This window comes from Antennarius striatus, chromosome 16 (genome assembly GCF_040054535.1).
Source record: "Antennarius striatus isolate MH-2024 chromosome 16, ASM4005453v1, whole genome shotgun sequence".
In the NCBI taxonomy this organism is placed as follows: domain Eukaryota; kingdom Metazoa; phylum Chordata; class Actinopteri; order Lophiiformes; family Antennariidae; genus Antennarius; species Antennarius striatus.
In genome coordinates this window covers 14,497,584-14,603,811 of record NC_090791.1, presented here as the reverse complement: position 1 = coordinate 14,603,811, position 106,228 = coordinate 14,497,584, and the positions used below count along the sequence as shown (strand labels likewise).

Here is a 106,228-nt window from a genome sequence, read left to right as displayed (position 1 = left end):
AAGTTCTTGTTCATCTAATGCTGCGGTCTGATGTTCTATTTTATTGGATTGATAAATAAATCAGGTGCAGCGAACATATGGTTCATTGTTTCTTTTGAATTAAGGGCAGTCAGACATCAGTCAGTTAAATTAAGTCTTGAAATGACTGTTCATGATGCTTGACGTTGGATCTCTGTGATGTATCTCCAGAGGACAGACGCCAGAGACTCTTCATGCTCCTGTAGCTGACTCTCTGGGATTAGTTCTCAGTTCAAATTAGTTTTGCTGTTTAAGAAAACACAATTGCCCATTAAATTTTTTGAAAATAACTCTTTTCAAAATGGGTTGCTCATCAAAAACACAAATATCAACAAATAATTTAAGGAAATATAATATTGCATGATGGAGAGACATCGTCCCAACAAGTAAATAGAATAATCAACAAAATATACCCATATATATGTTTTGTTTTGTTTGGAAATCTAATCTATTTAAAATATAATAAAGAGATAACATACAAAGCAAAGATTACATATCTAATTATGTTATTATTTTTTACAGTAAATATAAATGAGTTAGATTTCAATATAGTTTGTCATACTTAAGATAAAGAACAATAAACCATGAGACCTAAACCATAATAAAAAAGAGTAAAATAAAAAAATTATTAAAATTATTGAGTCATAAAAAGGAATAATACGTTGTTATTATTTGATTAAATCACAATACAGCGAATGGAATGGTCCGGACTGTTTCTGTCCAGGTGTCTGGTTCTTCTCATCATTGCTGATCCTCCTCTGTTTGACAGGGTCAGTTTCCACCGATCCTTATCCTGACAAAACAGCCATTTCCTCGCAGTCCGTGGTTTCCGTATTCCTCAAAAAGCTGACTTGACACTGACATCAAAATGTCTTGTAGTCGAGAGTAATGTATAGTTTTTAAAACCCAGTATGCAGAATGAAGAGGTCTTATGTTGAAAAGATATAGCTCGGAGGACAGAAAAGGGCATAATTCTCCCTGGAGGGCAGGTTGTATAATTTCAGCATGGCCCAAGAATAAGTCGGTTTATTCTTCACTGCAGATATATTAATGTTTGTTTATATTAGATTGCGAGAGCAGTCCAGAAAGCACAGAGCGGGGTCACGTCTGTCAGCTGGTCAAACACGTACAGTGAGAACAGAAGAGGATGGTATAAACCAATCCACAGCTTTAGCATCTGTTGTCTGTTGGCCACGTCTGTCCTGCTGAACACAAATACCAGATGTGTTTGTCTTTGTGTATACATTAGTGCGTGCACTGTACATACAGTGGGCCAACAGGGCAGCTGTTCTATAGAGTTTATTCAAGCTCCACTGTTAAAGGCCAGGACATGAGATGCATATTAAAGATCTCTGCTCCCAAGTCTAACTCCAGAACGAGGCTCCTAACTCAGGCAAGGTGCAGCAACTCCCCTTTCGCCACTTCACTGAAGTCATAAAATGACTTAGTGTCACTCCCCTCAGACCAATTCACCTCAGGACACGATTGCTCTGGAGGTGATTCATCGGGGTGGCTGCCATTGATTTTACAAAACAAGTCGTGCTCCATACCCAAGTTCAAACCGTTACCATCTCTATTTTATCAAACAGGGCTCAGACACTCGTTTATCATTCCTGAAGGAGGCCTTTTAACAACAAGAATGTTCTGTATCCAAGGAGAGGCAGCATCAAAGATCTTTTTAAATTTGTCTTTTAAAAGTAGACTGGTCTAAGTATCGTGAACAACAACAGCCCAGTCTAAACCCCATCATCACCAAAATCACTAAATCTGTTGCTGATAAATATCAGAGTCTCTATGTGGAGGTGGTATTCAATGATACCAACACTTATCTTATTTATTACTACATACTACTCTTTACGCTGGCAGGAAAAAAAATTAGGGCATGATGCAAAAATGTGCACCATTAGCTTATTTTAAATTTAAAGTGGTTTGGTCTGTCATGGGTGTGGTTACACCAGGAGAGAAGTCCACATTCATAGTTTTTTGTTTTTTTTCCCCCCATAGTTTTAATCAACAAAATCCTACAACAGGTTGTCTGAAGATCAGGAAAGGAACAGACAGACCAGCAAAATTACAACAAGCAAAATCACAAGGAAGTCCAAGAAACCTGAAGAGCAGATGAGAAACTGACAGCGAACTGAGATGGGAAGCAGGTGGCTGCTGCAACACAGGTGACAAGAACCAGTGGATTGAGTGGGAGTGGATTCAGGATGAAGAGAACAGGAGGGAAAACTGGACCTGGGACCATAACATAGTCAAATCCTTACACTTGAAAATATTACGTATAATACAACTATGTGCAATACAAATGAAGTTGTCTCGGGAAACTGTGTTTATGAAACACAGGCAACCATGTTGTTTATGAATTATACAACATTAGTTATTCCCAACTGGGGTTACTGGAGGTGGTCAGGTGAGCAAACCCAGCAGCTCGGCAACAATAAATCAAAAACCCGGCATGCGGAACCACGAGTTGAACCCACAGAGCGGATGTCTCTTCGATTTAAGTCCAACATCTTAACCTTATAGGCGTGATCCTGCATGGCCGGCTCTGAGGCGGTTACATTAGAACCTGTCGCACAAAATCGCTTTTCCATTTAGGACCTTGACGTATTATGAACGGGGACAGAGATGCCCGGGGCCACAGGTCACACCTTTGTCATAGAGCCGCACAGCCATCACAAATTAGCAGAATGAAACACTGAAAGAAGACATAACTGAACAAAGGTATGTGATGTAAGTCTGTGTGTGTGTGGGGGGGGGGACTTGCAGGATTCTAATCACGTATAGAGGAAAGAGAGATATATACAACAAAAAAACAACATACCAAATAAAGTATAGAGAAATTATTGGAAATTATTAAAATCGTAAAACATGAACTGATATTCAAGAGTACGACAAAATGGTTTGGGGACAGACTACAAACAATGATGATAAATAACATGGATTACATTAGTTAATCAATAAAGCAGGAGGATTTTAAGTGCAAATTTTTCTTCTCATGAATTCTTAACATTTCTTTATTTTCACCTGTGTTGCCCTTTTCTTTTGTCTATTTGACATTCGAACAAAGTTTAAATGATGTCAAGGACATTTTATAGAGAGGTGGTCCTCAGAACAGGGGAGAGGTGATTATATTCTGGATCTGGATCAAGGTTCCTATCCGGGGAAGTCTTGGCAGCGTTGGCAGAAATAAGCGCTCTCTGAGCGCTTTAGGTCTCTCCTGAGAATAAATTAAAACACAGCTCTAAAGTGAACTGCCTAAATGCGTTGGAAGTAAAGTCCCGTTGTGGCTGACTTAAGTTTTAGTTAAACGTAATTGTCTGCACATAGATCTTCCATTGCAAAATAGTGAGAATTGTATGTTAAGATTATTTTAGATGGATCAAAGATGGATCCTCTACCTGTTGTGTATTATTAATCATAAAACAACACATAAACTGAAAGTGTTTCTAATTAAAGTAGCTGTCCCGTGTTACGTCTTGGTGTCACCAGTGGTTCTCTTCATCGATTCTGCATTTCCTGAGGGCAAACAAATATGTAATTTAGAATTTAGAATTAGTGCATACAAAATCCATGTTAATGCCTCAGATGATGCAACATGCATTAAAAAGATGCAGACTTCAAAATCAAATATACAGTCACATTTTAGTTTTCCATTAATATCTTTAAAGTAGCTCAGACTCCTCATCTGCACATCGTTACGTAAAGGTCGAGCAGCAGATTTTCAACAATGCTTTTCCAACCAACGATTCAGAAATTCGAATTTCTTTCCTATTATCTGAGTTAAAATAATTCAACGTTGTTTTCTCCAGGCTGTTTTTTCCCATGCATACTCCAGTGATAACAGTACGAGTCGTGTTGTGGCAGTGGTATTATCCCTGACAACATGATTGCTCTGTCAACTGATTACGTGTGTTTTCCCTTTGCTTTCATTCAACAGTAGGCTAACTGGTTCAGGGCAGTGACATAAGGATGATTAGTGAGGGGGTTGAAAGGCTTTTCCTGTTCCTCCAAATGCAGACAGCGTGACTGACATGAAATTATGAAGTACATTTTTGATTAATACATTTGACATTTTCACTGGAATTTGCAGACAGAAGTACAAAATAGATTAAGAAAGTCCAATTTTGACTTTGACGGACTGCTGTGCAATCTGTGAATAAAATTTATATCACCCTTAAAATCAGCGACAAGCTAAAAAAAAATTTTATATGTTGATGTACATCAGATACTGAATTGATTTAAGGCGTAGCAGAAATGACCTCAATGGTTTGTAGCTATTTTCAAACGACTTGATTCTACTACACTACTGCTGCAGTAAACATGCTAACAGGTCACGTAAAGGTAACATATTAATGTTTAGCAGATTTATCTTGTTCATTGTGTTAACATGTTAATATTTGGCAATTATCGCTAAACACCAACTTTCTGGTATGTTTTAAAACCAAAGTACTGGACATGCTTGGCTTGCATACTAAAAAATGTGACTGGATCCAGTATGAGATACTGGTATTTTTGGCATACCGCATTTCACATACTTTATATTGGGAGAATAAATGTTGATTGTTAAATACTTTGGTCGTGTGGGTTTGAAATGTATTACAGATTCAGACGCAGCAAACAATGCCAGACATGAGGTGAAGCCTGAAAAGTCAAAACCTTTCCTTGAGAAACTGGAAGCCACACATGAGTTTAAACATAACAGATCAGGCAGGAAGTAGGCAAACCTTCAAAATTCAATTAACAAACCCAAGTGAAAGTCCACATGGACTTATGCTAAAAAATATAAATGCATTAAGATGAGCCAAAAACACGAGATGATGGACAAAAGCAATCTGGCAGACAGTAAGCGACCAGATGGCAGGAAGGCCAAACTTCAGATTTAAAAAATGAAACTCTTAACTTTCTCCTTTTTTTGCAAAACTTGATCAACGTAAAGAGACTCTTAAATAATATGAGAAAGCCATGATATAGTTAGTGCTTAACGTTGTGACAGTCAGCGTCCAATACAAAACTTACAATACATCAAATAAACAAGTTCTTATCTCTACAACAACAACAAGAGCAGCAAGAATGTGAAAGGTGAGCGCTTCTTCCCCGGACCTGTGGTTCCTACTGGGAATCATATTCCTTAGATGTAAGAAGAGAAAACCTAAGATGTATCATCCTGCTCTCACTTTGCCTGGTTTGCAGTCCAAAGATGATGGGGAAGTCATGTAATAACAGTCTTTGGCAGTCAACGGAAGTATAAACCACTCACACACACTCACACACACTCACACACAGGCTCCTTTTGATGTATTTTGTGAGATTGAATCTGAACAAGGGTAATTAATCAATTAGGGATTTTAGAGGCTTGCTGTCCTCTGTTGAGTGGAATTAATGGACCCATTTATGTGATGGTGCAGCAGCGTTTCACTTGGGGCTCTGGAGCTCCGTCAGACTCCGCATGTGGATGAACCTCGGTGTGATCGAATCAGGGTTGCAGTAAATCTCCACCTTGTTAGCCTGCAAGTCGCTTATAATCATGTTCGTGCTGGCTGCACCTGATAAGCAGCATGCCCATTTCATTTCTTTGCCATTTACCTGCTCCTTTCTTTCACCTGAAACAATTTCATCCCGGAATCACAGGACATAAAATTAAAATAACCCCTTGCAATGAGAGCGGATGATGTTCAGCTGCAAATGCAATCAAGCTCCTCCATTCCAGGCGCTCCTGTATCTAAATGACTGTCATCGAGAGCCCGCAGAGGGAATCGAGTATTCACAGAGCACATCACATTCCTTACCCTTTTTTGGCCACATCTGCCGTGGTGCAAGGCAACGCTAAGTGCACTTCATTGGTTTAACGACCCAAATCAAACATAAGGCGCCGGTGCTGTTCCATAAACCAAACACAGCAATAATCCACTTAGAACATTTAATGCATAAAACACATCTTTTATTTGAAGGTTTGCGGTTAAGTGGTGATAGATTACATTAGTGTAAAAGACAAAAACACTACTTGAGCTGCCACATCAGACAGGAAAATGACAATAAAGCAGACGGTGTTGGAAGACGCAAGTAGACTATGGATGAGCAAATATTACTGAAGGAACTGTCAAGAACAGAAAACTCATAAGTCGGTATGGATGTCATCTGATCTGATAATAAATTAAAATGCTCATTAAATATCCGATTGAAGATTTTTATTAAAGTTTCTGAGATTAGTTCTCTTTCTGAAAAATGGAAAATACTGTTTTAAAATGCAATTCTGGGGTCTTCTTGTAAATAGCTTTCTGGACAGATAAAACAGACTGATTAGTTTTAATCTAAAAAGTAACAACTTCATGCCACATTAACTCTGATCACAGAGATGAGTACAGATAATTATCTTGACTGAGTTTTGGGCGATGTTTGTTTGTGATCAAATTCACTCTGGCACCACATCCTGAAGAAATGAACGGCTAACTTATTTAACAAGAGTGAGTCACCAACTCATCAACAAAAATAAAGATGCTTTTGAAGATTCTGGTGAATTCCCCGCTTTATGGAAAACGTCAAAGTATAAAGGATGTAAGGTAAGTCTTCACTAAAATGAGCCTTCATGTGTAATCTGGCCTGTTGCTGCTCAATGTGTCTTTCAAAATACATTGCGCTGAGACCTATTGACCCATCACACTTTTGAGAGATAATGTTCAGTCCCAGCTGGCGATGCACGGCTGTGTTAATGATATCACCCATCCACTGGGTGACTTGTGTATCAGGGGGCCAAGATGTGGGCAAAACAATATCCCACTAATTCTGTTCTTCCGCTGTTGAATAGAGGAGAGATGTCAGGCTGGTAATGACGAGCTTATAGACGTAAGCAACAAATAGCTACCGTGTGCATCCAAATGAAAGTTTTAGAAACAATGGCACATGTTGCTTCAATCAACTGGAATATGCATTTAAAGGTGAAAGTACTATTTGTTCTAAATCAAGTCTATTTTGCCACAAGGGCAAAATATAAAAGGAAAGGAAATGAAATCAGTTGCTGTATAATGTGGCCACAAAGAAATCTCTGACTGTTCTTATGTGTTAATGGATAAAGACGTTCCCCAGGCACATTCATGCAAAACATAAAACTCGTTTCGAGGAAAGCAGAGGATAGGAAATGTGACTTTGCTCTAAAGATCTTTTTGGGTTTAATGTCAGGCCAGTTTACAACAAACAAGCCTTAAGAGAAACAGAACATTGTTGTGTTTGTTTTCATTTAACTCAGAGCATGTCTCACAAACACGCATTAGCCTTTTTAGAAAGGCACAGACATGGCAGTTCACCATAAATAAATAAAAAAAATCTACTCAGATTAAAGGCATTCTGTTTTATCTCCATCTGAAATGTTAGAGTCGTTTGTTTTGTTCATCTGTGTTTTCATGCTCCGTTGGCATGATATTTCAGCAAATTAAGAGGAAATCGCAGAAACAAAGTCATCAATCTAAGATCTCTTATAATGTCAGTTGTATTTTGACTAACAACAAGGGTGGGGGGGATCAATTTAGGCACTGAAAGGAGTGCAAATCACAGATCTATCATCTGCTTGAGTGGATGTGGGGCTACTTATCAGCAAATTTGAAAGAATCTGATTAATTACTTGTTTTTTTGTTATCTAAACATTTATATCAAGTTAATAAATGTTTGTGATTGTGAGCGATATACTGTATTTAGTTTTTGATCTTTTCCCACGCTGACTTTTTACAGGGCCTACAGTTTGATTATACTGTAGTTGTAGTTGTTAGTTAATATGTTGAGTGTATTATTTGGCTTAAATTTTTGTACAATCTTGCAAAGATTACCAGTGAGTTTAAAAAAAAAAAATTGGTGTATTGGCAAAAACAAACTATATAGGAATGACTCTCCTCTTTTCTTACTTGTGTAAATTTATTTGCAACTATGATGAAATGCTTTACTGAATCAAACCAAATACACATCCAACTGCACAATACGGAAAACCCAGATTATTTAAAAAAAAACCCACAATACTGAAAACCCAGATTATTTAATGGAACAGACTAGAATCTATAGGTAGAATATATTTCTTCTGTTCTGTAAAACTATTGGGCTTTTTGCCGGCAATGTGGGATATTGTCTATGGGATATTGCACTTTGGTGAGTGGTTGTTCCATTTGAGGACATGACTGATTCTGATACTAATTATGGTTAGTACTCAGAAATCTTTGTTTCAATGACCACCATGTCACCGTGTGGTTCTCTAAGTCTTACCAACTATTATTTGAGAATTTTGTCTCTGAAATATTGTCCTTCGGTGAGTACTTGCTCCATTTGTGAGTAAGTTTCCTTTTTGATTTCCCTGATTACATTGAAGCGTGGAATTATTCATACCCCAAGCAAGTTTTGATTTGAAGTTACTTTTACTCAACCAGCAAGTTTTTACTTCATTTGAAATGACAGACATCTCCCCACAAGATAATAAAATGATGTACAAGAAGCATCACTGTGAAAATTAATAAAAAAAATTTGAATTTATTTACATTTTAACAAAAACTGATGTTAAAAATATGTAATGCCCTTCTCAATAGGATATAGACAGCTGGTGAGAATAGCTGCTTCCCAGTCAAAGCAGTTATTATTATTACCTTCAAAGATGTGTCTGGGAAATTGCCCTTTGGTGAGTGTGAACATTTCTTTCTGATTTCACTGATTATGTTCAATACTCAGAAACTTGTCTCTGCATTCATTTTATTCATTCATTCATCTTCCGAACCGCTTTGTCCACCATAGCAGGTCAAGGGGAGCTGGAGCCTATCCCAACTGGCATAGGGGGTGAGGCGGGGGAAACTCTGGGCAAAATGCCAATGCGCCACAGAGACATACAACCATGCACGCACACACTTGGAGCGGCTAATTAACCTGAAGCGCATGTTTTTGGAGGTGGGAGGAGAGAACCCAGAGAGAACCCACGCAGACATGGGGAGAACATGCAAACTCCCCACAGAGCGGGACTTGAACCCGGAACCGCCTTGCTGTGCGGCGACAGCGCTACCCACTGCGTCACCGTGCCGCCCAGTTTTTTTTATTCTACATCTAAATAATTCAGAAAAAGCTGTAATTGTTTCATCTGTAATAGAGTTAGTGCTCAGAAGGCATTGGTGGTGCACTGGTGAGAAAAGCTGGTCACCATGTATTTCACCTGCATTCCAATCCCAGACAGTACATTAAGTTTACTGACCACCATATATTCTGGAAACCCTCAAGGTTTTTGCCACGAACTGTGGTCATTTTTTGAGTAATTTAGTCTGGAATATTGTCCTTCTGTGAGCGCTTGCTTCAATCCCAGACAATGCATTACATTTTCCAGACAAAAACACAATTGCTGTATTTGCAGTACAACTCAAAAGCGTGAGGCATTGGTGGTATAGTGGTGAGAATAGCTGCTTCCCAAGCAGTTGACCTGGGTTCGATTCCCAGCCAATGCAATACTGTATTTTTAATTATCTTCAAAGATTCCAATCCCATCCAGTGCATTAGTTTTAATGACCACCGTGTCACTGCGTGATTCTTGTAGTGTTCAGAGCTGTTGCAGTCATCTATTACTTGGGAATTTTGACTCTGAATATTGTCTTTTGGTGAGTACTTGCTCCATTTGTGAACACACTTTCTTCTGATTTCACTGATTACATTTAAGCCTGAAATTATTCATACCTCAAGCAAATTTTGACTCAAAGTTACTGTTATTCAACCAGTAATTTTTTTCTTGATTGAAAATGACACAGACATCTCCCAGAAGATAATAACACATTGCGCAAGAGTCATCATTTGGGGAAAACATTATTGCCTATACTCAGAATCTTCTTTCTGTTTTATTTTTAATTGTTTCCAAGAAAAACTAAATTATTACATTTGCAGTGCAGCTTTAATATGCAAGGCATTGGTGGTGATGGGGCTGAAAATAGTTTTCCAAGCAGTAGACCTGAGTTCAATTCCCAGATAATTCGTTAAGTTTAATTACCAAAAAGTTCCTCTGAAGAAAACTTTAGAAATTTTCTTTCAGCTGTGTTGAATGATTTCAGGAATCTGGCCATATTACCTCCTCCAATCCAAGTGTCACTTAGCCACACTGATAACTGTAATATTAGTTAGAGGTAAAATATTACAACAAACATTTTTCTTACCAACAATCTCCACTTTGAATTACTTTCAATGTAAATATTGTCAGTAATTTAGATGTACCTGGGAAATATTGCACATTCATCACCTGTGCTATAAAAAAGACATCTAATGTATTCGTAGCTCTGTCATAATCAGTTCTAATTATTAAATCCTGATTTTCCAAAGATACATGAAAAATAATAATCCAATAATAAAATTGCACTTACAGTTATATGGAATTTTTGTTGTTGTTGTTGCATTAAGCACCTTTATGCTAATGTATTTAGCAAATGTTCCTAAATATTACTACATCACAAGAATCAGGGATCAGGAAGTAAGATTTTTAATGCAGGATGTTTCCTTTTGAGTTCAGTTCCTTTTATTCTGCATTTTTACTCAAAACGATATGTGCTATATATTTTCCTGGTTGGAAATACCGTGATCTCGTAGAATGAATGTGCAATTTGAGTTGGTGGTGGAAACAGTATTCTGCAAGGGAAGTAACAGCACATATTGTTCAGAACAGATGTCTATCCTGCAGTGTCACACATCTGCAGGTCATTCATGTTAAGAACATGCAGAATAGTGTTTCTCATTAACCAGTTCATGTGAGTGATATAGCTGTAGGAGCTGTATTTCCTCAGCGTTTTCAGGACTTTACGGATGTGTGACAATTGAATGTAATCTTTGTGTAAGCAACACAAGTGGATTATATCAATAGATTTGAGGTTTCCACTAAGCTCATTTCACTATGCTGCTATTTTTGGAAATCCAGGGAGATCAAGGCTCATTGTCCCTGCCCCAGTGTGGAGGCTATATCAGGTGCATAAGCAATATGATTACCTTGGCTCACTAATAGCCTCTGTACATCCACTGATGTAATTAAGCATTGTGATAAATGCTAACCATCACGGTTTGATCATCATTTTCATTTTGTACCTTTACGTCCTAAGCCAAAAGTCACTCAGACTAAGACACATTTTAAATGCTCTCACAGTAGCTGTGGTCGTAGGAGTTACATCTGACTTTGAACACGTTTAGATACATTTCCGGTATTATATTTAACTTGTTAATGGTTTTCTAAAACAACTACTTCTACGGAACATGTCCGACATTCCTTGCTAATGGCCTGTTTCTTCCTTTCCTCAGATCTGTTTGATACTGAATTCTCACAGAAAAGACCAAATGCCTTCTTTCTTATCATCCTTTTCATCAATCATAGCAGTGAGCAGCCGCTTTTGTTTTGTTCTCTCTTCATAGCAGTGACTGATTCAGAGTCTGTACTATAATTTTTTTTCTGCCAGTTGTCAGATTGAGCTCATTAGATATGTTTCACATTCAGAGTGATTATTCAAAGAGACAGCACTGAGATAAAAATCACTTGAAGTAATTCCCACTTCAAATGGTTTTACAGTACTTTAATTTACGTACATTGATATAAACAACTCCATATTATGTGCATATATTTACAGAAATAATCAAGATGTAAACTTTTAAATTATAGTTTTGGGGGCTTAGAAATAAGGTGAAATGAAATGCTTTGTTTTTCGAGCCACAATACCTTTTATTTTCTTCATACAGTGGCCTTGGCTTTATTCTATTTTTCACCCTTGCCTTTTTTGCTCCTGTCTGTGGGAAGATTACTATCCTGGATGGCTGCGATGGGTTGGAAGTCGGAGAAGAAGGAGGGGAGACAATTTGGCTCAAATCCAAACTCAGAACTCAAGAGAAAAACCTGGCTCCCACTGCCCTTCCCACAAATTTTTCCATCAAGTATAGCCACTGCTCTTTCTTTCAGCGTTGCACACCAAAGATATCAGTGCTATTACCACCCAGTGAGAAACAGGACAGAAAAAAACTCGGCAAGAGGAAAACAGGCATTTCAGCGTTGTTAAGTGAACACGCGGGAGCTGCAGTTTAACTACAGACCTATAACTCCTGTAACACACACTTGGTCTCACAAAGCCCATTCAGACATGTAGACGTAAGGCATCCCGCAGACAGAGATATTAGAAAGACAAAGATCGTCTCCAGCCATGCCGGGTCATTAAGTGGACTTTAATGAACTTTGTTACTGAAACAAAGTTTTCTGCATGATATTTTTTTTTATGTAGGCCAGCTCACATCACACACATGAAGATATGGAAAGTTAGCTAGAATGAAAAGATAACTGTTAGCAGGTGCAGGTCAATGGAATGGAATGCAAATATACTGAAAAATATGGAATGAATGCCTAATTTCTCATGATGAATACAAAATTGTGATCACAGATGTTTAAACAGGAATGCAGATCACTCTCAGTGTAATAATTACCAAACATGTTTTTGACATACAGGGGAGTACTGCGGACAGTAATCATCTTCCCAACATATGGTTCCTATTTGGGGGCCGCAGAAGAGTTGAAGAGCGAGCCTTTCTCAGCAGACCCCCATTACTCTTGTAAGAAATGTCGGCCCAAGCAGTTTGCCTTGGTTTTGTTAATTAAAAAAAGTAATTTAGATAAGAAAGCCGCATATTCGCTTTAGCATAAATGATTATTACCTGATTTTAATTTCACGTGGCTGAGTTAAAAAAAATTGGTGTTTAACTTTTAATTCAATATCTGAGATCAATTGCGAGACAATGTCAGCTGCAGGAACTCTGCTGTGTCAAATATTAGCTTTTTCGCTCCGCTGCTTCTGTCTGGTACGAGACAAAACTCATGAAGTATTTCGGTGTTGACTTTCCATTAAGCAAGAAATATCTCATCAGTGCTTACCTTTTAAACTGCTGTTTCAACAGCATGGAACTGAATGCCTGCTCTTTACACGTTTTTCATCAAACAGTTGTCAACAACGCTTTTGTCTCGTATCTACTCCATTCACGTTTCTCTGTGAAAGAGGAATGTGCTTCGATTGATAAGACCTTCACAGCAAACAACAGACATTCACAGTTTCAAGGCATTTGCTGAAAAAAACAAAAACAAACAGCAGCTAACAAGTTAAACTGATCAAGTAAATAAACAATTTTTAAAAAAATTCCCTTGTGCTGAACATCTGGTATAATAATAAAAATCCGTTTGAAGTACAAAAGTCTTTTTCTGTTATCTGGCAGGTCCAAACTATTAAATCTGTCAGCTCTCAGGTTCAAACCAAAGTTTGAGGTCTCCTTCTCCTCTTTCCCAGATATGATGGTAGCAGAGAGAGAAAGAGGGGAAAGAGGAAGCTGAACGTCTGTGTGCATCATTAACATCATTAACTGTATCCTCGATGGATGTTTTCCAGCGCAGTGGTCAATCTGTATAACCTTTCAGAGATAGAGTGCCTGATAAAGAGGAACTTACTAACCTGAGTCTGTGGCTTTGCCACAAAGTAAAGAAGGACTAAGAAGAAGGAGTAGGACCCAAACATGTGGTCTTTATATGCTGCATTATATGTCATTACCTACCTCTGGCATCACGTTGCTGATTTGGAGAGTTCTACAGGCTGTTTGTGTCTCACCACGAGATCACTCCTGGCACAAGTTTTACACGATTATGCAACAAGTTCACTGAGACCAGCAGAATCCTATCTAGCATATCATCTCTCATCCTGTTAATCTATTTTTTATTAGTTTTTACATTACAGATAGAGGCATCAAAAGCAGAGCTGTCATCAGTCTGATCCGGGACACAGTTGTCATCACTCAAATACTGACATTGATATAGACAATAAGTAAACGGTGGGACACGGAAAAATATCAGGTGTCCCTCAGAGCTGAACATGATGGATTGCACACCTCATTGAAAGAAAAATAATACCTGGAACATCAAGAAATATTAAGAAGCCACAAACGCAGTCATTGCAACTGAACGGGACTGTTTTCTCAGAATGTCGGAGTCAAACTGGTGTCTTCACATGGACACTATTTGCACATACTGAACCTTCAGGTCAAAGCAGTCCTGTCAGAATGAGAGGAGACCAGAGCTCTGACTGAAGTGGAGACAGATGATCATCAAGGCCCAGAAACAGATGAGGGACTGTTTCAATCAATTCATTCATTTAGATGCGGATTCAAAACTTTTAGTTGTCTTTTCTCACAGCTTTACAAGAACAACTATCCTATCAAAACAACTTTGAACACATGTTCCACACTGTGATAATATATTATCTTGTTTTGTACATCATTGATTGGACGGTACGTTGGTATACATACTTTCAGGAGGTCCAGGCAGACCTGGGGTAAGAAGATTTAGAGACTGAAGATAAATTTAAAGGTTTTCTGTTCACCGAAACTCAACCTTATTTCAGCCTTTACATCAGATTTGTAATCGACCACAGGTTGTTTGGTAAGTTAATGGATAATTGAAGTGATTTGTCTTTGTAATGCACTAGGAGAGAGAAAAAAAGCACCTTATGGGTGACTCTTTAGTGATTACTGTTATTACTAGTATCTGCTAGACGCCTGCTGGATGATGAAGCTGTCTAACATGGAGAGACACTGAAATTCTAAAGAGACTCATGTTAACCTCGAAGAATTCATTCATCTTAGACTGCAACCAAAAAAATCACAAATGTTAGGGTGATAATTGTATAGAAGTGGCACAGATTACATCATTATTTCAGCAAATAAAAGGAATGAATATGTTCAAATTTCCGCGGTACACTGGCGTCGTGCCCGGAGTGTCCCCCGCCTCACGCCCTGAGACTGCCAGGATAGGCACTGGCTACCCCGCGACCTGCGTTAGCGGATTAAGCGGGTTGGAAAATGAATGAATGAATGAATGAATGTTCAAATTTATTATTTCACTAAAACATGGTAATGACTGGAAGGACGGGAAGAAAGCATCATGTCTTGAAGGTGACATCCAGCGCGTAAAAGGCCCCTTGGCTCAGCCGTTCCTGTTGGACAGTCAAACACAACAGTGGGACGCAAATGTTACACATGTCAAGCTGAGTAATTCTCCACAGTCCATTAATTAAACATAGATGTCAGAAAGATGGGGGAAAAAACAAGAGAGATGACCAAAACAAGCCCAACCCTTCTGTCCGGCCGTATTTCAATCATACATTATGTACCGTACACAAACGCACTCTTACATGTCAGATACTTCAAGTTGTAACAGCATCAAATGGTCGCCTGATCTATCCAGGACGTCTTTTCATTTACATTTATTTTACATTTTCTCCAGTGACTTCCTGACAACCTGACATTATTCTACATTTGGAGTGGATGAAAGGTTCAAATTCTCCAGAGTCAGTTAATCGTTTGAATGCCTAACATTCAAAGTGATCATCCTCCTATTGAGTTCAGAGGGAATTCATCTAAAAATAACTTGAATGGTGATCATAGGTTAATTGTTCTGAAATTCATGTTGCTGGAAGTTCATTATCCAAGAAAATTTAATCAAGAGAGAATTATTTTATGTTATTTTTTGCAGGATTACAGCAGTGTTACTGGTGGTGTTCATCCACGTCCACAGGGTCCAGCAATATGAGGATTAGAGACTCCCAAGGTCCCATGTTTGCAGGTTTCAATAATCAGTATTGACCAACCCTGACCTTAAGGAAGCTTTAAACATGAGCTCAGTATTTCATGACTGCGACCGTTTCAAGTTCCCTTCCAATTAAACTGAGACATATGACAGAGTTGGGGAAGAGAAAACCCCTTTGGCCAGTTTCAACTTGTCATCTGGAGGACAGGAAGTCTCTGCTCTTAAAATCACCCTGAACATCATTAGCGCCCATCACCGGGATCAGTGGTATCAGTGAGGTGAGGTGTCTGCACGGAGCTCAAAGCTCATGAAGAGATGACACCCACTCTGTCCCCCCCCCCATTGCTGAGTGCAAAAAAAAAAAAAAAAAAAAAAGGAAAGATATAGATATCTCTGCTTCAGACTGCAGAACAGCTTCTTCCCTCCGGCTGAGAGACTCCTGATTTCATCCTCCACACGTCATCATAAAACTAGTTTATTTTATGTCTTATTATATGTTCCTCCATTAGTCTTGTTTGGGTTTTGTGAGAAGCTATAACTATCAAATGCCCATAGAAGCCTGTTGCAGAATGATGCAATAACAATCCTTGTAAATGTAAAATCATAGAAGAGAACTGTTCCTGTTTTCAACAGCCGCACCAACAAAACAAAATTGCTCATTTTCACACAGACTGCACCGCGAAGCCTCAGTTAGACCATTGAATGACGCTGTATCAGTTCAACAGCGCTATAATGTCTGTAGGAAATACAAGGTTGAACCCGTCGATCAGTTTGTGGCATCATTTCACGCACTTCTAATCATCCAAACAAGCCTATTGATTATAATATTCAAGGTAATTTATCGGAAATTGAAGACTGAAAAAAACTAAATCATCAGGGTAAAAAGCTGAGCTTCCCTGCGGAGGATAATGAATTGTCGTTTTAATAACATTTTGCACATAACAATAGAGACAACAAACAAACACCAAAGACAAATAAATGAAGCCATCCTGGATCGCTTTATTTTTTAATGGAAAAAATGTCCTTCAGTGAAGTTAAAGTAAAGAAAGGAACGAAAGTAAAGAAAGGAAAAGAAGGGAAAGGAAATGATCAATTTTATTTACATTTAAAGTTAATTAAAATCCCATTTAGGTACTTAACGGCTGGCTAGGAGACTACAAAAATAACATCAACAACTTGAGTTAGTTGTTTATTTGGCCTGAAGGTGTCTTCAAAACTTGCCTGTGTTTTTTGTGTCAGGGTGGATGTAATTTTTTTAGGTGGAACCAGCGATTGATGAAGATTACACATTAATTTTTTTCACTCGATTGGGCTTTTTTTAATCTTCAACCATTTTACGGGAGTCACAAATAATGTAGAAAATAAATTTAAGCAAAAAAAAAAAAAAAAAAAGTCAAAGATTTAGGTGGCATTAGAAGCGACGTCATTGTAGTGTGAGCTACACTGTAAAGAAACAGCAGCTGATCATCACGGAGACGGAAAACACACTTAATGGGTGACATTCAGTGATACTTATCATTCAGAGTTCAGAAATTGGTATCCAAAAGGTTCCCATTTTCATTGCGTCTGAGACTTTTCTGGCCATTCTTGACAGATCCTGGCCTCAGATGTGTGCCATGCTCCATCCTAGCATTGCATTCCAGCTTTGTCTTCATCCGTCTCTGTCCTTTCTCTCGTCTAATTCGTCTTCGCCTTTGAACAACTTGGACTTTTTCTCACAGACGTCAGTCCGACATGACCATGTGTAAATAATAAAGTGAGTTATGACTGAATTCCATTTTGCTGTGTCAGTTTCAGGTCCTGGATAATGTCATGACTTCCATGGAAACTTGAACAAAGACATCCATTCTTAATATTATGACAAACACCTGTGCTTCTCCTGCTGCGGTGAGGCTAAATGTCACCTGTGAAAAATGACATGCGTTTTCAAATTACATCATAACTGATGTAATTCAATGAGCAGAAAAATATCCTTACACAACCTTACAGATATGATGATATTCCTGCTGCTCATACGTCCATAATATTCTCCGCTCTCCACGCTACGCTAAAATACTCCATTGACAGGACTGGAAAATACCACATTAATTTCCTTTTAGTCATAGTATTTCTCGCTTTTTCTTTTCATCAAACAATTTGAGCACTTTTAAGCTCTTCTTAAATTTTAATTTGCATTGTTTGGTATTCAGGTTTTGCTTTTAACATTTGAATTTGGCCATTTTTTATTTACACTGTCCATTTCTTTCATTGTGATTTTCTTTTCTTTCTTTTTTTTAATTTTCAACATCAAAATTCATTTTATTTTTCCTTTTCTATCCAGTATTCATGTAGTGCCTTTTGTCCCTGAGAGTATTTGTAAGCTCTCTTCTATTTTCTCATCAATGAAGGACAAGGTTTTTGAAAAGGCACCTCGACAGGCTCGTCAATGGGTTTTTCTGTGCATCTTTAAAAATGGTAAAACACCTTCGGTGTGAAATTTCTCTTGGTTTCAGCTATCCTGATCTGCTAAGCTGACTGACGTGGGCCTCTGGGTTCTATTCAGCCTGAGAGTTTTAATGCAGGTCTTCCTCCTCGCTACCATTCATCATTCTCTTTCTCAGCCTCCCTCAGAAAGGAAGAATTTGCAAAAAAAAATGGACCAGATACAAATGGATATTTTCTGATTTTTGGTTTGGCTTTCAACTTTTTTTTCATCAGACACAGATACTCAATAGAAACAACATAATGTCTTCTAAAAACATCAAATATAATCTTATCACTTCATAGTCCATTCATGCATGTGGAAAATAATCTGATTGTGACACCTGTGTGGACCTAATTAGGTTTTTATCCTATTAGTATCCTGAAAGGTAAGATATACAACACCCTAGAGACGTAGCGCCACCACGACAGAAAAGACTAAAACCTAACAGGCCTTTATAAATCTGTCCATTTGCAAAAAATACATTAGAACAGACAGTCCTTTCTGATCTCCTGAACTCCAACATTATTCAAAAGATTTTGCTAAAATTAATTCATCAGGATGATTTATCTGACATACACATGCTAGAATTATGCCCTCATTAAAGACCCCTGAGGAAGAGGTAGAGGAACAGCACACCTTCATCTTTATCAATGTGTAGTCTTAGACACGGACTTCATGCACCACCTGGTGGAAATCTGCAGACATAAAATGTAGAAGAGTATAGAGATACAGTAATATATACTTTACTGTATATGTATATATAAGAGAGAGAGAGAGAGAGAGAGAGAGAGAGAGAGAGAGAGAGAGAGAGAGAGAGAGAGACAGAATACCCAGCATGCCACAAGATCAGGTGTTAAACATTGTGCCATCAGATGATAGCTCATCATGCATAAAGATATTTCAAATATTTATGCAGATATTTGCACAGCATGTGCAGTATTGTCCCTTTTTTAATAACTTGGAGGCATTTCCTCAAAACATCGCTCTGATGGCGTAGGGAAAACAGTCGAGTGTAAATAATCAAAGGTGGCTGGAATCCATTAAGCTGTTCCATTTTTAAAGTTGTGGTGCTGTGCATGCTGATTCAGTGTCACGACTACCTGGGAGCACCTAAAGGCCTCTGCTTCTCTGACTATGGCCAGCCATCTGTGAAACAGGCCAAAAGGTTTGCGATGGAACAATTTGTCTGGAGATGTCACCAACTTACAGTTCAGTTGAGTTCAGTTATCAAATGCTGGGAAAACACCCTCACGATCAAAACCTTGACTTAAAAAATGTTAAACAGCAACAACACTGCATTTAAAATATTAAAGTCAAATATGTTGCATATTGCAGGCTTTTCCTGTAAAACTTGTTTGAATGTTATGTTTTGGTCGAACCTCACATGGAATTGATTGTCTTTGAAAGCACAAATGACTCTTTTTCTCTCTTCCAGAACACCAACTGGCTTCTATTCATTGACATAAACGTGATCAAACCACATCTGTAAGTTAAACAGGAACAAATGAGTTTGAGACAGCAACTCCCATACAGTCTGAAGTGATTAGTTTTTCTCGATTGCTTACACACATTTTCTGAAAGCATGTTTCATACTCTCAGAACTCTACACACAAATCCAAAAACACACACGCAATAGTCAAAACCTCTCAATTCTCTTACAAAATGAAGCTTTACTTTCAAAACAATGTTATCTCTTCTCAAAATGGTGTTTTGTTGTCAAATGACAAACACAAATCAACAAATGAGTAGACATTTATAAGAACCATTTGAACACTGATGTGCTCAATGTAAAACACTGTAATGAATGGAAAACACTTCTCCTTTTTGTTCAGTGTTACACTTACTACAGACAGTACAGAAAAAAGTGTTGTAATATATCTTAGAATATTGTTTTTATACTCAGAACAGACAAATACACAGTAACAAATATATTTTATTTTCCCAACAAAAACAATGTACACAGTTTACACCCAAAACCAACACAAAGTTGCAAATACAAAATAGAAAAATGCAGTTACAGTAAGAAAAACAAGAAAAAGTGACTATGATGCATCCTGTCTTCTGTTTGGATTTGGCCACAACCCCCCCATCCACATCACTGGGAATGTATTCCCTGGCCATGCAGCGGGGGAAATATCGCCTGGCATGGCGAACCCAGCCATGAAAAGAATCGACTGTTACATCTTCACATGCATCTTCCATACTTCCATAGCTTGGAGAAGGGGTATACGTGTTTGTGGTTATTGTTCATACATCTTCTATCTCCAGGCAGAAAATTGGATTGGGGAATAGAAAGTATGGAGGTAGATAAACAACTAAAAAAAAAAGCATGGGTGGGCAGTGAACCAGTTATGAACCAGAGCAGCCCGGTGGAAACCTACATCGTCCCAAATGACAACATACCTGAGCTGCTTTGGGCCATCTATCTGATCTGGTGGAATGAGTGTGTTGTGTAGGGTGTCCAGGAAGGGACAGGGGAAAAGGGAAGCATGTGTAACGGAGTTACAATAAAATGTTGTCTATTTTTGAGCGTTTTGTGTTACTGCCATTCTTTTTGAGTTTTTTCTGTTGATTGTAATGAGGTGAAGTTTCGGCGCTAACTGAGACGCAGCTCCGGGTCGTGTGACCGACGGTGACATGGAGAGGCGGGAGAGGAATAATTGTTATTTTGTCTGTTTCGAAACTCCACTATTTGAGTCATCCTTTGGCTGACCCGTTCACAGCCGTTACACATGGTGATGGATGACACCGTGGTGGGAAATCGCTGCACACATTGTGATGTTCCCTCCGCGTTGGCCAGGGACTTCTACAATGGCACGCTGGCCGATGACATTCCATCCCCTCCTTCTTTTGGTGAGGTTGAAACCAACTTCATCAATGAAAATGAACTGGTGCCCCACTGCAGCTCAAGGACTCTGAAACTCACATGACAAGATCAGAATTAGACATGGAGTTGTCACTATTGTGAAGCACAAACATTATGATTACAATACTGAAATATGTATTGAGAGTTCATCAATTGTGGGATTGTATAGGACTTACTTGCACATAATTATATCACACTTCTTTGATTCTTTTGGAATTGCGTTCGAATGGCACTCTGTAGACCTGCTTCATCCTCAAATTATTTTTGTGCAAGACACGGTCCACTGTTGATAAGCGGAGAATATTTTGAAATATGTCATTGTCTATTATTTTATTTTTATTATTTTCCGCAACGTTATGTTGTTAGAGTATTTTCTAGGACTATGTTGATTACAGTATTGTAGTTTTCTGTTCTGGAGACAGAAGGCGTTCTCGACCACCATGTGCTGGTAATCCTGCAGTTCTGCAATACAAATAGTAAAATACTGTAAATACTGTGCAGGAATACAAAGTAGGAATACATTTCCCAAACTTGAAACATACTTAGGCAGAATAGGTAATGGTTCGTACCTATTCTCATTTTGGAAGGTCCGGATGATGGATGCCACAGTGTGTCTACTCAAATTTGGCTGTACTCGTTGCCCAGCTTCCCTCATTGTGAGATCATGGTTGACCACATGGTCAACCAAAGTGGCTCGGATCTCATTGGAAATTACAGTCCTTGGGCCTTCCTCGTCCTCCCCGTCCTCGTCCTCTTACTCTCACTCCTCTGCGTCGGCCTCTGCCTCTGTTGGCATCCATTGTTCCAAAACAGACAAGCTCACCTGTTGCCCTTTTATGCTAAAGCTGTGATTGCTGATTGTAAAACTGTGTGGCAAGCGTTTGCGATGTGGTGAGTCAGTGCACATAGTAGGGCAAGTAAGTGTAGAATTTTGAATGACAGCGTGTTCCCTGTGAAATAAAGAGATTTTCTTCATGAAAAATGTGTCTAATGCAGAGAATTGTGTTTTGGAAAAAGTGTGTTTTAAACAATTGAAATTGGAAAGTAAAGCAGAAATTTTGTTTGCAGTTTAGCAGAAATGGTTCAGGGGGCTGGTGCATGAGTTACATGTTGTGGTCATTGTGTCTCAAGTACTGTACCAGAAAATGTGTGTAAGCAATCGAGAAAAACTGTCAAACATGTTCGCCCTCTAGTGGTCACCAGCAGTATAGCATGTCCAGAGATTTGTTATTTCAGTCAACACATGTAAGGCATCCCTGCTCACATTACATCCATCCACTCATCTTCTGAACCGCTTTATCGGCTGTCGTGGGTCACGGGGAGCTGGAGCCTATCCCAGCTGTCTTAGGGTGTGATGCGGGGGAAACTCCGGGCGCGACGCCAGTGCACCGCTGAGCCACACAGACACACACACTCATTCCTACGGTCAATTTGGAATGGCCAATTAACCTGAAGTGCATGTTTTTTTGGAGGTGGGACGAAGCCAGAGAAACCAGAGAGAACCCACGCAGAAACAGGGAGAACATGCAAACTCCACACAGTCCGGGACTCGAACCCAGAACCTTCCTGCTCACATTACATTGATTTGTCAAATTAAATCTATAATTATGCACATAAAAACATAACAAGCAAAACATTTGATTATTTCACTTTTATTACGCCGTCAATAATCCTTTAACCAATACGCAGGAGTTTGTCCTCCCATCAAATACATACAGTATCTAGGGAAAGCTTACCCTACATGAAAATCTTTCCTTCTGTGAAAAGTTAAATTCACACACAAGAATCATCAACTGACTCACTTGGCACGCAGGCCAATGCATCTGTAACTCGTTTGCTACACAAGCATCAGAAAGACAGTGAGGCAACCTTTACCCGGAAAGTTCAGTCTGAGTGGTAAAGTCCACCTGACGCTGCAAACAGATGGCATCGATGTCAGAAGGCATTCTCTTCGTTTTCTCCTAGGATCCTTTTCTTTACAATAAAAAAATGTCCACATGGGGTGAGCGATGAACTGCATTTGCAGCAACGGTGGACAGATTTACTCCAGCACCACCGTGCCTCCTACTGCCTCCAGAGCTGCCTTCAGTTTCTCTGCCTCTTCTTTCGGTACGTTGGCCCGAATATCTTGAGGAAGAGAATCTACTAGTTTCTTAGCCTGGTTTTGAAAGAATAGAAGAAAAAATAAAATAAAATTAGTGAAGTTGACATGTGTGAAAAGCCAGGATGCAGAAACTTTTTAAAAACAGTAGTGATTGCTTGTCAGAGTAGAATGCATACACAAGAGCTCGTCCTCAGTGAGGGGAAACCATACCCTGTTTGGAATGAAACATCTTTACTGAATCTAACCAGGAAGCTTTTATATGTAAATTAACAAACAGCAACGGGCTGAAAAACACTGCCTTAACGTTAAACATGATTGTGAAACATGAGTCAGATAGATCATCCACCGCAGGACAAACTCATTACAATGAAGTGATGTTAATCTCATCACACCTCGGGCCATTCACTTTTCCAGCAATTCAATGTGGTTAGTTGACAAATATAGATTGGAAACAATTTTTTCACAATATTTGTGGGTTTTCTTTTTGAATAAATATTTTATGCAACTCAGCTCTCGAATCTCAAAAAATTCTATAAATGTAAATACTTTATTGATTCCCTAGGAAAATTATAAGCACACTCTAGATCACGCTGTCAGTTTTAGTGTCATGCATATGTAGTGTGTACAGGCCCATAACACACACGGGGCCCGTAGGCATGCAGTGGGGGGGGGGGGACAGCTCCTTCTTGCCGCACCCCAATGAGAAGCTCATAAAGGGGACGGCACCTTGCTCAGGGGAGCCTCGGCAGTGGTGGCTTCGGAGTGTGAGCTGACGCCTCCCTCCTGAAGCGACTGGGCGGGAGCGGAAATTGAACTTCCGATCCTGCGATCACCGGACGACCCGCTCTACAAACTGAGCCTTTGCCACCCCTATCATGCTTATCTTGTAATATTACCCCTCTGGGATACAATACAGACTCTAGCATCCCTTTAAATAAAGATCAGAGCTGATGTCTGTACAGACATACCTGCACCAGATTCAAGCCTTGAATGCAGTTCTTCACTTCCTTTATAAGTTTGACTTTTTCTGATGCATTCACTTCTGTCAATTTGACTGTGAAGTGAGTCCTCTCTTTCTTTACTGGTGCCAAATCCTCTTCTGCAGCCTAGTATGACAGAGGGGAAAAAAATTGGCAATAAGAAATAACTGTTGGTTAAACAATGTAATATCAGAGAACTTGATGAAAGTGCTGATCAAATTCTTTTTTAAATTGCAGTTTCCTATTAGTCTGAAATATCTTTGAAAGAGACAGATGGAAAAGCAAATATAAAAATCAGTCACCGGAGCTGCAGCAACAGCTGATGCAGCCATTGACATCATTCCAATGTCCTTAATGTTCAGAGTTTTCTGCAAATAGAAACATAACATCACACATGTATTACAGCAGATTGTTTTTGTGTACGTTAGCGTTCACATCTCAATGACATGTCCACAAACCTTAAGGAGCTCGTTGAGATCTGAAACCTCTAACAAAGTGAGGCTGGCAATGTCGCTAACAAGCTGTTGGATTTTGGGGGAATACTCTTTGGGTGCTCCATCTAGTGGAGGGGTGGCGATGGCTTCTGAGTGACTGGCTGGACTGGTCTTCAATAGCCTGAGACCACTCAAAGCCGGTGTGTGTCGTTGAAGCCGTTGCCTGGGGAGGGGGAAGACAATCAATTAATGGCCTTGAATATGATGCTCAGAACTCACAGGAACACTGAACATCCTGATCTGAGCAGCCAACAGCATACACACATCATATCTGGTCAAAACACATGCATCTTCAAGATCAAACGCGGATTTGAGTACTGAAGCAGCTGGAGGTCAGATGATTCAGTAAAATCAGATTACTGAAATCATATATTGGTTTACAAAATGATCTTAATGAATATCAGAAATGAATGAAATGCACGCTGTAGTCTTTAGATTGCATACATTTTAAGACATGTATTAGTTTTCCTCTTCTCATCCAAAACGGGTCACGGTGGCTGAATCCCAGTTAATGCTGATCGATGACCTATCATTCACAACGATGGCCTGAAACCAAAATCCTCTACTTTCAGCTACACCAGCGTGACCTTGGCACAGTGACATAGAAACGGGCTACGTTATGGAGGAAGCTGTAAAACAGCGGCCATATTTATCATTATCCAACTGAACTACGGATGAACACAAACTCATAGCAGATTGAATGAAGCCACCATTGGAGCCTGGCAGCATTACAGCCGACGACGACTCGACCGCTGTTCAAGTTACCCCTCATCTGTTTGCATACTTAACGTTTGTCAGGCAAGGACCGAAAAAAACTACACTTCTTCCCGACTACAAAACGTGTGTTTACAGGAGGTGCGGGGAAGGACAGCGGGCCTCATGACGGATACACCGGCAGCAGATGCAGGCTGCCTGCCCTTGACCACGGAGGCGGACCGGAAGACCCCGGTGCCGCTACTGTGCTACTGTGCCGCTGCTACCGCTGACCGGTGCGCGCTCGCCTCGCGGAACCTACCGGGGTGCGTTTGCTGCAGCCCGCAGCGCAGCCCGGAGGGAATGTCTGGTACAGTACATGTCGGCGTTAAACTGGAGCCGCTCGTCCCGAAGTCCCTCAAAACAGGAGCCAAGTTTGTCACAGCCACCGCAGACCGTCCGCTTCAAAAGCACATGGCGTCCTCTCTCGGCGTCTGACCTACCCACACTGCTTTGCGTGAACTACGGGAGCCCACGGGGATGGAAAAGGGTTTGTTCGCACAAAATCCATTTATCGGTATTACTACTTCTATATACTACAGTTTATAATTTATAAATAAAGTTTAAATAAATAAAATAAAAATAAATAATTCTATAGTATTCTTCTATACTATACCAGAGAACACTATGTTAAATGCAACTATTATTATGGCTGTTTTATATACAGCTTTACTGTTGTTGCTGTTTGTGTTCCCTTTTGGCTCCCCAACAACTCCCACTACAGACAGATGGCCCCTGTAGAACAGCTGAGGTCTTCTGTCTGTCAAAGGTCATCTGTTCCTCACCTTGGTCATCAAGTGCCCACGTGATTGTTGGATCCTGCAAAATAAAGACGTCTGTACTTTATAAGGACAAGTTCTGTTCATTAGGAAAGCTTTGAAACCTTTGTTGTGATTTGGTGTTATATACATAAACTAGTCACCAAACCGCTCTCCCTTTTGTTAAATTAATTCATATATAATATTTAGACTTGATTACAAAGCGGTGATGTATTGTAATTCATGATGTTATTGATTTTGATGCCTTTTCTATCAATGCTGGACAGTTTGGTAGGAGCACAGAGAGAATCCTCTTAAGCAGGTAATCTCAGACTCCATCTGTTGCAGTCATCCACCACATTCAGTACACACCAGTGCGTTATACCCCAGGTGCAGTAAGCAAGGTAGCAAGAAAAGGTAGGAGGAATCCTCTGAAAGAGGAATTCTGGTCATACAGAATAGCTAGTAAAACTTTTCATTTCTCCCCAGGCAATGCTGCTCTCTCCTCAGGCAGAGAGGAACTGGGAGGGTCTGTGTTCAGTGCTTGAAGATGTGTTGGAAGCGCAGTCACATCGGCAGCTGTTGGCCTTAGAGCTGGGCTCTGGCACTGGACAACATGTCATTCGCTTTGCTCAGAAGATTCCCTTTGTTACCTGGCAGCCATCAGACATCACAGAAGAGTCTCTAGACAGGTTGGTATCTCATAGAAAAGGCATTTTTCTAGTGAAGTGTGAATCAGACACCGGAATCTGATTTTGAAATAAAGATGTAATATGTTCATTATGTTTACAGTATTAAGGCATATATCGCTGCAACCCATGTAAAGTCTGTGCTGCAGCCTGTCCACTTAGATGCCAGTGCACCATGGGAGAAATGGGCAGGTCTTTCTCACAGGTCATGTGACGTTATTGTTGCCATCAACTTATTGCAGTACAGCTCTTTTGAAACAGCAAAGGTAAGACAGCTCATCTTAAAACTCTGGATCATCATGATGAACACACTGACGAACTATTAAACTGTTCCAGGACCCTCTTAAAATAGTGTTTTATTAATAACAGGGTGTTTTTACTGGAGCTGCTCAGATCCTCAAACCAAATGGCCTTCTGATAACATATGGGGTATGTGCCATCATTCCATTTTTTAAACGTATGGCTGTTGTTGAAAACACAGGCTTGACAAACCAATCTTGAAAATGTTCCAGGTTTATGCTATTAATGGCACCATTACACCAAGCTGTAATGAAAATTTGGATGCAGAACTTCGGAAAATGTGAGCATTTGGGTTCTCCATTAATCAGCAGCATGATAAAAATAAGAGCCTGGTGTGGTATAAAGACAATAACACAGACTAATGGAATACTTTTACGCAGGAATCCAGAGTGGGGTCTTCCAGACATCGATGTGCTGAGACAGCTGGCCTATGGCAATGGGATCCGTCTGGAGAGGATTGTGAGTCACTTAAGTCTGGGATGACTAGTTGATCATAACTACAACAAAACCTCTTTCATGTACTCTTTTCATTTCCAGATTGAGATGGAGGAATATTTCAAATGCCTAATCTTCAGAAAACTTGACTGAAGCCAAAATTCACAAAGAAGAAATTCTTTAATGCATACTTTTTAAGTTATATTACTGCACATTTAATCGTGACAGCAATCAGTATAATGTTATGATTTCAATAGTTGTACATTAGCACTAAACTCCTCTGACTGAAAATGTATGTGATGTGGAATACTCCATTTATGTGAATAGTTTTTTGATGGTACAGGTTACACAAAAACAAGATGGACAATAAGAACCAGATATTTATTAAATATAATTTCAAAATTACTTGAAAGTCAGACAGATCAGTATGATGGAATAAAGAAGTTCACAGACACCAGCTGAATGGTTACAGAAATTACAGAGTGTCATACATACGTGCATCGATTTATGATCCCTTTGAAGGTTTTTCCACATTTCTTGAGAGCCACTTACACTTTCAGAGGTACTGCCAATCTATACTGACAAACTATTATCTCATCTGTAACAGTTACAACCAAACAGAGAGGGTGGGGCTGTCTGGATGTCATTGGCAGTTCAAGAATATTAAGGATTAAGTTTATTGTAGTTGTGTGTATTTTAAAGATACTTGATTAAAATGACTATGCTGTCAAACACACAGAGATGAATGATGGACTGAATTAGTATGTAAATGTATTTCATGGTCACATGTGTAATTTCAAGGACTTGATCTATTAAAATATATTAATCAAGAATTTAACATCCACACAGCTAATTTTCTAACACTCCTCCCATTATTATAAAATCTTTGCAATGTGTTTCAGCATTGCAGAAAGAAACTATACTTAAGACACTCAATAGTCAAAGAAGTGCACAACACAGAAATGCCAAAACAAGACATGATGACCCTCAGTTGCCTGCATGAGAGGTATGGAACTGAATGTGACAACTGGAATGGCAAGGTGTGAACCTGATGAAGATGTGAGTTAGTGACCTTTATTTCAAGCCTCTGACGGCTTTCTTTCCCAAGACACTTCTCTTAATCCTTACGTGAAGAAGCACTTCCATTTAACGAAAGTTATTCAAATTTAACATGCAAATTTTGCTTTAGAAAAATATGAGGACAAAGGATGGTTATGTCTTTTTTTCCTCATCAACTGAATTTTTAACTTTTAATATTATGCAGTATTTCTGAGCTTCGGTTATTCATTTACTGTAATATGGAAATACTACATACATACATATTATTTGGAAAGAGAGTGCAGGAAGGTGAACAGGTTTTATTTATTTATTTTGCCCTCTCTTTTAACTTCAGCCCACATTCCTATCAGTCTGAGGGAAAAGCAAGGAAAGCAACAGTTCTGCAACATCATCACAATATTTTACACTGCCACAACATCACAGCGAGGTGGAAGATGGAAAATGTGTGTGTTTCCAGAGAGCATCCTCAGAGTCCAGAGAATTAGGGAAAAGACAAAAAGAGAGAAGATGTAGTGTATCTGACCCCGCAGAATGTGTGAGCTTTCAGTCAAAAGAGATCAGCTGTGCTTCTGCACTGCCAGGAACAGCCTGAGGAGCCTGTTGCTGTGGCTGTTGTTGCTGCTGAGCGCCACCAGGAGGAGCCACCTAGAAATCACACCACCAAATAAAATAAAAAAATAAACAAATTGCTAATTTCCTACATCAAACTGAAAATTATTTACATGTTTTTTTCTACCTAAAGCTGAAAAAAAAAAGTGTTGAAAAGTGACAAACCTGTTGGTACATGGGCTGCTGGCCTGGCATGTAGGCTTGTTGCGGGGGCATATTGGGGTCCTGTCCTGGCAATGCAGAAATCATGTTCTGCATACCGTATGGCTGGTAGCCCATGTAACCCATTCCATTAGTGGGGGCAGCCTGGGACATGGGGGGCACACTCTGGGCCTGAGAGACCACATTTTGCTGAGAACAAGTACATTTAATGAAGAGAAATAATAATAATTGTTATTATCATCATCATCGTTGAATTTGAAGGTATTAATAACGGTATCTTTTTTAAATTCTAAATAAATCAGACCTGGTAGCCCTGTGTGGGTGTGGGCTGATAGTTGGAGTAAGGAGGAGTAGTAGTGGGTGGAGCCTGACCAGGAGGAGGAGCAGGCTGCCCATTGGTGCCTGCAGCTTGGTACATGTATGCATTGACCATATTAGGATCTTGAGAAAGAGAAACAATTGGTCATAACTGAGGAAAATATTCACAAATCATGTCTGACTGAAAGCAATGCGGTAAAGCCATTAAACAGCTACAGTAACCCCAACAAAATGGATGGGCGCCCCCCTCACCCCCGCCCCCCTCACCTGTGGCAGCACCAGGCATGGCCTGATACTGTGGTGGTGCAGTCTGCCCAGCCTGGTTCATGTAGATGTTGTGCATAGGTGAACCCTCAACAGAACCAGCAGGACTGAAGGTGCCGGGGTAGCTGGGTGGGGCACCAGGCTGGTACACCACCCCTCCTGCCACATTGGGGGGCAAAGACTGCATCTGTGTAGCAGCAAACACAAACATTACCAAACAATTAGATACTGCTAAAGAGAAGAGTTAAATATAGAACCCAAACGTCCACTTCAATTCATTTCAATAGCAAAATGCATGTTTGGTGTTAAGTGTATTTTTATACAGAGCAGTCCACAGTGCTACCTGGGCGTAGGGCAAAGAGAAGGCAGGCATTTGGGCTCTCATCTGGATTGTGTGCTTCTGCTGCTCCAGACGCATCTGCCTCTCTTTCTCCTGCTCCTGCAGGCGCTGGATGGCCAGTTGTCGTTGCATCTCCAGGTACTCCTGTAGTTCAAAGACAGCAACTCGTGAGCATGGGAACAAATAAAATGTTAATTTAAAGATTTTTCTGCAGAGAGCTTTGTTTAATGACCTGTTTCTTCTGCCTCATGATCTCCAGCTTTTGAGCCAGCTGGATCTGCCTCTGTCTCTCTGCTTCCTCTGCAGCACGACGCAGCTTTTCCCTGTGTTCATCCCGAAGGGCGTTGAGGGCCGCCCGAGCATCCCGCACCTGAGCCAATTTGTCCTGCAGCCCCTCGTAGTACACTAAAGACAACATGGGCAATGTGATGGTTTAGAAACCGGACGAGCAGGATGAAATAAATGAGGAAACACACACACACACACAGACACACACAACGCTTACATCGCTTCTCATCCAGCTGGTTGAGGATGTCCAACAACTGTGGGTGCATGTTGTTGATGGACTGGAAGAGGGACAGCACGGCGCTGTCGTTGGTTATGCTGCGCCCGCGCATGTGATTGCTCTTCATACGATTGAGGAAGGTCGTCACAGCATTTTGCAGAGCTTTCAGAAACTGCTCGTGGTTCTCCTCTGACTCCCCGTTCTGGTACTGCTGCTGAAGGCAGGGAGGAAAAGAAAGCAAAGCGCACAACGTCATTTGAGGTCTGCTCACTCATTAACCTGGATGTTTAGAAACACACACACCAACATTTGTTCTCAGCACTAGTTTTAACATACCTCTACTATGCTGACTGGCTGAACAGGGGCATGACTTGGTTCCACTGGTTGACTAACTGCTGGGAGAGGCTCAGCTAATGGTACAGGAGCGGGGGCAGAGGGGGTGGGACTCTTGCGTGCCTCTTCCTGTTTTTTTTCCCAGTATGTTCTGTTCAGGTAACGGGCCAACTGAAATAATGAGACACCATGAGTATTAAAAGCATGACATAAGAGTTACATTTCTGCACTTTAATGGTGGCATTTGGGAAGAGAAAAAAAAAAAAGTACCTCAGGGTCTACATCTTCAGCTGATGGAGCAGAAGAGTTCTGGAAAGAGAAAACAAAACACTTTACTCTGATTTGCCATAACACAGAAAAAGTGAAGTTTGATCTAGTACTCTTCAGCTATGTAAGGAATCCAGGTTGCCTGAGCGCCTTACCACAGGAGAAGTGTAGAGCGTGCTGACTGGTGGCGCTGAGGAAGTCACCGGAGTGGGGTCACTTTTGGGATACACTGAGTATGAGTTCTTCTGCCTCTGTGAGTGTAAAACGAAGTGTGTATCACTTTCCATCAACAAACACACAGTCGAATAACAAATTAAAAGTTCCAGCCATGCAACCGACCATCCTCTCCTTCTCCTCTGCTTCACTTTGGGAAAGGGCAATGGCCAGTTGCAGCTCCTCCTCCTCTTGCAGCGCTGCCTCATCTCTCTTGGGGGGCATCTTATGAGTGAGAAGAGAAATATTAAAAACCAGAACTTTTATTTTAGTCTACAAGTAAAAATACTTAAAAATGAACTTGTGAAGCCAGATGGATCAATACAATTCTACCAACCTCCTTCCAAATAAATCTGTTTCAACTGTGACAAGATTGACCCTCATCTAGAAGCTGAAATGCTCAAGATTCTAGAACTACATTCCCATTCTAACAGACTACCTGTGACTGCTGGGAGAGTGGACTGGTCAGGTACTCCGGAGGTAACTCAGCAGGGCCTGAAGATGGAGTTTTAGTCTCTGCTTTCCTAAGGGGAGGAGAGAGGGAGGGGTGGCTGGTAAGGACAAGGGATCAGGGAGAACAAACAACATTAAAGTCAAAGAACATGCTGCATGAAACACTGAAATCAGTCCAAATACAAAATCAGGAGCACGTACATCTGCCCAGGCTGAAGAATGACATTTACAACAATGAAATTTAAACACATAGACAGGTCGACTAGTGAACGCCTGAATTCTGGGGATGTTGAGACCTTTAAGCTTTAACAAAGGAAAGCATCACAATACTGAGAAATAACACACAATTAAATATTTTGGGTTTCTTGTGAGGTACACAGAGGCAAAACTTAATTAAATATTACTGCATTGTGGAGTTTGTACATGCTGGTATCACACAAGTTGTATGATTGCAGTTACAGTGGGGAAAATTAGATCATAAAAAGAACAAATGCAATGTATCATAAATGACCACATGGCTATCCTCTCCAAAACTGAATCTCTTTGGCCCATGGTATAACCTTTAACCAAAAAACAACAAAAAGTGTTTATTATTTATTGCAACACCACGATAACTTCCAACACGCACAAAACCACTGCTTTCACAAAAATGTACAAGACTAGCATCAGTTGGAAGGCACATCCTCCCCTCCTCTGGGGAGTCTAAAGTAGGGTGTGTTGTTTGGGACAGATGCAATGGACAATATGACCCAACATCATAATTCCACTGTGAACTCATAACATTCATTTAAAAGAAAAACCCCAAATTTAAAAGCAAAACTATTATAATCATGTATATTGTGTTTTATGATTCATGTACTTATAGATTAAGAGTTATGCACTGGACTAAAAAAATCACAACAGATGGACATAGCTATGACATATCCATTCATTAGTACAGGGGAATAAAAAACAAATTTCCACATAAATTTAGCAAGGACAAGACAATGAAGATTATAAATAAGAACATACTAACTATCTAAATCTTTTGTTCTAGCTTTTGATCAAGAAGTAACACAAGCTGATTTACAAAAACATTCCAACGATACAAAATCACTGCACACTAATGCTCAGAAACAAAGTACCGGTAAGTGCAACAGAACAACTGAACAGTGTCAGAGACTGGACTTCACAAAGACTTGAGGTCTGGGAACTCACTTGTTCAGAAGCTCAAAGCACGGCTCACACACACGCACTTCCTTTTCTATGCCAAACTTCGGAATGGTGGAGTACTTGGATGAACACTTTCCACAAAAAATCTGTCCACAGGCTCGACAATGGTGCTAGAAAAGCAAAGAAGACAAATCAAGAACAACTTCTGTACGTGATCAACGGACATGAGCAAAGTACTGTCACTGAAAATCTCTATGTGCCCTAGTTACCAGAAAGCCCGCCTACCTTTCTTGTCATGACACCAAACTGGACTCTGCACCGGTGGCACTCCTCAGCATCAACCCAGTCTGGAGCCTGAAGACAGCAGGTAGATGTTAAACATAAATACAGATACTAGATTAGCAACAACAAATAAACATCATTGGAGCTTCATGTACGGTCACGGTCTGTTAAATAGTTCCAGGTCATGCTGGTTCAGATACAGACATCACCCACATGAACAGATCTTTACATCAATTAAGCATAAAAAAAAATATGACTCACTCTCTCAGCAGCGAACATGGCATCACTCTCTTTAAACTCAGGGAACACGTGACCTATAAAACAAAACAGAAACACTTAGCTGGATGACTTTCAGAAATCCTTCCTTTCAGCCAAGATAGTTTGAAAAATGAAAAGTACACAACTTACCTTCCACTTTCATGATCTGATAGGTGTCTTGAACCACTTTATATTTGGGTTCATTACGGAAAGCGTGAGCCCAGGCCTGAATCAGGTACAGGATTTTGTTTCTGACATTTGGTTCTGTCTGTTTCTAGTGGCAAATGAATGACACAGAGTGAGACAGAATGTCAACACACCTATTAACCCCTTCTGTGTTTATAGCCTAGATTTATGTTAATAAACTCTGGCATAACAGCTTTTCAAGCACAATCTAACACACACATATCAAACAACTCTGTGTTAGCCAACATGAACCCAGTGAGCAAGTCTCCTGCTTTGGTGTGAAGAAAACCCTGCTGTCACAAGGCTATGACATGAGCAGGAAGTGGAAACCACCACCAGGAGTGCTTTGAGTCACGTGATGCAATCTGACAAAACACTGGGACATCTGGCTGTAACAATACCAGCTGTTAAGCAGTCACGAGGTTAAGAAAGAGGCTGGGAAAGACAAGGGTCTCAGCCATGTGAAATCAATATCCAAACTTTCCACTGCTTGCATACATGTTAATTTGACAGAGGAAAGCAATAGAATAACGTACAGTCAAAGACACAATATTTAACCCCAACCACTATAAAAATGCATAATTGTTCAATAATTTTAGCAATTTTATCAATCAAAATGTCCATATCCTTTAACAATGTCAGCACTCAACCCAGTTCTACAAATAGCTCCACCTTAACCCACAAATGCATATTGACAGGATGGAATTTACAACAGGCAACACATGTACTTAGGAACATAACAGGAATGAGACTGAAGCCCCTCTGTTAGACATAAACTCACAGCAGGTTTACAAAGTCTATCGCACTAAGAGGAAAAAAGGTCACCTTGAGTAAATCCTTCAGTTCCTCCATAGTCTGTTTGCTGGCCACCTCATCGTGGACTGTCTGGCCACAGTTCTTCACCACTGACTCCAGGACCTGTAGACCAAGACCAAATGCTTTCATAATGTTTCGCACATTCCACAAAAGCAGTTTCTCCAAAAATCCATTGACCCAATTGTGGCACAAATTGCACACAAACAAAATAGACAGAAGAATGGGATATGTCTTAATTTTGTGTATTTTTCAAATGCTATAATCCATCCATCTTCTTGAAGACGAAACAACAGTAATCGTCTCGCCTTCTGCTATAGCCTATCCCAGCTGACATTGGGTGAGAGACAGGATACACCCCGGACGTGTTGCCAATGCTTTACGGGGCCGAATGTTCTTACATTATTCATAATTGGATGAAAAACAATTCAACAGCTCATTTTTCACTAAACAGTCCTACCTCTAGGGCATATAGGGCCACATGTGGATTTTTGTCATTAAGTTTCTTCTTAATGGCTCCAACTGCATATTTAGCTCTACAATGACAAAAGGAGACACTGGTCATAATAAAGTCCAGGCAATACATCAAATTACATCTGCACAGGTGAGCAGTTTTATTGTCAAACAAGTTTCGCTTAATACTAATATCCAGAGATTGGAATGAAGGTAGAATCACTTACTGGGCATCTCCTTGTCGAATGAGATCACAGATCTGCAGAATGGATTCCCAGTCAGTCTCCAGCAGCAGCTGACTAGTGGCTCTGTCTGCAATTAGAACAGATGGTTGAAGTTATATTAATATTATTACACGTCCCAGATGTATTAGGGATTTATTGTAAGGCAACCATATTCACCTGGCCTTTACATATACAGTATTTACTATGTGTAGCTATTCACAAGAAATCCCACAGTCGTGAATGTTTTTTGAATTAACTATTTAAGATGAGTTGAATAAACTATATACTCATGTTATAGGCCATGATTTGTATAAGAATAAAAAGCATTTCTTGTGACAGAAGCATTTTCCTATTTTCATTGTAGCAATTTATAACCTATCTTGTTTTTCTGCATTTTGAAATTGCAATTAAATGGCACAATGTTTAGATTTATTTCATTGTGTTTGTTACAAATCTTCATAGCCTTTCTCAAACGTGTAATACTTTCAAATATTTTACTAGGAATGTAGCAGTAACCACTCTTACTAACTCCAAAATAACACTTGATTTTCCTAACAAGGGATGTAAGTAACTGTACCGTTATAGAGAGAAATTTGTTCAGCTACGACTGAAGTGAAGGGCTTACTGGTTATAACAGGTCACAGACAGAACATAACTACCAGCCTGTTCAGTATGTCCTTTTATCTAAAATGGCTGAGATGAAGCTTGAGCCATGAAATGAACCACACCAACTGCATGATAAAACAAATTAGCTTTATTTTAGGACGACGCTTGGGTGATCAATAATAAAACAATACCGTCGTCGGTGAAGGCTGTCAGCTGTCTTTTGTGGGGGGAAAAAAATCATAAATCAATCTTACCGCTGATGGAAAAGGAAGGGATTGGTGGCTAGCTTATGTTAAGTTTTACTCGTCTAGGAGAAAGATAACTGACCTGTAGTGGAGCTAAAAACTTCAACTAAGACAACCATACAAATATCTAAAATAAATTACAATTTTGTGGTGCGTTGCTTACCTTTGAATGACCAATAGTCGATGTGATCAGCTTTTTCTCTACAGTGAATTTTAGTGTAACTAGCTAATGCTAACGTACTGTCGTAATACATTATATATTACACTACTGTGAACCTCAGGGTAATCTACAACCTGGTTTAGCTTGGCTAACAACTAGAACATGACACAGATACTTCAAAATTAAGGTATGTGGCGATAAGTAAAAATAAAAAGCATATAAAAGAGGATTCGCTACCCAGTCGTGTAGCTAAAACCAGTGACCCTACGTGGGCCTCCAAACAATAATAAGTTACAGAAACTGTTAGCAGGCTAACATTAGCTAGCTGGCCCGAGAGCCACAGCCCCAACATATATCAAAACAATACGATGAAAAGACCGCACTTTGACTCTTTATTTATTAATACACTATTAACTATGAATCAATGTGTTGATAACTTACCTAGAAGCCTTTCGAATGTACCTCCACCTTTTCCCATGTCTCAATTCTGCAGGGGAGTCTTGTGAAGCACACGTATACCGATACTTTCACCGTTGTGTTTAGCCTATTAGCTTCTCTGATAGCCACGGAGCACAGCTGAACAGATCTTCCTTCTTCTCACTTCCGCTGTAGGAACAACAAGATTTTCTCCCTCTAGCGGCGACGTCGAGAACATGACGTATACGTCATGATTTAATCATCATTAAATCAGATATAATGAAGTACTGAAGGCCAATGGTCACTGTTAATATTCAAATATTCAAATAGCTTTTATATATATATATATATGTCATGTCAAGGAGTCAACAAAAAAAAAATGTTTTGAACAACCAACTTTAAATATTTGGTAGGTGTAAAATATCAAGACATCCTGTAGACATTCAGAATAGAGTATTCACCACTACATGGTACAATATATCAATAATGTGTCATTATATTACACCTTTTAAGAATTCAATACTATTGAATTTAAAGTTATGTTATTTACATTGTGGTAAATCTTCTTTTAAGATAAAAAAATAAAAGAGCTGAATGCTTCTTCCACCAGTAATCAGTGTGTTTTATTGTTACATGTGATGATAATATACTTAGCGATAGCTTTGAAGACAATCAATTCATCGTTTTCAATATAAATAGTGTGTATTTTTCAGTCACTGCTGATTACAATTGTACAATAAAATCGCTCTGCTTTACTGTACAGAATTACTCTACCAACACTGCTGTAGGTCTACTTGGGTCATGTATGAGTCACTACCTGGCACTTGGGACAGTGGTGCTCATTGTGATGCGATGCTGTAATGTTCTAAAAAGTGGCATTGTGTCTGTTGTCGCAGACCGAAAGCAAAAACCAAACTGAAGCGCCCAGACATTGAATCACAAATTTGATCAAAAGTAATATTTATTGCTAACGTGTTTAGTGAAAGGTATTAAGTATTAAGCATCATGTCAGCCTCTGTGGTTACCAAGTCCTCATGCTCTCCAATATATTTATTCATGGATATTGTTTTCAGACCCTCCATGGGAGAACACTCCAGAGCAAATATATGAGGCGTTTGAATAATGTCTAATGAATAAAGATTATGGTTTTTCCATGTAGCATCCCACGTTACATGCAGAAAAGCATACATATTCTTCGTGCATAGAGGCTCTTAAATGATATCATTGAAACTATCCTATCTTGATTGTCCAAGATGGGATACAACCTTGTTGATTGTGGTTCCTACAAAGAGTTGGTTTGAGATCACTGAGGGAGACTTCTGGTCATTAGTGAAAAAAATTATTATTTTTTCTTTGTCTTTGGGACTGTATAGATCAGGCAGGGAACAGGAGATTGAAGATAGGAGATAGGAGCTGCAGTCCTGAACACACTTCTCAATAATATGGCCTCACAAGCAAATGTACACACACACATCCCCATTGTTCTATTGTTCTTCTCCTGTCAGCAGAACCGATGACAGTGTTTACACAAATGAGCAATGCATAGGTTTTATTTTTAGAAATACAATGCTATTTCTCTTAAATGCAAATGTAAACAGAGACAATGTTCCCCTGAAGAGGATTTGGAGGACACTTTATTGAACTTTACAAACAGAGATAACAGGTTATTGAAGCATATCAGGTAGGAAATGATATATTCAACCTCCCTAAACAACCTCTTGGGGCTTTTCAGGGTAAAAAACAAACTAAAATAAAATCCAATAGAATATAATTACTAGAAACAAAAGGACAGGTTCTAGATATGTAGTTGTTTGGAATGTACTTGTGAGTTTTGAGGGTGCAAAGAGATTTTAGAAACTTAAACATAACCTTTAACTTGTGATGCAGGTGCTCTGCGAGGACTGCTCTCCCCGCTGCTGAAGGTGGGAGAGCCTGATATACCTGGGGGACTTGACCCAGTGTAGAGCAGAGATCCCCCAATGAGAAGCAAGGCTGAAGCCACCCAGCCAATGTAAAGGGCAGGCCCAAACTCACGCTTGTGTGGGGCTGCCACATGTGGATCATAGAAATCCCTGATGATGGAGTGGGCAGTCCAGCAAATTGGCACAAGGTAGAGGAACCCCGCAATGGCAAAAAGGGCACCAGAAATGCGAGCAATACGGGCCTTGACACTGTTTACACCAATGCACTTAGTGCACTTGACTCCAAGGACCCCTAGTGTAAGAGCCAGGCCACAGATCAAGATTGAGAGCACAGTGAGGCCCCGGGCAGCCTGCATGTCGCTTGGCAGAGCCAACAAGCTGTCATACACCTTACACTGGATCTGGCCTGTGCTTTGCACTATACAATTCATCCAAAGGCCTTCCCAAATGATCTGAGCTGTCACTATGTTGCTACCGATGAAGGCAGTGACTCGCCACAGGGGGAGGGCACAGACTACCGCCCCACACACCCAGCCCACAATGGACATGATAAGGCCCAGCAATTGCATGCCTGTGGTTGCCATGGTAAAGGGCTTTGTTTGAAACAGATGGATTTGTCTTGGTTTGTTTCAGTCTCTGTTTGTTGCGCAAAATGCACTTATAGTCCCCAAATGAAGCGTGACAGTCAGTACTGAAGTCGTTTTCCACGTCTAGATTTTCAGTCTGTGGGTGACGATGTTGGCTTCAGTTTGGGTTAGACCAGGACAGGTGCTCCTGAAATTCAGAGGAGAAGCAATTTCATCACACTGTTGGTTTCATTCCACAGAAAGTGTTGCATTCCTCAAAGAAAAACCAAACTTCTTACTACTTTATGCTACTAATTTTGAGTACCTCACTAGTAACATATGAAAAAGCAACTGGAGCACATGTTTATCATAAACAGGCTTGGAGGCCCATGTTTATTGGATTCCAGTGAGACCCACAGAGAATAGTTGTCTTTGACACAGCTGTGGGTGTTGAGCTATGTCTTGCCTGGTGAGTGGATTATCTCAGAAAAACATGAGGAGATTCTGAACACTAGCATCTTTTATGAAGGGTCCTAGAGTGGGCCATAAGGACCTATGTCATCTATTTAGCTCAGCGCTCAGTATACACATTCGACCAGTTCTGTGAATCAACACACTCTTCTTACAATCCATCCAGGGATTGCTTCATGGCAATGATGGAAAGAACAATTGTAGGAGGGAGGCTTTCCCCATTAGAGCAATGGCCAGAAGACAACGAATCATACATTCCCTAAAAATCACGGGAATCACCCTGACAAGAGTACAGTCTTCAGCTTTACAAAAGGCTGTGCATTAATTAAATGTATGTCCCTCAAGATCCTGAAGACTCCAGATCTAACAAATCTGCACTGAGCCCTGGAGTAGTTTCATACACCTTTCTCCAACACTGAGAGTATTTAAACAAAGAGAGTAAATCGTGACACAGCCAAACCCAATTGAATAATCACAGCTCACACAAATACAGATATTTTTGAAACTACTTTGTGACATTTTTTGTTTTTTGGAAATCCCAATAACACTGATATTATACAGTAATTAGAGAGTATTTACCTCAAATAAAGTAGGCTTAGTGCTCCTCGCTGTCCACTGGTTGGTCCTTTACTTGCAGGGATCAGTTGTAGCCTTTAAAGTTGTGAATGTCAGCCCTGAGAATTTGTTTTGGTCCTCACAATGACAGGTGAGGCAGCGAAAAGTTTTATCATCTGAGGTCAGGTGAGCTGTAGAGTGGAAAGCGTCGATTAGCTTCAACGCCCAGAAGTGGACTGGATGCGGGGCTGCCCTCCAAGATGCCAGCGCGTCTCTGTGGCAGTGGGCAGAAGCACGCGCTTGTGTAGATGGTCGTGTCAGTGTGTGAATAAGTGAATGTGTTTGAGTGTGTCTCCCAGTGCCTGGTGTACAACACAATGCTTCGCTGTTCTGCTTCACCCTTCCTCACTTCTCCTTGTCAACTTGTGTCCAAACACTGCAGCTCCTCGCATCCACCAAACTCAACAACCTATTTTCTCCTCTTTTTTAACTTTGACTCCCTTGTTCATTTATGAGAGCCCTCTCTTTTCGTCTTTCTTTTTTCAATCTGTTTATGGGTTTATTTGAAGTTGAGTGTAGGAAGTTCTTACGCAAGTTTTTGCTTGCTGCTTTGACAGGAAAATGGTTCAGTTTAACATTTAATAGATTTTCAATGACATTTAAGTATTATAAATGTCAGATTGATACTGAAAAAGATAATTGTGAGCATAGCAACTGAATAAATTATACACTAACTATGATGTTTAGATGCTACAGAGGTTAGAAGAGATAATGAGAGGAGCAGCATTTTTTCCTCCATGCAGGCGACCAGGACTGAAGAAGGGATTAAGCTTGTCCTTAAATGTATCTGTGAAGGTGTAAATGTGAACTCCAGAGTCTGTGCAGTAAAAGGACACACGGCCTTCGTTGTAGTCCAAAAACACACCCACTTTCCTGGGTTTCTGGTCCAGAGACAATGGGGTGACAGGGCAGGTGTTCGCCAGGTGCTGGCCTCCAGCTTTCAGGCTTAAAGTCCAGAAGCCGTTCGCAGGGCAGACGGTGAACTTGCCCTTCCGGTTTATTGACTGTCGGACCACTCCCAGACTCCACTCGATTTTATCCCCAACCTCCACCTCCCAGAAACACCGCTCGCCACTGAAGCTCTCTTTGGCCAACACATTTGCCACACGGTCAAACCTCTTGGGATTTTGTGGTACCTCCTGGAGCTTGTTTGTGTGTCTCACCCGTTTTTTGTCTTCTGAGACAGAGAGAAAGGCATGGGCCGTTTTTGCGCTCAGGTTGACATCCACTAAGAAAGAAAAGCAACAAAGGTCAAGAATGGGTCAAACAGTGTAGGAATCTTTCACACTAAAATGCTGTAAGGAATTCAAAGGGAAAACATTTGGATAAAAATATTATGATCACATTACTGTATGTCTGTTTTTCTTTGTCTTGTTAAAAAGAGTGCTGGGACACCATACCACCATAACATATTTTAAAATATATATCTTTGCCATTAATTAAGGTTGAGTAATTGAATGGGATTTTTGATTAACAGTAAATTCATTTCCAGATTCATCTCAAATAAAACAAAATACAGAAGTTGTACCTGCATATTTCTCCATTCTCTTAAGTTCTGCCAAAGAAGAGTCATGCACAAAACAAATGTTACTGTCAGTGACTTTGCTGTAGAATTCAGTGAATAAAAGTTGCTTTGCTCACCAGATTTAGAGAGCCTGTTAACTTCTACCTTTATCTTTTCCATTACGTCTGACAGAGCTTGTCTGGTGACCCCAATACAAGGGTCAGTTTCTATTGTGACCTTGGACCAGTCTTTCATGTCAGAGGGTTTCATCGCGGGGACAACTTTCTGTGTGACACATGCAAATGTCATTAAACTAGAATGTCCTCACATTATTATAATCTGCAGAAGACAAAGGTGCTTACCACACTCAGTTGCTTTGTATCCTCACTATGATCATCATTTAAAGGCGTCTGAGGATCAGGCTCAGCGGTCTCCTTCCTCAGCTCCTGGATCTCCTGTTCTATCTCTTCCACCAATGCTTCCACCCTCCGCTCCTCCTCTTTCTTCCTTTCCTCAATTGCTGAAACAACTTCTTTATGGCTCTTCTCCATGGCATTAACGAGAGAAGAAAAAACCTTCTGGCTTTCTCGCACCTCATTGAGGTAAGAGCTCTGTGTGGACATCGTCATGTATCATCATTAATCTATAACAATGCCCACTTCAAAAACATCAATGTCGAAAGGTTTTAAACATACCTTTTGGGCCTCAAGTGAATTTTTCAATCTCTCAATCTTCTGTAGCCTTTCAAGAATCATCTGTTCAATATCTATCACCTGCAGAAGTGATTTAAACATGTAATAACATGACAGATTTATTCATTAATGGATATCATCTTTGATAGAGCAATCGAGAAATGTGATCAATACCATTTCTTCATCTGGAGGTTTCTCTGGTCGATTCTTCCTGTAGTGGTCTGAGACATATGCCAAGGTATGGTTGACACTGAGGTCAAGCTTGTCAGCAAACACTCTCTTACACTGGGGGCAGTATTTGGACTGGTGTCGTGCCCAGTAGCGACTCAGACAGGGCAAGCAGAAGCTGTGTCCACATGGAATGGTTGCTGGGCTGGTGAAGACATCTCTACATAAAGAGCACAAGAAGTGCTTCTCAGGGAGGAGGCTGATTGTAGAGACGGCCATACTCTGAAAAGGACAATGTTAACAAAGTGTTAAAACAAAAAGTGTCGTTTACCTGTCACAGACCTTTGTGATTAGGCGTGTACATGAGGGAGTGTTGTGTTTGCATGGTAGATTAGATATAACCAAAGACCTACCATAGAAGTAATTTGATAAATTAAAAGAAAATTGTTTGGATTATTTTAATACAAAGGTAGATTTCATTTTTAAGAAAAGAGCTGGAACATGTTTAATCTGATACTACTTTTAAATGAAGCATTAATGTTACTGAGTACATGAGGAGAGCAAAAACTACTCACATAAATATACTCAATAAAATCTTATAATACTCTATTTATGGATTTAAAAGTCCTCTTAAACGTACCAAAGTATTCTGATCAGAATGTACAGTTTATAAACTATCAGAAGTAAAAGTTCTTCGGGAGATTATCATTATGAATGCTGTATTTCCAAAGTAATGGTTACAAATGGGTTACATTTGGTTACATTATTATATCTATGTGGGTAAATATTTTCACTCTTCTATAAATCAGGCGAGAAAATTTGAAACCTAACTAGGGTGCCCTTCTCTTATATAATGAAACTAAACCTAAGAATTATGAAAATGCTGGATTTTTAACAATATGTTATGTTACAAACATTTGTTGTAGCTCTTAAAATACCTCTTGAATAAGGCTGAGATTAAACTACGGAGTAATATAATGTGGTAATGCTGTACCCAAGTACTTGCAAATTATACACAAGTGTAAATGTTTATTGTATACCAGTGTATATGAATCCACTTTGATACAAGTGCCACAATAAGGTTGAAATATTTTTTTACATTATTTACTTTATTATTTACTTTATATGCATATATGTATGTAAATGTGTATATTGTAATGTATATAAAAATATAAAAGCGAATATCTATTCTTGAACGTTAAGTACCAGCAACTGTCAGCTTGAAGATGGAGGATTTCCACAGCATTGTGAAAGCACATTCATTTCCACCTCTGTCATGCATACTTTCAAGGATGTTATGTTCTGTACAAGAATGGCATTCCACTCATATTATATAATGACGTATGATTGTTGGCTTAAATTATGTTGAATACATTAAATCAACATTCATTTTGCAGGAGAAAGATTACCTCAGTGAAGGCCATCCTCTCATTATTTTCATAGCATTCTCTTTGTGTTATTTTCAGACATTTGTGTTCAGAGGAATTTGTGATCACACACAGGAAGTAACGCACCCATGTGAAAAGGCAGCCGCCAGCATAAAAGACACGCTGTAAAGTATGTGGTCAAACAGGTAGCTACGAAATAGTTTCTTACACTGTCATGGTGTCAAAACATAGTACTATTATACAATTCAACACAAAGCAGCCAAGACTGAAATCCTGTTTTTCAAGTGATTCCTGGAATAAATCTTTAATCTGTTGTTCTCTGACATTCTTTTAGGAAACACACAGATAAGACTAGAAGATCAACGTATTGGATTTATGTTGATGGAAAGATTTTTCAAAAGTAAAACCAACGTAGAATAATAGCTAAACGAGGTCTTACCTCTGTGACGTGAGCTTGTCCAAAAGGCACTGCAGCCAGTTTGCGCTGCCTTTATTCTTAGTTTCAGTTAATGATACATGGAGACGGTGTCCGCTCTGCAGGTGCACTGAGGTGTGTGTTGTAAAAGGTAATGCGATAGTGACTGGCTCTCACGGCTGAGACTCCACCCTCATTGTTATCATGTAGATACTTCAACTAAGCTACAGCAAGACACGAGGAACCTTTGGAGCAAATCTTTTTATTCAAAATACAGATTTACAGTTTAAATCAGTAGAGTGTTTATTAAACCCTACAGATTTTCTGTGTCTATGGTGTTGCATAGTATAGAACAAATGAGTTTGTTTCTCAAGCTAAAGGGAGGTTTCCATTTCTTTTCTGGTTAGTATCGAGTCAGTCTGGATGCTGCTTACGTGACAGATACAAAGACCACATTTTTCCTGAGCTAATACTAAACTGCTATGAACGTGGAGCTGCAAAGAAGCGATTGATGAAGATTGAGTTAAAGTTAAGTCTGGCAGGAGGGGCTACCCTGTCCTCCAAGTGTTTTATAGCCACCTGAGCTGTTCCTCCTGCAGACCCCCCCACTGCTCCACCAATGATCCCATAAAGAACCATCCCTCCTGGCCCCTCAATGGACCCGAGCAACGCACCCACAACTGCCCCCACAATTAAACCTGTCCCCAGTCCTCTAGCCAGGGATGTTCTGAGCCATCCGTTGTTCATCTCTGCTTTGGCTCTGATCTCTGCACTAACGCTGTTGGTGTAGGCGTCCTTCTGCTGAGACAACTCCTCCGCTATGTATCGCTTCTCCATTTCACTCCACGTCTTCTTTATCTCTGCCGCCCTCTGTTTCCTGAGCCACTTTTCCTCCTTCTTCACACTGTCCTCTGCCTTCTGGAAAGTTCTGCTGGAGAAGCAGCCCCCTCCCAAGGAGGCCACCATTCGCTCTATCTTCTGCAGCAGTTCCTGATCCCGGGTGCGATCTCTCCAGTTCTTGCTGAAAAGATGGAAGCGGCCTCCATACTTCTCGATCAATTCTCTCAGGTGCCAGTCTGTCTTCCTCACCCTTTTTTCCAGGCTAGCTCTTTCTACATTTTCTTCACAGGCCAGGAGGACTATGCAGTGCTTCAGACTGTGTTTTCCAAAGCGTTCCTTCATCAGTTTTAGAGCACTCATTTCATTTGGGGAGATTTTCTCCAAGTCGAATGCAACAAGAAAGGCATGAGGACCAGGAATACACAAACACTTGGACCTTCTCAGCTCCATCTTCCTCTTTTGTTGTGATATATCTTTGTCGTAGAGGTTCGGTCCATTGATCACCTCCACTCGTCGACCATCCAGCTCACCAAAGTTCTTCCTGCTCTCAGAAATGCTGGCAATATTTTCAGGAAACACTTCTCTGCCAAGTAAAGCATTTGTTAGCAGGAACTGTGATGGACCACTACTCCCGACCACCATCACCCGTAATTCTGTAGTTCCTGTGAGAAATTTAAATCAAATTAATCCAAAAAAGTTAATTGGCAACTGTTACTTCAACAAAACTGACTTGTTTCAGGTCAGGTGTCATTTAAAGAGGTGTCAGTTTGTTTTAATTTTTCAAAGAGTTAAAAATTTTTGATTGTGTCAATTTCCTAATAATTTCTTAATAATTCTTTGTGAAAAAAATAAGGTGATATTATGCATAAAAAGTATAAAAAGTAAAAAAGGTAGTCTTATGTATACAGATGTATAGTCATATTTTCTTACCGCCAATTAAAGCAGTGATCGTACCTTTCTTCCTCCTATCCATTGGACAGATTTACGCCACAGGTTCCCAAATTTATTTTGGAATAATCAAAGGGTGGTTTTATCCTGGTTATTATCTCCAAGTGTTCCCTGAACTGAACTCCACACTGTTCACACTGCTCTCCAACACATTCATCTTCCCTCCCCCCATTATTAGGTAGGATTAAGTGGAAAATATCCCCAGGGTTGGAAGCTGGCAGTGAGGACATTGAACTCTTTAACATTAATATTTTCTAACAAAAGCTCTATTAAAAAAAACAAAACTAATTGAACTATTATTTTAATTTAAAATAAAAAAACAGCATTGACAATAACAACATTAATAATAGTAATAATAAAAATAACATTACAAACATAGAATCTTTCAAAAACTGACCGAATCTGTGAGTTCTTGAGGAGGTTGTTTACTTGTTTACACCGGACACATAATATCAACTCATTTCATCAAAAAAATCACAAAATATTGACCAGTGTTAATAAGTTCTAATCATAAGCGATTATTAGAAGACAACCCTTCTCTACAGTTACTTGTCCACCAACTTTATTATTACTGAACTTTATAATTACTTCAAAATGTAGAGCTTCGCCATGCATAGCTCTATAAACATTTAAACAGTGCTATTGTGTTGTTCTTTGTTGATATCAATACACTTTGGATGACCGTAAGTCTGTCTCACTCTCAGTCCACCCGAGTGTTTGCTCCAGGGTTTGGGGAGATCATTAGCTCATTAAATGAGTTTGATCCTTTGTTAGCAGAGCACAAATTTATTTCCAAATATAGACCAATCTCTGTCTAGACTGTCACTCTGACAACAGATCCAAGTGCACAATAGCCTACTCAAATCTAAACCAGCCATCCTGTAGCCGTTCAGATGTTCATGTACAGTACATGTAAATCACTAGTATTACAGCAGATAGTTTATATGAGAACTTAATGTACTGTATTTATTTTAGTTGTCGTCTGTCAGCTATTGTTGTTTCCGATGTGCAATCAACATATTAGTAAACATGTGTGATTCTCTAATTTACTACTACTAAATATAAGTATTTATTAGGCTCTACAATAGCCGGGGCAGTGCAACACACAAGTTTCAACAAAGGCTTGTGAATGCCAGCCATTCCATGACAGCGTGGCTACACCAGTGTTATGTAGCCAGAGGAAGAATGAAGGAAGCCGCACACCCTGGTTGAGTTCATGTAGAAACAAGGAATCAGCATCAATATGCCTCAGCTGACCATTACTGGTTAATAAGTTATAATTAATGATCTGAGGCCTGGTAGACTTTGACTTTGAGAGCCTTACACGGGATGCCCTTGTGCTTGGCTTGTGTGTGCTTGTGTGTGTGTGTGTGTGTGTGTGTGTGTGTGTGTGTGTGTGTGTGTGTGTGTGTGTGTGTGTGTGTGTGTGTGTGTGTGTGTGTGTTTGTGTTTGTGTGTGTTTGTGTGTGTCCAATTAGGGTAAGGAGATCACAGATCTTGAGTGGACGGTGATGAATCACAAACTATACCCAACTGAAAACCCATAGGGGGCGGGGAAGTAAGTGGGAAAATGTGAACAGCTCCAGGCAACTTCGGCTGAGGAGTGGGATAACATCCCACAGGATGGAGGATGGACGAGACAATGAGGGGGAGGATTAAGTCAATGCATTTAATGGAATTATATGTCCACAAATTTCAACAAACATTCTGCCAAAGAACTTTACAGAGCAGGTCAAGAATTGTACTCTACAGAGATCCAAAACTTCCCTGAACAAGGTTTGACTGGTTGGATTGAAAGAGAGAGAAATCTTAGGAAATAGCAGGGAGAGGAGGAGAGGGAGAGAGGTGTTAAATAGAAGGGAGAGAAAAATAGATGGGGAGGATAAGTAAAGAAGAGAGAGAGAGGGAGGAGAGAGATGGCATGAGTGACCGAACAGTACATGGTACAGTTTAAAAAATAGCTTGTAGTATTTATAAAAACTATTTAAATGACAGCATTGATGATAACAATGATGATGATGACAACGACGATGATGTTTTTTTCCTGAAAAGACTATATATTGTTTTGATATGTAAACAACAATGAAGGGACACACAGCCTATCTGTGTCTGGTGCTTGTATTTGAAATTAGAAATAAAATACAGGTTGTTATTTTCTTGACGCAAGCTATCAATGAAAATTTGGATGTAAACGCAGTAGTATGTGGTCCAATCTCTATACAGTATTGTACTTGTCGGCCGTCATATTCAAACAACGAAACGGCGCCCCCGTGTGGTCACAGTTGATAACACAAAAAAACCTAGTTTATGCATTTCCTGTTTGGGATGACGTCACGCCAACCAGGAAGAGCACTCTGTCCAACGCTTTTTTCAAGGTGTGTCGGCTCCACGTGCGTGACTGTGATTCAGCTTTTCCTTTCGTGATGGATTCGCGCTCGATTAGCCGTGAAAACGGGATCCTTTTCGCCAGTGCAGGACAGCCGTGACCGGTGACTCACGACCGGCGTCTCAGCAGAATGATCAGCCGCGGGTTGCGTGCGGCAAAACGTGTCCTGTCTCCCAGTGTGCGACGCTTCTCTGACGTCACCGCCGGGGATGGGATCGATGAATGGACGGGCTCTCCGCCTCTCAGGAACCAGGCGTCTCTCTACGTGCACGTGAGCCCGCTGTGATCAATATATCCGATTAGACATTATTATGCAAAGACACGTGCACGTCATGGAAATAATATACAAGTACAAGTGAATTAGAATGAATTAGGTGGTTTTATTTTCTCATTTAATAACATCTCTGTATGGGATGTTATTAAATGATGACCTAGAGTGACCTTCCCTCTTTCTCCTGCAGTGGCCTTACTGTCTCAGGAGATGCACCTACTGCAACTTCAACAAGTACATATCCCGAGGAAACAATGACCACCTGATGACTGAGTGCCTTCAGAGAGAGACTAAGACCTTGCTGCAGCTCAGTCAGCTCTCCTGGTACGGCCACGAGTTAGACCTGACACACGCAGTCACCCTGTATCGCCTTGCAACTTTCACTCGCCTTTCATTTTGGTTTTTCCGTGCAGCATTACCTCGGTATTTTTTGGTGGTGGGACTCCAAGCCTGGCGGAGCCCTCGACCATTGCAGCAGTCCTGGAAACTGTTTCCATGCATGCAAATCTGTCAGAAACAGCAGAGGTCACGCTAGAGGTCAACCCGACTCCAGCGGGAAAGTCAAAGTTAGAGGACTACCACCGAGCAGGTGTGAACCGTTTTTCCATTGGGGTCCAGGTGAATGTATGATTTATACGACGCTGATCACAGGAGGTGTGATTCGGTGCACATGCTTCTCATCATATTTTCAACTCATCAGTCTTTGCAGGACAAGGATTTGAAATTTCTTGGAAGGGACCACAGTTCTCATCAGGCTGTACAGACTATCGAAGAGGCCAGGAGATTGTGTCCTGGGAGGGTGTCGGTGGATGTCATGTTCGGACGTCCCAAACAAAGCGTTGAATCCTGGGAGAAAGAGTTGTTGGAGCTGTTGAGGGTGTGTGACGACCACGTGTCTTTGTACCAGCTGACCTTGGAGCGAGGCACCCGGCTGTTCAAACAGGTCGTAGGAGGAGAGGTGACTGTTCCACCCGAAGATGTGACAGCGGAGATGTACCAACGTGCCAGGACGATGCTCCACCGGCACGGCTTCCTGCAGTACGAGGTGTCTAACTTTGCAAGAAATGTAAGTCCTTGTTGTTTCCTGAGCTTCAAAGACAATGATTTTTTTTTTTCAAAAAGGTTTGTTTTTTAGTTGGAACACAGCTGTCAAAATGCTTTATGTATGGAATAGATAGAGATGCATTAATGATCCAAAACTGGGAAATTCACAATGAAAGTGTGAATGAAAGTGTAGTAGAAGATCAGTCAGAAACACTACTTCAAATCAAAGTTTGAGAAAGGTTTCATATTTATGTGTAAAAGAGTTTTTGTAACGGTGAACTCCTAATATAATATCCCTGAAGATGAACTCAACCAAGTTTTCAGCTCAATGCTAATGTCAGTTTAGCGTTGTTTTTTTTAATAATAAAATTGGCATTATAAAAATTGGAAAGTGAAATAAATGTTTTTAGCTGATGGGAATTAATTTTGTAGTTTTGAGGAGATAAAATTCCCCAAATCCTGCCTTACGAATAGATGATCAGCTATATTTAAAATGTGAAATAGGTTTTCCCACATCTGGCCATTGAATCGGTGACGTGTTTTTGAACCCCTTGAATATATTATTCATCTGGGATGTTTAGTTTTTAATGAAGTGTCTTCTACAGCAATCAACAGCAGATGGCTGATTAGTCTCCTCTTGTTTGGCCTCATGAATACAAATAAGACAAACACTTGTTTCAACACAATCATTCTCTGTATGATGCAGAAGGCAGTGAGTCACCACAACATGAACTACTGGAGAGGAGGGCAGTACATCGGCGTGGGCCCAGGTGAAGTATTATGTAAACTGATATCAAACATCGATGAAAAACTGGTCCTCGCCAGTAAGTTTATTGCATTGTTTTGTTTTGTTTTATGCGGTAGGAGCCCACGGTCGGTTTGTTCCTCGAAAAGAAGGAGTTCTGGTTCGGGAGGCCAGGACTCAGACGCTGGAGCCCGATGTCTGGATCCGCGAGGTCCAGCAGAGGGGGCACGGGACTCGGAGGAGGATTCAGCTCAGCCATCTCGGACTGTGAGCTGTTGTCCTTTCAGACAGTCGTGTTGTGTTTGTGATGAGTGAAGTATATTTAGGGGCCAACTGTGAATTCCACAAATAGAGTGACACGTATCGATAGCATAGCAAACAATCCAGTGTCAGAAATATGGTGAGGAAGGTGTCTTCACATGCATTCTTACAAATGTTCTGTCCTTGTGAAACGCCAACGTCACTTTCACCCATTATTTACTCAGTCTGTCTCGTCCCTGTCCTCATCCAACTGTCATCACTCTGAGGCTCTGCAGTGAAAGATGTTTTTCTTGCAGATTGGAGGAGGTGTTGGTGATGGGAATGAGACTGACAGAGGGCATTAATCACGAGGTGAAGTTGCCATACTAGTGTGAAACACACAAAATGACAGGTAACGTGACGCTTCACCATTCAGTTCATCTCGCTAAAGTGATTGTGGACATTCTGTGCAGCGTTGGGAGCTCTTTAGCCCCCGGCTGGGCCTCCGTGAGGCCTTTGGTGGATCCACCGATGTCCAAGAGTTGCTACAGAGCGGACAACTGGTCCTCGATGAAAGGTGACTCATGGCTGTGATTTTTACAATCCTTGACATGAAACCTTTCACTTTTTCACAAATGAGAGAGTGATGACTCATTCATTTACTCACTAATGCAATTCAGTATGAATTATTTTCTTAATTGTCCATTTCAAAATGTCAAGTAATGGGCAGAAAAAGCCTTCTAGACTATCCCTGAGTGCGGGCTGATGTAACAAATAGTGTAATTTAGTCAACCAGCACTTTAAACCCCCTCAAGATATCAAATCCAATTAATATTTTATAAATGGACTAGATTTGTGTCTCAATGTTTTATCAGGTATTGTTTCTTCTTTCCTGATTAGAGGTCTGCGCTGCTCATGGGATGGACTGGCCTTATTGGACAGTATGCTTCCAGCGCTACTGGTTGAACTGGAAAGGAAGGTCAGTCAGAGGCCGCAGGGGGGCCACCGTGCTGACAGATCAAAAAATAAGACCTCCAACCCATGATAACAGGATTATTTAAATGTTAATGTGCAATACACTTTCTCACCTCTGTGTATCTTCAATAAAACCTTAAGCTTCTTTCAAATAAACTATATTGAACATAAACATTTTTGGGTCTGTAATTACTTCTAGTAAAGTTATATTTTCACCTCTTTGCATTTGTCTGGTCTTTATGTAAAAACTAAATGGATTTCCATGAAACTTATTGGAAGGATGGAACTTGAGACAGAAAAAAAAACTTTTATTCCCTTGGTGCAGATCTAGATAAATGGGCAAATCAATGTTTGAGGGGGAATCGTGGATGTTTAGGGGCTCAGTGTCTATTAATTGGTGCAGTTTGGTGTGTATCCATAATAGTCCACCACACTTACAGATAGAGGCATTTAAAAGAAACATTTAAAAAATGATGCTACAAATGATTCTTTTTAAAATCAGAATCAAGGGAATCTTTTTGTTAGGTAGTATCAATGACTGGTTGAGACACGTTGTACTCACACCAAATCACCTTAACACTCAAGCTACACAGAATACGCAGTAATAGAGCTCAATGGTGTCTGACCTGACGCCCTTTAGTCAAGGACTGTCGTGTCTGAAGTGCTCTTCTGTGTCACGCTGATGGGGACAGTTTAAAAGTGCACTTTTGAATGACTCATGTTCCGTTTTGGGGTTTTTTCTCATGAGGCAACAGACACATGCCTCTGTCTCATAGATAAATGGATGAATTGATTATGTCCAAATAACTGCTCTCATCTCAGTAGTCATGGATACTGGAGTTGTAAAGTGTGAACACTGATTAACCGTTTGTCCTCTGCTTTTACCATGCATGAAAATTTGGTGTGATTTCAGTCTTGTGTCCTATTTCTCCGTTTTTATCATTTGCTGTTTCCCTACACAGCCTGACGTTACTATATTTTATATATTGTTTTTTTAAAATATTTTTAAGACCCGAATCTGCTCCATCGGGAATTTCAGACACTGATCGGATTTATTTTCCAGTCTTTAAAGAAGGACACACATCCTTTTCTTTATAAGAAGTAGCCTTCATTTATAATAAAACATCTTTCTTTGAAATTGAAGGTTTGGACTGAAAGCAGAGGATGTAACGGTAACATTCAGAACTGGAGGATGACTGGAGGTTGTTGGTTTTTTTTGCATCAAAGCGTCATTTTCCAAACCCAAGGGCACTCTGAATGGAAGCCCACGTCATGCTTTCTTCTAGGCAACCTGCAGCGTGGGTTGGATGCGCATCCTTACAGGAATGAAGTGTTCCTACCGGTTTCAGGTCGTAAATGGAGCTGCTTAGAAGCAGTTGAATGTGGGCTCTCTCCATGGTGCTGATTACACCGAGCTCAAGATGTTCCTCTCCTGTTGTCATCCATCTATTCACTTAATGGTGCTCTAAGTGCTCTGGTGACATTCACCAGTGATGGTGCTGATTAAGCAGGCTTTGTCACACTTCTTCTTGATGCCATAGATGTGGGAGGCTTGGAAGTATGAGCAATCTCACGTCTGACAATTAGAAGGTGAGCTATTGAGTCATGTGCTACACACTTGTGATAATCACTTCCAAATAATTATTGCTGAACATCCTCGAGTCTAAAAATATCTGTGCTGATCTACAGAGAAATAGGAATGCAAATAAACTGACAGAATAAATGATGAAGCACATATTAGAAATAACATTTTTATTAGAGCATAATATAATACTGTTATAATACAAAAAAAAACGTGAATGCACTGGTCCAGCCGAGTGCTACAGAGTATAACTCCTTACTTATATATATTGCAGCATACTACTACAATTGGTTTATCGAAAGGCTTCACGATTCATTGAATGTGACACCTCTCGGGTTTGTTGTTTCTGGATTTCAGCACCAGCTGCAGGTCGCTGGTGAAGCTCGGCCGGCGCGCCAGAGGGTCCGTGGCGGCGCAGGGCGCACCGAGCCCCCGCGTCCGGCTCCCTCCTCTGCCCCGCTGGCTGATGCACAGCGACTGGTAGGTGAGGATGGAGACGAGCTGATGCCGAGACGGATTGGTCTCGTTCGGCAGTCCTCCTAGACTGGCAAGGGCCCTGAACGCATCGTCCAGGCCGGTGCCGTCTTTAGCCGAGGTTTCAAAGTACGCGACATCCTCACCGAGGAATTCCGTCACTTCTGTCCGCCTCACGGCTCTCGGCGCTTCCAGGTCCGCTTTATTCCCGCAGATAACGGCCGTTAATCTCTCTGGATTTCTAAATTTCTGGATCTTTGATTTGGCGACCTTGATCTCGTCGTACAGCTGACAGACTTCATGGAAAGATTCTCTGTCATCCAAAGTGAACACGAGCAGAAAGGAGTCACCTAGAGGAGAAAAGGCATCACATTTTCAGAATTCAGCCACTTCCCCGTCAAATTAAACTATTCATTTAAAGATTCAATGACTTAATGTATTTAAAGTGCTAACCTGTTAGTATGGACAACCTCCGTTTCGCGGGGAAGTTCCTCTCACTCGCCGCGTCCAGGAGGTCAATCTGGTACGCCTTCCCACCGATGTGGAACAGCTTTCTGTGAAAGTCCTCGGTTGTGGGTTCGTACTTGTCTTCGAACTCTTTTCCCAGGAATTGCCGGAGGATGTTAGTTTTACCTACTTTTGGCGCGCCAAGTACAACTATTCTGTGACAGTTCTTGGGCTTCGCCAGACCCAGTTCCAGCAGATCCACGGATCCCTTTGGAAGTCGTTCGGTGGTCACCTGTTGGTTGGCAGAGCAGGATCTGCTCTCAACTACTCGTTTTTCCTGCTGTCTCCAGCGACCTTTCACCGTTTTCACGATGCCCATGCCTGACTTCGGTATGTTTGAGACCTTGGGGTGCTGGGATACTGCGCAAAGGGCTGTGCGCTGAGGAACTGGATGCGTAATGCGCGATCCCCTGGTGTGAGAGTTGAACATTTCGAAGATGCCATCAACGGGAAGGTAAAACTTCTCAGTTGCGTTCATCTCCCTGGTCTTTCAAACGTCTCAAAGACACCGAGAGGCGATCAGAATGTCATCAGCCCAGCTGCTCACCCATGTGTGCGCCCAAACGGAGTGGAGCGTCTTCTCTTATGCTCCCACTCCGAGCGCATCGCCTGCGTCACCGTCACCGTCAGAGAAGACGCTCCTTTTATAGAAGCACAAAGCAAACTCCGAACCAAAAAGGGCCCACAAGACCCACACTTCACACGCTTATGATTTTCCTTTTATGAAATGAAGTCGGGAGAAGTCTGATGATAAATTTGTGGGTCACTTGCGCACTGCAACTTCTAATTGATGGTAATCAGGCTTAGATTATGCATGATTTTTAACATGTAGTCCTGATTTATTCAGAGTAGATTAAATTAGATTGTAGCTGGTTTATCTCATTATGGATAAATGGATGAATGTGCTGGGTGAGAACCCTCCGAATTCTGGAAACATCTGTGAATCTGAGATATAACCACAAATGTCATGGAGACAAACTCAATTTGTCCTGTTGAGTTTATCTATTTTTGTGAAGAGAAAAACACCAAACGTGTTTTCCTATGTACCTGGACATCCCGGTGTGACTGTGGAGTTGGGATTTACTTATCCACCAGGATGATGTAATAGTACCTGCACACAACCCACACTGATATCACAGATCACGACATCTTATCAGTACAAAGGCTGAAGAAACAGCTCACGGTCTCCTGATGGATTCACCAGGAGTGATGGATGATGAGTCCACTGCTGCACCCACAGCTTCAGCAGCTGCAATCTAATTTCATTTTCCACTGTATGAAGATGTAGCTCACGGGCAAGAGATGCGAGCCAAACAAATGGTGTGGAACATCCCAAGTGGCGAATGGGGAGCCCAGCTTACCACTCATATTGAGTCATTTTGCAATGGCAACTGTAAATCCCCGTAACACTCCCCTGCAGGTGTCAAACAGTGCACTGCCAACACTAAATATTTATTTTATCATTCGTTGGTGAGGAATTTAATGCAAGTGACAAACGCATTTTGGTATAAATTACATCCAAGAGCTTCACAGGCTTTTAAAGTAAGATTATCAATCCTGAGGAAATCCTTGTGATAGATATTGCTCCAAAATTACAGCAACACAAGACATAAAAATTAAAAATAAATAAATAAAATGAACAGATTGTTATTAAAAAGTAAAGATGTGAAGCGTCTGAGGAGAAAATGCAAGTGCCAATGACTGATATAACAATAGAAATAAGAAACCACTACCTGCAACAACTACCTAATAATCCAGCTAGCAATGTAAACATTTTCGAGCCAATGATTAATTTATCTCTTTATTTCACATCTTGGGACAAATTTAGCATATTTTATGTACATTTATAATTAAACCTTTAAAGAAAGATGCAGAGTTATGTACTCACATTATTTGGATACCCTAATAGCTATGTTAGCTCAGGTTTTTTTTTAATGCGTAGGTGTGATTGCTTATTTTCCCATTTTTTGCTGGTTAGCTAGTTAGATATTGTTTCAATTCTTCCACCATGTCTGGCAATGACCGACTGTAAGAATGTTGCTTTTGCACTCAGATGTGTGGTGTCTTTACTTTTACATTAAGGATGATGCTCGATGAATTGACCAAGGACATGTTTTAACTAGAGCGCTCAAAGGCGTTTCTATGAATGTTGAACAGTTTGTGAGTTCATTCCAGGAGCTGGAACAAACTGAACTTTCTTTTTCTCTGTCAAGCTGACTTTTTCATAACTTCTTGTATGAAATAGTTTCTTTATCAAGAAGAAAAGCCTTGATTAAAGAGGTCAGTCTCGCTTCAATAACTGCAGCTCAGAGAAGCGAGAAGAAAACCCTGTCTTGACAGAAAACATGGTTAAGGTACATTTTCTCTTGCCTTAAAATGTATGATGATGTTCTAATGGGAAAGAAAAGTTTTAATCGATCATCCGGATGGAGATGATATATCTAAACTTATTACAATTATCAAATCTAGCACAAAATATATTTGTATAGTCTCTATATTTCTTTGTCTTAAACCCATATTTTGTGTCTTTGGGACCCCAACCTCAGTTGTGAAGGCAAACCTCATGAATTTGTTGCTGGTTCACTCCCTGGTTACAGGACTAAATATAGACAACACTTTCTCTCCAGTAAGGCTCAATAAGGGTTTTATTATGATGATTGGATCACATCACCAGTCCATCAGAGTCACTCTGATATATTATTAGACTCCTGAATGGTTCATGTCAGTGGAGACGAGTCACCTGTTTGATTCCAGCTGTTATGGAAACTTGTACGTTCCCCACCAAATTTAATGATTTGTGTTACCACTTTATTTTCCTAAATGTTCCACCACATTTAATCGGTTAGTAAAAGAGAAGGACGTCTGTGCTGGTATTTATGAGCTGTGTCTCAATGCTAGTGGGAGAACACACTGTGTTCTTTTTTCTTTGTCACTTTGAGCGAAATGCCGTCTGTCCACTTGACATTTCTGCAGAAATACTTTTATCTTTTGAGCTCATTTGTAGGGATCATAGTATAGTAGTAGATAGAGGGGTCCTCCCTAAACCCTACCAGCTCCAATAGAATGTGGAAAACAAACGGGTCCTGTATCGACTGCACAGCACACAAACTCATGAACCAAGTGCTCAAACACGCTGATCAGCATCAGCTTTCGTCATGAAGTAACAAAAGGAACAATTTGCATAGCCCCACCCTGTGTTGTGTGAGAACGCTTCCCTCTCACTGGATAAGGGGGCGTTCATCCCAGGATGAAGTTTGGTGTGTCCAGCGGTACGTTTCTTTGCAAGTTTGTTTGTGCAAACCGCTTCTCTTCAGTTCGCATCAGCAATAAGAGTCAATACAAATATGGCTTTGCCTCAACACTGACCCTCATTTAAGGATCCCTCCCAACCATACCCATGAGAGGGGCGTTGAAAATTCAGGGCCATGGATCAGTTTGGGGTAAACATGTCAAATACAGTGTAGTTGGATGTTTGACAATTGTGTGAAATGGATTTAAAGAGTATAATATATATCTTTAATTAAAATCACCACAGTTTCCTCATTCTTTCTCTTTGTTTTCAATTCATCTTAAACTCTTGACAGCAGTGTTTTTTCCTTTCGGCTTTTCCCTTCAGGGGTCGCCACAGCGAATCAATTGCCTCCATCTAACCCTGTTTTCTGCATCCTCTTCTCTCACACCAAATTAAGCAATTTAATTCAATAGTTTACAGAACCAAAATGGATTGGAAAAATATGTAAGTGTTTAGACTAAACGTAACTGGTGCCAGCTCATCTTAAAGGAATATTTGTTAGTTTTCTGTAATAAATGCCCTTTGGGTTTTTATGTTTTGGACTATTTGCCAGAGAAGCAAGACATTTGACTGTATTGAATTGAGTTCTATAGAATTATGGCAGACCTTTGTCAGAAATTAGTTCTGACACTTAATTTCCTAAAAAATACATTAATACTAAAGAAAAATAAAACAACAAATGCTCCATTCATGCATTCATTTTCTGTAACCAGTTATCCTTTACAGAGTGGCGGTGGGCTATTTTTCCAGCTGACAGTGGGGAAAGAAGGGGTAGGGCGACAATTCAACACAGGGAGGCTACATTAGCCCTGCAGGAGAACACTGCACAAATCTGATTCATTTTTTTTGTTGATACGTGACACAGCTGTATTTTTTCATGATGATGCGAGCAGCACAAATCAAATAAGATCTGATGTGTTCAGTTGCTTTTGGCCATTTTTATTGAAGGTCATAAATCTGATTCCTACTGATGTGATGCGATAGCAGTGTCAAAAATCAGATCACAATTCATGTGTCTGTTCTACTGTTGAGCACGTTAACATCAGTGTTTGATCAGCAGTGGTGGACGAGGTCAAATATGGAGGGGCAGCTCAGACACCATGTTGTAAATGTCACGGGTAAACGGGGAAAACTCTTGAATCAAATCCTATTTCTTTATTTCAGCCTTAAAGACTCAACGTGAACGTGATCGGCCAGGGAAAAAAGAACAGATGTGAGAGAAAAAAGCCTGAATTGTCACTTTGAGCTGCAGCGTGAATGAGTAGAGACCACGAACCACACACATAGTCAGACGTGAGCAATCCAGAGGCAAAACACACAGATGGAGGGAGGACATGCAGAACTCGTCCAGAACAGTAACAGGTCTGGTGACACAAGTAACCACACACACACACACACGTCACACACGGAGCAAAACAAAATAGTTACCGTATGCCGCATAAGAATTTCTGTGTCTAAATTACTAGATACACAAAAATAAAATACTTTTATATAAAAAAGTAACTTGAATCTATAAATAATAAGGTGCATAAACTGGAGTTTGAGTCCTTCTGGAAGACCAGGGCAACGTGATGGAGGCTGGAGCTCTGCAGGATAGGAGGCTGACTTCAGTGGTGACCATTAGTCTTGGACCCCGAGGAGTCCAAATTTTATTATGTACAATTTTACATCACAGAAGTAAGTGAAGAACTCATTTCAAATAAATCCAGTCAAACCAGTAGAGGGCAGCAAAGAAAGGCAGAAGGAGTTTGGGACCTCTGGAAGTGTTGAGAGTCCCTCTCCTGAGTGGCGTCCCCAACAGGCCAGTGTTGGTTCTAGGCCTTCTCTCCTCCCCCTCTGTTTTCCCAGACCGTGCCAGTACGTCCCCCCCCCAGCACTGACCTCACCAGGCCTTTGTTGGGAAACAAAGAATGTTCTGACATCTGTTTTTAGGAGAAATAAAGACATAGGGTTCAAGACAAAGAGGAGTGCCCGAGGAGCAACAGATACACGAGGGTAAAACATGTCTCCAGAATCACGTGTACCTTTAAAAAGATACAGAAATATCTTCCAAAAGTCCGATCCAACTTAGACTGTCCTTGTCATACCTTCATACCTCTGATTTCTGTACATAGTTTTCCTGCTGTTGTGTCAGAGAGACGTGTCTTTGTTGTTTCAAGGTGGAGCTGGTATTTCCTGTATATCCAGCTCAGTCAGGAGCCACTTCTCCCTCGTAGGTAACCAGAATTCAGTCAACATCCTGCTGCGATCTCTGGACTGCGACCTGTTATCTGGAGATTACTTTGCATTGATTGAACCCGAGCCATCATAAATAGGCTACAGGAGTTTTCTGAGGCCCCGTGTAATGCATAAGCATGTGAGTTCAGACAAGAACCCATTAGTGGTGATAAATAAATGAAGAGTAGAGATAACGATGAAGCTGCTGAAAAGGAAATGAGGTTTGCTCCTGAATCCCTCTGGGATGGTGTGGTCACTCATTCTGCCTGTGAGTGTTTACCAGCATGCCTCTGTGTGGGATGATTCCTCTGGTTTTACCTCTTACTGCCAAATGTCCACATTTATCTCCACCAGTGGGGAATGATTATTTCCTGTGGGTTAATGTCTAATTTTACATTTGACATTTATTCAGGTCCATACAGAGGCCTGTTTATAATATAGAATCATTCATTTTTATAGGATGTAAAATTTAAAATCTATCCCAGTATATTTAGTCCTTACAGTGTGATTCCACGCACACCCTATGTCTGATTCCACAGTAAAGTCACCTGCCTCTGCTCCCACGGATTCCGTTCCATCAGGCACCGGAAGGGTTAAGTCTGACTCTGCATGCACCGATCAGTCCTCCCTCCCTCCCTCTCTCCCTCCCTCCTCTTCCCCCTCCATCCATTTTACCGTGTGTGAGGTTTTTTTTTTTTTTTTTTTTACGGGGGGGCTGTGTCATCTCCAAACCTGGTTTGCGCACAAACATTAAAGTTTGATTTTTGTAAAAAAAAAAAAAAACCCAACAACACACACACCACCGCAGTTGAGTTCCGGTTCGTTTTGATCTGTGGATGATTTACCCCCCCCCCACCCTTCCTCGGCTTCCAACATCTTTAGAAAGCAGTTTTTCTCTGGGATATGTCGAGGGACGGAGGCGTTGCTCCTTCAGCCCGCAGCTTTCCCAAGTTGGGACCCCTCTGACGCGCGATGACATGAAGGTAAGCCGGGGGGAAGTTGACGCGTCCGCGCGTTCGGGATCCACCGTTTTCTCTTTGTTTTCTTTCTTTTTTCTTTTTTTGCTCTTATGTTCCAACTTTCATTCGGTGCCACAGCTGAGTCACGGTACCAGACTGGTCCGACACGATCGTCCCGTTTGGCTCCGGCGCGCAGGACGGTAATGGACTCCAGTCGTTGTTCGGGACAAAAGGACGCGTCAGGGACACAAGTTGAACCGGGATCGGTGTGTTTATGGAGTCCCCCCCCACCCACCCACCAACACCCATATATTCACTAGATTTTAACATACATAACATAACATCGTGGCGAGCGATGTGGAGCAGGCCTGATCCGGGAACAGTTTCGACTTTATTTCCTGTATAGAAAAGAGAGGGTTCGGAAATGTTTGGGCTCATTTTACATTTTGCTCCATTCTCTAAAAAAAAATGCCCTTCACAGATGATTTCGAGTGAAGACAATTAAATATTTAAGCTTTTATTGTGTCATGATTTCAAGGTCATATTTTTTTTTACTCAAGCTCTTTAGGAAACCTTTGTTTTCTCAGAAAAGACAGAAAGAACGGCGGTGAGTTTGACAGATTGCAGCATGTGTTTTCTCATTGTACCAGTTGGTTGCTGTCGAAAGCGACTGTAATTTTATCCTTCACCGGAAATAATCTTTATTATGACCGTGAGTTCAGAACTAATGCAGGTTTGGATTAGAAGTGTGTCCCAAGGGAAGGTCCAGCTGCCACTCTGATCTGTCATCCTGATCCAGGCGCACGAATGGCGCTTTTTTTTTTTTTTTTTTTTTTAATCATTGCGCTTCTTCCGGGAACCAGCAGATCTAACTGGGACTGAATGGTGGACTGGGAATACACTGGTGAAAACTGTATGAGATCTAACATCCTGTCTCAGACTAGCATTTCATCTATTTTCAGATTCTCATAACTTAGTGCTGTCAGATTTTTGTCAAAATGTACTTTTTGTCACCCCAAAGTTTTGTATTTTTAAAAAATTTCTCACCAGAATGCAACATTTTTTTTCATGACACAAAACCAATCACTCATTTGATGCTTATTTATGTATTTTCCTAATGCGTAATCATGACACAGTGAATGGGATAGATTATTGATCAGCTCTCAGTCAGCAGCAGGAAGTTATCATTCACGCTTGAACCACTGGCCTTATTTAGTGAGGAGCAGTCCAGGGAAGGCCGAGCCATCTTTTCAAAATGAGCGTGTTAGGTAAAGATGTAACATCAATTTGTTAGTTTTTCTGCTGGTTCTTGGATGTGTATGTTGTGACTCGAAGGCCTTTTGCTGCTGTGATGATGTAATCAGGTCAGAAAAATAAGAGCAGTAGAGCCCCTCCCTTTGTTTCTGGTAGCTCTTCAGTGTACAACACATACTTCTAGTCCTCCGGTGTGACTATACTGTTTGTTTTACTAGGACCAAAAGTTTACTTTTTCAAAATTTAACTGAGAATCTACACTGCAGTGGATCTGATCATTTCTTGCTGGGGAACAGTGGACTGTAATCACTTACACAGATTCCTCCACGTCTCTGGAAAAAACCGAGCCAAGGTGTTGTGTTTCACATCACTGAGAGGTGCTGAGTTGGTTGTCTCTCTGTCCAAACACAATTACTGCCTGCAAAAAAATGTCTGAGCCCTTGTTGCCCGTGCTGTTAATAATAGTTTTTGAAAGGAAGAGTAACAAAACTTAACACGTGTTGGAAGGAGGAAAAAAAAGTCTCGCTGTTAGTGGTTGAAAAAGCAGGATGAACTTTCTAATTTGTGCATTCTTTCCCAGCAGGATCACACTTCTGGACGTCTCTGAAGTTTCCGATTAAAGGAAGTCTTCTCTGCATTTTTCTAGTTAACTGGTTTCTAGCGAGCAGCCGTGCCAGAAGGCAACGCGGTGGGTCGACCTGCTTGTTGTACGTTACATCTTCTGCCACCGGTGAAACACTACTGCCATCATGCAGACTTCGTCGCTCCGCCGCCAGATGAAAAACATGGTCAACAACTACACAGAGGCCGAGATCAAGGTCCGAGAAGCCACCTCCAATGACCCCTGGGGCCCCCCCAGCTCTCTCATGTCTGAAATTGCAGACCTCACCTTCAATGTCGTGGCTTTCACCGAGGTGATGGATATGATCTGGAAGCGGCTCAACGATCACGGCAAAAACTGGAGACACGTTTACAAAGCACTGACCCTGTTGGACTACCTGATCAAAACCGGCTCGGAGCGCGTAGCCCAGGAATGTCGGGAGAACATTTACACCGTTCAGACGCTCAGAGACTTCCAGTACATAGATCGGGATGGACGTGATCAGGGTATAAATGTCCGAGAAAAGGCCAAGCACCTGGTGTCTCTGCTGCGAGACGAGGAGAAGCTGAAGAGGGAGAGGAGCCAAGCCCTCAAGACCAAGACGCGCATGACGGGGGTCAGCGGTGGCTCAGGCTCTGGATCCCTGCCACCTCCGTACCCGGGGCGCAACACCGGCCATCCCAGCTCGACACGCTTCCATGGCGACGAGTTTGGCACGTGCAGAAGCTCACCGTCCTCCTTTTACTGTGAGTAGCAGACATTATTTTAGTCCCTCACCTTGATAATACCTGAATATCCTTCTCTGTATTGTCAGGAAATCATAGGATAGTTATTTATTTGGTGAGAAACTATCAGATGAAGTCAAATATCACCTGAAAATGTCGCGAAACCACATACTTTTACTTCCTAGGTCATTGTTCACTTTAGAGTTTACATTTGAAGGCTGAAAAGACAAAAGAGAAAATGAATGGAAACTCTCAGTTCTGCTCTGTCTCAGTTTGTTTAAGCGTTGGGAAGTATTAATAGACTGCTCTTTTTTTTTTTTTACCTGAATGTTTTTAAGAGAAAATGTTTCGGTTCCCCTCTGCCAATAGCCGGACGTTTGCATTCCTTTCATTCTCCTGTTCACAGACATGTCAAAAAGAACTGGGTGTACGTAAAGAGAGGAGGCCCTGTTTCATCTTATCTCAGTCAGATGTGATTGTTTTTTATGACGTGAGGTGTGAAAAAATATTGAACCCATTCATTACTTCAGTTATATGTGGATAACTGAGGTTTTTTTGTTTTCATGGTATAAATGAACAGCCCACAGATGAGTTTAACTACCATCAAATCTCCAATAGGTTTTCCACTTGGTTCTCTGCAGCATCGTGTTCGGTGGCAGAGAGGAGCGCTCTGTGACCTGGATGATTATTAAATATAATAAAAATGGATTTGCGGATGTCTCATTGATTCCGGGACACTGGTGCATAGTTGGAGTGTTTGGGCGATGGCGTGGGTGGGGTCAGGATGTTGGAAGCAGCTAATTGCCAAAGAGCATTCCAGATTGGGCGGGGGGGACATTGAGGGGCAGCACATAGGAAGTGATATGAATGAAACTCGGCAAGTAAATACAGTATTTATATCATAAACCTCCACCCCTGAATCTGGATTAAAGTCCAGGAACCCACCCGCGTGAATCGGGGTCCTAAGGTGGGCCCCTGTCCAACCCGTCCATTCCTCTACCCCTCCACCACCCCGACTTTCCACACAGGCGCACCATTGTTCTCCCAGCAGGCAGAATTAGGCAGACCGAGGCCAGCAATGCCAGCGAGGGCTCTACACAACGGCCATGGAAAAAAAAAAAAAAATTAGCATAGCTCAAACAGAACCAGGTCTTTTTTGACCTTTTTAAAGTGACGCTAACACGCTTCTTCCTTTTCCGTCTTCCTTCTCCCCCAATTTTCCGCTGTTAGTGTTTCTGCCTACATCTGTCTGATAAACTTCCAACCCCTTTTTTTTTTGCTCCTCGTCTCGTCCCCTTGCAGCCCCGTCTTCCTCTCCTCGGGTCGCTCCAGACATGGAACAAGCTCGTCCCACGACCAGCGGAGAAGAGGAGCTGCAGCTGCAGCTGGCGCTGGCCATGAGCCGAGAGGAAAGTGAAAAGGTATCTCTGAGCACGAGGACACACAAACCTCTCATCGTTTAAAAGCACACGGTCTGGACAGGAAAAAAAGCTTCTTAGCTGCCCAGCTTCTGATAAACTAGCTTGTAATAAAGAAGTAAAACATTGGATGTGTCCCCCACACACACACACACACACGCTTGGAGACTATGTGTCATGGAGGTGAGGCATTCCCATTGCCTGTTTCTGTGAGGCCATCATTTCCTGGAAAACTTTATTTGAAAGTGATATCATGATCTGACGTGGTCAATAATGACACTTTGACTAATTGTCTAAAAAGGGGTTTTCTCACTCACGAGTGTAAAGACGGAGAAGTCAGACAGGATGGGCGCATTGATCGGCAGCCTGCCCCAGTCTCCATGGCGAGGGCAGCAGTAGCCAATGGTTAGTGGGGTTTGGCAGGTCACGCAGTCCTAGATTCCACTGGAGCTGCAAGAGCCAGAGAAAATATGCAGTTTACTGAAATTAATATTTTTCCTCTGACTATAACTATCAACTCCCTCCATTAAAAAAACTGATTACTTATTAATTGCTTAAAAAAAAAAACCCACAATAGTGAAAGCTGAACTTTGGTCATAGGTGTGTTAGCACTGATCGTTGTTACCATGGCGCCAGATCGCTTGACACAATGGCCCTGACATGAATCACTATTTGTACTATGTCAACAGTCTAGCAGAAAAATGAACTGGCTTGACTGCTATTTTTTTTTTCTTGAACACATTTGTGGAAAATTTTAGTCGATCTAAACTCTTGGATGAAGTGATTTTGACTTCCACACGTTACAAGCTTTCAATTACACTTTTAATCAGACTGATTAGTTGTGTTTTCATGATCAAACTTCTAAATCCACTTCTTTTCGAAATCACCTCTAATCATTATGTTTATTTTATAAAGAGAAATCAAGCTTGCGTTTATCTATGCCTTTTTGATTCGCTGTATTCCTAATCCTTCCTACTTGACCGTAGTCGCCGCCTACATTGGCCATTGATGAACAGACCCAACTCCAGATGGCTTTGAGTCTCAGCAAGGAGGAAGCCCGGAAGGTACAAATATACCAAGACCAGGGATGACTGGACTGATTCTTTGCTTTTTTAGCACATCTCCTGTTGCTCTGTCCTCTGACACCAACCTCACGCTGCAGTCTGGACCCTTCTGAGGAACCACTGCATGTACTAATCACTCATCAATGCTTCCCACTACTGTTCCACTAACAGCTGGGTCTGTCACCCAGTAGAGTCAGATACCCATGTGAAACACTCTGACCTCTGCTGGTGTGGAGGTGAATCCATTTGTACTTTGTCAAGGACAACCTGTAGAACTGCACGTTATGTACTGTGAGGCTTCCTGATGTTTAGTCTTTTGCTGACCAAATACTGATCGCAGTACTTTCCTCTGTCCATGACCCAGAAGTCGGTGAAGCGTGTAGTCCCCACGCAGGGAATGGATGAGGAGACCCAGCTCCAGTTAGCTCTGAACCTGAGCAAAGAGGAACACCAACAGGTGAGGTTGATCTGTATGGGAGCTGCTTGGAGTAATGCATGGAAGATGAATTCTGAAATTCAAACTGACAGAGAAGCACAACACCACTGTCCACTTTTTGATCAGAAAATTTTCCGTTTTGAATGCACACATGTGCATGTCATAGAAGTTGATAGAGATGTGGACAAAAGATGTTGAAACGCCGCAGATGACGTACCAATGGGACAAGTCTGACCTCAGAGAAAACTGTTCACTTAGTCTTATATTTGCTGAGTTATTTAGACATGATGTGTTAAATCTTAATGTTACGTTGACCAGCACGGGTTGCAGCAGAAAGGGGAACTAACTACAGTAGTCAGATATAGCAAAGAACAACTTTTCTTATCTACGTATCTTTAGGACTACCTGTATTGTCAAATTGCCTGAATCTGTCAAGCCCTGAAAGACGCCGGTGTGTTTGTGTCTGTGACAGGAACAACTCACCCGGCAAGGAGATGAGTCGATGCTCCAGAAAGCTCTGGAGGAGAGCAAACGTGAGATGGATTCTAAAGGCGGGGTATGAAATACTGGGGATGGGAATCAATAGATGATAAAACAATAAAAATACATTGCATTTTTAATGCTTGTTTATTTCAGAGACAAAAAACAATCAGATATCGTTAGAAATGTAGTAAAGCAAAGGAAACATCCAAAACATAGGAGCTGCACTTTTTTGTATGTCACAACTGAGAATAGTGAATAAAGAAATGTGACGGTGTTGAGATGAATCCATCCCAAATGTAGCATCATTATTATATTTTATCAGAGAAAATAAAATGCTAAAATGACCATTCCCACTATAAGGTGACCACAATATTCATCTAGTACCTGAAACCTGACAGGATGACGGGGTCTGGTTTTACCATTCAAACTAGAGAACTGTCCAGGAATGCTGGCTGAAGGTGTTTGACTGAACTGACACAACTTTCCTTCCCCTCTGTGTGGTCAGACCGCCTTCATGGACCTAGTGGATGTATTTGCGGTTCCCTCAGAACAGCCTCCAAGTTACAACGACTGGAATGATGGCCCTCACCAGGCCGCTGCTCGCCCACGGGGCACAGACCCATGGGACTCCATTGGTGAGCCTCAAATTTGCAAATTCTGCTCAGTTTGTTTAGGTATCATATTGTATGTAATATATAGTAAATTTTTGTAATGAAATATTTGTTTTTTGAAGAACCATGTGTAGCCTGGTGAAGGAAATGCTGGAATGTATTGTAAAAAAAAAAGTTTGTACTTTGTTCAAATGATAAAATAAACATGAATGTTCTCTAATTCCCTTCTTTGCTATGAAAGAAGGCAACAGCAACACCTCAAGAGTAGATTCCTCCTGGATGGCACCTCCAGTTTCCAGTAGCCCCCCTCCACCTTGGGAACCCCCAATGGACCCTTGGGATGGACCACCTAGAAATCCCTCCAGAACCAACACCCCGAGTCACGAATGGGGCTTGGCTTCCGGTACAGGTGGGACTATGTACTTGTTAGGGGACCCGTAAAGCTCAACCCAAGCTAAATATTCACAATAAACAAATTCCATTGTTGTGTTTTCTAGATCCGTCAGGAGTCGACCCGTTTTTAATATCATCAGAACAAAGAGCATTCCAGAGATTGTCTCCCCGAACTGGAAGCCCCACGGGTAAATACTACTTCTACTCCCACTGTTATTCTTTTACGTTTTACATCCTCATAATGCCAGAACCACCTTTTTTTCTGCTGTTAGATGGGGATCTGTTTGATGAAGCCATGGATGGAGGTCGGGTGGATGTAAATGGGCGAGGGGATGGCAGTCCTGAACTATTTGACATGTCACGTCTTGGAGAAAGCCTGGTTACCTCCAGCCCTCGCCGGACACCTGAGGCCTTTCTGGGGCCTGCAGCGGCTTCTTTAGTGAATCTGGACAGCTTGATCCCAACAAACCCTCCAGCCAAGACCACAAACCCCTTTTTAACAGGTATTCATTGGCTAGTGAGGCAATGATGATGGTTTTCACAAAAGGCCGGAAAATTGAATGTTTAAATTGCTGCAACCTCAGTTAGCTTTAAGAAACAAATTATGTGTGAATTCTTAGAAATCAATTACCACAGCATGAATATATATATATATATTTATGTTATTGATTGACTTTTATTGTGCATTGGTTTGTTTTAACAAATGTTTTTAAAAAAGAAAAAAAACGGCAGTGACTAGAATGGTAATACTTTTAAAATAGTAAAAGTTATTTTTGAAAACATGATGTTGCATTCAGAGATGCTGAAACATCTGAGATTTAGGCCATCAGTCACAATTGCACATGCTAGCAATCTAAGTTTTCAGGTGTTTCAAAGCACCAGTTGGGGAAATATTGATTGTAATTTATCATCAAAAAAAAAAAAAAGTAATTGTATCATCATATAATACTTACGAAGTTATTACTTTTTTCCCATTTGTTTCTTTCTGCAGGCCTGAGTGCTCCTTCAGCCAACAATCCATTTCAAACAGAGCCTCCAAAACTAACTCTGAGTCAATTGGGCACATCGTCGACTACCCACACCTCCTCTCTTCCGTACAGTGCCTCCTTGCCCCTCCCTGGGAGCCACCAGCCTGCCAGCCTGCCTTCATCTCTTACTCACCCTACCCAGCCCCGTGTGGACCTGCCAGGGATCCTCCCTGAGCCTTTGTTGCCCTTGTCTTCAGTCGGCACTGAGGAATCTCAGTCTGCACAATTCAGTCAAAACCCTTTCTTGTGAGGACCAATGATAATACCTTATGAAAAAAGGGAAATAGCCAACAGGTTGTGCTTGTGAAATGTAATTCTAATCAAGGACTGAACTACAGCCCCAGGGATCTGTATACAAACTATTCTTAGCTGTTTTTATATTGTGGTATAATACAGTAACTCTTAGATTGGTGAAAGCTGGTTCTGCTTTTCACTACATCTATCTTTCCTGCTCATCTTGCCATGAATGCAGTACTGGGGCATAAACGATAAAATGCCTTAGTATTAGAAACTATTAGTGTCATATTAAAGTTCTTTGAGGCCACGGTTTATTGCAAGTTAAATTCAGATACATAAAAGCAGAGTTTTATTATCTTTGTTCACATCACCGTAATTGGAAATTTATACAGATTCCCACCAATCTCCTGGTCAGCCAGCCATTTGTGTGATTGGTTCAGCTGCACACGACCACTGTCAGATACCGAGGCCCTATATAAAATGAATTTCTAATAAATGAAAATACTCAGACCGACTCATGTATTGAAATGTTGCTGCATAGACACAGTTAACACAGGGGGTGGTGTGTTTTGGCCAGATCTGCTTAGAAGCATTGAAGTGCATGTGATTTTACTGTAGTGAAATACATTGCTGAGTTTATCTCAAGGAAATTATAGTTTGAAGGAAGTGCTTGTGATCCATCATAAGTTGATACTAGAAAGTGTATCAGTATGAGTTTTATCATTGCTTGTGAACCACTGACTCTCATCAAATATAAGGGTATAAATATAACTGTTCTGGAATGTGGTTAATTTTGTGCCCCCTGCTGGTTATTACTGGAATCATTCTGTCACGCTCATCTCTTCATTCAGAAAGTGTTAAACTCATGTGTGTGAGCTTATTTGATTTCAAAGTAAACAAGTCCCTTTTCAAGAGTAGCATGAGGTTTACGTCAAGACATAGAAGGCTTATGAGCACAACATACTTCAATATTAATCTCTTGATGTTAATTCTAGTGGCCTGTTGAATGACTGGACCTGCAGTAGAGCTGATAAAACAAAAGTAAAATGGCAAACTATGCAATTATTTCACCTTGTCATGATGCATGCAAATCCCTTCACCTTTATGAGCGATCAGAAAATTTACATGGTACCAAAGATGCAGTAGCAACATTTTTCTTATCATGCTTCTTGCTTTTGTCAATGAGTCCAACGGTAAACATATCATGAAATCTTCTTAAAATGGCTTAAACAGTCTTTGGACACTGAGAACGCAGTTATCTCAATGAGACAAGGGTTTCAGGTCATTATTCAGAATCCTGTGGCAGTCTACTCCCTTAATGAGGAATTAATGTACTGTACTCTAGTTCACTTGATGGTGATGGACTCCAGCCAGCTCAGCACGTCCTGAAGTCCTTGTCCAGAACGGGCGCTGACTTCCAGAGTTGTGATTGGCTGAGGTGCAGATGCAATGATGTCATCCATTCTGAACAGTGACTTTATTTCTATAAGACTCATAGTGCAAGGCATGTCTCTGGAAAAAATGGGGAAAAAAAGAAAAATAACTTAATGGCATTAGGGCTGCGATGGCAGGTGATGCAGGATTTGATGCACATGTTGGTTTTACCTCTTGTTGAAAAGAATAAGCACAGAAACGCTGAACAGAGGCTCAGCAGAGAGTACTGACAGTAGCTGGATACAGGATGAGGATATCTGTGCAATGTTGACTGAGTCCACCATAAACTGAAAAAATATCAGCAATGAATTTACTTACTTCCATCAAATACCATATATGCAGTATGCAAAGAAAGAACATACAATAACAGAAGAACAGTCCCTGAAGTAACTCGACCATATGGGGCCCATGCAGCCTCCCAGCTCTCTCAATGTCACCTTCTTTTTCCTCTTCAACGTCAAGTCTGTCAGATTGGTTCCTACCTGTGGAGGTGTAAAAGTATTGCAGAGATGAGTGACCTGTCACATCCAGACTCAACACAAATTTGTCAAAACAGTTACCTATTACTTACTGTAGGAAGGGTAGAAGGAGGCTCTCCCAGCTCATCAAAGCCATGCAAACTGATCCGTGAACATCCATTAAGGAAAATATTCAGACAGAGCAGTTCAAAGAAAAAAATTCACTAGTAACTGTTGATGTATTTGATCAGATATGAAAGTTGCAGTTTTTAAGGGGTATGTAGCATAAAGTGTGAAATCATGTTTGAAATGAAATGAAGTCAGCTTTAATTATCTCTGTAGGGAAATTATTAGTTATTATTTAATTTCCTTTTTCATGCCACATCATCACCTCACATACATGGACACAAATACTGTCTTGCTAATACACTAATATTGATGCTGAAGCACATATTACCAAAGATCTTTGGACAAAATACATACATAGTACTGAACTAGTATATGTTTGCGGTTAGCTGATACCTGAACAGTGACCCAAAGACATCGGACAAGTTACAATTTTTTTTCTTTACATGTTGTAAACAAAACAAAAAAAATTGTTTTACTTCCCCAATTTAGATTCTGTGGTTAGATGCAAAAATTTCCAACTTCTATTATAAGTTTATTAGCAAGTTATACAAGTTATCAGCTGTTTGCAAGAAGCAAATGAAACTAAAGTTTAAATAAGTCAACATCAGAGATACTGTATTACAAGTGCACAATAGAACACATTTTTTTTATTTTACTAATGCTGCAGTAAACAAAGTAAGAAAGTCATTTTTAGAAGGTACCTCCTGCAGCTTTGAAGCATGTCTGTCCTTCCTAGAGTACCCTGTGATCCCTTTTGATCCCTATGTAATTTCCCTGCGGGGATTAATAAAGTGCACTTCTTCTTCTTCTTCTTCTTCCGAGGGATGTTATAAACTCAGTCTATAATAGTTTTTGTTTCACGTGGAAAAACCTCAAATCTGTTCATCAGAGGAATATTAACGATATTTGTGTGATTTGGTTATCGAAAATACTTCATTTTGCATGTAAACAATGTGCAAATATGGCCTGTATAAATTGCTTTCAACTCCCGAGTCTAACATTTAGTCCGAGTATTTTATTGTCGGTATTTTAATGCCATTGTACACTTAATTTTAGCATGAAATATTTTATGATCAACTATCAGTTATTATTCTGTTATTTTATTGCATGTATCTCAAGTTTAGGATTACTGCTGATACCAGAGCAGTTATTTTATCGGACTAAAAGTCGCTAGCTAGTTAAGCTACCCAACATGTTCATCATACTGAATCAAAGTTACAAACACAAAGACAATGGCTGGGTAAGAAGGATATTTTGAAGACGTTTCAGCAGTAACGTTTTTCCGACGCTAGTAGCTCCAAGGACCAGACAAACGTCATTACTCGTCATTTCGCTTTTCCAACAGCATCGCGAAGCCAGTCGTAGCATGCTAGCATATGGCCAAAGTAGAGTCGTTCGGCACCACGGTTACTCTCACGTGACCACAATGCCTCACTCTGATAGGACAACATTGAACGAAATCATTCCTGTCTTGTTTATGATTGGTTAACATTCCGTGTGTACGGAACAACGTGTGTTCGCTGTCCTACAACCTGATTGGTTCACATGACGGAAACTGTCGCCTTGAGCAGAACCCTTATGTACGTCTGTACTTCCGCCATAGTCCCAGACTTTGTTTTGACGAAAAGCATGAAGGCGAAGTTAAAGAAGGAGTTAGGGACTACCGTCCTGAAGTCAGCTGGTCAGCCCGCAGGAGGCTGCATCAGCGAGGGCCAAAGCTACCACACCGACACCGGGAAAGTCTTTGTCAAGACAAACCACAAAAGCGAGGTAGAGTATTTTAACATTACTGTTAGTATATTATATCCATAAACAAATACTTTAACAAAGACATGTATACACATCTATCTATCTATCTATCTATCTATCTATCTATCTATCTATCTATCTATCTATCTATCTATCTATCTATCTATCTATCTATCTAATATATATATTATATATATATTATATATATATTATATATATAATATATATATATATATATATTATATATATATGTATATTATATATAGACACTTCGATTTTGACATGATTCAGCCTTGTCACACATAACTGTTTGATTACCACACAGCTTCTATGATTACATTAAAATTGAGAATGATACATTTAAAATAAAATAAAATGTTTCTCTCATCAACGTAGATCCATGTCACTGCTCACTATACCTCTTTGTTTGTTCTGTTCAGGCCAAATTAATGTTTGATGGGGAGAAAGCCAGTTTGGAGGCAATTTTAAGGACAGAAACAGTTAAAGTTCCCAAGCCATTGAAGGTGATTGAGCTCGACACAGGAGGCTGTGTCTTTGTGATGGAACATCTGGACATAAGGGGCCTTTCCAAGTAAGAGCAGCTCAGTTACAATCCCATTACATACTGGTTAGAGTAGATATCAGTTTGAAAATATAGATTTTTAAATGAAACTCTCTGTACGTAGGTACTCAAAGCAACTAGGAGAGCAGATGGCAGATCTACATTATTACAATCAGAGACAACTGGAAAAATCGAGAAAAGAGCAGCAGACCGTGGGTGATTAAAGAAATTATTCTTTTGCCAAATACCAACCAATAGTTAAGACTTTGTTTTAGTCATAGTTAATGCTGGTCGATTAAGATTCAACATATAACTTACTTTCCTGCACACAGGAAAAGGAGCTGGGCAGACAGAGACAACTGCAGTTGAAAAATTTGGCTTCAATGTAACTACATGCTGTGGATATCTACCACAGGTAGACATGTTGACCTACATAGTCTAAATTTGAGATGATTCAGTCAACCTTAGCAACCATGTCACTGCAGCTTTTATTTTCTTTCCCTACCTCCCCAGGAAAATGAGTGGGACGATGACTGGGTGACGTTTTACTCACGGCAGAGGCTGCAACACCAGCTCGGCTTAGTAGAGAAATCGTATGGAGACAGGGAAGCCAGAGAACTATGGGCTGAGCTACAGGTGCATCCCATGAAAAAAAAAGCATGACACAAATCTGTATGACTGTTTGAGTGTAACTTGCATACTGTGTTTGTAATTTACAGCTAAAGATTCCTCAGTTCTTCAAAGAAGTGGAGATTGTCCCCGCTCTGCTCCATGGAGACTTATGGGGAGGCAATGTGGCAGAGTCTACCGATGGCCCAGTCATCTTTGATCCAGCCTCCTTCTATGGCCATTCAGAGTTTGAGCTGAGTATTTCAGGGATGTTTGGAGGCTTCAACAACTGTTTTTACTCTGCCTACCATGAAAAGATTCCACAAGCACCAGGTTTTGCAAAGAGAAAACCGCTTTACCAACTTTTCCATTATTTAAATCACTGGAACCACTTTGGAGGTAGCTACAGGGGGTCATCAATTAAGACTATGAAGGACTTACTCAAATAATGGCACTCACATACGCTTGCAGTCTCAAGCTAAAAAAGAACTTAAACTCAAAGAAAGTATCATGTAGATATTGATAGCTGCGATTTTGACCAAAAACATTGCGTATGTTTGTTGAAATCATTCGTGTACGTGCTTTAATATTCTTATATCACCAAGAAAACACAAACCAGTTAAACCAGTTAAATTATTTTCTCTGCCAGCTCCATGTAACCCATATTGCTTCACATTTTCAAAAGTATAATTCAACAATGTCTTCTGTTATAAACTGTATGTTTGAGTCGATATATAAGGTCTACTATTGTTTTTACATGCTGTATGTTATACAATAACTTGTATATAGATTGTTTACAACAGTGTTTCAGGCTTTCTTTGTCTGGCTTGCTTATCTGTTAGAGGGACAAATAAAATCTTGGTCTAAACCTGAATTTTTGGTTGTGTTGCAAGCCCTTTCTTAATCTTTGATCCTTTTTTATTTTCGACTTCTGACTGACTAAATTATGTTGTAACATGAACTCTGTGATTCATGATGCCTTGACCTGATTTTTTCTTTACTTCCGTCACCGGGATTAACTTTATCTCAGGCTGTTGGATGGCTGAACGGTTTGCCACCTATCATAAACATAAATTTTAAAAAATAGGTCATCTTACACAACATTTTGTCGCTACTTTACTTGAACAGTGTGTATGTCTTGACATACAGATATTTATTTCATACTTTGCTTTTTTTTTTTTTTTTACTAAACAGCTTTGGTTGTTCGTAGGCCTAATGCACACAAACTACATGATTTATTCTGAGGTTTTTTTTAATTTACAACAAATTTTATCAGTTTCATTCTCTGGTGCTGAGAAAATGTGTTAATTTCATTTGGATTTTTTACATTCCGCCTCAAAGTGGTGATGTAATTGTCAGTGTTTGTTCGTCCATTAGTTAGTCCACCAAATATCTTCACAACCGTTGCAGATAGAAAGATGAAACAAAAAACACATTACTCGGGTGGCAAAAAGGATTAAAATGAGATGATGAGCTTGACCTTGAGAAAACTAGGTCAATGTCAAATTTCAACTTTTATTACTCAGGAACCGGATAAGATAGAAAGACGATGGAGAAGGCCTGTGTGAGTAAGACCATAGATCAAAGTTACTTTGATTAACCCTGACCTATGAAAGTAGGTCGGGGTAAAATTTTGAATTCAGGGGTGTCGCAGGATGTTGCAGTTTCTTGAATTATGCAACTGTGTGAGTCTGCTAAGATTGAACAAGTCTCACATCCTGGGGATATCTGCTAGAAAGGACGCCTTAACTTTAAAGGCTTTCCTTTGATCATAGTGACGTAAGCCGACATGTAAGCTAGTATTTTTTAAAAGAAATTTCTTCAAGAAGCAACGACGTTAAGCGCAATGTAAAAATTGTCCTGAAAGACTTTGCCAGATTAGAGTAGCATTTCACACAAAAAGTGAGTATTTGAATGTGTTGTCCCAGAGCAAAAAGGCCATGTGAGCCGTTCCCTTTGTGCCAGAACTGGACTTTGATCTGTAAAACTGATCTGGCCAGGATGAGCAATGATTAGCAACAAAATCGTTAAAAAACCTGCTCCCGACCAGGTTATCTCCAGAGAGTCTGTTACTGCGGTAACAAACCCAGAGGTTCAGTTATCTCGCTTCGTGAAACAGGCTGAGGTTACTCCTCTGGTTTTCCCTCATTTCAGGGTCAACATAACCAGGATTTCTGCTAAACCTGCTTTGTGAAACAGACCTTGTGTGTCTTCCACTGCCCTCCGCTTGTGTGGGGTACACACAGGGCTCTGTGCTTGGCATTCTGCTATTTACCTTCCTTCCCAGTGGGAATTTACTCCCACTGGACTCTATTCTCAGAAAACATGGCTTTTCACTTTTCAAAAGAGGATATGGATCTTACGTTTGACAGCCAGATTAACACAGTGGGGAAGTCAAGCTTTTGAGGCAGCTGGCAAAAAATTAGACCAGTTTTACAGACGCAACATTTTGAGACAGTAATCCAGTAATGGATTACTCAAATGGACTTTATTTGGGGGTTTGTGGATCCTCCATTGCCCGTCTTCAACTGGTTCAGAATGCTGCTGCACGTCTTTTAAAAGGTGCATAAAGTATGAGCACATTTAACTTATTTTAGCATCAGTGCACTGCTGCCAGTACATTTTAAGATTAATTTTGAAATTATTTTATTTGCTTTTAAAGTCTTAAATGGCCTCGCTCCACCCTACCTCTCTGAGCTACTTCACCCATACACTCCCAGCCGCTCTCTCAGGTCAGCTGACCAGCTGCTCCTAACACAGCCTAAAGCGAGGCTGAAGCTCTGTGGGGAATGAACATTTTCTGTAGCAGGTCCTAAACTATGGAATGGATTGCGGCTGCACATCAAGCAGGCTTCTTGACTTCCTCATTTTGAATCTCTTCTTAAAACCCACCTCTTTTCCCTGGCGTTTGACAACATCTAGAGTGTTCATTTTGTATGTTATTTTACATATAATTTTACTTGTTTTATCTGATTTTATTTCTGCTTTTAACTTATTTTATTGTTTGTTTTTACTTGATTTTTTATTTTACCCATTGTGTTCATTGTTTTATGGTGCTTCTGTTGTGTTGTTCATCTATTGACTCTGCAGAACTTTGAAACTCTTGTGTTTATTTATATTGTGCTGTAAAAATAAAGTGGATTGGACTGGATGGATGGATGGACGATGGTCTTGAAAGTGGAAGTGATGGTGTTTTCCATCTACATCCAGCAGGAGGCAGTAATGCGACAGTCTGTAGACAAACATAATATACCAACGAAGAAGAAGCATGACGCTTAGCACTGGAGTTAAGCTAGCCTGTCAGCAGCCCATCCCCTGGCTAGCCAACAGTGAATTTAGCGCGTTAAGTGTCATAAAACTTGTAACATCCGACTGTAACCCTAGCATCTACAACAGAGGCACTTCTTGTAGGTGAATGTCGGACACGATGGTCTTAGATGAGTCAGAAAAGCAGAATTCCGGTGGCGAGGAGGGAGAGTCGGATGCTATTGTCAAAGGGTGTCTGCTGGACGGCTTCAGTGACATGGAGGACACCAGAGCGCTCATCTCCAGCCTCCCGACATTTCATGGGGACTTCAGATCCACCGAAGTCGCCACACAGAAATTATTGGGTGAGAATGTCATCCACATGGTACACGAATCAAAAAATAATGGTGTTTTGAATTAAAGCTCTGGATGTGTTTAGTTTCTAGTCATCACACTGCTTTCCCCCACAGTGATAATGGGTAAATACCGAGAGCAGCCCCATCTCCTAGACCCACATTTAGGTACGTGAAGTCACCTTGACTTAAATTAGTATCAGCGCTATAGAATAAAGGTTGAACATTTATATATTTAACTTAATTGGTAGAACGTTCCCTATACATGTCAAGTTTACAGTTCTAGCAGTTGCAGGTTCAGTTCTCAGATTTGACAAAAAAAGGAGTGGTGCATCCTCAAATCCTGTTTCTAATGATTTGTTTTCGTCTTAGAATGGATGTTGGACATGATAATTGTGTTTATAAGGAGTGAGAAGTCTCCCCCATCATTGGTTCATTTGAGCTTCAAGTTTCTCATTATCATCTGTACAGTAAGTGAAAAACAGGCCTGGTTGGCCGTTGTATTTGTACAATCAAAAACCAATCACACTGCATGACACCTGCAATGCACAATTTCCATTCACTGAAAATTTACTCAGCTCATATGTCCCAAGGTTGAATTTATTCCTTCCTTCCTTTCTTCCTTCTTTCCCACCTTCCCTGGCAGGTCAGAGGGTATAAGATCTTCATGCAACGTTTACCTCATGAGGTAGCAGTTTTCCACCCAGTCCTGGACCTGTTGTCCAGACAGGACCCCAAAGACCTTGAAGTGAGTTGGATCTTATTGCTATAATTTCGAGACGTGCTTGTTAATGTCAGGCTGTAATGAAGTTTCCTGGATTGTCACATATATGTTCTTAAGAATCCGTTTTATCAAGCTTGTAGTAAAAAATTATGTTTCTTTCTCAGACTTGGCAAACCCGCTATGTGCTTCTGCTGTGGCTGTCCATGACCTGCCTTTTGCCGTTTGACCTTTATCGTCTGGATGGCAATCTTACCTCAAGTGACGACAGCATCACAGAGCCCACCATGGACCGTATTCTAGCCATTGCAAAGGCAAGCATATGATTAATTTGAATCTGTCTCGTGTTAAGAATTTGACTGTTTGCCGAAGTTTTAAGAAAGAGGAAAAAGGTGCAAAATAAGCATTAGTAGTTTTATGTTGTCAACAAAGACAGATCACCACTGGCTTCATGTCTGTGCTGCATTTAAATTAGCTTAATTTTTTCAGATGTTTCAGTGTGAGTAACTTTCCTTCTTTTTTTCCAGTCTTATCTACTCGCCCCTGATATGTGTAGGTTTGCTGCGTCTGTGCTAATATCCAAGTAAGTTCACAAAAACTGTTAGCACGTACATCACAGATTGGTGGCATATCAGTTTTCACAGTTTGAACATTATTTTTCTCGCATGTCCGGCACAGCAAACCAAGACCATAACCGCTGCTGGATGTTGGTGGGCCAGCATGAATGAATGAATCAAATGAACTACAGTACATACCAAACCAAATCTACACCAATGAAAAGTTTATTGTAGAAACGTTGGATGTTGGGTTTGGATTATTCCCAAAAATAAGTAAAAGATTAATGTAATTTTAAATTCACATAATAACAGTTTGATAAAATTTCAATGCAATAAATTGCTGACATTAATGAAGTGAACATTCAAGGCATTAAACAGAGGTCAATAATAAGATGAAATCAAAATAACAAAATATTCTTAAACTGTAACATTGTTAAATACTGTGATTTTTTTTCCGTAGTACTAACAGTGATTAGTGATTACAGACATAATTAGTGATGATTGTTTAGACCTGTTTGGGAATAATAAATGAAATAGTAAAGGATGCTAAAATATGCTTTTTCTTTCTCTAATAAAAGTGGATCGCAGTTGATGGCACAAAATATGTCACAATATTATGTGGTACCTTTAAACTGTGTTATGTTTTCTTTTTTTGACTTCTTAAAAAGCTTTCAATTCCAATTCAAGCAATTCTTAATATACTAGCAAAACTATATTGGGCCAAATGTCTACTCTTCTATGTGAGTCTCGTTTCACCCAAAGGTTCTGTAACAAGTGACTGTAATTGGTTTTCCAGCCAGTAGAGGGCAGGATTTGTTGTGCAACGTTTGTTAGTGTCTGAGTTCATCTTATGACACATATTTTGACTCCTTTATTGCTCATTAATGTACAGGTTCATGAAACGCCGGGACGTGACACAGAAGTACCTCGGAGGCTTTGTGGATTGGTGCTTCCAGACTGTATCGCAGAAAAACGACCAGTCATTGGACGGCATTAGGGTGCTGGAAAGTGTGCTGCAGTCTCTGGTAAACACACACATATCCAGCGATCACAAAAAGGTTTGCGGTGTTGAGTACACACCTTTCTGTGAGAAGTGGGAAGCCAAGGCAACTTTTTTTGCACTGCTGTATTAAAGGGGAAGCTTACAAGACCTGACACGACACACATTTCTCACATGATACCTGGGTGTGTGCCTGGGATTCTGGCAGGTGTGTAATGCACCTGTTGCATGTGGCGGACCTGTTGCGTCAAGTGACTGTCCTGTCAGTTTAATTCATTGCTTAAAGCTAAACGGTTGCTCAGCAATTGAAAAACTAAGTTCCAATAAAATCTACTGTTCTACCCTGATACTTTTTGCATTACATCTGTGATAGAAATCTTTCTTTATAAAGAATGTTGTTTTCAAATCACTTAGTGTCAGCTAAGGAAATGTAATTCAGCCCTCAAGCAAGAACATTTCAGTCATATCATTGGCAAATAAACTAGCTTGACATGTTCAGAAGGCATCCCTTTGTTTACGATCTGTGTGGAGTTAATACAGCTCCAGCTTATCCGGTGCTTAGGGCGTTCAAAAGTGACTGTGTTCAGACAACAAGCCTATGGGAGCCATACTTGCATGTTATTTGTACGTTGATTTGGGTACACCTAGATGTAGAATGGGGTTCAGTTCTCCCAGAGATCCATAATGTAACAAGAAGTAATTGTCTCTGGTACGAATTTGTTATTGGGAATAATTGGGACTTTTTTTTTTTAAGTTTCTCAGCGAACTGTTTTACTATTTCTACATTTGTGATTCTTTCTCATATGGTTCCGCTGTCATTTTTCCTCTGTTGTCTGAGTCTGATATTTATGTCTTCCAGGCAAAGCTTTTCAAACATGGAGAACGAGATGACCTCCTGCAGTATGGTAGGTTATGTTTCTGTGCAGTAATGAGACAAGAACTCAGTGTGTGACGATTATGTTCTGTTTGTTTGATTTTGCATGTGGTAACTGAATCATTTGTGTTCACAAATTTATTTTAAATCAAAATTACCCGATCGTATGATCTATGCTTTTCCTTTACAGGTCAATACTTTCTGCCAATTAGAGTCAGAGCTGGTCAAATTTTGTGTAAATATGCAAACAAATACATTGAAACATTTAAATCTTAAAATTGTAGTGATAATTGCTCATCAGAGGTGATATTCAGGATTGTACTTGTCAGTCTGTTGCCTTGTGGTGGATTTATGGTGTGTATATCTGATTCACAGCTCCTGCAGTCCTGCAGTGTGTGGAACAGAAATGTCTGCTGGAGAGCAGCCAGTCAATGCTGAAGAAACTGAGCATCAAACTAATCCAGAGGCTCGGTCTCACCTTCCTCAAACCTCGTCTGGCTGCTTGGAGGTCAGATTGAACATTTGTCAACCTGTTGACCTCTAATGCCACACTTTATTATTCTCCTCTATGTGCTGTTACATTGTTTTCATTAGTTTGCACGCTGATTTCTCAGGTACCAGAGAGGAAGTCGTTGTCTAGCAGCAAAACTCAGCATGTCTCAGTCCACCCTTGTCACTGATGACGAAACTCCTGATGTGGACACAAGACAGCATGAGGAGGGCTACGACATTCCCGAGGAGGTGGAGACCGTTATTGGTAAGCTTTGGCCTCCACTGACATAAAAATAGTTTGGTGTTCAACTCTGAAAAAATCTAATTTGCATGTAATTTTACAGAGCATCTGCTGGTGGGACTGAAAGACAAAGATACAATTGTGCGCTGGTCTGCAGCAAAGGGGTAATATAAAAATCCGTGTTTCTGCTTGTCTTTCATATTCTTTGCATGTTCAAGATGGCTTCTGTGAAGGAGTTCATGTGTTGCAATATTCACCTGTGTTTATTTATTGTCACTTTTTAACCTCTGACCTTATTTGAAGTATTGGCAGAGTGACTGGGAGACTTCCCAAGGAGCTGGCAGATGTGGTGGTCGGATCAGTGCTGGATTGCTTCACGTAAGTTTTTATATACAGTACCTACATGGCTTTTATGTATGTTTTTCATAATAGTTTCTCCGATATTATTAAATTCCACCGACTTCCTGAGTGTTTTCAGGCATGTTATGCTTTTTTGATCTTCTTCAAGCTACCAAGAAATGGACAATGCCTGGCAGGGGGGCTGCCTGGCTCTGGCAGAACTTGGTAGGAGAGGACTGCTGCTTCCTTCTCGACTGCCGGATGGTACGGGTCCACAAACACAGTAATATCATGAGATGAATGGATCGTTGTATTCAGTGTACTTTTTGTTTATTCATCAGATTTTTACAGTTAATAATACATCTTCTGTTGTCAGCTTCCCAGAACGTCCAGATAGATTTATTGAAAACCTTAGCCTCTCCCCTTAATCAAATTAGTGTGAGAACAAACAGAACACACATAAACACACACACATACACTGTATGAAAGAGTCTTCGCATTCAACCGATAACTTTGTGACCTTTTGATAGTTCTGTAAACGTGTCACCTCCATTCACGCTAGAATAATCAACTCTTTCAGTGCCAAATGATTTTTTTTGAATAAAAGTTGATCTTTTCATCTTGAGGTTTGCAGTAGTTTGGAGACATTCTGTCTGTATAACAGTCAGCAGAAACGAGGCCTTCTCCTCAGGGCCCGCCCTGATGCTTTTGCTTTCTTGTTTGGTTTATGGCAATTGTTTTCAGCCTGGCCACCGTTTGCTCGTTTCGTGCTCATTGCCTTACCACTGATTGTGTGCTCGGTCTTCTTCGGAGAGCCAGAACCCCTTTTCTCCGTGCAGCCCTCTGAGGGCGCGTCTGCAGCAGTGAAGACACAGGAAGTGGCAGCAGAGCTTGCAATGGCTAACTGACAGAGGGCCAGTGCTGCAGTCTGCCTCTGGTCCCACGGCTCTTCATCGAGCTCCGTATCCGGCCTTTGCTGCAAATCTTCTGAGGTGCTCAGGGCAGAGCCAGTCTGTACAGAGTCGCTATAAGAAGCTCGTACGCTGAGGTTCAGAGGCAGTTCTTCTCCCTTTAATTTCTCTGTGTAGGAGAAATTCTGTCTGTGATCAGGTGCAGATTCCTCTTTGTCCATGGTCCTTGTTGATAAGTTGAGGGGGACCAAATCTTCTCTTTTGTCTTGACCATCTTGTTCTGACGTAGTTTCAGGACATTGTTCAGGAGTGGAATATCTGCTTTCCTCCACTAATCTGAAGAAGAAAAAGCCAAAATCAGGAGTTAGCAGAGTGAATAATATAATTGTAAATAATAGAATAAAATTATTTTGCAATTATTACTTACTCTCCGTTGATAGGGTGATTTTTCAACTGTAACAAGCTTCCTGCAGATTCCTCCTGTGTCGGGTTAGGTTTTGTGGATGTCGCTGTGTGTCCTGGTTGGGTGTTTACCTCTGACTCGCCCATGTCAGTGTAGTTCAGGGCCTCTGCGTCTTTCTGAATGATGTGTGCATGACTGGGTCTGTCAGGGGAGCCCAATGCTGAACATCCCTCTTTGGGGCTTAGCCTGGTTTCCTTGTCTCCGTTTTGTCCTTGGTTGCTCTTTTCTTGTGTCGCTGTGTTTTGACTATTGTGATTGGAAGGTGGATGCATGTAGAAGTCATAATCCTTGGGCCCAAAACCTGGACCATACAGATCCAAAGGAAGATATCTAGGTCCTGTGATTGGCATGGAAAGCTCATGGGGTCTGTACAGGGTGTAATGTAGAGGGGGCCCTGGGTGCAGAGAGTGGCAGTATGGGTATGGGTAGGGGGAAAAGAGTGGAGTGTGAGGCAGACCGATGGGTTGTGGTACCACAGGCCTCTGGGGATCCAAAAACTCTGGCCGTAGAGAAGGAGGGTTTGCCTCATTTGCATGGTGGCTGGCATAGCAGAGCGGATAAATGGGCCGCTCTGCTATGACATAAGGAGAGTATTCAGGAACCAGGGGAGGGGGAAATGGCTTCAGTGGACTGGAGGATGAGATTGTTCCCCACGGGAAACCTGGATGATTGAAAGTGGGACCAGGAGCTTGTGAATCGTCTGACTGCTGCACAGGTGACTTCAAGGATTCCATCCCGTCACATTTGGGTGTGACAGGAGAAAAAGCAGAAGGGCGAGGCGACGACTTGGGTGCATTGTTCTCTTTATGCTGTCTCTCTGTTACTATATTTGACTTTGCCACACTTAACCTGTCTTTAATGTCTGGAATGTCACACCCAATTTCTACTTCTGCCATGTCATTGCTGATCTCGGGTTTGCTCTCCTTGGCTGCCTGTTTCCCAGGACTCTCATCCTCGCCCGTCGACGGGGGGCTCGGACAATCCCTTGATTTGACAGGAGCTCCTTTTGCTGTTGGCTTGAGCTGTCGGCCCGTTTGCCCACTTTTCTGTGATACCAGGGAAATGGAGTTTTCACACAAGTTGTATTTCATGTGGTTGAAGAGGTGAGACTTCTCATTGCATGTGAAAGGACACTGGAAACACTGGTACTTGAAGGGTTTGCCTGGAGGACGGGGAATGTAATGTGGCCTTTTTGGCTTGCGTTCCTGGTCAGTTTCCATCTTGGTTTGAATGCACGATTTCTGAAAGAGGAAAAACAACACATTAAACTTGGGGAATTAGTTTCTATATGGCCCTCTTTTCACTAAAGATGTTTGGGGGATGTAAAAGAATGAATGTTGTCAGAGATGCTAAGTCTTTGCAGGTTTTGCACCAGATTCTCACTGACTTGACCGTCAAGTAAAGAACAGAGTTGTTTGACTTGTTTGACTGGGACTCAGTGGAAGGTTTTTCCTTCAGCAATTTCCTTGACTGCTTAGGCAAAAAAAATCTCTTGCAGCACAAAACACTGCACCCTCAGGCTAACGTATTTCTCCAGCTGCTACTTCACAGTGAGTTGGACAGCAAACAAAGAAATGGTTAAAAATGAAGAACCCATGCAAAAAAGCGTAGTCACACAATTGTGATGTGCACGGGGGATTCGGTTGATCGTTTGCTGCCTTGTCACCTGCCCATGCGTTTATCTATCTACACGATTCCTGTAAAGGCAGGTGTTGGGCTGACTTGGCACTTGGAGGGCGTGCAGAGACTTGCTTTCACCCTCAGCCTTACTAAACCCGATGCTGTTGGCGTGGGAAATACCAGACACCTACTTCCCATGATGACTGTGACTGTGGGTCCTCCCAAACATCATTTTGATGAGCTCACATACTGGAGATGCAATATAGGAGCTAGCCTTAAAAAAAAGGTAACATCATAACAATACCATGGAACTGCTGTTATTGAAAAACGATGTTTAAGTTAAACATTGACGCACGTGGCAGCTCAGACACCTTTAATTTGACTTCAATGAAACATTACCTAAAGCTGTGTGTGAAGTTGTGCTGCTGTGCTCCATGGAGGAACCTGCTTGTCATGAACTGTCGCAAGAAGTCGTCACTCAAGTTTCGTACCAACTGTAGTAGCACATAAAACCACTCCCTTCCTAAGAGCTGAAATCTATTTGAAAGTCCCTTTTAAACAGTCTGTCTCTTCACTTTGAATATTATCCAGTCAAAACCTTTCGTTTCATATTATATTAATACCATTTTTCAGTCATGAAAAATGAGTATTTGACTCCTGTGAAGCTAAGGTGGCTAGTATTTTTTTCTTACGTTCCATAACAGTTTGATGATTTAGGATTTACATAAACCTTTTATATTTAAAGAAGGCTGACATTTCTGTTTTGGACTTTTGTCTGTAGAATCCAGGTGCCTTGAACATTGCCTGTGCCTAAGTGTGACACTACAAGTTGAGGCTAAGTACAATCCGTGGGTAACAGGTGTATACGTTGCTTACACCCTTTAAATTCGCAAACTTGTTGACATTATCTGAACCAACGATTGGTTTCTAAAGATATATTATGGAATACATGTCATTTCAATCCCTTTCTTTCCTGAAGAGAAAATATTAATTCATTAAATAAAGAAATAGAGAAATGAATTACCTGCTTGTAGCGACGGTGTTCTCCTCTGAGTATTCACCCTACAGAGAATCAGCGCTAGTGACCGGTAAGGTTGTCCCACTCTAGTAAGTGTTAAAAGTTCTGAATGTGTTTGTGAATGTGTGTGTGTGATGGTGTGTGTGCGCGCTGTACTTTGGGATGTTAGTTGTGCGGTGAGTTTCTCTCTTCTAGGTGTTGTCTCACTAGTGGGTGGGGCTTCAGCACTAACCAGCAGGGCCCTCAGGCAACGTCGATGTACCTGATATTAGTCAAGCCTCAAGCAATGATTTACATGATGAGATTGGGTGGGGGCTATAAATCGCTTTCCATCTGTCCCACTCTATTGGTGACTTTATGAGAAGGACCACGCCGCTGTCACCATGCACCGACTGTGTACACAGTTGTTGATTTACTCTCAAAGTAACACTCGAAGTTTCCAGTGGAGTTCATCAACAAACTGACAAGATTAGCATAGCATTTTCATACATAAAATAGATGCTGACCTTGCTTAAGCGTGGCTTGACTTTTTTATTGGCATAGTGTTCAAATAAACGGTGTAAACGGATTTATAATCTTTACGGACATTAAATCCAAATAAGCCTGCTGCTCTCTCAATCGAAATGTTACCCAATCACATTTCCTTATGAGATACTACAGAAAAGCACCAAATGATTGCATGTGAGACTATTGATACTGCTGATGTTCTCCTACTGCAGAGGAGGAGCTCGGCAACAACTATCTTGCTGTCAGTTGGATAAAAACAATCTCACATTTGAAAAAACCCCCAAAATGATTCACAATGTCTTGAGTGGATTAGTTAAAACAAACTGTCACAGACCATTTTGATTACTAAGACCTGTAGTGCAGACTATTTGTCTGCCTCTTTGCTTTCAAAACAATTACACAAATGTTGTCAACACAGAGATGATACCATAGGCCCCACCATATTTGCTTTAGCAGAGTCCATTACAGTTGTTCCCTCCTTTAGCGCTGGCAATCATTACTGATCCTTTCTCTTTACTTACTTTCCCTGTTTGATGTTAAACACATTCTTACCAGTTCATGTTGAAAAGACCCCACAGGTTAAATTTAGTCATATCAGATGTCTCAGAGGTCTAATGTCCAACACTTCCTGGTTAAATCCTGGTAAATGAAATTGGAAATTGCAGATTTGAGCATCAGTGTTTTAGAAAATAAACGACTTCATGGGAAAATGAGAGATTCTATTGTAAAACGTAGAAAGACAAACTGCCATACGCATTTGCGTACAAACCTATGGCAATGTGTACATTAAATTTAGATGTAAAGTGAGAGATGAAGCAACAGGACCTGGAGGGAGCCCACGAATGCAGGGAGAGCATAGAAACAGGAAACAGAAACATCAGGTGCTGTTACTGGTTTCCATTTAGGGATTTGTTATGTGGAGTTAAATGACGGGATATCTGAGCTCTACTACACATACAATATATGTGACTTTTGTTTCTGCACAACTTTAATTGTTGTATGTTTTTTTTTCTTTGGTTGGTTGTGTTACTCATCTATATCTGTTGTCTGCTTACAGTTGTGCCTGTCATTATCAAAGCCTTGACATATGAGGAGAAGCGCGGAGCGTGCAGTGCTGGTCAGGATGTGCGTGACGCTGCCTGCTATGTGTGCTGGGCCTTCGCCAGGGCTTATGAACCCAAAGAGCTCAAGCCTTATGTCGCTCAGATCGCCAGGTAAACACCTTTAAACCATCTTCTTCCCCCAATCTCTGCAAAACTACACAGTGAGCTCATCTTATTTTGACAGCCAAATGATTGATTTCACGCGATTGAGGCGATGCTTTTACACACATAGAAATCCAAAAGCCAGAAAGTCAGATGGCTGTGCTGATTAGCCCTTTCTCTTCTTGTAAACTCTACAATAGTATTGGCTGTAATTTCCATACTCATTAACACAATCATCAATTTCTTAAAATAAAGTTGTTAAAACAAATGCAACCTGAAATAGATTTTACTTTTATATTTATAAAAAGGTTCCCCTTCAAGCAGTTACAACTCCAACCAAACTTTTCCAAGAACCAGAGATCGGGGTGATGTTAGAACCTTTACCTACTCCTCTGTGCAGAACTGCTTTAGTTTGAGCATGAGCATTTTTTTAATTTAATTTAATTTAATTTAATTTAATATACTGGTTTGATCCCCGGAGGGAAATTAAGAAAGAAAGCACACTCTAGCTACTGATTACAAACGCATGCATACATATTTGTGAGTACAGGCCCCTGTATCACACACACACACAAAGGGGCCTGTAGGCATGCAGGGGAGGTAGAGTGGCAGGCAGCTCCTTCTTGGTGCGCCTCAAATGAGCAATTTGTAAAGGGGACGGCACCTTGCTCAAGGGTGCCTCGGCAGTGCTCCGGAGATGAGCTGACACCTCCCACTGTTAGCTCACCTCCGGGTATTTTTGGGGGGGCGGGAGCGGGAATCGAACCGCCGATCTTAAATCATAGGACGACCTGCTCTACCGCCCGCTTTACCACTGAGCCACTGCCGCCCCTTTTGTGGAATTACCAGACATGACAGGACCCCTGTCCTCAAATAGTTCAAACTTTGGACTCATTCATCTATAGAATATCATCCCGAAAACTCAGTGAGAGTCATTATTGTGTATTGAATTTAAATGTCAGATAAAATTAGCAGTGGCTTTCTCTTTACCTCTCTAGTATACAGGTATATGCTATTTTTAGTTAAATGTTGTTAAACTATCATTTAAAAGTTGTAACTTAATGTGAACTGAGGTTACCACTTTAGTAGTTCATGCACACAAGCATTAAACTCAGTGTCATATTTACAGGTACAGTCAGCCAAGTAAGAAGAGTTCTCTGTTCAGGAACTTGTCAGGGTTCTTAAGGTAGCAGCTTGTTATGAAATTCATTGTCATTAGAATTTGGGCTGAAGCTGTATGATTTGCGAAGCACTTATTTACTGCCTGAAACCAGTTCTTCTGTGTCACATCAACCTCGCATGTCCCCACATAACCACACAGTTGTGTGCTGACTATGTGTTCACTGCTCCATGTGGATCGTGGATGTTTTTCCTCATTTATATTTGATGGTTCTGTGAAATGTTTACTTGCAGCTGATCAGTTACGTGTTTGGGAGAACATTTTGGGTTTGCTTTCACATAACCACGGGGACACATCTCTGGTGTCGACACAAGACATTTTTTTAATTTGCTACATGAAAAGATAAGAGTGGGAAATGCTTTTACAGGCAAGGGAAAAAAAATACAAAAGTTGTGAAACATTATGGAATTGCATAAGATTTGAGTATGTTTTATCACATCTTGACATTGGAGAGTGAATTCTTAGGGCTTTGATGACCTCATTCATGTATCAGAAGCATCAAATTTAAAGTAATTGTAGAGAAGCGGGTATAATACTGTATATATCGGTGTAAATTGTTCGTGTTTAGCAACAGTAACGGTCTACCTCCTTGATCGTTCTTCTCTCCTGCGTGTACAGACCTGTGGACCTGTGACTGTGCCGACCAGCTCTGCAGTGTCAGTTTGAGCCCCTGTGACTACCATTATCAACAGTCACGACAACACCCTATCTAGCCTACAGGACTGCCAGGTTTCGCCTGTTGCTGTAGGTTTCGGTCGCTTTTGGCAGCAAAGCTCAGACAAGCTGGTTCCTGCTCTATTCATCACAGCTGGATGACATTTGCAGAAAACTGTCTCTTTTAAATATGGGACAGTTACTTTCAGACACACTCATATATGTACTGATATATGAATGCATCCTCAAGTAACTGTAGTTACAGTGTCACTGCGTACATATTAATTGTCAAGGCCGTATACATGATTAAGAATGTTCTTCAGGAGATGAAACAAGCAAAGCTTTGGTAGTCAATAAAGCGACTTGAACGTGGGAGGAGAGCAAACAATTGTAACACAATAGCTGGTTTCACCGTGGTACATTTAGTTTGCCTCCCTTTGACTCCTATCATTCACGTTCTCACCTCAGCCACTGAGGCAGTGGGGAACGGGCTGTGTTGGGGGGTCAAAACTGCATCGGACAGCCTCCAGTGTCGTAGATGATTAATTATGATGAATCAGATACTCTTATTTTGGAAACCCGTGCAGCACATAGAAGCACCGCATTCACGCTGATGATAATTGTTACGCTAAGTCATCCCTTCAATCGAAGTCACTTCTTATCACATTATTAAGATGATGACACGCTGTTGTTACAGGACAGGGACACAAGGTTAGTCCCTCAGTCAAAGATGTGTTGCGAGAACTGTAGACATGAATATGTGCCGGTGTTATCTCCATTTGTTCACTACAATAGTAGTCGGTGGAGCCCACATCCCCAAGGCCAAACAATCCTGCCCATGTCGGTCTAACTCGTAAAGTTAGGACTTGTTTTGCATGTTTGATTTAGGAGGAGAAATCCTGTATCTCACAGAGATCCAAGGAGGCCTCAGTGAGGTAAAGGATTTGGGTTGGTCATTAGGTAGAGGGAACTTTTAACACCATATTTTACATATAGTTAGAAATTAGCTGGTATGCACAAATAATTTTAAAGTTGAAATATCAGTGTAACTATTTATATAATGTTACGTTGAATACAATGTTAAAGGAAGGGGGAAACAATAAAAAGCTAAATCTTTTCTTGCACCATCTCTTCAGGTTTTATGGAATCCCATCTCGTTTTGTTTTTTTTAAATAATTCTGCTAATAAACAGCCAGTCATCCAGTCAACAAACAGTCACAGGTGAAAACAAAACACAACTTCCTTGGTGGAGGTAATGTGGGAAAAATAGCCAAAAGAATTGTGCGTAGCAGATTAATATCTGTATAGTTACACAGATGGAAGCACAAATCCTCACGTTACACATTGGAAGTACTTTTATTGCACATGGTCTACCCATTAAACTGTGAGATTAAATGAATACCTTCTTCCCTGTGTCGGCAGGTACAAGTCTGTCCATTTATACTTTGTTTTTCCCTGCAGTGCTTTGCTGATAACAACCCTGTTTGACAGAAGTGTCACCTGCCGCAGAGCTGCCTCCGTAAGTTTTCTGAACTACATACTTACTGTAGATTTATATACAGCTATAATAATTGCACACAAACACGGCACATGTTATTTTTAATGTCTCATGTCTTTCTTGTCACAGGCTGCCTTCCAGGAGAATGTCGGCAGACAGGTTTGTGATTGCTGTTTTTACTACATGAGCGCTGTGACTAACAGAATCCCAGTGATTTGAATTTTATTTGCTCCAAATATTCAGCTCCTGTTTGAACTTGTTGTGATAGTGAAAGCTTTTTAAAGCAATAAAACAAAGAAAAAGTCACTTGCTTACAATCTCAGATTCACCTGCTTAGTATTAATAAAAATGATCCTTTTTACTGAGCTGGCTGAGGACGTCTCATCACTTTTTTTGCTTGCTTGTGTCTCAGGGGAACTTTCCTCATGGTATTGACATTGTGACTGAAGCAGACTACTTTGCTGTTGGGAATCTCACCAACTGTTACCTGAACATTAGGTAAGAACCTGTGTATTTTACACATCGGCTCCACTTATGGATTTATCGCCACATTGTATGTATATGTTTCCAGTGCAAGTGCATTTGGGCAAATGATTAGAACAGAACGGACAGAATCCTAATAGTGTCCCAAGAATATCAGTATATAAAATAAAATAAAAAAAATTGACAACCACTTCCTCTCGTCTCTCTAAAAAGTGAGGCAAAATAATCAAACAAGTGGTGTTTGGAGACCTCATTAAACAATTTCATATTATTTAAATGCTCAAAATAGTGCATTGGGATAATAAATACAAGTAAATACTGCAGAATGTTTAGAAAATGAACAAGGCCCTAAAGCAAAGCTATCAAAACATACTTTTTGTCGTGTAACCCAAATGAGCGGCTCTAGCTAGTGGCTCTTTATTTAGCTGCTCTGACTTGAATCTATGAGTTTAGCTAAGGATAATGGCTGTGATCAGTAAGATCGTGAATTCAGAGGACATATGTGGGGAAATAGATGCCTGGTGTTGGACAAGAAGTCCTGGCCTGCAATCAGAAAGAACCTCACCGTGTCCAAGGTGCCGGAGGCCACCACTCTATGGAAGGATGCTACGCTCTTCCACAACACATTTATCTGACCGTTCTTTGTTGGCCTTACTTCCCTTCTTCAAACTGTTGCTGTGACCATCTGATTCTTACTTTTAGAAGTTACAAAGACCCAATCCATTCATTTGAACAGTCACGACAAAATAGTTTAGATTGACATCTTTTTTCGCCTAGCCCCTCTTTGTCTATCCGTATGCAAATGACCAACATGGTCACCCTGTAAGAAATATGCTTCAATGAAAGCTGAACTACAGCTGCTCATGCAGAATGTAAGGGGAAAAAGGTGAACGTGAAGACTGAACAGAAAAGTTTCTCTGAGAAAAAAAATGTGGAAACCTTACCTCACCGAAATGTGTGAGACTGGAACTGTTTTTTTTTCTATTAACTGAAAGTTTTTTGTTGTCTGCTGATATTTACAGCTTCCCAACTAAATGTTTCTGCTTTCTTCAAAGTGTCTATGTAGCTAGCTTCCCAGAGTACACCAAGGCCATGATCGATCATTTGATATCCATGAAAATCAACCACTGGGACATGTAAGTTCTTGTTTAGCTCTGTTCTCATTTATGAATATGAGGCTGTGAATAAAACTCTTCTGTGTTTACAGTGTGATCCGAGAGCTCTCTGCTAAAGCGCTTCACAAACTAACACCTCTGCTACCCGATTACATGGCAACAACAGGTAAACACCAAGCCACCTTTCCTGTTCCTTAGGAAATGAAGAATATGATCAGAATATTATAATTATGTTATTAATTATTGACTGTGAGTAAATGTGCAATTCTCTTTCTTCCCTTTCTGGTCTCAGTTCTGCTGCAGCTGTTGCCCATGGCGACTGGTTTTGATCTCCACAGTCGGCACGGAGCCATCCTGGCATGTGCAGAGATCACACACGCGCTGTACGAACTGGGTCTTCAGACCAGCAGGTAGACCGGCCCAACCCAGTCGTGTCATTGATGGAAATGAAAGAATGTAGTAATAACAAAGTTAAAATGGTAAGGAGTTCATCTGTGGGTAATTATTGTTTCCGTATCTGAATCTTTGTTTTACAGGTCTGTGGTGGACATGATATCTCCAGAGTGTGTGGATGCACTAAAAAACCTTCACCAGACAGTAAGTTCATTTTTTGATGGAGTTTCAGTTTCATTGAACATACAGGTTGAAGTGTGTTCTCTTGCTGATAACCATGTGTTGAATCACTTGTAGCTCCATGACAGAAAACACTACCGGTAAGCACATGACAGTTTGTACGGTTAAATATTTAAATACTATTTCCAGTACTGCTTCATTTCAGTATTGTCCTTTTTATAGGGGTTTTGGTGGAGAACTTATGAGGCCAGCAAGTAGGTCCAACATTATATTTAATGGCTTATCACAAGAAACAGAAGAGACATCCCCGGGAATGCCAGTTCTCATCCTCTTGTCATTTTTCTACAGTGTGCACTCTGATAGAGAAGATGTCCTTGTCCAAAATGCCTTTTAAGAACCAACCCGTGATCAGTGAGTCAGAGTCAGCAGTCGTTATCACGATTTTGGACATTTTTTTTAACGTTTTATTTTGGAGAAATAAGTTTGATTTTTTGTGTGTGTTTCAGCTGGTTGGCAGTGGCTCATTGATGACTCCATAAGTAGTTTCCATCGTGTCTCTGGCAGTGAGAAGGACAGTATTTTGGTAACTTGTGTTTTCATCTACCCATCTTCTGCATATCATAGTTTGGGTCGTGTTGACACCAGGTCTCCCTGGTGTCTCCATCTTCACAACGACACACGGGGAGCAGCTCATTTTGCAGATCCTAGGGTGTTCTAGCAGCTACTGGATAGAAAGCTTTTGATTTTGCTACATTAATGTGCCCACACATCCATTTGATTATTTTTTAAAAAGGCAGTTGTAGAATGTCACACACTGTTTATAAAATATTACTCTTAAGTATGTGTTTTAATACTCTTAGATCATCTGTTTCCTTTGCCCGCAGGCTGCAGTGATCTCAGGCTTGTCTGCCCTCAGTGAGGAGTACTACGTGGAAGAGCCAGGTCAAGCTAAGTCACAAGTGCAGGGTGAGCTGACTTATATTCCCTGTTTCCTTTAGTTCTAAAGTAAGTCTGAAGCTGAGCGTGATGCCACAGTGGTGCGTGTGTTTGTTTTTGTGTGAACACGTGCAGATGTCCTGGTATCTCAGTATGTTGACTGGCTGAAGAGTCCACGGATGCTCACTCGTAGCGGATCTGCCCTCGCCCTCGGCTGTCTGCCCACATGCATGATCCGTAACAAGCTGAAGCAGGTGGGTTGGGTGTGTGGTTTATTTTATGAGTCCTCTTACATCTTACCGCTGGATGTGCATAAATGTGTTTGTCTCTGTCAGATCCTGGAAGGCCTTAGGCAGATGTGTGCTATCAGCCAGAAGGAGGGGAGTTTTGTAGAAGCCAGGAGAGACGCGGTCGTGGCGATCGCTCAGTGAGTGGAATTTAGTCTCGTGTTTATGGCTTAGGTTAATATCATGCAGTATCACCTGTCTGCTCCCTTAAGCATGGGACTTTGTGAGCAGTAAAGCTAAAATAAACATTTGACTGGCTTTACCTGTAGGACCTGAATGACATGTTGTTGCCTGTCTAACTTTCTTTTTCCTTATTCCCTCTAAAATTATACTTTTTCTTATCACCCAGTTTTGCTGTGTCTTCTGTGCTGACTGGTTATTATGTTTTTGAACGTGCATTTTCTCATCATTTGTCTTTCAGAGTGTGTGTGAAGGTTGGTGTGTGTGTCGATGGCTCCCCAGACTCCAGTCTATGCCCAGAGAACATAGCAGAGGTGTGTGACACTCTGCTCAGCAGCATGAACGACTACACAACAGACAGCAGAGGGGACGTGGGAGCGTGGTGAGTTAGCATGTTGACGCATGTTGGTCAACACACACACACACACACACACACACACACACACACACACACACACACACACACACACACACACACACACACACACACACACACACACACACACACACACACACATTGCTCACAGATACATACATACTTACTCTTTTTATTTGCCTCCCGGTTGAGGATTACTCCATTGCCTGAGGTGTTTTTCTGTCCCTTCACCTGAGAACACACACACGCGCACACGCCACACGCGCACACACACACACACACACACACACACACACACACACACAAAATATGTTCCTGCCTCATTAGTAGCCTCAGGTCAGGCTTACCACCAGGAATGTCACCAGGCTTGTCACTTGTTCTCATACAAGGGATGGGCTTCTTCTGTCACACTCCTGAAATCTCTCTGTCTTCATTTTGAATATACTTTTTTAAAATTACCTTGTCTCCTGTTAGTTTTGGTCGATTGTTTGTACGACACACATCGTAACAGTAGGATATCTCATTTTAAATCTGTTTTGACACAGAAGTTCTTTAAAATGTGGAGATTTATGTCTGCACTCCTAACAATCAAGAGTTGCGCTTGTAGACCGTTTTTAGGGTGTAACTTTTAAATTATGCGAAACATTTCAGTGTCCTGGAGCCATGAAGCATTTTTGACCGTGAAGTTGCTAAATAGAATAAAGCTAAAGCAGAATCTAAAGAAGGAGTGGCAAGTGTCTTAAGCTTCTGGTTTTTTTGTGTTCTTTGATTTAACATGTGTTTAAGGAGTTGATGCTGAAGTCATTCAGATCCTAATGATTACAGTATTTTCTGCACTATTAAGGTGCACTTCCAACGAATGGCCTATTTTAAAACTGTTTTCACATACAAGGCACACTGCATTATAAGGAGCACTATCAGTTTTTGAGAAAATTGAAGGCTTTTGGGTGCGCCTTGTAGTGCGGAAAATACTGTAATGTAAAAGCCTGTGATAAAGTGTCCTGTGCTGCCAACATGAACTCTTTACGCTTTGTGCCACACGCTCAGGGTGAGAGAGGCAGCGATGACGAGTATGATGGATGTGACGCTGCTGGTGGCCGGCGGCGCTCCAGAGATCCTTTCAGCAGACATGTGAGTCACAACGCTGGAGTCACGCCACCAGCTGGTGACAAGCATGTTGTCATATCAGCCTGTCTGATGTGTTCATTAGTTTTGACTAATATTTAGTGTCTCTTTAAATACTCATCCAAATACCTCTAACAAAGCATGTACAGTTAATACATCAACCAAGTACATTTTGTAGTTGTTACGGAGGAACAAGATAAAAAAGAAACACATTGCTGTTGACCGGACTCTAGTTGGCCCCTAAAAACAGTCGACTGAGCTCATTTATGGTGCAGGGTTGATATACTGTATATACATTGTATATATATTGTGCAATAAAACAAGGGAGTTCATATCTTGTATTCTCATGACTATTTATACAGCGTGAAGAGTATGATGTGCTGCTTGGCCCAGCAGGCAGCGGAGAAGATCGACCGTTACAGAGCTCACGCTGGCAGCGTCTTCCTGCGCCTCCTCCACAGCACGGAGCCTGTAGTACCTCACGTCCCCCACAGGGAGGAGCTGATGAGCATTTTCCCCATGTGAGTCTCCCTCCACCCTGAACCTTTAGCTCATCATCCAGCTCCTTTTTTAAGCATTTTCTCCTCTACACTGTTTTTCTAATATTTATGAAATATGGACAATTTTCTTTCCTACAATTTTATTCTGAGAACCCATAATATCTGCTGATTAATGACTCTATTGTCCTTTCAGTGAAACCATAACCAGTCTAAACTGGAGGGCTGCTTCACAAGCTTTCCAGTATATCACCCAGCTGCTTAGACTGCCTCAGTATCGGTACCACACCCTGCTGGGCCTCACCGTGTCGATGGGAGGGATCTCCGAGTCCACAGTAGGTCAATCATGATGGGAGGATGAGCCCACTGTCAATTCAGAGCAGTATATAGTTGTAAAATCAAAGGAAGATAAATGTAGACACTTCCAGGTGTGACATCACGGTCACAGAAAGCATTTGGGAGTAGTTAATTATTTGCTATAAATTGTGATCTGGCATCAGATGGAAGACCCACGCCTTATTGAGATGGTTAGTATTTTACTTTTAATTAAATTTATCACCATCTGTTTTTCAAAGCTCCTCTGTTGTCTGGAGCAGAAGGGGCTGTAAGAATTTGAAGAAAAAGATGACATGAATTTGGAACTAAAGCACAACAAGAAGGCAGCATAAGGAGCTTATTTAAAAAAACGTATTGATTTGAGAATTTTATGCCTTCGAATGAACACCTCATTAAATACAATGCTATATTCAGTCATGCTCTTCCTCTAGTTATGTCCACGGAAAGCCAGGTTTGATTTCTTCATCCACAAATCGTTTTAGAAGCTTCACAGTAAGCAGTCATAACAGCATTGTCCTGAACAATGAAAGAAGCAGAACATTTAAAAAAAATAAAAACAAAATATCCCGGGTGTGAAGAGCTGATATGTTCTGTATGTACTTCATTAAGACGAAATAGTCTAACATTTGAAGCTAATATAGTTAGTACACCCCGTCAGAGAAAGGTGCATGAACTCAATTGCCTGTGATTCTACCAAAAACAACAAGAGCTCTCGATCTCTGCTTTCAACAGTACTGGCACACAAACAGGAAAGTAACCCTAGAGCTGAAGCAGGTTCTCATAGCTGCAGCTTGATCTCAGCTCAGGCTGTGTGTGTGATGCAATCCCTGGATAGCAGGTAGACACTAAGGAATGTGTAGAGGTTATATGCACACACATTTGGGCTCAGGTGCAACCTTCCAACTCCAGACTGGGTGGATGCTGACGAGAGGCTTAAGATCACTGTAATGTTGTTTCAGATCAATTTTCTATCCTTGGATTATGCAGTAAGATGCTGTTAAAACAACAACAAACAATAACAGTACAAAAATAGAATGATGTTGTTTTTGCTGTGATGCTTCAGAAATATTTACTGCTGCTGTAAAATCTAAAAGTCCTTCATATTCTGAACATGATCATCTCTTAATAGTTTATCATTGAGCTGGCCTCATTAGCAAGCTTGGAGGTTTATTATGGGCTAACCTCTTTGTAGAAATCATTTGTCATCTCACAGCATTGATTAGATGTTAAGTCGTCATCTGAAGTAGTTTTTTTTTTCTTCCTTCTGATGGTAATGAGTTGACAAAGCCAGCTCTCCATTTGGCCACCAGAGGGATCCACGTGTCTGACATTGTGTTCTTGATTAAACACAATATTAACCCCCCTCTCTCTCTCTTTTGGCCCCTGCCCTTCATTGGATTTTAAAAAATGAAAGCTATTAGGCTCTAACACTTTGACTTATCTCCTCTCACAAGAAGTCTAGGCTCTAATCTGAACTTATCCAGAACAAACTAACAGGTCCCTTGAGATGCTGTGAGTCAGCTATCAGTTGAATCTTTGCCACCCAATGCTAAATAGCATTTTAGAAGTATGCGTGCTTCTTTCCACTCTTGGCCATCCCTCTAAGGAAGGTTCAGCTGCAGCCCTGAACTTTGGGTTTATTAAGTTCTCTTCTCTTGCAATCTGACTGGTTAAAAGATCCTGGCCCTTAAGATTTGATGATTATTTTTAACTTTACTATTTGTGGATTTAGAAAGGAAAATAAGTTTAAAGCATGTAAAATAAGCAGTGAGTTCAGTAAAGTTCAACTTATCTGCTAAAGAAGGTTGTAAATAAAATCTCTTGGACGTGACTGTCATGTTAGTCTGACCTCTTCCAGCTTTTCTTCACCACATTTATATCTAATGTGTTTCTTCAGGGCTGCACGCAAGAATGTGAGTCAATACTGCATCGATTCTTGTGCCAAGATTCTCTCTACATTGACTTCTTCTCCCTGTTGCTTCCATTCAGGTACATTTTTCCTCCCTGGCAATGTTTGAGTACGTCAGAGGGATTCAGGACGATGAAGCTGCTCTGGGACAGTTTGGAGACGTGTTGCTGACCATTTTTAGAGAAAACCTCTGCAATGATAGGTACCCAAACCTCACTAGATCTGTTAATCTGGACTTGTCTGTAATGCGTCAGCCTCGTTTTTTTTATGGGTTACTTCAAATGATTTTATTGTAACATATTGCTGATTCATTTTAACAGACTGTTCATACTCATAGCATCATTTATCTGCTACTTTTCAGGGTGTCCATTCCTTTTCTTAAAATGGTCTCTCAAATGTTCGCGGAGGGATATTTTGAGATCTTTACTACACAAGAGAAGTGAGTGATTGAAAAGCTTGATTATTATTTATTTTTAATTATCGTCTATTAAACCTTTTCTCATTCTTTTCCAAGTCATCAGTTCTGTATGGATCTATTTGCTCTTTGCAAAACGTTCAAGAAGACCAGAGATATTCCCAAGCTGTGTGCCTGTGTGTCTGTGTAAGTTTACCAACATGCTCATTACACCAGCATGAGGTAGAAAGCTTCATCCATGTGACTGTCTTGTTTGGTTTTCCTAGATTCAGTGAGATGATCCAGTTCCAGGGTGAAGTAAGAAAGAGCGTTTTGTTCCAGCTGCTGATACTCCTTGGACATCCTTTCCCTGTTGTGAGTTCAGAGGGAATATGTACCTTTCCAAAATAAATGTGTGAAACGTACCTAAAATTTAAGTAATCTTATTTTATTGCCAAGTTGTTTTCCTTCATACTGTTTTGTCGGTCCAACATGTTTAGAATTTTCATGTTTAAATTTGAAAGTCACTCCATGAATGATCCAAATGAATTTGATGACTTCCTGGCTTTTCCTTTAGCACCGCCACAAAGCTAATTTCAGATATTTGAGTGACTTGTTTGACAGTTTTTGGATAGAATGACCTGAAGTTTATTTTGGACGTCTGTGGCCCCTTTAGGGTGTGACCTTGGTTTATGACCATATACCTGTATTATGTGTTTTGTTATAATTTGCAAATGACAGCATGATAACAGGCTTAACAAAGATTGAAGCACAACAACCAACGTGACTGAAGGAGCTGCTGTCCTCTCACCACTGTAGGTCAGGAGGAACACGGCCAGCAAGCTGTACGAGACGCTGATGACCTACAGCGATGTTGTGAACGCTGACGTTTTGGATGATGTCATGACCCTGCTATACGATACTAAATGGTTAGTGGCCTCAATATTCTGTGCTTGTAGAAGTCCTCTATAGCCGGTGACTCATTGTTGTTCTTGGTGTTCTAGGGAGGGTCCCCTGGACACAGTACGGAGTCACAGGAACCAGCTTTGTGATTGGTTGGAAGTCTCTAGGCCACAGTAGCATCATCATGAAACTCAAACTACACTCTCATGTGTAGACCTCGGTCCAGGTCTCCTGATCACCTGTGGCTGCGTAAGCGAGAGCAAACCTGAACAAGCAGACATTTGTATTCAATAATGAATGAAAAATATAATCAGTCCACCCTGTTACGAACAGTTTAACTAAATCACACCTGTGTAAAGCTGTCTTCATGTTTCTATGCATCACTCCTTTCCTCCATGTCTGGTTTAGGTCTCAGTCTAGTGAGGCTTTGGGAATGACTTCCAGTTTGCCTCTTTACTTGTTGTTTTTATCTGGAACAACAAAGACGGGACGAAACTGAAACTGTAGTTCATGTATCCTCGGGGGAAACGGTGGCCATTGAGCAGTTTTGGAACAAACAATGGAATGTCAGCGGGACCTTGCTTCCCCTTGGGTCCCATGCAGACCTACTTTTTCTGCATCGATGGACGTCTCAGAGACTGGAGACGTCCTACACCTGATAGTGGAGCCTCCCTGCCTGCCTGTGGAACAGAGTGTGTTCTGTCACCGATGGCTGAGCTTTTCTCATTGGACAGTGGCCACATTGTCTCAGCAAGCATCCCAACAAACAGACACAAACGCTCCATTATTTTGGAGAGAGTAATTTACTTTTGTGTATCATATATTACAGTTCCTCCCTAGGCTAATCATCACTATTTTATATTACATTTATAATATTTTCCCACAGAACTTGAAATGAAATTTCAAGTTCGGTGGGATTGATCTATCTTCAGATCATGTTTTAGCTTCTAAATACGTCTGTTTCTCGAATTATAGATGATATCTCATGTGATACCTCTTTCTTTTGGTGAAGAGATGTGTGTCCCCATTTCAAAAATGGGAAAATTAAAGATGTGTTGCTACGGGGAGGAAAAGGTAATGCAGTACCTTAATTTTAATTCATCTAATTTTACAGCTTGATCCTAATAATGAGTGTTTGAATGCCGTATTCTGTGTTTCCTTACACTAATTCATTCAACATGTGCTCTTCATTTGATCTAATATATTGGTGGTGATAACACCTGGTGGCTGTGAGTGTTTTACTTCAATGTGTTTTTTTTTATTTAAATATTTTTACATCACCTAAAGTTTTTTTTAAAATTTTCCAGGCAGATATGGTAGCATGGAGGATTTTTAAAGACCACAACTAATGTCAGTGAAGGAATTTCCAAGTTACACTTCTTTAAAAATATTGTTACTGTTATTGCTGTTATTATTAACCCCTTATTTGCTTAGAAATAAGACAATTATTTAAAAAAAAAAAAAGATCTAACATCACCCCACTCTTATCTGTCTCATCTCTCATAACCGCCTTGCTATCCTCTTAGCAGAGTCATTTCCAAGGCCACATACACTCTTCCCCTCCGTGGGTGTTGTTGAATTTGTCTGGGTCACCCAATGTTGCCTGCAGCCCATAATTCGACTTTAATTAATTCCCAGCCAGATGGAAATTCCTGTAGTTTCTAATGAAAGAAATGTTGTTTCTCTCAAGACGGATTGATGGTAAAGCAAGCAGCTTTGCTACAGTGCTTGGGGTAGAGAGGAATGCTAATAATTCTTAAAGGCTTACAGTTCATCGGCAGTATCCATGGCGATTCTAGACATACAATGGTAGCCTTTTAGAGGAGACTGGAGACGAGGGGGTGGGGGGGGGACTCCTCCCTCATTGACTCAGTTTGGTGTGATATTAGGAAAGGCCTCTTTGCACTTTCTGCTGTTCTGGTTATTATGGGATTAAATGGAACCCACATCAGTTTGCTCAAGCTGACAGCTCTGGAGCAGCGGGGGCACTCGATAATCAGCTCATGGAGGGGCTGCAGTTTGACTAAAGCACTTGTCATAATGCTTTTGCTGTGGTTTAATGTAGAAACTTCCTATCTTCTGGAATTAAAGATATACAAAATAATACATTGACTCATTTTTTAGTTGTGATTATTTTCTGTCTATCACTGCGTTTCTATAGCATCTGGCATTTTATGGACATTTATCAGCTCATGATTTTGATTATGGTACATCCTTGTTTCGAGGACAATGCCAGGGCTTGTGCAGCCAGGATGAAGCCAGGCTTTGTTACAGAACTTGTTACCGTTATTGCTTGGAGAAAACTGTGTCGCTAATTTCCCTCATGATGCACTGATGGGTATTAACATCACAGAAGCGTTTATAATCCAAACCTCCCCCTTCACAATCAAGGACTCATCTGTGGTGTGCAGACAGGATAATGTTAAAGTAGTTGCCCTCAGGACAAGCCTCTTGTTTATTCAGACATTCTATCTGTTGAGTTCTGACCTGGATGAAGGGAAGCTGGAGAAACATGCAAAGAGCAAAATGGTCAAAATGCACGTTTTGGAGGCTGCTGAACACATTCTGAACAAAATCTAAGGTCAGGAAACATGCGATTGTATATCACAATAGCCACAAAATATGTGACAATCGCCTTTGCGTAACACATTAGTGTCAAATCATGCCACAAAGTGCTGCTGCTTATTTTCCACTCAATAGCTGGAGCAGCATCTTATTATTCCTGGAAGTGTTTACAGACTTGATGCAGTTATAGGGCCGTACTATGAAATGTGTATTATTTAGCCCTTTTGTTCCCACTAATCATTCAGAAGAAGTCTAATACAACATATTACGGTTTACCCAAACTGGTCATGACTGTAAAGCTTCACTATGTTCCATAAACAGAAGGTTTTACGTTTTGTTTGCTGTGTTTCAGCCCTCAGATTGAACTGTTGTCTGCTAAAAGAATTTATTATTCCCAGGTGTTGCTCCCTGCTTGGACCACCTTTTTATGGCCTCAACACCCGGTGTAGGAGCAACAACACTCCTCCAGCATGTTAGTCAAGCTCATTAACTGAGCGTAAGCCTTAATTGCCCTAAATTTATGGAGTGGAGGCACTGCTGAGCAGCTGTTCCAGCAACCTTCAGTTCAGGACACCATACGGATCTGCAAAGTGAAGTTTAAAACCGTTTAATGTTGAGCTGGAATCATATTGAGCAGAAATGGACTTGGAAAGTTCTGGGTGCGTTCAGTGGATGCCGCACATGACAGTTCTATAAGGTTCCTGTAAAAAAAAAATAAAAAAAATAAAAACCGCTCCACGTGCTCAGACGCGTCTTCTCTCTCTGCAGCGACCGCTCGGATCTGACCGAGCAGATCTGTTAGGAAAAGAAAAAAAGCAGAAACAGATTTCAGGCCGAAACGAACTGAATGAATATGATAATTATACGACTGATCGAAATAGCAGAGAGTTGATAATTACATGATTGATAGAAATAGCAGAAATACTATAATTATGAATATGACAGCTGATGTGGTCTCCCTCCAGGAAACCACAGCCTTTATACATTTACAAAAAGCCATAATCAGCAGCACACCAGGCAATGCGCTCTCTGCCTTGGAAATTGCCACGTTGCTTGGAATTATAGTCATTTTTAAACAGAGGCAGCTGGATAAATTTGGGAATGTGGGTTAATTGCTGACCATGTGTGCTTCTAAAGACCGCAGGTTAACGGCCAGTGGTTCTTACATCAACAGCACACACAGATGTGTATGGATAATTTAGTTAATTGAATGGAAACACCTCATTCTGCTGTTGATCTCTTATTCTAGTTGCTTTCCTGTTCCTTTTCATTCCCCGTGAGACACCAGGCTATCAAACTGTGAACCTAGCTAGCCTGCCAATGTCTGGGAGCCATATTGCTTTACTTCTTCTAACAGCACGTATGCTCCAACCATCTTATCGCAGCAATCTTGGAGTTTGCAAAATGTGATTTATTCAGTGGCTGGCCTGGTTGGAGGGAGGGGGGGGATCGCAGTCTGCTGAAAGCCCTCCTTCCTCCTCGCTATGCTGATGACAGCTCACTATTCTCTCCAGAACCTCCTAGGGTTCCACGCTTTTCACCCTTTTTAACATTTTACGTCTGATGCGTGTGTAGGTATGTTGTCACTGCATATATGCTGTATCTATCTGACCTTTTGAACAGCGGGGAGGGAAAGATACTCCGTTATCATGTCGGAGCGAGACAGGAGGTCGTTGGCCAGTTGGTCTGTTGGTGTTAAAAAGATATGGAGAGGCATGTGGAGAGTTCCTTGCAGCCGTCTGGGTAATGTCTTCCCTTTGTTTTTTGTCTGCCTGATGAAAGAAGCTGAAGGCTGGGCATTTTTTCAGCCGATTGAAGTTATGAAGGTCTTACTGTCAGATTAGATTTGTTGTTTCTGTCACACTATCTTAGTTATGAATACGATAAGGCTAATTTTAGCAAAATGTCTTGATGTTTTTTGTTTTTTTTTACTGTGTCCTCACCCTCTATGCGGTTTCTTTTGATCATTTATTTGAATTTCAATCTCAGGCCGTTGGAGATGTCTCTACGATTTGTGTCATCGCCCCGGCCTCGGCTGAACCCCGGGAAGCGTCAACACATTGTTTGTGCAGGAACTTTTTTTTTTTTTTTTTGTGTGCTGCTGCTTCTGCCGTGGCTCTGTGTTGATCTGTGCTGCGAGAGTGATTTCATGGAGACGGCTCAGACGTCGGGGGGGGGGGGGGTTGTTTTGGACGCTGGCCAGGATGAGCTCATCCATGACAGCGAGTCCAGCTGCTCGCACGTAGGAGTGCTGTTCTTTTTTCAACCTCTGCACCCAGAAATGTGCATCCAGGAGTTGGCCAGCGTTTAGAAGGGAAGTGGCGGCGGGAGGGGGGGGGTAGGGGTAGGGGTAGGGAGTGTGACACCATTCCCAGAGGCTTCGGCAAGAAATGACCACTGGCAGCCTGCCGCCCCTTCGGCGCCTGCTAAGCAGCACGACCTCAGGCTTCTACTGTTCCCTCCGGAGAGAGGCCCGGTTTGTTCTGGACACACGCCAACGCTGAGTGTTGGGGGGGCACGGCCAGGTCAGCTCTCAGGGGTGGTCCCGTAGCAAGTTTTTGTAAATGTATGTGTGGTGTGTATGGAGCCATTATGATTAGCTGGTGTTTTGTTTAGGTGTGATTCTATTTTTTCTGCTTGCGCGCTAAGCCTCTGGGCCATAAGTTCTGTCCATCATTGTGGGGCTCCCAGCGTGTCTTCAGGGTAGAGAGGACGACGGCGTGTCAGAGATCGTGGCTCAGAGTCATTCATCCATCTATGAAAATAAATGCTGATGAGCTTCTGGTCCTGATGTCGATATCGTTTGACTTCAAGATCTCTGCTTCCACATCCACAACACTGTTTGTGATTCTCTGCTCTTCACGTCTCTGAGATGGTTCTGTCACTCAGTCATCAGTCAATCTGGTCTCAATCTGCGGTGAAGCATGCAAGCGGGGGCAGCCAAAGGTCAGAACCTCAGAAGGAGTCATATCTCTCTGCTTCCCCTCCTCCAGTCCTCCTCCTCGTTTTGTGCTTGTTCTCCGTGACCACCTCCTCCATTGCTGCACCCACTCCTTATCCGACCTCACCATTTGGAATCCATTATCCAACCCGGCTCTGAGTCTTTTTTTTTTTGATAATTAAAAGGAGACGTTCTCCAAAGCTCCCCCTCAGATTGCTGGCTGTTCTTGGGATCACAGCCAGTGGGAGGGTGTAAACTGCCGTGAGGTGGGTGCTCTGGAAACTCCAGGCCAGGAAGATGGGGAGAGATGGTGGTGGTGGTGGTGGTGAGCCCAGTCCACCAGTTGGATGAGATCTCTTTAGATTTGGGAACTGGGGTTTGAGCTTTAAGGGGATTTCACTGAACCATAAACTTGAAGGTACAACCTGAGGTAGGGGCTGGTTTGCAAAAACATCTGTCACATGGTGTGTGTTCTATTCTTGGCCTGTGGGTTAACTTGGGACCAGTTGGATCTGCTTACAGTATTTGGCTGCTTGAGAAAGAAGTCAGAA

The 106,228-nt window shown here is 40.9% G+C and overlaps 13 protein-coding genes and 1 non-coding gene across 29 annotated transcripts; 6 read left to right on the top strand and 8 right to left on the bottom strand.

Moving 5' to 3' along the window:
* Positions 1-9,407: 9,407 nt before the first annotated feature.
* Positions 9,408-9,479, top strand: trnag-ccc (transfer RNA glycine (anticodon CCC)). Its single transcript has one exon. It is a non-coding gene; the product is annotated as a tRNA-Gly (tRNA).
* A 13,110-nt stretch (positions 9,480-22,589) lies between these two features.
* On the bottom strand, positions 22,590-25,708 carry mrpl12 (mitochondrial ribosomal protein L12). Of its 2 annotated transcripts, none has more exons than XM_068337319.1 (5): positions 25,528-25,708; positions 24,477-24,675; positions 24,321-24,386; positions 24,007-24,144; positions 22,590-23,092 (listed from the first exon to the last, which is right to left on the bottom strand). In XM_068337319.1, the coding sequence occupies exons 1-5, from the start codon at positions 25,584-25,586 to the stop codon at positions 22,976-22,978; spliced, it is 579 nt and encodes a 192-aa protein (XP_068193420.1). In that variant the 5' UTR covers positions 25,587-25,708; the 3' UTR covers positions 22,590-22,975. The 2 variants fall into 2 exon arrangements, with proteins under 2 accessions (XP_068193420.1, XP_068193421.1); XM_068337320.1 differs by lacking the exon at positions 25,528-25,708 and adding an exon at positions 24,957-25,468.
* Positions 25,709-26,321: 613 nt separating this feature from the next.
* Positions 26,322-27,688, top strand: zgc:103625 (methyltransferase-like 26 B). Of its 2 annotated transcripts, XM_068337431.1 has the most exons (7): positions 26,322-26,440; positions 26,513-26,715; positions 26,816-26,978; positions 27,082-27,141; positions 27,225-27,292; positions 27,393-27,471; positions 27,550-27,688. In XM_068337431.1, exons 2-7 carry the CDS (start codon positions 26,516-26,518, stop codon positions 27,598-27,600), a joined length of 621 nt encoding a protein of 206 aa, XP_068193532.1. In that variant the 5' UTR covers positions 26,322-26,440; positions 26,513-26,515; the 3' UTR covers positions 27,601-27,688. The 2 variants fall into 2 exon arrangements, with proteins under 2 accessions (XP_068193532.1, XP_068193533.1); XM_068337432.1 differs by having other exon boundaries at positions 26,382-26,715.
* Positions 27,689-27,813: 125 nt separating this feature from the next.
* On the bottom strand, positions 27,814-36,938 carry hgs (hepatocyte growth factor-regulated tyrosine kinase substrate). Of its 3 annotated transcripts, none has more exons than XM_068337427.1 (20): positions 36,791-36,938; positions 35,342-35,426; positions 35,122-35,197; positions 34,674-34,766; positions 33,813-33,936; positions 33,666-33,718; positions 33,408-33,476; positions 33,168-33,292; positions 31,957-32,068; positions 31,644-31,742; positions 31,460-31,555; positions 31,308-31,346; positions 31,041-31,208; positions 30,705-30,918; positions 30,432-30,604; positions 30,203-30,343; positions 29,863-30,046; positions 29,582-29,718; positions 29,281-29,466; positions 27,814-29,151 (listed from the first exon to the last, which is right to left on the bottom strand). In XM_068337427.1, the coding sequence occupies exons 1-20, from the start codon at positions 36,825-36,827 to the stop codon at positions 29,050-29,052; spliced, it is 2,313 nt and encodes a 770-aa protein (XP_068193528.1). In that variant the 5' UTR covers positions 36,828-36,938; the 3' UTR covers positions 27,814-29,049. The 3 variants fall into 3 exon arrangements, with proteins under 3 accessions (XP_068193528.1, XP_068193530.1, XP_068193531.1); XM_068337429.1 differs by having other exon boundaries at positions 30,705-30,915; XM_068337430.1 differs by having other exon boundaries at positions 33,813-33,930.
* Positions 36,939-38,382: 1,444 nt separating this feature from the next.
* Positions 38,383-39,280, bottom strand: cldnk (claudin k). Its single transcript, XM_068336215.1, has one exon. It carries the CDS (start codon positions 39,270-39,272, stop codon positions 38,625-38,627), a length of 648 nt encoding a protein of 215 aa, XP_068192316.1. The 5' UTR covers positions 39,273-39,280; the 3' UTR covers positions 38,383-38,624.
* A 1,743-nt stretch (positions 39,281-41,023) lies between these two features.
* btr02 (bloodthirsty-related gene family, member 2) lies at positions 41,024-44,652 on the bottom strand. The gene is made up of 7 exons (XM_068336213.1): positions 44,532-44,652; positions 42,711-42,986; positions 42,540-42,617; positions 42,207-42,455; positions 41,982-42,129; positions 41,869-41,895; positions 41,024-41,568 (listed from the first exon to the last, which is right to left on the bottom strand). Exons 2-7 carry the CDS (start codon positions 42,981-42,983, stop codon positions 41,024-41,026), a joined length of 1,320 nt encoding a protein of 439 aa, XP_068192314.1. The 5' UTR covers positions 42,984-42,986; positions 44,532-44,652.
* Positions 44,653-44,852: 200 nt separating this feature from the next.
* LOC137609281 (GTPase IMAP family member 9) lies at positions 44,853-46,400 on the bottom strand. Its single transcript, XM_068336214.1, has 2 exons — positions 46,302-46,400; positions 44,853-46,009 (listed from the first exon to the last, which is right to left on the bottom strand). The coding sequence occupies exons 1-2, from the start codon at positions 46,318-46,320 to the stop codon at positions 44,988-44,990; spliced, it is 1,041 nt and encodes a 346-aa protein (XP_068192315.1). The 5' UTR covers positions 46,321-46,400; the 3' UTR covers positions 44,853-44,987.
* A 2,245-nt stretch (positions 46,401-48,645) lies between these two features.
* On the top strand, positions 48,646-52,117 carry rsad1 (radical S-adenosyl methionine domain containing 1). Its single transcript, XM_068336212.1, has 9 exons — positions 48,646-48,952; positions 49,143-49,276; positions 49,366-49,570; positions 49,653-50,018; positions 50,703-50,766; positions 50,861-51,008; positions 51,299-51,353; positions 51,455-51,558; positions 51,882-52,117. The coding sequence occupies exons 1-9, from the start codon at positions 48,812-48,814 to the stop codon at positions 52,024-52,026; spliced, it is 1,362 nt and encodes a 453-aa protein (XP_068192313.1). The 5' UTR covers positions 48,646-48,811; the 3' UTR covers positions 52,027-52,117.
* Positions 52,118-53,850: 1,733 nt separating this feature from the next.
* On the bottom strand, positions 53,851-54,997 carry rasd2a (RASD family member 2a). Its single transcript, XM_068337698.1, has 2 exons — positions 54,466-54,997; positions 53,851-54,362 (listed from the first exon to the last, which is right to left on the bottom strand). Exons 1-2 carry the CDS (start codon positions 54,995-54,997, stop codon positions 53,851-53,853), a joined length of 1,044 nt encoding a protein of 347 aa, XP_068193799.1.
* Positions 54,998-60,858: 5,861 nt separating this feature from the next.
* On the top strand, positions 60,859-70,008 carry epn3a (epsin 3a). Of its 10 annotated transcripts, none has more exons than XM_068336450.1 (11): positions 60,859-61,011; positions 62,825-63,588; positions 64,870-64,988; positions 65,972-66,049; positions 66,414-66,506; positions 66,958-67,041; positions 67,474-67,603; positions 67,821-67,988; positions 68,077-68,160; positions 68,245-68,475; positions 68,964-70,008. In XM_068336450.1, exons 2-11 carry the CDS (start codon positions 62,991-62,993, stop codon positions 69,248-69,250), a joined length of 1,872 nt encoding a protein of 623 aa, XP_068192551.1. In that variant the 5' UTR covers positions 60,859-61,011; positions 62,825-62,990; the 3' UTR covers positions 69,251-70,008. The 10 variants fall into 10 exon arrangements, with proteins under 10 accessions (XP_068192551.1, XP_068192557.1, XP_068192556.1 ...); XM_068336456.1 differs by having other exon boundaries at positions 60,863-61,011; positions 62,822-63,588; positions 67,824-67,988; XM_068336455.1 differs by having other exon boundaries at positions 60,864-61,011; positions 62,822-63,588; positions 66,417-66,506.
* A 141-nt stretch (positions 70,009-70,149) lies between these two features.
* Positions 70,150-72,646, bottom strand: arl16 (ADP-ribosylation factor-like 16). Its single transcript, XM_068336460.1, has 5 exons — positions 72,512-72,646; positions 71,243-71,298; positions 71,034-71,153; positions 70,843-70,958; positions 70,150-70,749 (listed from the first exon to the last, which is right to left on the bottom strand). Exons 1-5 carry the CDS (start codon positions 72,624-72,626, stop codon positions 70,584-70,586), a joined length of 573 nt encoding a protein of 190 aa, XP_068192561.1. The 5' UTR covers positions 72,627-72,646; the 3' UTR covers positions 70,150-70,583.
* Positions 72,647-72,818: 172 nt separating this feature from the next.
* On the top strand, positions 72,819-75,044 carry fn3krp (fructosamine 3 kinase related protein). 2 transcript variants are annotated; one of them, XM_068337187.1, is made up of 6 exons: positions 72,823-73,028; positions 73,448-73,599; positions 73,694-73,785; positions 73,902-73,984; positions 74,083-74,205; positions 74,289-75,044. In XM_068337187.1, exons 1-6 carry the CDS (start codon positions 72,837-72,839, stop codon positions 74,625-74,627), a joined length of 981 nt encoding a protein of 326 aa, XP_068193288.1. In that variant the 5' UTR covers positions 72,823-72,836; the 3' UTR covers positions 74,628-75,044. The 2 variants fall into 2 exon arrangements, with proteins under 2 accessions (XP_068193289.1, XP_068193288.1); XM_068337188.1 differs by lacking the exon at positions 73,902-73,984 and having other exon boundaries at positions 72,819-73,028; positions 73,694-73,781.
* Positions 75,045-77,453: 2,409 nt separating this feature from the next.
* tbcd (tubulin folding cofactor D) lies at positions 77,454-101,390 on the top strand. Of its 2 annotated transcripts, XR_011038377.1 has the most exons (39): positions 77,454-77,789; positions 77,895-77,945; positions 78,150-78,247; positions 78,424-78,525; positions 78,666-78,812; positions 79,026-79,081; positions 79,948-80,080; positions 80,915-80,960; positions 81,305-81,437; positions 81,544-81,686; positions 81,766-81,826; positions 81,966-82,040; positions 82,171-82,265; positions 87,578-87,734; positions 91,021-91,078; positions 91,187-91,216; positions 91,470-91,555; positions 92,596-92,676; positions 92,748-92,821; positions 92,948-93,065; positions 93,192-93,252; positions 93,346-93,368; positions 93,451-93,482; positions 93,577-93,639; positions 93,735-93,811; positions 94,113-94,194; positions 94,300-94,418; positions 94,500-94,591; positions 94,873-95,013; positions 96,055-96,138; positions 96,495-96,653; positions 96,826-96,964; positions 98,955-99,076; positions 99,236-99,313; positions 99,389-99,475; positions 99,556-99,643; positions 100,088-100,197; positions 100,273-100,420; positions 100,580-101,390. XR_011038377.1 is itself a non-coding variant. In XM_068337030.1 (38 exons), exons 1-38 carry the CDS (start codon positions 77,594-77,596, stop codon positions 100,346-100,348), a joined length of 3,573 nt encoding a protein of 1,190 aa, XP_068193131.1. In that variant the 5' UTR covers positions 77,454-77,593; the 3' UTR covers positions 100,349-101,390. The 2 variants fall into 2 exon arrangements, 1 of the variants encoding a protein (XP_068193131.1); XM_068337030.1 differs by having other exon boundaries at positions 100,273-101,390.
* Positions 82,280-86,165, bottom strand: znf750 (zinc finger protein 750). The gene is made up of 3 exons (XM_068337031.1): positions 86,020-86,165; positions 83,340-84,616; positions 82,280-83,248 (listed from the first exon to the last, which is right to left on the bottom strand). The coding sequence occupies exons 2-3, from the start codon at positions 84,593-84,595 to the stop codon at positions 82,666-82,668; spliced, it is 1,839 nt and encodes a 612-aa protein (XP_068193132.1). The 5' UTR covers positions 84,596-84,616; positions 86,020-86,165; the 3' UTR covers positions 82,280-82,665.
* Positions 101,391-106,228: the final 4,838 nt, after the last annotated feature.

Bases quoted from the DNA above. Each gene is read 5' to 3' on its own strand.
- mrpl12 (XM_068337319.1), bottom strand. From the start codon at position 25,586: ATGTACTGTACCAGACATTCCCTCCGGGCTGCGCTGCGGGCTGCAGCA. The intron at 24,676-25,527 runs GTAGGTTCCGCG...CCCCCTCCCCAG, and splicing joins GCTGCAGCAAACGCACCCCG to GCAACGGCTTCAACGACACA. The intron at 23,093-24,006 runs GTATGTCTGTAC...TTTCAAAACCAG, and splicing joins AAGGCTTGAATCTGGTGCAG to GCTAAGAAACTAGTAGATTC.
- zgc:103625 (XM_068337431.1), top strand. From the start codon at position 26,516: ATGCTGCTCTCTCCTCAGGCAGAGAGGAACTGGGAGGGTCTGTGTTCA. The intron at 26,979-27,081 runs GTAAGACAGCTC...TATTAATAACAG, and splicing joins GCTCTTTTGAAACAGCAAAG to GGTGTTTTTACTGGAGCTGC. The intron at 27,293-27,392 runs GTGAGCATTTGG...ACTTTTACGCAG, and splicing joins GATGCAGAACTTCGGAAAAT to GAATCCAGAGTGGGGTCTTC.
- hgs (XM_068337427.1), bottom strand. From the start codon at position 36,827: ATGGGAAAAGGTGGAGGTACATTCGAAAGGCTTCTAG. The intron at 30,344-30,431 runs GTCATTAAACAA...TTTGAACTACAG, and splicing joins TCATGAGGCAGAAGAAACAG to GAGTACCTGGAGATGCAACG. The intron at 30,047-30,202 runs GTAGCACTGTGG...GCTGCTACACAG, and splicing joins TCTCTTTGCCCTACGCCCAG to ATGCAGTCTTTGCCCCCCAA.
- cldnk (XM_068336215.1), bottom strand. From the start codon at position 39,272: ATGGCAACCACAGGCATGCAATTGCTGGGCCTTATCATGTCCATTGTG.
- btr02 (XM_068336213.1), bottom strand. From the start codon at position 42,983: ATGGCCGTCTCTACAATCAGCCTCCTCCCTGAGAAGCACTTCTTGTGC. The intron at 42,130-42,206 runs GTAAGCACCTTT...TGTGTCACACAG, and splicing joins ATACAAAGCAACTGAGTGTG to AAAGTTGTCCCCGCGATGAA. The intron at 41,896-41,981 runs GTGAGCAAAGCA...CTTCTTTGGCAG, and splicing joins TAACAGGCTCTCTAAATCTG to AACTTAAGAGAATGGAGAAA.
- rsad1 (XM_068336212.1), top strand. From the start codon at position 48,812: ATGATCAGCCGCGGGTTGCGTGCGGCAAAACGTGTCCTGTCTCCCAGT. The intron at 48,953-49,142 runs GTGAGCCCGCTG...TTTCTCCTGCAG, and splicing joins AGGCGTCTCTCTACGTGCAC to TGGCCTTACTGTCTCAGGAG. The intron at 51,354-51,454 runs GTGAAGTTGCCA...CATTCTGTGCAG, and splicing joins CAGAGGGCATTAATCACGAG to CGTTGGGAGCTCTTTAGCCC.
- rasd2a (XM_068337698.1), bottom strand. From the start codon at position 54,997: ATGAACGCAACTGAGAAGTTTTACCTTCCCGTTGATGGCATCTTCGAA. The intron at 54,363-54,465 runs GTTAGCACTTTA...TTTCTCCTCTAG, and splicing joins GAGGTTGTCCATACTAACAG to GTGACTCCTTTCTGCTCGTG.
- epn3a (XM_068336450.1), top strand. From the start codon at position 62,991: ATGCAGACTTCGTCGCTCCGCCGCCAGATGAAAAACATGGTCAACAAC. The intron at 63,589-64,869 runs GTGAGTAGCAGA...GTCCCCTTGCAG, and splicing joins CTCACCGTCCTCCTTTTACT to CCCCGTCTTCCTCTCCTCGG. The intron at 68,476-68,963 runs GTATTCATTGGC...TTCTTTCTGCAG, and splicing joins CACAAACCCCTTTTTAACAG to GCCTGAGTGCTCCTTCAGCC.
- arl16 (XM_068336460.1), bottom strand. From the start codon at position 72,626: ATGCTACGACTGGCTTCGCGATGCTGTTGGAAAAGCGAAATGACGAGT. The intron at 71,299-72,511 runs ATATCCTTCTTA...ATGGATGTTCAC, and splicing joins ACTGCTGAAACGTCTTCAAA to GGATCAGTTTGCATGGCTTT. The intron at 71,154-71,242 runs GTAAGTAATAGG...ACACCTCCACAG, and splicing joins CTCCTTCTACCCTTCCTACA to GTAGGAACCAATCTGACAGA.
- fn3krp (XM_068337187.1), top strand. From the start codon at position 72,837: ATGTACGTCTGTACTTCCGCCATAGTCCCAGACTTTGTTTTGACGAAA. The intron at 73,029-73,447 runs GTAGAGTATTTT...TGTTCTGTTCAG, and splicing joins AGACAAACCACAAAAGCGAG to GCCAAATTAATGTTTGATGG. The intron at 73,786-73,901 runs GTGATTAAAGAA...TCCTGCACACAG, and splicing joins AAAAGAGCAGCAGACCGTGG to GAAAAGGAGCTGGGCAGACA.
- tbcd (XM_068337030.1), top strand. From the start codon at position 77,594: ATGTCGGACACGATGGTCTTAGATGAGTCAGAAAAGCAGAATTCCGGT. The intron at 80,961-81,304 runs GTAGGTTATGTT...TCTGATTCACAG, and splicing joins AGATGACCTCCTGCAGTATG to CTCCTGCAGTCCTGCAGTGT. The intron at 81,438-81,543 runs GTCAGATTGAAC...CTGATTTCTCAG, and splicing joins CCTCGTCTGGCTGCTTGGAG to GTACCAGAGAGGAAGTCGTT.
- znf750 (XM_068337031.1), bottom strand. From the start codon at position 84,595: ATGGAAACTGACCAGGAACGCAAGCCAAAAAGGCCACATTACATTCCC. The intron at 83,249-83,339 runs GTAAGTAATAAT...TTTCTTCTTCAG, and splicing joins AATCACCCTATCAACGGAGA to ATTAGTGGAGGAAAGCAGAT.